At 47.7% G+C, this 144,179-nt stretch overlaps 2 long non-coding RNA genes across 5 annotated transcripts; one reads left to right on the forward strand and one right to left on the reverse strand.

The window, feature by feature from the left end:
* The first annotated feature begins 55,153 nt into the window (after nt 1-55,153).
* LOC146007592 (uncharacterized) lies at nt 55,154-118,648 on the forward strand. Of its 4 annotated transcripts, none has more exons than XR_014444360.1 (10): nt 55,154-55,823; nt 94,505-94,725; nt 94,940-95,131; nt 108,669-108,927; nt 109,983-110,204; nt 111,101-111,277; nt 111,670-111,814; nt 111,979-112,147; nt 112,581-112,696; nt 118,236-118,648. It is a non-coding gene; the product is annotated as an uncharacterized LOC146007592 (long non-coding RNA). The 4 variants fall into 4 exon arrangements; XR_014444363.1 differs by having other exon boundaries at nt 94,505-94,720; XR_014444361.1 differs by lacking the exon at nt 55,154-55,823 and adding an exon at nt 56,125-57,306.
* A 4,563-nt stretch (nt 118,649-123,211) lies between these two features.
* On the reverse strand, nt 123,212-126,905 carry LOC146006932 (uncharacterized). The gene is made up of 3 exons (XR_014444130.1): nt 126,778-126,905; nt 125,021-125,180; nt 123,212-123,666 (listed from the first exon to the last, which is right to left on the reverse strand). It is a non-coding gene; the product is annotated as an uncharacterized LOC146006932 (long non-coding RNA).
* Between the last annotated feature and the right edge of the window lie 17,274 nt (nt 126,906-144,179).

A 144,179-nucleotide genomic window follows, 5' to 3' on the forward strand; every position in this document is an offset into this window, starting at 1 on the left:
GTGTCTGCAGACTTGGAGCTACCCTAAAAAAATCCTTGGTGCTTGTTTATTATCTTTGGAGGTTCTAGCAGTAAAGACAAAGCTTCTCAAATGGGGATGGCCAGCCTCTTCAGCAAATTGCGCAGCTTTGTGAGGAATATGATTTGGGTAATATCAGGAGATGTGGACAGGAGCTTTATTAATGACATCAGCCAATGATAGCTATTAGGGTATATTTGTATATTTCGCTTCATATGAATGTATATGTCATTCTTCCACATTCATGAAGTATTTCGATAAATTTGTCAATATAATGCCGCATAGCCTCCTAATGCCCAGAGGGACGGGCAGTCCATCAGCCACGGGTCCCCAGAGGTTTCCCCCACAGGGGGTTTTCCCTCTCCTGAGTGCTGAAGGATGATTCTTTGTGAGTCACGAGGCTACCACCAGCTTGGCCCTCCTATAGGGTACACAGATGTTAAATCAAAAGATAGATAGGTGGGTATATACATAGATGGTAAATCATTAGATAGATATGTGGGTAGGTACATAGATGGCAAATCATTAGCATAACCCAGCACAATACATATAGATAGATATTTATATAGACAGTTAAATAGATACATACAGTAGGTAGATAATGGATCAATAATTGACCGATCCTGGAGACATAATGAATAGTTGGCAAATCATTCTTTTAATGGCCAAATCATAGCTCGATTATTTAAAAAGAAGATGCATGCATAGTGCATGTTTCTAAAGCCCTCATACACAGTTGATGAGAAATAAAAATATACCGCTCCAAGGGCACTTTTGAGCGATATTTTTTTTATTTTTTTTTCCACTGGCCATATAGCTGATGACCCGCGTGTTTAGCAGGTCACTAGGAAATCAGTGAACGATGTCGTAACCGATTTCTAGAGTATCCAGTGGAATTGTCGATATAGTTAACTATATCGCAAGTGTCCCTGGTCTCCAGTGTGTATGGGGCTTAATTGTCAGTGTATACCAAGAACATATTATCATACCTCTTTCCTTTTTTTTTAGGTGAGTGGTCTACATGAAACCGATGAAGAAGTCCTAATATGCGACTACTGCAGGGTGACCGGGACCTGGACTGCAGAATCGTCCTCAAGTCAACGATCAAAGATGGTGCACAGCAACAAGAGACCCAAGCCAGGTAATTAATGAACATCATTAATTACTGATAATATGTTTTTTGGTATCCATTTGGGGTTTGTAGACAGGTGGTAAATCATTTGATAGACAAATAGGTGGGTGGGTATACAGATGTTAAATCAAAAGATAGATAGATGGATGGGTGGGTAGATAGATGGTACATTTTAAGAGAGTTAGAGGGGTGGGTAGGTAGGTAGATAGATGGTAAATCATTAGATAGATCGATAGCTAGATAAATAGATGGCTGGGTAAGTCAGTAGATAGATAATTGGGTGGGTGAAGCGCAATACCTTTAAAAGATAGGTGGGTGGACACAGCATAATCATTGCGGTCATTACCATCCTCCATATACATCTCCTGCTACCTGATGTTTCCTCATATATACCCAGCCTTCTCGGGGAGAGATCCCTGTGGGAGGTAAGTATCTTCTCACAGACCAAGTTCCTAACTTGGATGTGTCTGCAGACTTGGAGCTACCCTAAAAAAATCCTTGGTGCTTGTTTATTATCTTTGGAGGTTCTAGCAGTAAAGACAAAGCTTCTCAAATGGGGATGGCCAGCCTCTTCAGCAAATTGCGCAGCTTTGTGAGGAATATGATTTGGGTAATATCAGGAGATGTGGACAGGAGCTTTATTAATTACATCAGCCAATGATAGCTATTAGGGTATATTTGTATATTTCGCTTCATATGAATGTATATGTCATTCTTCCACATTCATGAAGTATTTCGATAAATTTGTCAATATAATGCCGCATAGCCTCCTAATGCCCAGAGGGACGGGCAGTCCATCAGCCACGGGTCCCCAGAGGTTTCCCCCACAGGGGGTTTTCCCTCTCCTGAGTGCTGAAGGATGATTCTTTGTGAGTCACGAGGCTACCACCAGCTTGGCCCTCCTATAGGGTACACAGATGTTAAATCAAAAGATAGATAGGTGGGTATATACATAGATGGTAAATCATTAGATAGATATGTGGGTAGGTACATAGATGGCAAATCATTAGCATAACCCAGCACAATACATATAGATAGATATTTATATAGACAGTTAAATAGATACATACAGTAGGTAGATAATGGATCAATAATTGACCGATCCTGGAGACATAATGAATAGTTGGCAAATCATTCTTTTAATGGCCAAATCATAGCTCGATTATTTAAAAAGAAGATGCATGCATAGTGCATGTTTCTAAAGCCCTCATACACAGTTGATGAGAAATAAAAATATACCGCTCCAAGGGCACTTTTGAGCGATATTTTTTTTTTTTCACTGGCCATATAGCTGATGACCCGCGTGTTTAGCAGGTCACTAGGAAATCAGTGAACGATGTCGTAACCGATTTCTAGAGTATCCAGTGGAATTGTCGATATAGTTAACTATATCGCAAGTGTCCCTGGTCTCCAGTGTGTATGGGGCTTAATTGTCAGTGTATACCAAGAACATATTATCATACCTCTTTCCTTTTTTTTTAGGTGAGTGGTCTACATGAAACCGATGAAGAAGTCCTAATATGCGACTACTGCAGGGTGACCGGGACCTGGACTGCAGAATCGTCCTCAAGTCAACGATCAAAGATGGTGCACAGCAACAAGAGACCCAAGCCAGGTAATTAATGAACATCATTAATTACTGATAATATGTTTTTTGGTATCCATTTGGGGTTTGTAGACAGGTGGTAAATCATTTGATAGACATATAGGTGGGTGGGTATACAGATGTTAAATCAAAAGATAGATAGATGGATGGGTGGGTAGATAGATGGTACATTTTAAGAGAGTTAGAGGGGTGGGTAGGTAGGTAGATGGTAAATCATTAGATAGATCGATAGCTAGATAAATAGATGGCTGGGTAAGTCGGTAGATAGATAATTGGGTGGGTGAAGCGCAATACCTTTAAAAGATAGGTTGGTGGACACAGCATAATCATTGCGGTCATTACCATCCTCCATATACATCTCCTGCTACCTGATGTTTCCTCATATATACCCAGCCTTCTCGGGGAGAGATCCCTGTGGGAGGTAAGTATCTTCTCACAGACCAAGTTCCTAACTTGGATGTGTCTGCAGACTTGGAGCTACCCTAAAAAAATCCTTGGTGCTTGTTTATTATCTTTGGAGGTTCTAGCAGTAAAGACAAAGCTTCTCAAATGGGGATGGCCAGCCTCTTCAGCAAATTGCGCAGCTTTGTGAGGAATAGGATTTGGGTAATATCAGGAGATGTGGACAGGAGCTTTATTAATGACATCAGCCAATGATAGCTATTAGGGTATATTTGTATATTTCGCTTCATATGAATGTATATGTCATTCTTCCACATTCATGAAGTATTTCGATAAATTTGTCAATATAATGCCGCATAGCCTCCTAATGCCCAGAGGGACGGGCAGTCCAACAGCCACGGGTCCCCAGAGGTTTCCCCCACAGGGGGTTTTCCCTCTCCTGAGTGCTGAAGGATGATTCTTTGTGAGTCACGAGGCTACCACCAGCTTGGCCCTCCTATAGGGTACACAGATGTTAAATCAAAAGATAGATAGGTGGGTATATACATAGATGGTAAATCATTAAATAGATATGTGGGTAGGTACATAGATGGCAAATCATTAGCATAACCCAGCACAATACATATAGATAGATATTTATATAGACAGTTAAATAGATACATACAGTAGGTAGATAATGGATCAATAATTGACCGATCCTGGAGACATAATGAATAGTTGGCAAATCATTCTTTTAATGGCCAAATCATAGCTCGATTATTTAAAAAGAAGATGCATGCATAGTGCATGTTTCTAAAGCCCTCATACACAGTTGATGAGAAATAAAAATATACCGCTCCAAGGGCACTTTTGAGCGATATTTTTTTTATTTTTTTTCACTGGCCATATAGCTGATGACCCGCGTGTTTAGCAGGTCACTAGGAAATCAGTGAACGATGTCGTAACCGATTTCTAGAGTATCCAGTGGAATTGTCGATATAGTTAACTATATCGCAAGTGTCCCTGGTCTCCAGTGTGTATGGGGCTTAATTGTCAGTGTATACCAAGAACATATTATCATACCTCTTTCCTTTTTTTTTTAGGTGAGTGGTCTACATGAAACCGATGAAGAAGTCCTAATATGCGACTACTGCAGGGTGACCGGGACCTGGACTGCAGAATCGTCCTCAAGTCAACGATCAAAGATGGTGCACAGCAACAAGAGACCCAAGCCAGGTAATTAATGAACATCATTAATTACTGATAATATGTTTTTTGGTATCCATTTGGGGTTTGTAGACAGGTGGTAAATCATTTGATAGACAAATAGGTGGGTGGGTATACAGATGTTAAATCAAAAGATAGATAGATGGATGGGTGGGTAGATAGATGGTACATTTTAAGAGAGTTAGAGGGGTGGGTAGGTAGGTAGATAGATGGTAAATCATTAGATAGATCGATAGCTAGATAAATAGATGGCTGGGTAAGTCGGTAGATAGATAATTGGGTGGGTGAAGCGCAATACCTTTAAAAGATAGGTTGGTGGACACAGCATAATCATTGCGGTCATTACCATCCTCCATATACATCTCCTGCTACCTGATGTTTCCTCATATATACCCAGCCTTCTCGGGGAGAGATCCCTGTGGGAGGTAAGTATCTTCTCACAGACCAAGTTCCTAACTTGGATGTGTCTGCAGACTTGGAGCTACCCTAAAAAAATCCTTGGTGCTTGTTTATTATCTTTGGAGGTTCTAGCAGTAAAGACAAAGCTTCTCAAATGGGGATGGCCAGCCTCTTCAGCAAATTGCGCAGCTTTGTGAGGAATATGATTTGGGTAATATCAGGAGATGTGGACAGGAGCTTTATTAATGACATCAGCCAATGATAGCTATTAGGGTATATTTGTATATTTCGCTTCATATGAATGTATATGTCATTCTTCCACATTCATGAAGTATTTCGATAAATTTGTCAATATAATGCCGCATAGCCTCCTAATGCCCAGAGGGACGGGCAGTCCATCAGCCACGGGTCCCCAGAGGTTTCCCCCACAGGGGGTTTTCCCTCTCCTGAGTGCTGAAGGATGATTCTTTGTGAGTCACGAGGCTACCACCAGCTTGGCCCTCCTATAGGGTACACAGATGTTAAATCAAAAGATAGATAGGTGGGTATATACATAGATGGTAAATCATTAAATAGATATGTGGGTAGGTACATAGATGGCAAATCATTAGCATAACCCAGCACAATACATATAGATAGATATTTATATAGACAGTTAAATAGATACATACAGTAGGTAGATAATGGATCAATAATTGACCGATCCTGGAGACATAATGAATAGTTGGCAAATCATTCTTTTAATGGCCAAATCATAGCTCGATTATTTAAAAAGAAGATGCATGCATAGTGCATGTTTCTAAAGCCCTCATACACAGTTGATGAGAAATAAAAATATACCGCTCCAAGGGCACTTTTGAGCGATATTTTTTTTTTTTTTTCACTGGCCATATAGCTGATGACCCGCGTGTTTAGCAGGTCACTAGGAAATCAGTGAACGATGTCGTAACCGATTTCTAGAGTATCCAGTGGAATTGTCGATATAGTTAACTATATCGCAAGTGTCCCTGGTCTCCAGTGTGTATGGGGCTTAATTGTCAGTGTATACCAAGAACATATTATCATACCTCTTTCCTTTTTTTTTTAGGTGAGTGGTCTACATGAAACCGATGAAGAAGTCCTAATATGCGACTACTGCAGGGTGACCGGGACCTGGACTGCAGAATCGTCCTCAAGTCAACGATCAAAGATGGTGCACAGCAACAAGAGACCCAAGCCAGGTAATTAATGAACATCATTAATTACTGATAATATGTTTTTTGGTATCCATTTGGGGTTTGTAGACAGGTGGTAAATCATTTGATAGACAAATAGGTGGGTGGGTATACAGATGTTAAATCAAAAGATAGATAGATAGATGGATGGGTGGGTAGATAGATGGTACATTTTAAGAGAGTTAGAGGGGTGGGTAGGTAGGTAGATAGATGGTAAATCATTAGATAGATCGATAGCTAGATAAATAGATGGCTGGGTAAGTCGGTAGATAGATAATTGGGTGGGTGAAGCGCAATACCTTTAAAAGATAGGTGGGTGGACACAGCATAATCATTGCGGTCATTACCATCCTCCATATACATCTCCTGCTACCTGATGTTTCCTCATATATACCCAGCCTTCTCGGGGAGAGATCCCTGTGGGAGGTAAGTATCTTCTCACAGACCAAGTTCCTAACTTGGATGTGTCTGCAGACTTGGAGCTACCCTAAAAAAATCCTTGGTGCTTGTTTATTATCTTTGGAGGTTCTAGCAGTAAAGACAAAGCTTCTCAAATGGGGATGGCCAGCCTCTTCAGCAAATTGCGCAGCTTCGTGAGGAATATGATTTGGGTAATATCAGGAGATGTGGACAGGAGCTTTATTAATGACATCAGCCAATGATAGCTATTAGGGTATATTTGTATATTTCGCTTCATATGAATGTATATGTCATTCTTCCACATTCATGAAGTATTTCGATAAATTTGTCAATATAATGCCGCATAGCCTCTTAATGCCCAGAGGGACGGGCAGTCCATCAGCCACGGGTCCCCAGAGGTTTCCCCCACAGGGGGTTTTCCCTCTCCTGAGTGCTGAAGGATGATTCTTTGTGAGTCACGAGGCTACCACCAGCTTGGCCCTCCTATAGGGTACACAGATGTTAAATCAAAAGATAGATAAGTGGGTATATACATAGATGGTAAATCATTATATAGATATGTGGGTAGGTACATAGATGGCAAATCATTAGCATAACCCAGCACAATACCTATAGATAGATATTTATATAGACAGTTAAATAGATACATACAGTAGGTAGATAATGGATCAATAATTGACCGATCCTGGAGACATAATGAATAGTTGGCAAATCATTCTTTTAATGGCCAAATCATAGCTCGATTATTTAAAAAGAAGATGCATGCATAGTGCATGTTTCTAAAGCCCTCATACACAGTTGATGAGAAATAAAAATATACCGCTCCAAGGGCACTTTTGAGCGATATTTTTTTTTTTTTTTCACTGGCCATATAGCTGATGACCCGCGTGTTTAGCAGGTCACTAGGAAATCAGTGAACGATGTCGTAACCGATTTCTAGAGTATCCAGTGGAATTGTCGATATAGTTAACTATATCGCAAGTGTCCCTGGTCTCCAGTGTGTATGGGGCTTAATTGTCAGTGTATACCAAGAACATATTATCATACCTCTTTCCTTTTTTTTTTAGGTGAGTGGTCTACATGAAACCGATGAAGAAGTCCTAATATGCGACTACTGCAGGGTGACCGGGACCTGGACTGCAGAATCGTCCTCAAGTCAACGATCAAAGATGGTGCACAGCAACAAGAGACCCAAGCCAGGTAATTAATGAACATCATTAATTACTGATAATATGTTTTTTGGTATCCATTTGGGGTTTGTAGACAGGTGGTAAATCATTTGATAGACAAATAGGTGGGTGGGTATACAGATGTTAAATCAAAAGATAGATAGATAGATAGATGGATGGGTGGGTAGATAGATGGTACATTTTAAGAGAGTTAGAGGGGTGGGTAGGTAGGTAGATAGATGGTAAATCATTAGATAGATCGATAGCTAGATAAATAGATGGCTGGGTAAGTCGGTAGATAGATAATTGGGTGGGTGAAGCGCAATACCTTTAAAAGATAGGTGGGTGGACACAGCATAATCATTGCGGTCATTACCATCCTCCATATACATCTCCTGCTACCTGATGTTTCCTCATATATACCCAGCCTTCTCGGGGAGAGATCCCTGTGGGAGGTAAGTATCTTCTCACAGACCAAGTTCCTAACTTGGATGTGTCTGCAGACTTGGAGCTACCCTAAAAAAATCCTTGGTGCTTGTTTATTATCTTTGGAGGTTCTAGCAGTAAAGACAAAGCTTCTCAAATGGGGATGGCCAGCCTCTTCAGCAAATTGCGCAGCTTTGTGAGGAATATGATTTGGGTAATATCAGGAGATGTGGACAGGAGCTTTATTAATGACATCAGCCAATGATAGCTATTAGGGTATATTTGTATATTTCGCTTCATATGAATGTATATGTCATTCTTCCACATTCATGAAGTATTTCGATAAATTTGTCAATATAATGCCGCATAGCCTCTTAATGCCCAGAGGGACGGGCAGTCCATCAGCCACGGGTCCCCAGAGGTTTCCCCCACAGGGGGTTTTCCCTCTCCTGAGTGCTGAAGGATGATTCTTTGTGAGTCACGAGGCTACCACCAGCTTGGCCCTCCTATAGGGTACACAGATGTTAAATCAAAAGATAGATAAGTGGGTATATACATAGATGGTAAATCATTATATAGATATGTGGGTAGGTACATAGATGGCAAATCATTAGCATAACCCAGCACAATACCTATAGATAGATATTTATATAGACAGTTAAATAGATACATACAGTAGGTAGATAATGGATCAATAATTGACCGATCCTGGAGACATAATGAATAGTTGGCAAATCATTCTTTTAATGGCCAAATCATAGCTCGATTATTTAAAAAGAAGATGCATGCATAGTGCATGTTTCTAAAGCCCTCATACACAGTTGATGAGAAATAAAAATATACCGCTCCAAGGGCACTTTTGAGCGATTTTTTTTTTTTTTCACTGGCCATATAGCTGATGACCCGCGTGTTTAGCAGGTTACTAGGAAATCAGTGAACGATGTCGTAACCGATTTCTAGAGTATCCAGTGGAATTGTCGATATAGTTAACTATATCGCATGTGTCCCTGGTCTCCAGTGTGTATGGGGCTTAATTGTCAGTGTATACCAAGAACTTATTATCATACCTCTTTCCTTTTTTTTAGGTGAGTGGTCTACATGAAACCGATGAAGAAGTCCTAATATGCGACTACTGCAGGGTGACCGGGACCTGGACTGCAGAATCGTCCTCAAGTCAACGATCAAAGATGGTGCACAGCAACAAGAGACCCAAGCCAGGTAATTAATGAACATCATTAATTACTGATAATATGTTTTTTGGTATCCATTTGGGGTTTGTAGACAGGTGGTAAATCATTTGATAGACAAATAGGTGGGTGGGTATACAGATGTTAAATCAAAAGATAGATAGATGGATGGGTGGGTAGATAGATGGTACATTTTAAGAGAGTTAGAGGGGTGGGTAGGTAGGTAGATAGATGGTAAATCATTAGATAGATCGATAGCTAGATAAATAGATGGCTGGGTAAGTCGGTAGATAGATAATTGGGTGGGTGAAGCGCAATACCTTTAAAAGATAGGTGGGTGGACACAGCATAATCATTGCGGTCATTACCATCCTCCATATACATCTCCTGCTACCTGATGTTTCCTCATATATACCCAGCCTTCTCGGGGAGAGATCCCTGTGGGAGGTAAGTATCTTCTCACAGACAAAGTTCCTAACTTGGATGTGTCTGCAGACTTGGAGCTACCCTAAAAAAATCCTTGGTGCTTGTTTATTATCTTTGGAGGTTCTAGCAGTAAAGACAAAGCTTCTCAAATGGGGATGGCCAGCCTCTTCAGCAAATTGCGCAGCTTTGTGAGGAATATGATTTGGGTAATATCAGGAGATGTGGACAGGAGCTTTATTAATGACATCAGCCAATGATAGCTATTAGGGTATATTTGTATATTTCGCTTCATATGAATGTATATGTCATTCTTCCACATTCATGAAGTATTTCGATAAATTTGTCAATATAATGCCGCATAGCCTCCTAATGCCCAGAGGGACGGGCAGTCCATCAGCCACGGGTCCCCAGAGGTTTCCCCCACAGGGGGTTTTCCCTCTCCTGAGTGCTGAAGGATGATTCTTTGTGAGTCACGAGGCTACCACCGGCTTGGCCCTCCTATAGGGTACACAGATGTTAAATCAAAAGATAGATAGGTGGGTATATACATAGATGGTAAATCATTAGATAGATATGTGGGTAGGTACATAGATGGCAAATCATTAGCATAACCCAGCACAATACATATAGATAGATATTTATATAGACAGTTAAATAGATACATACAGTAGGTAGATAATGGATCAATAATTGACCGATCCTGGAGACATAATGAATAGTTGGCAAATCATTCTTTTAATGGCCAAATCATAGCTCGATTATTTAAAAAGAAGATGCATGCATAGTGCATGTTTCTAAAGCCCTCATACACAGTTGATGAGAAATAAAAATATACCGCTCCAAGGGCACTTTTGAGCGATATTTTTTTTTTTTTTTTACTGGCCATATAGCTGATGACCCGCGTGTTTAGCAGGTCACTAGGAAATCAGTGAACGATGTCGTAACCGATTTCTAGAGTATCCAGTGGAATTGTCGATATAGTTAACTATATCGCAAGTGTCCCTGGTCTCCAGTGTGTATGGGGCTTAATTGTCAGTGTATACCAAGAACATATTATCATACCTCTTTCCTTTTTTTTTTAGGTGAGTGGTCTACATGAAACCGATGAAGAAGTCCTAATATGCGACTACTGCAGGGTGACCGGGACCTGGACTGCAGAATCGTCCTCAAGTCAACGATCAAAGATGGTGCACAGCAACAAGAGACCCAAGCCAGGTAATTAATGAACATCATTAATTACTGATAATATGTTTTTTGGTATCCATTTGGGGTTTGTAGACAGGTGGTAAATCATTTGATAGACAAATAGGTGGGTGGGTATACAGATGTTAAATCAAAAGATAGATAGATAGATGGATGGGTGGGTAGATAGATGGTACATTTTAAGAGAGTTAGAGGGGTGGGTAGGTAGGTAGATAGATGGTAAATCATTAGATAGATCGATAGCTAGATAAATAGATGGCTGGGTAAGTCGGTAGATAGATAATTGGGTGGGTGAAGCGCAATACCTTTAAAAGATAGGTGGGTGGACACAGCATAATCATTGCGGTCATTACCATCCTCCATATACATCTCCTGCTACCTGATGTTTCCTCATATATACCCAGCCTTCTCGGGGAGAGATCCCTGTGGGAGGTAAGTATCTTCTCACAGACCAAGTTCCTAACTTGGATGTGTCTGCAGACTTGGAGCTACCCTAAAAAAATCCTTGGTGCTTGTTTATTATCTTTGGAGGTTCTAGCAGTAAAGACAAAGCTTCTCAAATGGGGATGGCCAGCCTCTTCAGCAAATTGCGCAGCTTTGTGAGGAATATGATTTGGGTAATATCAGGAGATGTGGACAGGAGCTTTATTAATGACATCAGCCAATGATAGCTATTAGGGTATATTTGTATATTTCGCTTCATATGAATGTATATGTCATTCTTCCACATTCATGAAGTATTTCGATAAATTTGTCAATATAATGCCGCATAGCCTCTTAATGCCCAGAGGGACGGGCAGTCCATCAGCCACGGGTCCCCAGAGGTTTCCCCCACAGGGGGTTTTCCCTCTCCTGAGTGCTGAAGGATGATTCTTTGTGAGTCACGAGGCTACCACCAGCTTGGCCCTCCTATAGGGTACACAGATGTTAAATCAAAAGATAGATAAGTGGGTATATACATAGATGGTAAATCATTATATAGATATGTGGGTAGGTACATAGATGGCAAATCATTAGCATAACCCAGCACAATACCTATTGATAGATATTTATATAGACAGTTAAATAGATACATACAGTAGGTAGATAATGGATCAATAATTGACCGATCCTGGAGACATAATGAATAGTTGGCAAATCATTCTTTTAATGGCCAAATCATAGCTCGATTATTTAAAAAGAAGATGCATGCATAGTGCATGTTTCTAAAGCCCTCATACACAGTTGATGAGAAATAAAAATATACCGCTCCAAGGGCACTTTTGAGCGATTTTTTTTTTTTCACTGGCCATATAGCTGATGACCCGCGTGTTTAGCAGGTCACTAGGAAATCAGTGAACGATGTCGTAACCGATTTCTAGAGTATCCAGTGGAATTGTCGATATAGTTAACTATATCGCATGTGTCCCTGGTCTCCAGTGTGTATGGGGCTTAATTGTCAGTGTATACCAAGAACTTATTATCATACCTCTTTCCTTTTTTTTAGGTGAGTGGTCTACATGAAACCGATGAAGAAGTCCTAATATGCGACTACTGCAGGGTGACCGGGACCTGGACTGCAGAATCGTCCTTAAGTCAACGATCAAAGATGGTGCACAGCAACAAGAGACCCAAGCCAGGTAATTAATGAACATCATTAATTACTGATAATATGTTTTTTGGTATCCATTTGGGGTTTGTAGACAGGTGGTAAATCATTTGATAGACAAATAGGTGGGTGGGTATACAGATGTTAAATCAAAAGATAGATAGATAGATGGATGGGTGGGTAGATAGATGGTACATTTTAAGAGAGTTAGAGGGGTGGGTAGGTAGGTAGATAGATGGTAAATCATTAGATAGATCGATAGCTAGATAAATAGATGGCTGGGTAAGTCGGTAGATAGATAATTGGGTGGGTGAAGCGCAATACCTTTAAAAGATAGGTGGGTGGACACAGCATAATCATTGCGGTCATTACCATCCTCCATATACATCTCCTGCTACCTGATGTTTCCTCATATATACCCAGCCTTCTCGGGGAGAGATCCCTGTGGGAGGTAAGTATCTTCTCACAGACAAAGTTCCTAACTTGGATGTGTCTGCAGACTTGGAGCTACCCTAAAAAAATCCTTGGTGCTTGTTTATTATCTTTGGAGGTTCTAGCAGTAAAGACAAAGCTTCTCAAATGGGGATGGCCAGCCTCTTCAGCAAATTGCGCAGCTTTGTGAGGAATATGATTTGGGTAATATCAGGAGATGTGGACAGGAGCTTTATTAATGACATCAGCCAATGATAGCTATTAGGGTATATTTGTATATTTCGCTTCATATGAATGTATATGTCATTCTTCCACATTCATGAAGTATTTCGATAAATTTGTCAATATAATGCCGCATAGCCTCCTAATGCCCAGAGGGATGGGCAGTCCATCAGCCACGGGTCCCCAGAGGTTTCCCCCACAGGGGGTTTTCCCTCTCCTGAGTGCTGAAGGATGATTCTTTGTGAGTCACGAGGCTACCACCGGCTTGGCCCTCCTATAGGGTACACAGATGTTAAATCAAAAGATAGATAGGTGGGTATATACATAGATGGTAAATCATTAGATAGATATGTGGGTAGGTACATAGATGGCAAATCATTAGCATAACCCAGCACAATACATATAGATAGATATTTATATAGACAGTTAAATAGATACATACAGTCGGTAGATAATGGATCAATAATTGACCGATCCTGGAGACATAATGAATAGTTGGCAAATCATTCTTTTAATGGCCAAATCATAGCTCGATTATTTAAAAAGAAGATGCATGCATAGTGCATGTTTCTAAAGCCCTCATACACAGTTGATGAGAAATAAAAATATACCGCTCCAAGGGCACTTTTGAGCGATATTTTTTTTTTTTTTTCACTGGCCATATAGCTGATGACCCGCGTGTTTAGCAGGTCACTAGGAAATCAGTGAACGATGTCGTAACCGATTTCTAGAGTATCCAGTGGAATTGTCGATATAGTTAACTATATCGCATGTGTCCCTGGTCTCCAGTGTGTATGGGGCTTAATTGTCAGTGTATACCAAGAACTTATTATCATACCTCTTTCCTTTTTTTTAGGTGAGTGGTCTACATGAAACCGATGAAGAAGTCCTAATATGCGACTACTGCAGGGTGACCGGGACCTGGACTGCAGAATCGTCCTCAAGTCAACGATCAAAGATGGTGCACAGCAACAAGAGACCCAAGCCAGGTAATTAATGAACATCATTAATTACTGATAATATGTTTTTTGGTATCCATTTGGGGTTTGTAGACAGGTGGTAAATCATTTGATAGACAAATAGGTGGGTGGGTATACAGATGTTAAATCAAAAGATAGATAGATAGATGGATGGGTGGGTAGATAGATGGTACATTTTAAGAGAGTTAGAGGGGGTGGTAGGTAGGTAGATAGATGGTAAATCATTAGATAGATCGATAGCTAGATAAATAGATGGCTGGGTAAGTCGGTAGATAGATTATTGGGTGGGTGAAGCGCAATACCTTTAAAAGATAGGTGGGTGGACACAGCATAATCATTGCGGTCATTACCATCCTCCATATACATCTCCTGCTACCTGATGTTTCCTCATATATACCCAGCCTTCTCGGGGAGAGATCCCTGTGGGAGGTAAGTATCTTCTCACAGACCAAGTTCCTAACTTGGATGTGTCTGCAGACTTGGAGCTACCCTAAAAAAATCCTTGGTGCTTGTTTATTATCTTTGGAGGTTCTAGCAGTAAAGACAAAGCTTCTCAAATGGGGATGGCCAGCCTCTTCAGCAAATTGCGCAGCTTTGTGAGGAATATGATTTGGGTAATATCAGGAGATGTGGACAGGAGCTTTATTAATGACATCAGCCAATGATAGCTATTAGGGTATATTTGTATATTTCGCTTCATATGAATGTATATGTCATTCTTCCACATTCATGAAGTATTTCGATAAATTTGTCAATATAATGCCGCATAGCCTCCTAATGCCCAGAGGGACGGGCAGTCCAACAGCCACGGGTCCCCAGAGGTTTCCCCCACAGGGGGTTTTCCCTCTCCTGAGTGCTGAAGGATGATTCTTTGTGAGTCACGAGGCTACCACCGGCTTGGCCCTCCTATAGGGTACACAGATGTTAAATCAAAAGAAAGATAGGTGGGTATATCCATAGATGGTAAATCATTAGATAGATATGTGGGTAGGTAGATAGATGGCAAATCATTAGCATAACCCAGCACAATACATGTAGATAGATATTTATATAGACAGTTAAATAGATACATACAGTAGGTAGATAATGGATCAATAATTGACCGATCCTGGAGACATAATGAATAGATGGCAAATCATTCTTTTAATGGCCAAATCATAGCTTGATTATTTAAAAAGAAGATGCATGCATAGTGCATGTTTCTAAAGCCCTCATACACAGTTGACGAGAAATGAAAATATACCGCTCCAATGGCATTTTTGAGCGATATCTTTTTTTTTTTTTCACTGGCCATATAGCTGATGACCCGCGTGTTTAGCAGGTCACTAGGAAATCAGTGAATGATGTCGTAACCGATTTCTAGAGTATCCAGTGGAATTGTCGATATAGTTAACAATATCGCAAGTGTCCCTGGTCTCCAGTGTGTATGGGGCTTAATTGTCAGTGTATACCAAGAACATATTATCATACCTCTTTCCTTTTTTTTTAGGTAAGTGGTCTCCATGAAACCGATGAAGAAGTCCTAATATGCGACTACTGCAGGGTGACCGGGACCTGGACTGCAGAATCGTCCTCAAGTCAACAAACAAAGATGGTGTACAGCAACAAGAGACCCAAGCCAGGTAATTAATGAACATCATTAATTACTGATACTATGTTTTTTGGTATCCATTTGGGGTTTGTAGACAGGTGGTAAATCATTCGATAGACAAATAGGTGGGTGGGTATACAGATGTTAAATCAAAAGATAGATAGATAGATGGATGGATGGGTGGGTTGATAGATGGTACATTTTAAGAGAGTTAGAGGGGTGGGTAGGTAGGTAGATAGATGGTAAATCATTAGATAGATCGATAGCTAGATAAATAGATGGCTGGGTAAGTCGGTAGATAGATAATTGGGTGGGTGAAGCGCAATACCTTTAAAAGATAGGTGGGTGGACACAGCATAATCATTGCGGTCATTACCATCCTCCATATACATCTCCTGCTACCTGATGTTTCCTCATATATACCCAGCCTTCTCGGGCAGAGATCCCTGTGGGAGGTAAGTATCTTGTCACAGACCAAGTTCCTAACTTGGATGTGCCTGCAGACTTGGAGCTACCCTATAAAAATCCTTGGTGCTTGTTTATTATCTTTGGAGGTTCTAGCAGTAAAGACAAAGCTTCTCAAAAGGGGATGGCCAGCCTCTTCAGCAAATTGCACAGCTTTGTGAGGAATATGATTTGGGTAATATCAGGAGATGTGGACAGGAGCTTTATTAATGACATCAGCCAATGATAGCTATTAGGGTATATTTGTATATTTCGCTTCATATGAATGTATATGTCATTCTTCCACATTCATGAAGTATTTCGATAAATTTGTCAATATAATGCCGCATAGCCTCCTAATGCCCAGAGGGACGGGCAGTCTATCAGCCACGGGTCCCTAGAGGTTTCCCCCACAGGGGGTTTTCCCTCTCCTGAGTGCTGAAGGATGATTCTTTGTGAGTCACGAGGCTACCAACAGCTTGGCCCTCCTATAGGGTACACAGATGTTAAATCAAAAGATAGATAGGTGGGTATATCCATAGATGGTAAATCATTAGATAGATTTGTGGGTAGGTAGATAGATGGCAAATCATTAGCATAACCCAACACAATACATATAGATAGATATTTATATAGACAGTTAAATAGATACATACAGTAGGTAGATAATGGATCAATAATTGACCGATCCTGGAGACATAATGAATAGTTGCCAAATCATTTTTTTAATGGCCAAATCATAGCTCGATTATTTAAAAAGAAGATGCATGCATAGTGCATGTTTCTAAAGCCCTCATACACAGTTGACGAGAAATGAAAATATACCGCTCCAAGGGCATTTTTGAGCAATATCTTTTTTTTTTTCACTGGCCATATAGCTGATGACCCGCGTGTTTAGCAGGTCACTAGGAAATCAGTGAACAATGTCGTAACCGATTTCTAGAGTATCCAGTGGAATTGTCGATATAGTTACCTATATCTCAAGTGTCCCTGGTCTCCAGTGTGTATGGGGCTTAATTGTCAGTGTATACCAAGAACATATTATCATACCTCTTTCCTTTTTTTTTAGGTGAGTGGTCTCCATGAAACCGATGAAGAAGTCCTAATATGCGACTACTGCAGGGTGACCGGGACCTGGACTGCAGAATCGTCCTCAAGTCAACAAACAAAGATGGCGTACAGCAACAAGAGACCCAAGCCAGGTAATTAATGAACATCATTAATTACTGATAATATGTTTTTTTGGTATCCATTTGGGGTTTGTAGACAGGTGGTAAATCATTCGATAGACAAATAGGTGGGTGGGTATACAGATGTTAAATCAAAAGATAGATAGATGGATGGGTGGGTAGATAGATGGTACATTTTAAGAGAGTTAGAGGGGTGGGTAGGTAGGTAGATAGATGGTAAATCATTAGATAGATCGATAGCTAGATAAATAGTTGGCTGGGTAAGTTGGTAGATAGATAATTGGGTGGGTGAAGCGCAATACATTTAAAAGATAGGTGGGTGGACACAGCATAATCATTGCGGTCATTACCATCCTCCATATACATCTCCTGCTTCCTGATGTTTCCTCATATATACCCAGCCTTCTCGGGGAGAGATCCCTGTGGGAGGTAAGTATCTTGTCACAGACCAAGTTCCTAACTTGGATGTGCCTGCAGACTTGGAGCTACCCTATAAAAATCCTTGGTGCTTGTTTATTATCTTTGGAGGTTCTAGCAGTAAAGACAAAGCTTCTCAAAAGGGGATGGCCAGCCTCTTCAGCAAATTGCGCAGCTTTGTGAGGAATATGATTTGGGTAATATCAGGAGATGTGGACAGGAGCTTTATTAATGACATCAGCCAATGATAGCTATTAGGGTATATTTGTATATTTCGCTTCATATGAATTATATGTCATTCTTCCACATTCATGAAGTATTTCGATAAATTTGTCAATATAATGCCGCATAGCCTCCTAATGCCCAGAGGGACGGGCAGTCTATCAGCCACGGGTCCCCAGAGGTTTCCCCCACAGGGGGTTTTCCCTCTCCTGAGTGCTGAAGGATGATTCTTTGTGAGTCACGAGGCTACCAACAGCTTGGCCCTCCTATAGGGTACACAGATGTTAAATCAAAAGATAGATAGGTGGGTATATCCATAGATGGTAAATCATTAGATAGATTTGTGGGTAGGTAGATAGATGGCAAATCATTAGCATAACCCAACACAATACATATAGATAGATATTTATATAGACATTTAAATAGATACATACAGTAGGTAGATAATGGATCAATAATTGACCGATCCTGGAGACATAATGAATAGTTGCCAAATCATTCTTTTAATGGCCAAATCATAGCTCGATTATTTAAAAAGAAGATGCATGCATAGTGCATGTTTCTAAAGCCCTCATACACAGTTGACGAGAAATGAAAATATACCGCTCCAAGGGCATTTTTGAGCAATATCTTTTTTTTTTTCACTGGCCATATAGCTGATGACCCGCGTGTTTAGCAGGTCACTAGGAAATCAGTGAACAATGTCGTAACCGATTTCTAGAGTATCCAGTGGAATTGTCGATATAGTTACCTATATCTCAAGTGTCCCTGGTCTCCAGTGTGTATGGGGCTTAATTGTCAGTGTATACCAAGAATATATTATCATACCTCTTTCCTTTTTTTTAGGTGAGTGGTCTCCATGAAACCGATAAAGAAGTCCTAATATGCGACTACTGCAGGGTGACCGGGACCTGGACTGCAGAATCGTCCTCAAGTCAACAAACAAAGATGGCGTACAGCAACAAGAGACCCAAGCCAGGTAATTAATGAACATCATTAATTACTGATAATATGTTTTTTGGTATCCATTTGGGGTTTGTAGACAGGTGGTAAATCATTCGATAGACAAATAGGTGGGTGGGTATACAGATGTTAAATCAAAAGATAGATAGATGGATGGGTGGGTAGATAGATGGTACATTTTAAGAGAGTTAGAGGGGTGGGTAGGTAGGTAGATAGATAGATGGTAAATCATTAGATAGATCGATAGCTAGATAAATAGATGGCTGGGTAAGTCGGTAGATAGATAATTGGGTGGGTGAAGCGCAATACATTTAAAAGATAGGTGGGTGGACACAGCATAATCATTGCGGTCATTACCATCCTCCATATACATCTCCTGCTACCTGATGTTTCCTCATATATACCCAGCCTTCTCGGGGAGAGATCCCTGTGGGAGGTAAGTATCTTGTCACAGACCAAGTTCCTAACTTGGATGTGCCTGCAGACTTGGAGCTACCCTACAAAGCTTCTCAAATGGGGATGGCCAGCCTCTTCAGCAAATTGCGCAGCTTTGTGAGGATTATGATTTGGGTAATATCAGGAGATGTGGACAGGAGCTTTATTAATGACATCAGCCAATGATAGCTATTAGGGTATATTTGTATATTTCGCTTCATATGAATGTATATGTCATTCTTCCACATTCATACAGTATTTCGTTATATTTGTCAATATAATGCCGCATAGCCTCCTAATGCCCAGAGGGACGGGCAATCCATCAGCCACGGGTCCCCAGAGGTTTCCCCCACAGGGGGTTTTCCCTCTCCTGAGTGCTGAAGGATGATTCTTTGTGAGTCACGAGGCTACCACCAGCTTGGCCCTCCTATAGGGTACACAGATGTTAAATCAAAAGATAGATAGGTGGGTATATCCATAGATGGTAAATCATTAGATAGATATGTGGGTAGGTAAATAGATGGCAAATCATTAGCATAACCCAGCACAATACATATAGATAGATATTTATATAGACAGTTAAATAGATACATACAGTAGGTAGATAATGGATCAATAATTGACCGATCCTGGAGACATAATGAATAGTTGGCAAATCATTCTTTTAATGGCCAAATCATAGTTCGATTACTTAAAAAGAAGATGCATGCATAGTGCATGTTTCTAAAGCCCTCATACACAGTTGATGAGAAATAAAAATATACCGCTCCAAGGGCACTTTTGAGCGATATTTTTTTTTTCACTGGCCATATAGCTGATGACCCGCGTGTTTAGCAGGTCACTAGGAAATCAGTGAACGATGTCGTAACCGATTTCTAGATTATCCAGTGGAATTGTCGATATAGTTAACTATATCGCAAGTGTCCCTGGTCTCCAGTGTGTACACTCCTGCTGCCTAGGGCTGACACGTCTTGAGAGCATTTTGCCACTCGTCACCGTTAGCGGTGAGGGTCCCGAGGGATTTTGTCCGGTTTTTGCCTGAATACACGACACTATTGGCTCGTGTTCTCCGTGCAGGTTTATCAGGTTTTCACCTCAGGCCAAGTCATCTCCCCCCCCCCCCCCACTTGGTATTAGTCAGGTTGGTATTTGTCTCTTTGACACTTCTCCAACACTCCTGCGGCCGATGGCACAGAAACTCAAATACTAAATTAGCATATTGGGCCCAAATCATAATCCAAAGCTGTAGTGGCACATTCAGTAAATTACTGATATTTGGTACCCTGCGCATGTGTTGGACCCATACTGCCCATGTACAGTATGGGCGAAATGTAATAGGGTGCGATTTTTAGACTAAAAAAAAATCGCACCAAATCGCACCTTTAAAAATCGCATTTTTTGCTGCGAATTCGCATATGTAATGAGATGCGAATTAGCGGCAAAAAAATGCGATTTGCCGCGATTTGCCGCGATTTTTAGTCATGAAAATGTGCGCGTTTTCAGTCATGAAAATGTGCGCATTTTTATAAATGCGCTTTTGTGCAAAAAAAAAAAAGTTAAAAAAAAAACGGCGTGGGGTCCCCCCTCCTAAGCATAACCAGCCCCGGGCTCATTGAGCCGGACCTGGTTCCAAAAATACGGGGGGACAAAAAGCATAGGGGTCCCCCGTATTTCTGAAACCAGCCCCGGACTCTTGGACCGGTCCTGGTTCCAAAAATACGGGGGACAAAAAATCTGGGGGTCCCCCGTATTTTGAAACCAGCACCGGGCTCCAACAGCCCGCGGTGTCATGCCACAGCCGGGGGACACTTTTTATACAAGGTCCCCCGGCCAAAACATGAGCACCGTGGCTGGTCAGCCTTGGACGGGGTACCTGGAGGAGTGGGGACCCCCCCAATAAAGGGGTCCCCCCCCCCCAGGCTTCACCCGTCCAGGGCTGAAGCCCGGGGCTGTCACCGGCGTCCGTGGCCAGTGGACGCCGGCCTGATAGGGTTAAATCCATCATACATATCATTACATTGCTTTTTACCGGCGAACTACAAGTGCCAGCAGACCTCCCCCGCATGCTGGGACTTGGAGAACCACAAGTCCCAGCATGCAGGGCATTAATGGGCCCGCTGGGACTTGTAGTCCACCTGTAAAAAGAATGTTTATAAAAAACACACACACAGAGAAGTACAAGTTTATTACACACACACACCTCAATTTTACACCAGCATACTTACCATTCCTGGATCCAGCGCTGGTCTGGCTGCTTCACAGCCGGCTCCCCCCGCACTGACAGGCAGCGGGGAGAACCGGCTTTCTCCGTTGCCTGTCACCGGCTTTCTCCGTAGCTTCTGTAGCGCTGTCCCAGTGCTACAGAGGCTGAGAGCGTGATTGGCTGAGCTACAGTATGCGTCTCCATGGAGACGCATAGCTCAGTCCTGATTGGCTGAGCTATGCGTCTCCATGGAGACGCATACTGTAGCTCAGCCAATCGCGCTCTCAGCCTCTGTAGCACTCGGACAGAGCTACAGAAGCTACGGAGAAAGCCGGTGACAGGCAACGGAGAAAGCCGGTTCTCCCCGCTGCCTGTCAGTGCGGGGGGAGCCGGCTGTGAAGCAGCCAGACCAGCGCTGGATCCAGGAATGGTAAGTATGCTGGTGTAAAATTGAGGTGTGTGTGTGTAATAAACTTGTACTTCTCTGTGTGTGTGTTTTTTATAAACATTCTTTTTACAGGTGGACTACAAGTCCCAGCGGGCCCATTAATGCCCTGCATGCTGGGACTTGTGGTTCTCCAAGTCCCAGCATGCGGGGGAGGTCTGCTGGCACTTGTAGTTCGCCGGTAAAAAGCAATGTAATGATATGTATGATGGATTTAACCCTATCAGGCCGGCGTCCACTGGCCACGGACGCCGGTGACAGCCCCGGGCTTCAGCCCTGGACGGGTGAAGCCTGGGGGGGGGGGCCCTTTATTGGGGGGGTCCCCACTCCTCCAGGTACCCCGTCCAAGGCTGACCAGCCACGGTGCTCATGTTTTGGCCGGGGGACCTTGTATAAAAAGTGTCCCCCGGCTGTGGCATGACACCGCGGGCTGTTGGAGCCCGGTGCTGGTTTCAAAATACGGGGGACCCCCAGATTTTTTGTCCCCCGTATTTTTGGAACCAGGACCGGTCCAAGAGTCCGGGGCTGGTTTCAGAAATACGGGGGACCCCTATGCTTTTTGTTCCCCCGTATTTTTGGAACCAGGTCCGGCTCAATGAGCCCGGGGCTGGTTATGCTTAGGAGGGGGGACCCCACGCCGTTTTTTTTTTTATAAAAACACTTTTACACATTTTTATTAACAGAACCATGCACAGATCTCAATGATCTGTGCATGGTTCTGTCAAATTCGCCTGTCAGAACCTGGTCTATTTTTTTTGCGATTTTTGGTAACATTGACCAAAAATCGCACCCTATTACATTTGCGAGTTGTATACTTTATAATGGGAAAACATCTGGATGCGAATTGAAATGTGACTAAAAATCGCACTTCTAAAAGTGCGATTTTGCGGTAAAAAGTGCGATTTTTTACCGCGATTTTCAACCTATTAAATGTGCGATTTTCGGAAAATGTGCGATTTCGGCCGTTTTTGACCAAAAATCGCACATGTCTAAAAAATCACACCCTATTACATTTCGCCCCACGTGTCCACAACATTGGTTGAACTATGGCATCAGACAGTCAGTGATTGATAGTCTGATGCTGCTTGGGGATGGCATGGGGATGGAGGTGGTTTGCGAAAGATGGGGCCAGGATCTACTTCTGAGGACTGAGATTTTCAGACCTGATCGGAGTAGATTCCATGGTTGGCTTGCATGACCCAACTGGGTCGGAGCTGGCCAAAGTTGTCACAGGAGATCGGATACTGCAGCCCAGGATGCCATTCCGATCAGTAACGCAGCAGGAGGTGTGATGCCTATCATTGTGTATAGGTCTATTCGTCAGGTGGTGTGGGGGTGGGCTAGCGGTTTGGGGTTGGGGCCGCCTGTGTAGAACGATCAGCTGCTCCATGCACTTGTTATTATAGTGTAATCCTGCTTGATCGGCAGGGCGGCTCCTTCAACGATCTGCTTCCCCACTTTCTACACCACATCACGAATAGACAAGACTTGGGAGCATTTTGACACTCGTCACCGTTAGTGGTGAGGGTCCCGAGGGTCCCTGTTTTCCCCTGAATACACGGTGACACTAATGGCTCGTGTTCTCCGTGCAGTTTTTTCAGGTTTTCACCTCGAGCCAAGTCATCCCACCCCCTTACTCCCTTGGCATCCCTGGGCGTCTTTTAGCCTGGATTCCCCACCCACCCTAGTCCAAACTTTTTTTTTCTTTTTTTTCTTGCCTGTTGGGGTTGGTCAACCTCTCTGTGGCGGGAAATAACATCAGTCCAGTGACTAATGCGCTGCTTTATGGAGGTGCGCTCTCTTTTCAGGGTGTGGTATGACTGTCCAACAATCGGAATCATGACAGTCAGTATACCGAAAATCGGAATCCCGACTGCCAGTACTCTGACAAGGGGGTGAGTGCAAAGAAGCCACTTGCAGGCTCAGTAGCTCGCCACAGGTTCTTTTCTCCCTCTATGGGGGTTGTGGACCCCACAAGGGAGAATAGACCCTGTCAGTTGGGATCCCCCATGTCAGAGCTCCGGCAGTCGCGATTCCTATGTTGTTTCACTTACCGTCAGGATCCCGATTGCCGGGCAGTCATCCGGCACCCCTCTTTCTAATACACTGATCTAGTCTGACCTACCCTACTGGGGGTCAGGGCCACTGACTGTCTAGTTGGCCTATTGTGGTGTACTGGGGAGAGAGTTTGGGCGTTAACTTTTTCTATTGGCTCATGGCCAATTGGCTTATGTCACTGGTAAACTGGCCGTTCTTTCTCTCTGCCACCATAGTTATTTAAAATGTTACAAAATAAAAAGGTTGACTGATTTTAATGGCATTACTGTTGTCCGTGTCATTATTTTAGATAAGTTAGATTTTATCCACTAGCAAATATGGTTAATGTGTGAGGTCACACTCAATCTCACATCTGCCGACAGGAAGTTTCATTAATAATATTACACCATCCAGCCCATACTAATGTTTTATTGCTGGAATCCCCTAATATCTGGGAAATCCTCTTCATTTTTGGAAGTTAATACAATGGGTGAGATTTAATAGGATGAGAGATTCAAAAAGTGAGAGATTTGGTAAGAAATCTCCAGTTTTTTAAAGTGGCAATCATTTACACGGCAAAATCAAACTGGTTTTGCCGTGTAAATGATTGCCGCTTTAAAAAAACCTGGAGATTTCTTACCAAATCTCTCACTTTTTGAATCTCTCATCCGATTAAATCTCACCAATATGTTATCATCAGGTGACATAAGTAGCATCAGGTGACATATATAGCATCAGGTGACATATATAGCATCAGGTGACATATATAGCACCAGGTGACATATATAGCACCAGGTGACATATATAGCACCAGGTGACATATATAGTATCAGGTGACATAAGTAGCATCAGGTGACATATTGTTAGGATCCGGGGAGTCCTCGCCAGCCTCGGCAACTCCGTTGCCACCGAGTGGAATTGACGAACGCGTGCTGTGCTAGGCTTCACCTAAAATAGCCGCGTTCGAAGGAGCCCATTAGTCAGGCTCCGACCCCGATGCCACCAGGTCGTACGAGTGACAACGCGGCCGCCAAGGCCAACGGAGAGCAAGGGGAAAACTGACTAGACCACCAGAGGCGAGGACCTCCCGGCCCTGCTAAGGGGGTGACTGGAAACAGCAACACAGGAGTAACAATACTCAATGATGGTAATAAGCAACGTATGGCGTACAGGAGTAACAATGCTACACACCCCTTCCTCCCCGCAGCCGCCTGGCGTCCCCGTTGCCTAGGCAACCACTGCGGCAGGGGAGGAAGGGGTTGCAAAAAAACAAAAATCTAGTCTCGTTAGAGACAAAGACAGGGCGCTTGAGAATAAGAGCTGATATTTCACAAAAAAGGCAGCTGCTCTATTTAGGGGTAGTCAATCCCTAATATTCTACCTAGAGAAAAGAGCAAAAAAAGTGTACAAAGGAGAGCAGCGCCTTTTAACTACAATGATTGACACAATTAGTAGTTAAAAATGTTTATATGAAAAGTAAAACACAATTATTACAATGAATAAAATACGTACAATATATGCTGATAGATTGACTCACTCCTGAACACTGAGTTGCAATGATGTAGCAATGGGATGAAGGGGAATATTACCAGGGACTGGGTCTTGGGTCACCGTCCATGGAAGTGGGGGATGGGTGGTGGGAACACAGGTCCTCTTTATTCGCACGGTTCCTGATGTTATGCCGCTGGAGGAATCTTTGTGGAGTCCAATATTCAGAGTTCTTGATAGCCCAAGGTCTTCTCTGGTGTTACGGCGTCCCTCTCAGGCCGATGGAGGAAAACAATGGGACAGATCGTGGAGATCGGTGCTCCTGAGGTCCCAAAAAACCTCTCTGGTGGTACAGCGCCCCCCTCAAAAAAATAATGGAGATGGACGGCACAATGGAAACGTCCCAATTTGTAGTGGGAATCCAGGTAGGTCCAATGGTGATCAAGGGACACCGATTCGGTTGGTAATGTCTCCTGCTGGATGTATTGGCAAATGGTGACCCAAAGAAGGGTATTCCCAATGAAAGGAGTATTCTGTCCAGGAGTGGGGAAACACCTGATGCGTTTCACTACTGGCTGTAGCTTTATCAAAGGTGATGGTGAGTCTGGGGACTGATGGTGTATAGATACCCCTACTAATGAGCACTCAATTGCAGGCTGGACAATCAATCAGAATAATCAAACAGGCAATATTTATACAAAACAACATACTGAAAACGGTTAGGAGACAAACATATATAGTCTCTAATTAGCATAAAGTTTATTAGTGAATAATAAGAAGAGAAAGGAGAGAAAAATGATATAAAAATAAAAATATATTCTATTCGCTTCCGGGTTAGGGATCACATGATCAATAGTGATCACATGACCATCCGGAGGTATAGAGACATTGTATAACCCGTATAACAATTGAAAGGGAGGACCAGTTATTATCTATGCATAATTATAAAAGTGATGCTTCATACCAGTAAAAAATCCTTAAGTAGTTTTGCAGTAAAATTCCACTCAGTGTACAGGATTAACTCGGGTGGAACGCATATGCGTTCCACCTTTACTTCCGCCTTCCGGGACCATAGGCATCAGTGTGCAGGATTAACTCGGGTGGAACGCATATGCGTTCCACCTTTACTTCCGCCTTCCGGGACCATAGGCATCAGTATATTGCATAGCCCACCGGAAGTGACCGGGCGGAAGTGACGTGACGGCATCATAGCCGCCGAAAGTAACATTAGCTGCATTACCCAGTTCTAACACCGAGTATGGCAGAGCGGAAATGACGTTCCGGATCCCCTGTGCGCTGAGGGAAGTATTCCCCCTCAAAAATGCACACGAGTCCGGTTCTCTGAACGTTATTGAACCAATAGGAGCCGGTGGGAATTGTATTCATGCGGGACGGTCCATCCCTAAATATTCCCATAGAAAAAGGGAAACAACATAATATATTAGAGGTTCCTACTGAAACTAAGGACATCCGTTTATGCAAAAAATAAATAAAGAATCCATAAATAACTATGATCACTTTTAAATTCATATTGGTTATTATGACATCTGTTGTATAGGACAAACTAACAAAAATAGAACAGGGGATATATTTCCTCTATTTAGCTTTTTAGGGCAGCGCCCTCTAGTGTATGAGAATCATAATATCAAAGGAAAAAATGTAATGCATATAGTACAAGTAGTATCGAGTGATAGGATGGATGGAGAATTGAGTAATTATATAAAAAATAATAATAAATATAAATACAAAGAAGGATAAACAATCATATACTATAATAGTTAAATTAAATAGATATCATGGGAATCAATTAGAGTATTCTGCCATACATATACTTAGAAGTGAATCACAAAGTCACCTCACAGGAGGGTCAGATGGAACAGGATTAGTATGTCTCAAAGTACTACATTGTGTTCCATGGCCTCATTGAGACCTTTCGGGAATAAACAATCAAATTTGAAGGTCCAAAATATTTCCTGTCTGCATAAGGTCCGGAATCTATCCCCCCCCGTTTTGTGGGTGGAATTGACTCTAGACCTGTTAGCTGAAGACACTTAGGATCGCTATTATGACTTTCTGCAAAGTGTCTTGAGACACTGTGTAATTGAAAACCTTTTAAGACGTTTCTTTTGTGTTCTAAGAACCGTGTTCTTAGTGGTCTCGTTGTTCTGCCCACATATTTAAGGTTACAACTACAGGAGAGCATGTATATTACGTATGTGGTGTCACAATTTATGAACCCACGGATATTAATGGATTCGTTCTCTATCTGAACCGTGGTGAGTCTATTAGAAATATGACTACAGGTAAGACATTTGTTTCTACAACATTTGAAACAGCCCTCCGGTTTCTTGGAGAGCCATCCCACCGTGGTTTCAGAGGTAGATCCGGCTTGAGGAACTGTTTTCAAAAAACTCGGAGCCAACATATTTTTTAAGGATTTATTTTTTCGAAAAATAAACCGTGGTACCATGGGTAGTAAATCTTTAAGTGTTTTATCCTGTTGTAAAATACAATAGTTTTTTCTAATGATTTTTTGTATATCCCGATATTGGCTATTGAATGTGGAAATAAAAGCTAACTGTGGTGTATCGTTATTGTGTCCTTTAGTTTTATTATTAATATCTTTCCCTATCCAATTGGCGTGTTGTATTGAGGGCTCCCTTAATGAGTCCTTCTGGGTATCCGCAACTTCGAAAGGCCCCTGTCATTACTTCAGCCTGTGAATCAAATGTATCCAGGCTGGAGCAATTCCGCCTAAGGTGGAGAAGTTGTCCCTTCGGGATGTTTTTAATCCACAAGGGGTGATGGGCGCTGTCAAAGTTGAGGTACAAATTAGTATTGACGATTTTTGATCGGGGTTGTGCCTGAGATGCCAGGCGCGCGTATGCGTCCGGCGGAAGTGCGGGGCTGGGACGCGCCGCCTAGAGACTGCCGGGCTAGCGCTGGCGCTGCCCGAGCAGTTTCTAACAGTACCCCCCTTGAGGAGGGGTCACCGAACCCTTAGAGCCGGGTTTGGACGGAAATCTTTTTAAAAAGTCTGCCTTTAACCTGGGTGCATGTAAGAATCTTTCGGGCACCCAAGACCTCTCTTCATCCCCGAAACCCTTCCAATGGACCAAAAATTTTAATTAACCCCGGACGAATTTGGAATCCAAGATACGTTCAACAACAAATTCTTTATGTCCCTGAATAAAAATGGGTTTGCGACTTTGAGCGGGCAAAGACCGAGAAGTCATCGAGACCGGTTTGAGAAGAGAACAATGGAAGACATTATTAATTCTCAATGATCTAGGTAGCCGCAACCTGAACGCTACTGGGTTGACATGTTCGGTAACGAGGAAAGATCTGATGAATTTGGGCCCCAGCTTGGGACATCTCTGGCGAAGTTTGATATGCCGGGTCGACAACCAAACTTTTTGACCGACCTTAAAAGAACACGGTCTCCTGTGCCTGTCAAAAAAGATCTTGAAGCGCGCTGCGGACTATCCGAGGACTAGAAGAACCTTCTTCCAAGCCTTTCAGAGAAGAGAAACCGCAGAGGAAGAAGACCAAGAGGAATCCATGGGGACATTGAAAGAACTACACTTAGGATGAAACCCGAAGTTACACAGAAAGGGAGACCTCTTGGATGCCACATGATAGGCGTTGTTATAGGCGAACTCAGCCAATGGTAACAGTTCTGCCCAATTACTCTGACATTTAGATATGAAACAACGCAAATACGGTTCTAAAGCCTGGTTTTCCCACTCGGTTTTCCCATTGGACTGAGGGTGGTACCCAGACGACAGATTGACCTGAATCCCCAACATGGAACAAAAGCGTCTCCAAAAAGTGGCCACGAACTGCGTACCCCTATCTGAGACGATATTTTCGGGGAGACCATGCAGCCTGAAAATGTGTGTAATAAATAACTGGGCTAAATCCCTGGCCATGGGAAGCTTACGCAAGGGAACGAAGAGTGCCATCCTGCTAAAGTGATCCACCATGACCCAAATGGTGGTGCACTGGGCAGAAGGAGGAAGATCTACAATGAAGTCCATGGCAATATGAGACCAAGGCCTTTTCGGAATGGGCAAAGGAAGAAGCTGACCCACAGGTGACAGTCGTGAAGATTTATGCCTGGCACAAGTCTGACAGGAAGAAATGAAATGTGAAACGTCTTGCTTCATGGCAGGCCACCAGACTGCTCGGGACAGATGTTCTAGGGACTTAGTAATCCCAGGGTGTCCGGCAGTTCCTTGAGAACAGACGATTCTGCGGGGAGTAGTTTTGGAAAGAGAGAAGAGTTGCACTGTGGATGCATACCAAAAGAAAAAGGATATTTTGCAAGAGAGAAAATTATCCTAAAATATTAAAATTTATACTTTTATTGGTATTTACTAAAAATAAGAAAGAGCAATCCTGTGCAGATTTTTTAACATATAGAATCTCACGAGGTGATCTTCTTCTATGACTTGTGAAATTTATAAGAGGTTAAGACTTTTACATATATACATACATACAACATATATTGTGTTTGTGCAAATGCACAGAAAGAAAAGAGTTGGGTGTTTATAGGGATTAAAATAAGTTTCCCTTAAGCTGGCTGATGCTGTGATTTGGTTCAAGTCCTTATGGGAAGGAAAATTTATTTATTCAAAGTTCTTTCTGTCACCAATTAGGTTGATTTATATAGTATATATTGTTTATTGGTGAGTTGTCTCCCACGTGTAAATACGTTGGATTATTAGGTCGTTACTTATATCTGGTAGGTGTTTATCTCAGGGTTACATGCATTATTTTTATTTTGAATACACAAAGGTGAGATGTCTGGGTGTATCTTTGTTTATCGCTTTTTTGCGTTGTTCTTTTTCACAAAGAGTTTTATTGGGTTTATAGCTCTCTCTCACAGAGCCCCAAGTGCTGCTGCAAGCCCGTTTTCCTGGGCGTTTTCTTGGCTTTAGCACTTATGTAGAGGGTTTTAGTATACCTCTTACTGTTTATATCAGATCTAAATCACTTGTGTGTCAGGTACTCGGGATAATTCTGCCAGACAGTTATTCTCAAACTGGTTTTCTGGTTCCCTCTGAGTACTTTCTTTAAATGATTATTGCCATCTAGTGGCTATTTTTAAGTAATGCATGTAAGTGTACCTGCTTCCAGGTATCCTAGATCTCTGCTGTATGTATATCGCAATTTTTAGCTCCCTCTCACTGAGCTGTCTTTTTTGCTGATAATATTTATTTATTTAATCCACATCTAATAAATTAATATACTGGTTCTCTGAGATCCTGCGGGGAGTCCTGAGGAGCTAGCGACTGGGAAGCGATGATACGAGAGGCCAAATCCTAGGTCAAGCCGGCAAAGATGATGGAAGACGGGACAATGGGAGGTTCATCTGAACCAATAACATGAACTGGTCTGAAAACTCCGGGAAAGAGCGTCTGCTTTAATGTTTTTGGGCCCCGGTCTGAAGGTGATGAGAAACCGAAACCTGGTAAAGAACAATGCCCATCGCGCTTGCCACGGGTTCAATCTTTTGGCTAACTCAATATAGGCCAAGTTTTTATGATCAGTAATCACCGTGACGACATGTTTCGCTCCTTCCAGCCAATGACACTCAAAAGCCCATTTTATAGCATGCAACTCCCGGTTCCCCACATCATAGTTCCTCTCCGCCAAGGAAAACTTGCGGGAGAAGTAGGCACAAGGGTGAATTTTCTGGTCGAGATTATCCTTCTGAGAGAGGACTGCCCCAGCCCCAACATCCGAGGCATCCCCTTCGACAATAAATGGGATTCTGGGATCCGGATGACGTAAAATGGGAGCAGAACAAAAGGCTTTCTTTAATATTTCAAAGGACTCGATGGCCTGTGGGGACCAATGGCGAGGATCAGCACCCTTGGAGGTCAACTCGACGATGGAGGCGACAATATCAGAAAAAGAACGAATAAATTTGCGGTAATAATTAGAAAAGCCTAAGAATCTTTGGACTGCTTTGAGGTTGGTGGGGTGAGCCCATGACAAGATAGCCTGAACCTTACATGGATCCATGGAGAAACCCTTGGGTGAGATTATGTACCCTAGAAACGAGATCTGAGAGACTTCAAATTCACATTTTTCCAATTTGGCGTACAAATGGTTCTCCCGCAGTTTTTGGAGGACCATACAGACATGTTGACGATTTTCGGAAAGACTTTTGGAAAAAATTAGAATGTCGTCCAGGTAGACAACAGCGAATAACCCTAAGAACGGCTGTAGCACCTCGTTGATGAGGTCCTGAAAGACCGCGGGAGCGTTGTCTTTTACTGACTTCAATGGGCAAACCACTGCACGATGACCCTGACCCCCACAGTAGAGACATAAGCCTCTGGTCCTTCTGCGGTTCTTTTCAAGAGCGGACAGGCGAGTTGCCCCAATTTGCATAGGTTCTTCACCCATATTCTCCAGGGTATCCCCAGAAGACTGTGAGGGCAACACCCACGACTCTATTTCTCTCTGTCATTCGCGAAAACGCCGGTCTACCTTGATAGCCAACTGTATGATCCCATCAAGAGATGTGGGAGTGGGGTAGTGGACCAGGGTGTCCTTGAGACTCTCAGACAAGCCAATCCTAAACTGACTACGGAGGGCTGGGTCATTCCACCCAGAATCTATAGCCCATCTCCGGAACTGGGTGCAATAGGCCTCCACAGTTCCTTGACCCTGCCGCAGAGCTCGAAGGTTTGCTTCGGCGGAAGCAGCCCGGTCTGGGTCATCATACAACAATCCCATGGCATTAAAAAAGGAATTAACAGACGTGAGAGCCTCATCCCCAGCTGGAAGCCTGAATGCCCAGAACGGATCCCCCTGGAGAAGAGAGATAATGATTCCTACTCTTTGAGACTCCGGACCTGAGGATACAGGCCGGAGTTTGAAATACAATTTGCAAGCCTCCCTAAAATTAAAAAAACTTGGAACGATCCCCAGAAAAACGATCTGGGAGGTTTACCTTAGGCTCTGGGTTTCTAGGTGCGGATAAGGCCCCATGAACCCGCTCCTCCTGTGAATTAACCCGGAGAGTAAGCTCCTGGAGCTTCTGGGTGAGGGTATGTATCTGCCCAACCAGACTGTGGCTTGCAGCCTGTTGAGGAGGATCCATGGTAAGAGAGCGGACCCCCTAGGTATAGGAATACGTTATGGCCGGTGATAATGTTAGGATCCGGGGAGTCCTCGCCAGCCCTAACTCCGTTGCCACAGAGTGGAATTGACGGACGTGTGCTGTGCTAGGCTTCACCTAAAATAGCCGCGTTCGAAGGAGCCCATTAGTCAGGCTCCGACCCCGATGCCACCAGGTCTTACGAGTGACAACGCGGCCGCCAAGGCCAACGGAGAGCAAGGGGAAAACTGACTAGACCACCAGAGGCGAGGACCTCCCGGCCCTGCTAAGGGGGGGACTGGAAACAGCAACACAGGAGTAACAATACTCAATGATGGTAATAAGCAACGTATGGCGTACAGGAGTAACAATACTCAAAGATGGTACTAGCAACAACTGCCTAGAGGTGTACAGATGTAACAAAACACAATGAAGATGACCCGATGTAAGAATATAATCCTGAACCCTCTATGAGCAGCGTGACAACAAATGGGTGTAACAATACACAATAGATGTACCAACAAGAAATAGAATACAAGAGCTAGAGAATAGGGAAAACCCCAACTTATCTGAATGATGTTGCTACAGACAAGGAGGGACGTCTCCACGCAGACAACCAGGAGGTGAAACTGGACCACTGGAGGCGTGACTGGAAAACACCGCAGGTGAGACAGGCTCCGAACTGCAGGGACCTGGAACCGGGAACACGTGTGTCCCGCCCAGGAACTTAAATAGGGCGCCAAAAGTGTCCCCTACAGCTGCGGCTAATCAGCTGTGTGAGGCGTGCTACACACCCCTTCCTCCTCTCGGCCGCCTGGCATCCCCCGTCGCCTAGGCAACCGCTGCAGCAGGGGAGGAAGGAGTTGCGCCTGAGATGCCGGGCGCGCGTCTGCGTCCGGCGGAAGTGCGGGGCTGATGACGCGGCGGCGTCCTGGCTGCCTAGCAATAGCCGGGACGCGCCGCCTAGAGCAGTTTCTAACAGATATATAGCATCAGGTGACATATATAGCATCAGGTGACATTTTAAATACTTTAGCAGGATACGATGGGTCGGAATAACAGAACCAAAATCTAGTCCAGGCATTCCCAACCACGGTCCTCAAGGCACACCAACAGTGCAGGTTTTGTAGATATCCAGGCTTCAGCACAGGTGACTTAATTAATATCTGAGGGATTCTGATTAAACCATGTGTGCTGAAGCCTGGATATCTCTAAAACCTGCACTGTTGGTGTGCCTTAAGGACCGTGGTTGGGAATGCCTGATCTAGTCTAATGCAGGGGTAGCCAACTTAATGCGGCCAGCATTGGCAAGTGTGTATGCACTAGCTGATGCCAGCACCCCACCGGGTTCCATCTCAGAGGATGCCGCTGGGTACAGACATCATCCAGTGCGTATACAGCTATATACTGACTTGTGTTATCGTCTAGTAGCTATACTTCCATGCCTCATAGCAATCACATAAAGCTGCTCAGCCTGTCCTGTACTTACTGTAGCAGTCACATAAAGCTGCTCAGTGTGTCCTGTACTTACTGTAGCAGTCACATAAAGATGCTCAGCATATGCTGTACTTACTGTAGCAGTCACATAAAGCTGCTCAGCGTGTACTGTACTTACTGTAGCAGTCACATAAAGCTGCTCAGCGTGTACTGTACTTACTGTAGCAGTCACATAAAGCTGCTCAGCATGTACTGTACTTACTGTAACAATCACATAAATCTGCTCAGCATGTGCTGTACTTACTGTAGCAGTCACATAAAGCTGCTCAGCATGTGCTGTACTTACTGTAGCAGTCACAAAGCTGCTCAGCATGTACTGTACTTACTGTAGCAGTCACATAAAGCTGCTTAGCATGTACTGTACTTACTGTAGCAGTCATATAAAGCTGCTCAGCATGTGCTGTACTTACTGTAGCAATCACATAAAGCTGCTCAGCATGTGCTGTACTTACTGTAGCAGTCAAATAAAGCTGCTCAGCGTGTGCTGTACTTACTGTAGCAGTCACATAAAGCTGCTCAGCGTGTGCTGTACTTACTGTAGCAGTCACATAAAGCTGCTCAGCGTGTCCTGTACTTACTGTAGCAGTCACATAAAGCTGCTCAGCGTGTCCTGTACTTACTGTAGCAGTCACATAAAGCTGCTCAGCATGTGCTGTACTTACTGTAGCAGTCACATAAAGCTGCTCAGCATGTGCTGTACTTACTGTAGCAGTCACATAAAGCTGCTCAGCGTGTGCTGTACTTACTGTAGCAGTCACATAAAGCTGCTCAGCGTGTCCTGTACTTACTGTAGCAGTCACATAGAGAGATAGCAAGAAGGGAAAAAACAACTGAAAATTTGGTCTATTAAATAACTGAATAATATGTATATTGTCACCGGGAGAGGGTGTAAATATGACTCATCCGCGCCATTGCTGAATTCCATTTGGCAATGCGAGAGTATCCCGTGTACACTAACAATCCACACGTGAAAGCCTGTCCCGCCCACTGCAGTCATCATTAGTATCTGGGCTCGGACCCACTTCATGCTGGGTACAGAAGATACGTCTGAATCAGTTTCCATCTGAAAGCTACTATGAAGGAAGAAGCCGGCAGACGCATCCACAGTACGGAGCAGTTCCGGGCATCGCATGGTGCACCCAGGCACTACTCAGAAACATCCATAATACAGACAGTGTGTCCCGTGATTGTAAGAGTTTACACACTTCATCCAACATGGGTCAAGGCTGTAACAAACATGTACTGTAACAAGAGTGTAATGTGATTACAAGAACATATGGTTACAAACAGCGTCCCTTTACTTCATACAAGAAAAGTTCCTGTAATACATATAGATACATTATGCAATCATTGTCCTGACTGGCTGATTATCAGTGGATCCGGCCAATGAGTGCATAGTGGGTAGCTGCAACCAATCAGCGATGATCGGCCTGTCGGGCAAGAGACATTTTCCAACATTCCAAATTGACCGCCCATCCTTTCACCAGTTCTGTCACAGGGGAGGCACGGGGAAATGTTCCCTCTACAGGGAAAGTACCCAGATATCATGTGGCAATACACTACTATCTCATAGCATATATCTGCTGGTGTCAAGCGGTCCAATAAAAGCTCTGCTGGTCTGACAGACATTGCATAGTGTATGCCCAGCATAAGACGGGTATGGGTCATAGGGTCAACAAGCCGACACAAGCATTAGGTCAACAATAGGGAAGTGAACAGGGAGAAGGTCCTAATACAAGCATGTCCAAACTATGGCCCTACAGCTGTTGTGAAATTACAAGTCCCATCATGCCTTGCCTCAGTTTTGCTTTTAGGGAATGTAAAACTATTGCAAGGCATGCTGGGATGTGTAGTTTCACAACAGCTGGAGGGCCATAGTTTGGACATGCCTGTCCTAATGAATGAACCATTCTCTGTACAGATCAATCCCTGTATTTAATGTGTCCATTATGTGCTTGGTTGCATTACAGAGGAACATATTAGGCCCATGAGTACGTTACCTCAGGGCAGAAATATCCCATTTTTCTTGGACCGGGCTGCTTCCGCCGAAGCAAACCTTCGAGCTCTGCGGCAGGGTCAAGGAACTGTGGAGGCCTATTGCACCCAGTTCCGGATAATGTTAGGATCCGGGGAGTCCTCGCCAGCCCTAACTCCGTTGCCACAGAGTGGAATTGACGGACGTGTGCTGTGCTAGGCTTCACCTAAAATAGCCGCGTTCGAAGGAGCCCATTAGTCAGGCTCCGACCCCGATGCCACCAGGTCTTACGAGTGACAGCGCGGCCGCCAAGGCCAACGGAGAGCAAGGGGAAAACTGACTAGACCACCAGAGGCGAGGACCTCCCGGCCCTGCTAAGGGGGGGACTGGAAACAGCAACACAGGAGTAACAATACTCAATGATGGTAATAAGCAACGTATGGCGTACAGGAGTAACAATACTCAAAGATGGTACTAGCAACAACTGCCTAGAGGTGTACAGATGTAACAAAACACAATGAAGATGACCAGATGTAAGAATATAATCCTGAACCCTCTATGAGCAGCGTGACAACAAATGGGTGTAACAATACACAATAGATGTACCAACAAGAAATAGAATACAAGAGCTAGAGAATAGGGAAAACCCCAACTTATCTGAATGATGTTGCTACAGACAAGGAGGGACGTCTCCACGCAGACAACCAGGAGGTGAAACTGGACCACTGGAGGCATGACTGGAAAACACCGCAGGTGAGACAGGCTCCGAACTGCAGGGACCTGGAACCGGGAACACTGACTGCAAAGTAAGAACTATCACCGGCGTCAGAGTGTCCCGCCCAGGAACTTAAATAGGGCGCCAAAAGTGTCCCCTACAGCTGCGGCTAATCAGCTGTGTGAGGCGTGCTACACACCCCTTCCTCCTCTCGGCCGCCTGGCATCCCCCGTCGCCTAGGCAACCGCTGCAGCAGGGGAGGAAGGAGTTGCGCCTGAGATGCCGGGCGCGCGTCTGCGTCCTGCGGAAGTGCGGGGCTGATGACGCGGCGGCGTCCTGGCTGCCTAGCAATAGCCGGGACACGCCGCCTAGAGCAGTTTCTAACAGATATATAGCATCAGGTGACATATATAGCATCAGGTGACATTTTAAATACTTTAGCAGGATACGATGGGTCGGAATAACAGAACCAAAATCTAGTCCAGGCATTCCCAACCACGGTCCTCAAGGCACACCAACAGTGCAGGTTTTGTAGATATCCAGGCTTCAGCACAGGTGGCTTAATTAATATCTGAGGGATTCTGATTAAACCATGTGTGCTGAAGCCTGGATATCACTAAAACCTGCACTGTTGGTGTGCCTTAAGGACCGTGGTTGGGAATGCCTGATCTAGTCTAATGCAGGGGTAGCCAACTTAATGCGGCCAGCATTGGCAAGTGTGTATGCACTAGCTGATGCCAGCACCCCACCGGGTCCCATCTCGGAGGATGCCGCTGGGTACAGACATCATCCAGTGCGTATACAGCCATATACTGACTTGTGTTATCGTCTAGTAGCTATACTTCCATGCCTCATAGCAATCACATAATAGTGTTCACTCTAGAAATTTTTTAGGGCAGGGTGCTGACCACAGGAAGGGCACATTTTTCAATCGCGAGGGCACATTTTTCACTCGCGAGGGCACATTTTAATTTAAAAGGTCAAAATGGTGACACCTGAGCTACAAACAATCAGCACGTTTATGCTACAGTATATAATCCACCTTGTGACACCTGAGAGCGTCACACCATCAGCACATTTAGGCTATATAACCATCTTGTGACACCTGAGCGTCACACCATCAGCACATTTATGCTATATAATCCACCTTGTGACACCTGAGCGCGTCACACCATCGGCACATTTATGCTATATAATACATCTTGTGACACCTAAGAGCGTCACATCATCAGCACATTTATGCTATATAATCCACCTTGTGACACCTGAGAGCGTCACACCATCAGCACATTTAGGCTATATAACCATCTTGTGACACCTGAGCGTCACACCATCATTACATTTATGCTATATAACCATCTTGTGACACCTGAGCGTCACACCATCAGCACATTTATGCTATATAATCCACCTTGTGACACCGGAGCATCACACCATCAGCACATTTATGCTATATAACCATCCTGTGACACCTGAGCGTCACACCATCGGCACATTTATGCTATATAATCATCTTGTGACACCTGAGCGTCACACCATCAGCACATTTATGCTATATAACCACCTTGTGACACCTGAGCGTCACACCATCAGCACATTTATGCTATATAACCCATCTTGTGACGCCTGATCGTCACACCATCAGCACATTTATGCTATATAATCCATCCTGTGACACCTGAGCGTCACACCACCAGCACATTTATGCTATATAATCCATCTTGTGACACCTGAGCGTCACACCATCAGCACATTTATGCTATATAATCCATCTTGTGACACCTGAGCATCACACCATCAGCACATTTATGCTATATAACCCATCTTGTGACACCTGAGCGTCACACCATCAGCACATTTATGCTATATAATCCATCCTGTGACACCTGAGAGCGTCACACCATCAGCACATTTATGCTATATAACCCATCTTGTGACACCTGAGCGTCACACCATCAGCACATTTATGCTATATAACCATCGTGACACCTGAGAGCGTCACACCATCAGCACATTTATGCTATATAACCCATCTTGTGACACCGGAGCATCACACCATCAGCACATTTATGCTATATAACCCATCTTGTGACACCTGAGCGTCACACCATCAGCACATTTATGCTATATAACCCATCTTGTGACACCGGAGCATCACACCATCAGCACATTTATGCTATATAATCCATCCTGTGACACCTGAGCGTCACACCACCAGCACATTTATGCTATATAATCCATCTTGTGACACCTGAGCGTCACACCATCGGCACATTTATGCTATATAACCCATACTGTGACACCTGAGAGCGTCACACCACCAGCACATTTATGCTATATAATCCATCTTGTGACACCTGAGCATCACACCATCAGCACATTTATGCTATATAAACCATCTTGTGACACCTGAGCGTCACACCATCAGCACATTTATGCTATATAATCCATCCTGTGACACCTGAGAGCGTCACACCATCAGCACATTTATGCTATATAACCCATCTTGTGACACCTAAGCATCACACCATCGGCACATTTATGCTATATAACCCATCCTGTGACACCTGAGCGTCACACCGTCAGCACATTTATGCTATATAATCCATCCTGTGACACCTGAGAGCGTCACACCATCAGCACATTTATGCTATATAACCCATCTTGTGACACCTAAGCATCACACCATCGGCACATTTATGCTATATAACCCATCCTGTGACACCTGAGCGTCACACCGTCAGCACATTTATGCTATATAATCCATCCTGTGACACCTGAGAGCGTCACACCATCAGCACATTTATGCTATATAACCCATCTTGTGACACCTAAGCGTCACACCATCGGCACATTTATGCTATATAACCATCTTGTGACACCGGAGCGTCACACCATCAGCACATTTATGCTATATAACCCATCTTGTGACACCGGAGCGTCACACCATCAGCACATTTAAGCTATATAATCCATCCTGTGACACCTGAGCGTCACACCATCAGCACATTTATGCTATATAATCCATCCTGTGACACCTGAGAGCGTCACACCATCAGCACATTTATGCTATATAAACCATCTTGTGACACCTGAGAGCGTCACACCATCAGCACATTTATGCTATATAACCCATCTTGTGACACCTGAGAGCGTCACACCATCAGCACATTTATGCTATATAACCATCTTGTGACACCTGAGCATCACACCATCAGCACATTTATGCTATATAACCCATCTTGTGACACCTGAGCGTCACACCATCAGCACATTTATGCTATATAACCCATCTTGTGACACCTGAGCGTCACACCATCAGCACATTTATGCTATATAGCCATCTTGTGACACCGGAGCGTCACACCATCAGCACATTTATGCTATATAACCCATCTTGTGACACCTGAGCGTCACACCATCAGCACATTTATGCTATATAGCCATCTTGTGACACCGGAGCGTCACACCATCAGCACATTTATGCTATATAACCATCTTGTGACACCTGAGCGTCACACCATCAGCACATTTATGCTATATAACCCATCCTGTGACACCTGAGCGTCAAACCATCACTCTGCAAAGTCATTTATGTAATGTATGGATCAGTGGACACCAAGTAGGTTGACATGACGGAAGGTCGACATGGGTCAAGGTGAATATGACATTACGGTCGACACAATCATTAGCACAACATATTAAAGTAGATCGACAGTAAAAGGTCAACATGGGGTTTTTCACATTTTTTTAATACGAATGTCAGCAGTGTCGAAATGGACATGGAGGAGGGGAGGGTGGGGGTAGTACCGCGTCCACGCCCTAGTGGATGGTAGGGCATGAAATACCACTTGTCAGCACGTGTCGGCTCAAAAAACTGTGAAAAACACCATGTCGACCCAGTGCATGTCGACCCAGTGCCTGCATGTCATTTATAAAAATGACATTTTTTAAATCATAGCAAATAATTAAATTAAACACTCAATAAATCACTCCAAAACAATGAAACAGGCATTGTGATATTGGGGGGGGTGGGGGGGTCCTGCGCTATTACAATGCCTGTTATTGATGGGGTGGGGGGGTCCTGCGCATTGTGATAGTGCAGGACCCCCCCACCCCACCAATATCAAAATGCATGTTATTGGGGGGGGGGGAGGGTCCTGCACTAACAGGCATTTTGATATTGGTGGGGTGGGGGGGTCCTGCACTATCACAATGCGCAGGACCCCCCCCCACCCCATCAATAACAGGCATTGTAATAGCGCAGGACCCCCCCACCCCACCAATAACAGGCATTGGGTACTTGTGAGTTATCTGGGCTGCCGATTTTTTGATTGTATGCCTTAAGTTAAGGCATACAATCAGATGCGATGCGATATCGCATCGCAACGAAACGCATGCGACCATCGGATGCGATGACCCGATTTTTCCATAGGAATCAATGTTAAAATGGACTGAGTCCATTTTAACATGGAATTCAATGGGAAAAAGGGGTCCTTTTCATACCCCTACTATCCAAGTGGGCATGGAGTTGGATATAAACCTGTGGCGAGCATAGCGAGCCACCGAGCCCGAAGCGTGGCGAGCGAAGCGAGCCCCGCGAGGGGACGGTATTCCGTGTCCCCTCGCGGGGCTCGCTACGCTCGCCACGCTTCGGGCTCAGTGGCTCGCTACGCTCGCCACAGGTTTATATCCAACTCCATGCCCACTTGGATAGTAGGGGTATGAAAAGGACCCCTTTTTCCCATTGAATTCCATGTTAAAATGGACTCAGTCCATTTTAACATTGATTCCTATGGAAAAATCGGGTCATCGCATCGCATCGCATCCGATGGTCGCATGCGATGCGATGTGCCCGATCCGACCCGATTTAGAAATCGGACGCCCGGATAACTCATAAGTACCGGCATTGTGATATTGGTGGGGTGGGGGGGTCCTGCGCTATCACAATGCCTGTTATTGGTGGGGTGGGGGGGTTTCCAGCGCTATCACAATGCGCAGGACCCCCCACCCCACCAATAACAGGCATTGTGATATTGGTGGGGTGGGGGGGTCCTGCGCTATCACAATGCCTTCTTATTGGTGTGTGGGGGGGGGGTCCTGCGCATTGTGATAGCGCAGGACCTCCCCACCCCACCAATATCACAATGCGCAGGACCCCCCCCACACACACACCAATAAGAAGGCATTGTGATATTGGTGGGGTGGGGGGGTCCTGCGCTATCACAATGCGCAGGACACCACCCCCCACACCCACCAATAAGAAGGCATTGTGATATTGGTGGGGTGGGGGTGTCCTGCGCTATCACAATGCGCAGGACACCACCCCCCCCACACACCAATAAGAAGGCATTGTGATAGCGCAGGACCGACCCCCCCCCCCCCACATAAAAAAAAACAACCCAGTAATATGCCCCCAAAAATTACCTACAGGGTGATTAAATACTTGAAGTGCCCCAGGTCCATAGAGGATAGCCATGGGCACACACTGCCTAGCAAGAGTAAAGCCAAGGAGGTGGGGTGGACAGGCAGGGGGGAGGCGGCATGCTGCTTGTAATAGCCCTGACACGCCACTCACCTCTTGCTACGTGAGCGGCATGTCAGCTCAGCATGCTGATTGTAAGAGCTGACTGCTGCTCACGTAGCAAGAGGTGAGCGGCGTGTCAGCGCGACAGGGGGGAGACAGTACACGCAGCTTAAGCTGCGTGTATCATTATGCAGGGCACAGGGCGGAGCGGCCAGGGAGAGACAGTACACGCAGCTTAAGCTGCGTGTATCATTATGCAGGGCACAGGGCGGGCGGGCGGAGCGGCCAGTACACGCAGCTCAAGCTGCGTGTATCATTATGCAGGGCGCAGGGCGGGCGGGCGGCCGGGGAGAGACATTTTACATGCGGCACATATTATTATGCAGGGCGCAGGGCGGGACAATAAGGGCAGGGCGCAATTGAGCAAGTTTTAAAGGGGCAGGGCGCAGCGCCCTGCAAAAGAAGCCTAACGGGAACACTACATAAAGCTGCTCAGCCTGTCCTGTACTTACTGTAGCAGTCACATAAAGCTGCTCAGTGTGTCCTGTACTTACTGTAGCAGTCACATAAAGATGCTCAGCATATGCTGTACTTACTGTAGCAGTCACATAAAGCTGCTCAGCCTGTCCTGTACTTATTGTAGCAGTCACATAAAGCTGCTCAGCATGTGCTGTACTTACTGTAGCAGTCACATAAAGCTGCTCAGCGTGTCCTGTACTTACTGTAGCAATCACATAAATCTGCTCAGCCTGTCCTGTACTTACTGTAGAAGTCACATAAATCTGCTCAGCCTGTCCTGTACTTACTGTAGAAGTCACATAAATCTGCTCAGCGTGTCCTGTACTTACTGTAGCAATCACATAAATCTGCTCAGCCTGTCCTGTACTTACTGTAGAAGTCACATAAATCTGCTCAGCGTGTACTGTACTTACTGTAGCAATCACATAAATCTGCTCAGCCTGTCCTGTACTTACTGTAGAAGTCACATAAATCTGCTCAGCCTGTCCTGTACTTACTGTAGCAATCACATAAATCTGCTCAGCCTGTCCTGTACTTACTGTAGAAGTCACATAAATCTGCTCAGCCTGTCCTGTACTTACTGTAGCAATCACATAAATCTGCTCAGCCTGTCCTGTACTTACTGTAGAAGTCACATAAATCTGCTCAGCCTGTCCTGTACTTACTGTAGCAGTCACATAAAGCTGCTCAGCGTGTCCTGTACTTACTGTAGCAGTCACATAAAGCTGCTCAGCGTGTACTGTACTTACTGTAGCAGTCACATAAAGCTGCTCAGCGTGTACTGTACTTACTGTAGAAGTCACATAAAGCTGCTCAGCATGTGCTGTACTTACTGTAGCAGTCACATAAATCTGCTCAGCATGTGCTGTACTTACTATAGCAGTCACATAAAGCTGCTCAGCATGTCCTGTACTTACTGTAGCAGTCACATAAAGCTGCTCAGCATGTGCTGTACTTACTGTAGCAGTCACATAAAGCTGCTCAGCATGTGCTGTACTTACTGTAGCAGTCACATAAAGCTGCTCAGCATGTCCTGTACTTACTGTAGCAGTCACATAAAGCTGCTCAGCATGTGCTGTACTTACTGTAGCAGTCACATAAAGCTGCTCAGCGTGTACTGTACTTACTGTAGCAATCACATAAATCTGCTCAGCATATGCTGTACTTACTGTAGCAGTCACATAAAGCTGCTCAGCATGTGCTGTACTTACTGTAGCAGTCACATAAAGCTGCTCAGCCTGTACTGTACTTACTGTAGCAGTCACATAAAGCTTCTCAGCATGTCCTGTACTTACTGTAGCAGTCACATAAAGCTGCTCAGCGTGTGCTGTACTTACTGTAGCAGTCACATAAAGCTTCTCAGCATGTACTGTACTTACTGTAGCAGTCACAAAGCTGCTCAGCATGTACTGTACTTACTGTAGCAGTCACATAAAGCTGCTCAGCGTGTACTGTACTTAGGTAGCAGTCACATAAAGCTGCTCAGCATGTGCTGTACTTACTGTAGCAGTCACATAAAGCTGCTCAGCGTGTGCTGTACTTACTGTAGCAGTCACATAAAGCTGCTCAGCATGTGCTGTACTTACTGTAGCAGTCACATAAAGCTGCTCAGCATGTGCTGTACTTACTGTAGCAGTCTCATAAATCTGCTCAGCATGTGCTGTACTTACTGTAGCAGTCACATAAAGCTGCTCAGCATGTCCTGTACTTACTGTAGCAGTCACATAAAGCTGCTCAGCGTGTGCTGTACTTACTGTAGCAGTCACATAAAGCTGCTCAGCGTGTCCTGTACTTACTGTAGCAGTCACATAGAGAGATAGCAAGAAGGGAAAAAACAACTGAAAATTTGGTCTATTAAATAACTGAATAATATGTATATTGTCACCGGGAGAGGGTGTAAATCTGACTCATCCGCGCCATTGCTGAATTCCATTTGGCAATGCGAGAGTATCCCGTGTACACTAACAATCCACACGTGAAAGCCTGTCCCGCCCACTGCAGTCATCATTAGTATCTGGGCTCGGAACCACTTCATGCTGGGTACAGAAGATACGTCTGAATCAGTTTCCATCTGAAAGCTACTATGAAGGAAGAAGCCGGCAGACGCATCCACAGTACGGAGCAGTTCCGGGCATCGCATGGTGCACCCAGGCACTACTCAGAAACATCCATAATACAGACAGTGTGTCCCGTGATTGTAAGAGTTTACACACTTCATCCAACATGGGTCAAGGCTGTAACAAACATGTACTGTAACAAGAGTGTAATGTGATTACAAGAACATATGGTTACAAACAGCGTCCCTTTACTTCATACAAGAAAAGTTCCTGTAATACATATAGATACATTATGCAATCATTGTCCTGACTGGCTGATTATCAGTGGATCCGGCCAATGAGTGCATAGTGGGTAGCTGCAACCAATCAGCGATGATCGGCCTGTCGGGCAAGAGACATTTTCCAACATTCCAAACTGAGCGCCCATCCTTTCACCTGTTCTGTCACAGGGGAGGCATGGGGAAATGTTCCCTCTACAGGGAAGGAACCCGGATCATGTGGCCATACACTACTATCTCATAGCGTATATCTGCTGGTCTGACAGACATTGCATAGTGTATGCCCAGCATAAGACGGGTATGGGTCATAGGTTCAACACAAGCATTAGGTCGACGATAGGGAAGTGAACAGGGAGAAGGTCCTAATGCAAGCATGTCCAAACTATGGCCCTCCAGCTGTTGTGAAACTACAAGTCCCATCATGCCTTGCCTCAGTTTAGCTTTTAGGGAATGTTAAACTATTGCAAGGCATGCTGGGATGTGTAGTTTCACAACAGCTGGAGGGCCATAGTTTGGACATGCCTGTCCTAATGAATGAAGCATTCTCTGTAGAGTAATAAAGACCTGGTAATATTACAGTCCCGCACTCGCTGTCCCTTCCCAGTGATATCTGGGCCTCTTAGCAGCCCGTGGTTCTGTGAGAAAGGACCGGCAAGTGTGTAGTATAAGGAGGAAAGTAACGTATCTTTATTGCAGTTGACATTTGGGCCGAATAGTAACACTTGGCTCAAACAAAACGTCTACACAAGTACCTACCTCGGGAGGTTTGGAGCAGATGCCGACATCACCACAGCAGATGGGGAGGAAGGTGTTGAGGGCTGCGGAGATTCTGGGGCTCTTGGAACCCTTCCCATTCGGTACCAGATGCCCATACTGTTCAGCTCCCTATCCAGGAGACATACACAAACACATGAGTATATAACTATATTAGTAAGGCTGACTAATGTGGTAGCTCAACATCCTAACAAAAGAAAAATGGGATATTTCTGCCCTGAGGTAACGTACTCATGGGCCTAATATGTTCCTCTGTAATGCAACCAAGCACATAATGGACACATTAAATACAGGGATTGATCTGTATTGGATATACATCTTGATTACCAATGGCATTTCACCATAAAGGAAAGAGTCAAATCACTGAATGTTTTATGAACATCGCTTGGCTATGTCTGGTATATCAGCCACAGAAAGATTATGAATAAACATTGTTCTATAATAATGATGCACGTTCCCCATTTCCAGCTACCCGATGTGTACCCAGCATAATATCACTAGTGTTCCTTCTAAGCTTCTTTTACAGGGTGCTGCACCCTGCCCGTTTTTAAAACCTCAAAATGCTCCCAGCCCTTTTTGTGTGTGGCACTCTGCGCCCTTGCGCTGCCCCCCACCGCGTTGACGTGCCACTGAGAACTTTCGGTGTGTGCCATCATGTGTAATGGGTATTACGGTGTGTGGTATAATGTGTAATGGCCATTGTGGTGCATGGTATAATGTGTAATGGGTATTACATTGTGTGGTATAATGTATAAGAGGCATTACAGTATATGCCATAATGTGTAAGAGGCTTTATGGTGTGTGGTGTAATGTGTAAGAGTCATTACAGTGTGTGCCATAATGTGTGATGTCATTAGGTCATAATATGTAATGGACATAGCTCAGTATGACAATGTGTAATGGGTATTAGGGTGTGTGCTATAATGTATAAGAGGTATTACAGTGTATGCCATAATGTGTAGTTGTCATTATGACAGAAAATGGAATGGACATAGCACAGCATGCCAATGTGTAATGGGTATTACGGTGTGTGGTATAATGTGTAATGGGCATTATGGTGTGTGGTATAATGTGTAATGGGTATTTTATTGTGTGAGTTGTCATTTATATCCACGTCCCCCCCTTGTCGGCATTTCGGCTGTCGGGATTCCGGCGTCGGGATTCTGAACGCCGGGATCCCGACCGCCGGGATTCAATACTGAATCCCCACTTAGGTCGACAGTCATTAGGTCGACACCGTTGGGTCGACAGGTGGCAGGTGGGGTATGGCCAGCAGTCACAGTAACATATACACAGAGGGGTATAGCCAGCAGTTACAGTATCATATACACAGTAGGGTTAAAGCCAGCAGTCACAGTAACGTATACACAGAGGGGTATGGCCAGCAGTTACAGTATCGCATACACAGTGGGGTTAAAGCCAGCAGTCACAGTAATGTAAACACAATGGGGTTACGAGCAGCAGTCACAGTAATATATACACAGTGGGGTATGGCCAGCAGTCACAGTAATATATACACAGTGGAGTATGGCCAGTAGTCACAGTATGCACAGGAATCCAGTAGAAAAAAAAAAAACAATTACAGCAGAGTGCACAGCGGAGCATGCAAAGCGCAGGCTTCCATCCAATATAATGGCGCAGAGCCGCAGTCGCACCGAATTCTGTGGGATGCAATTCTCTGGAGAACCCAAGGTCGGGAAGATGGCACTGAGCCTCGTTGGGGGATGTGAGTCTGGCGGAAACGCCCATTGTTCGGAGCATCTCTTTTATTTGATATGTTTGTTTGGCCCCATCACACACAATGGTGGCCCCCACCGTAATGCCCATCACACATGATGGCCCACACTGTAATGTCCATCACACATGGTGGCCCACACTGTAATGTCCATCACACATGGTGACCCCCACCGTAATGCCCATCACACATGATGGCCCACACTGTAATGCCCATCACACACGATAGCCCACACTGTAATGCCCATCACACACGATGGCCCACACTGTAATGCCCATCACACATGATGGCCCACACTGTAATGCCCATCACACATGATGGTTGTCCACACCGTAATGCCTATCGCACATGATGTCCCACACTGTAATGCCTATCACACATGATAGCCCACACTGTAATGCCCATCACACATGATAGCCCACACTGTAATGCCCATCACACATGATGTCCCACACCGTAATGCCTATCGCACATGATGGCCCACACTGTAATGCCCATCACACATGATGTCCCACACCGTAATGCCTATCGCACATGATGTCCCACACCGTAATGCCCATCACACATGATAGCCCACACTGTAATGCCCATCACACATGATAGCCCACACTGTAATGCCCATCACACATGATGTCCCACACTGTAATGCCCATCACACACGATGACCCACACTGTAATGCCCATCACACACGATGACCCACACTGTAATACCCATCACACACGATGACCCACACTGTAATGCCCATCACACACGATGACCCACACTGTAATACCCATCGCACACCTTAACAGCGACTACATATGATGGCACATAAGAGCCTCTTACCTACATGCTCATTGCCAGGGGTTTCTTACTCAATGCCAAAGGTTTTATGCTTAGTTGCCAAGAAGGTTTCATGCTCGTTGCCCAGGAGGTATTATATCCTTGTTACCCAGAATGGGAAAAGCAACCCCAGCAAGCCCTCCTGTCTGTGGAGGGAGGGCTTAGCCGGCAGGAAGAGCTGACAGCCACTGCTAGCAGAGAGCAGCTTAGCATTGTGGCGGGTGGGGGGGGGGGGGGGATTTGTCACTTTGAAGAGCTGCCATGCCGCTCACTTCTCACTTCAGCAGTGGTAACAGCATGGGGGACGGTGTGTCCGTAACAACAGACACACAGCTTTCAGCAGAGAGCTCATCAGCGTTTCAGTGCATGCAGGGGGGCGGATGAGAAAGTTTGCAACGGGGTGTCAGCGCACCAGGGGGGCAGCGGAGCGGCGCAAAGTCCCAGACACAAAAAGGGCAGGAACACTAATTTCTGTGTCCTACGGATGACAGGAGGAGGGTGATATGGTCAGATGTATCTGCCTTCACCGTGGTTCGCAACAAGAGGACTAGCGCAGATTTTGACCCAACTTGAATAACTCTGCAGCTCTTAAGGCCCCCATCTGCTAGGGTGGGGAATCGCCTGTGGTACCCCGCCAACCAGTGGCGTAAGTTCATACGAGTCGCCCGGAGGCGGTATAGATAGTGGAGCCCCCCCCCACACCCTCCAAAATATATATATATATACACACACACACACACACATATATATAGTTTATATGGACTACACAGAGCTCGGGGAATATAATAATGCATTTAGTCCATAATATTACACTATATTTACAAAAAATATAGTATTCTCAATATAGCTACATATATATAGGGTTAGTGGCATGTGGTGTAGTGCATATCTTTACAGGAGCTATTTTATTAGTAACCTACAACTTATCCCAAGCAGCTAATGACTTGAAAACATCATTTGTAGCATAAAATACATTGGAATGTTTTCAGCAAGTAGAGATTGTCAAACTGACGGATGTCTGCAAGACTTTCTCTGACCTTCTCCACTCTAACGGCTGGGTCAGTTCCCCCATCAATCTCCCCTCTCCCGTCTTCCAGCAGCTACAGTGTCAGCAGGGGCGGATTGGGGACTGAAAGTGGCCCTGGAAAATTTCTGGAAGTGGCCTCATGTGGGCGGCAGCAAACCATTAATGGGCGGAGCCAGCATAACAGTAGGTGGAGCCGCATCCAGCAGCAATGGGACTTATATTTACTGCAGGGTATGGGGAGTAGGATATGAGGCGGGAGGAGGCGGGGAAGCAGCCAGCAGTGGGGAGAGTGGAGTACAGCGGGCAGGAGATGGCGGGGCCGCATCCAGCAGCAGGGCACTGTGCAGTGTTGCTGCTGCTTTACATGGCCTGGCAAGGGTGGATCCAGAACAAAATTACAGGGGTACCATAACATGGAGGGGTGTGTGTGTGTGTGTGTGTGGGGGGGGGGGGGGGGTTGTGCATGTTCCCAAAACAGTTGACAAGCCTCAAAACAAGAGCATAGCCTCAAAGGGAATGACGAGGAGAGGCAGTGGGTAACAGCGAACAGGTGATCAAGAGAGGCATACTGTAGGTTGATGTCTTGGAAAGCCTGAGTGACAGAGAGAGAGAAAAATGGGGAGATAGTGCCACAGGGGAGAGGTAGATGGTGAAGCAGGGGGTGATTGGGAGAGACAGATGTATCTAGGGAAGGTGTACAGAGGGACGGGAGAGAGTAGGTGGGTGAGATGTAGGGGAGTGAGTCAGTGAAGCACAGAGAGAGAGAGGAGAGTGTAATAGAGGGGGGTGACAGTGGAAGAGACAGGGGGATAATGATGGGAAGAGTGATGGGCAGGGAGAGAGGGGACAGGGAGGGTGTGAGTGAGAGACAAAGAGAGGGGGTGAGAGTAAGTAGGAGATATGAAAATAGTGGGGAAAGAGAGAAGACAGAGAATGTAGAGCGTGACATGAGAGGAGTGAGTAAGTGAGTGGGGGTGAGAGAGAGGTAGATTTATTAAAGGTGATTTGATAAAGCTACAGACAGTAGTGAAACGCGTCAGTGGTTTCCTCACTCCTGGAGAGACTATTTGGTTACCTTGGACTGCCTTTACATAATTTGGGTCGCTCCAACCAGTGCCTTAAGTGTGGGAACCAACCACAGGCCCTACAGCAATTCTTGACCCTCCATCTGCTATTTGAAACCCCCGGGTCACCAACTACCGTTACCATCTGCTATTTGGAGCCCTCGGGTCATGATCTACCAATACCATCGGGAAATATTCTATTCAAAGCCACCACCCACCATCCAGTTGTCCCACTGTGCTTTCCTCCAGCAGCTTGTCGGCGGCACCGCACCACCAGAGAGGACCTTGGGACACTAGGTGAGCAAACATCTGGACCCATATGCAGATTCCTCCAGCGGCATAACATCAGGAGACCGTGTGAATAGAGAGGACCTGTATTACTTTTCACGGACAGTGACCATATATTCAGTCCTTGGTAATGTGCACTTACCTGCTATTTCATTTATAAATCCCTAAAACCCCTACTCCACTTCTCTTCAGGAGTTAGCATTCCAATCAGTTTTAATCTGCGATATTTATTGCATGTATAAATGTATTAATGTGTTTTTTATATAAATACTATCTTATTTCATTGTATTTGGGTTATTCATTGTAGCAAAAGGCGCTGCTCTCTTTACATTTTCTTTCCCCTGCCCCAGTGGAGCTTACAATCTATATCCCCTACCACATGTACACGCACACAGACATTCTGGGGTTCATTTGTTGGGAGCCAATTAACCTACAAGTATTTTTTTGGATTGTGGGAGGAAACCTGAGTACCCAGAGGAAACCCACGCAAGTACGGGGAGAATATACAAACTTTACGCAGTTAGAGCCATGGTGGGAAATGAACCCATGACTAGTTACCCATACTCACATTACACAGTGCATAGTGTCCCACAGTCACATTACACAGTGCGTAGTGACCCATAGTCAAATTACACAGCACGAAGTGACCCATAGTCAAATTACACAGCGCAGTGTCCCACAGTCACATGACACAGCCCGTAGTTACCCATACTCACATTACACAGCACATAGTGTCCCACAGTCAGAGTACACAGCGCGTAGTGACCCATAGTCAAATTACACAGCGCAGTGTCCCACAGTCACATGACACAGCCAGTAGTTACCCATACTCACATTGCACACTGCATAGTGTGCCACAGTAACATTACACAGCGCGCAGTGAGCCATAGTCAAATTACACAGCATGTAGTGACCCATAGTCAAATTACACAGCGCAGTGTCCCACAGTCACATGACACAGCCCGTAGTTACCCATACTCACATTACACAGCACATAGTGTCCCACAGTCAGAGTACACAGCGCGTAGTGACCCATAGTCAAATTACACAGCGCAGTGTCCCACAGTCACATGACACAGCCAGTAGTTACCCATACTCACATTGCACACTGCATAGTGTGCCACAGTAACATTACACAGCGCGCAGTGAGCCATAGTCAAATTACACAGCATGTAGTGACCCATAGTCAAATTACACAGCGCAGTGTCCCACAGTCACATGACACAGCCCGTAGTTACCCATACTCACATTACACAGCACATAGTGTCCCACAGTCAGAGTACACAGCGCGTAGTGAACCATAGTCAATTTATACAGCATGTAGTGACCCACAGTCACATGACACAGCGCATAGTGTCCCACGGTCACATGACACAGCCCGTAGTTACCCATACTCACATTACACAGCGCATAGTGTCCCACAGTCACATTACACAGCGTGTAGTGACCCATAGTCAAATTACACAGCATGTAGTGACCCATAGTGAAATTACACAGCGCAGTGTCCCACAGTCAGATTACACAGCGCGTAGTGACCCATAGTCAAATTACACAGCACATAGTGTCCCACAGTCAGATTACACAGCGCGTAGTGACCCATAGTCAAATTACACAGCAGGTAGTGGCCCATAGTCAAATTACAAAGCGCAGTGTCCCACAGTCACATGACAGAGCGCATAGTGTCCCACAGTCACATGACACAGCGCAGTGTCCCACAGTCACATGACACAGCCAGTAGTTACACATACTCACATTACACAGCACATAGTGCCCCACAGTCAGATTACACAGCGCATAGTGACCCATAGTCAAATTATACAGCATGTAGTGACCCATAGTCAAATTACACAGCGCAGTGTCCCACAGTCACATGACACAGCCCATAGTTACCCATACTCACATTACACAGCATGTAGTGCCCCATGTTTACATTACACAACGCATACTGACCCATATTAATATTACACAGCATGTAGTGCCCCATGTTTACATTACACAACGCTTAGTGACCCATATTTATTTTAAACACACACAGTCAAACAGTAAACATTACTGACACCCCCAGCAAAGCATTAAAGACAACCCCCCCTCAGCAAACATCATTTACTGACAACCCCCGCCCTCCCATGATACATTACTGACACCCCCAGCAAAACATGAATGACATACACCCAGCAAACATCATTTACTGAAACCCCCCTCCCATCAAATATGACCCCCCCAGTAAACATTGCTGTCACCCCAAGCAAAACATTAATGACACCCCCACCCCCTCCCAGCAAACATTATTGGCACCCCATACCTCCCAACTGTCCCGATTCCCGCGGGAACGTCCCGATATTCGGGGACGTTCCCGCGTCCCGCCCGGGGCCGCCATTGTCCCGCGGTGGGGGGGACAGTTGGGAGCCCCCCCAGCTTCCCGAGAATAGACGCTGTGCGCATGCGCACAGCGTCTATTCAGCGCCGACGAGCGGCGAAAACGGGGGCGTGGCCGAATTTCGCGTCACCCCGCGAGGCCACGCCCCCTTTCCGCGAGACCGCGCCCCCTTTTCGGGAGCGCGCGCGGCTTCGCCGCGCGGACGTCCCGACCTCCCAACTTCGAAAGTTGGGAGGTATGGCACCCTCCTCCATCTTCACCAGGACTTGCCTGAGCCCCTGTTGTCCGCGTCTGTGCTCCGTGTAGTGTGGCTGCTGCTCTGAGTCTGCTGGGCTCCTCCATTGCACACCATGTGACTTCCTGTTCAGGAAGCCAGAGAGGTCAGGTGTCACTGTCATTGTGTTTACACTGAAGGGAGCATAGGCGTGCGCACAGGGGGTAGGGATGGACATCGGAAGCCAACCATCAAATGATGGCAGTGCTTCCACCATTGAAACTTTCGATGCGATGGTAACTAACCATCGAATCAAAAGTATTCGATGGTGAAAACTAGTTATATGACTAGTGCATGCGCAAAAGCCAGTATTGCGATTTGTAAGGTAGTAATTGAGTTTGGTGGCAGGGCCCAGGCTCTGAGCAACATATTACTTTATCATTGGACATTGTGTGTATAATATACATATATAATATTCACACAATACCCAATGATGAAGTAGTATAATAATTTTGTACACATTATTAACACTTTAACAGCAAGTAATAAAAATGTAATAAAATTAGATAAATTGTAAACTAACTCGTTTTAGGTTTCACTATTTTTCCAGATAGGAAAATGTCTATTTATTAAGGCAAGTGTAACCACACACACACAAATAAGGGAGATGACGGTATAGTGGTCATCACATCATTTATATGGTGAGATAAATATTGCAATGAGCAGGGCTGGCTCTACCATTAGGCAGCTGCCTAGGGTGCCAGGATCTGTGGGGGCACCACTATAATGCTACACACTAGGCGATTCTAGCTTCCATCGTCAGCTATATGGTCGCTCAGTGACCATATTGCCGGTGATACCTAGCGACCTTCGCCGTGTGTGCGCTCCCACCGCAGCCCAGCGACGGTCGCTGGTCGCAGGAACTTGCTAGAATCACTGGTCCCCAGTAAAATATTGATAACCAGCAATTCGGTCACTGAGCGACCAATCGCTAGCGACAAGGTCACGTAATATAAAAAATAGTTCACTATATATAAAAACAGTTAAGGTGCCCCTACACTGAGGCGATTTGGTCCGATTGTGGCCAATTGCGACCAATCGACCCCTTAAATCGGACCAAATCGCCTCTCCCTGACATGCTGTTGGGTCCCATGCGCATCGGACCCGACCAGGTGCTCAGACCGGCAGGCAGCCACCCGTTCCTCCTGGCAGTGAGGCGGGTGGGAAGCAGGGATGCATGCAATCTATCACAACGGATCGCATGCGTTCCTGCCGCCGGGAAGGTCCCTGCAGCCTGCAGGCTGTCCTGTGTCCGTACACTGCTGCGAGACTTCGCAGCAGTGTATGGGCACCTTTATCTTGGTTCATTCCACTGGTACCCCAGGACTGTGTATATTGTTCCTCACTATCTCACTATATTCACAGAAACAGACAATCTCTGACCAACACTTCACTGATGATCATATAGTGGTTGCTGCCTGGTAATACTAATGCAGTATATTAATGAGTGTTGTATGTGACTGACATTCACAAATATCTGTAGCTAGTTGTATTGTGTACCTATTATTATTATTGTAGCTTGCCTGGGCTGGTATAACATTCAGTGACTTCTCCTCCTCTCTGAATCCTCCAGAGCTCTGTGTCTGGGAAATTTGCTGCTGTTTGAGTGACTGGTGCTGCAGGGTGAGGTTTTTGCTCTGATTGGCTCTCTGAGTCAGGGAGAGCCAATCAGAACTAGCAGTGGGCCCTGTTGCCTAGCAGCTACAGCAACCATAGAGAGGGAGAGGGAGGGAAGCAGAGAGAAAGTCAGACAGCCTCCAACGAACCTAGGAAGTTTCCCTGACACAGACACAGCAGCCAGGGGAGGCATAGCTTTTGGGAATTACAAAAAATAAGCCACCATCGGTACACCATCGAATGATTAGCATTCGATGGTGACAAACATCGGAAGGTCACCATTAAATGGTAAAAACACTAACATCGAAAGAAAAACATCGATGTTTCCGAAACATCGACCATCGATGTCCATCCCTAACAGGGGGTGCCGGGGGTGCACAGGCACCTCCTAATTACGGGCACCCCCCGCACGATTACAGCCAGGCAGAGCCAGCTCTGCTTGCCTGAGTTGAGATCAGGAGCAGCCAGCAGTGCAGAGCGCATAGGTAGTCAGTCACCCTTCCTCCCACGATCCTAGCCGAGGCAGCATTCATCTGGCACTGCAGTCAGTCGGGGCTTCCCTGAGGCTGGGCCCGCCCCCACACTCAGCTCCGTGTTACACAGACCAGCAGCTCTTCCTGCCTCTCCGCCTCCCTCCCTCACCACATGTCTGGTTCCCTCCTGCAAGTCCCTGACATGAGCCCTCAGCCAGGAGGTGAGTGCTGTGTGCACTGAGGAAATGGGGGCTGGTGTATCATGTGTGTGTGCTGCGTGTAATATGGGGCAGCTATGTATAATTGAATATGTTGTGTGCAACGTGCTGCATGTATTAGCTGTGTGTAATGTATTATGGTGTAATATGGGGGAGGGGGTGCTGTGTATATGTAAATACGTGTAATATGGGGGGGAATCTGCATGTAATATACTATAGTGTTTTGTACAATGTGCTGTGTGTACTGTGCAGGGTGTAATATGGGGGAGGGGGTGCTGTATATATGGTAATATGGGGGGGGGAATCTGCATGTAAAATACTATAGTGTTTTGTGCAATGTGCTGTGTGTACTGTACAGGGTGTAATATGGGGGAGGGGGGTGTTGTGTATATGTAAATATGTGTAATATGGGGGAATCTGCATGTAATATACTATAGTGTTTTGTGCAATGTGCTGTGTGTACTGTGCAGGGTGTAATATGGGGGAGGGGGTGCTGTGTATATGGTAATATGGGGGAATCTGCATGTAATATACTATAGTGTTTTGTGCAATGTGCTTTATGTACTGTACAGGGTGTAATATGGGGGAGGGGGTGCTGTGCATATGGTAATATGGGGGAATCTGCATGTAATATACTATAGTGTTTTGTGCAATGTGCTTTGTACAGGGTGAATATGGGGGAGGGGGGTGCTGTGTATATGTAATGGGTGTAATATGGGGGGAAGCTGCATGTGATATATTATGGTGTTTTGTAGAGTGTTATATATTATATGTGTACAGGGTGTAATATGGGAGGGGGGTGCTGTGTATAATGTACTATGATGTGTGGCTGAGTACCCCGGTGGCCTGCAAATTGAAGCACAGCTCCAGAAATACCCTAAGCCGCCTCCTTTCACAATCCGGACTGTGCATGCACAAAAAGAAGGCTGGTAGTACTGTGGGAAGGGACACAGCATGTGGCCCCAGCCCAAGCACCATGTCTGTCAAAATGTAGCTGAGATATCAGTGTGTGTAGCCAGTACTGCACTTTGTACTTTACTTTTTACCTGCCACTGCAGGGCACACCCCTGAGTGACAGTAGACACGCCCATGGGTGGAGATAGACACACCCTTTGGGTAAAATGTGGTACTCCCCCCTCAACGGCACTCCATACGATGCCTTACAGTGTGATCTATAATCTCCCTGAAACTACTTTTCAAAAGTAGGCAAGTATGAGGAAGGGTTCAGAGCAGTGGCGGGCAGGGCAGGGGGCCAGACTGTCAGCTGCCCCGCAGGCTGGTAAATTTGGGGCCGCAACTCCCCCTGCACCCTCTATAGCCTGCCTCCAATGGACGGAGATCTCCTTTCACCCCTGGCTGCCACTTGTTCAGAGAATTAACAAATCTGGCAGAAGGGGGTTGCTGGGCATGCCCTCTCACAGCAGCTCAGTGCAGAGCCAGACAAGCTCTTCCCCTACTAAAGAGCAGCAGAGGCACGAACTCCAATGTAAGATTTTAAAAAGTATTTTTTATATATACTGTATAGGCAGTTTGTCAAATGTCGAGATTTTAAAGGTTTGTAAACAAAACATGTGTGGGTACTTGTGAGTTATCTGGGCTGCCGATTTTTTGATTGTATGCCTTAAGTTAAGGCATACAATCAGATGCGATGCGATGCGATATCGCATCGCATGCGACCATCGGATGCGATGACCCGATTTTTCCATAGGAATCAATGTTAAAATGGACTGAGTCCATTTTAACATGGAATTCAATGGGAAAAAGGGGTCCTTTTCATACCCCTACTATCCAAGTGGGCATGGAGTTGGATATAAACCTGTGGCGAGCGTAGCGAGCCACCGAGCCTGAAGCGTGGCGAGCGGACGGTATTCCGTGTCCCCTCGCGGGGCTCGCTACGCTCGCCACGCTTCGGGCTCGGTGGCTCGCTACGCTCGCCACAGGTTTATATCCAACTCCATGCCCACTTGGATAGTAGGGGTATGAAAAGGACCCCTTTTTCCCATTGAATTCCATGTTAAAATGGACTCAGTCCATTTTAACATTGATTCCTATGGAAAAATCGGGTCATCGCATCGCATCGCATCCGATGGTCGCATGCGATGCGATGCGATGTGCCCGATCCGACCCGATTTAAAAATCGGACGCCCGGATAACTCATAAGTACCCATGTGTGTTTATATGGGATATATATGACAAACGTGTGGCACCCAGCATACTGTCACAAATGAATCAAATCACAACATGCTGCTTATAGATATGCATGTCTACACGCAGCAAGTTGTGCTTTGATTCATTAGTGACAGTCCGCTGAGTACCATAAGTTTGTGTTTCTGTATACAATATATGGTGTACGCTGCAGCAATTACAGTGAAGAGAGTGTGTTGACTTATCAATGTGTGTGTGTGTGATCTATAGATAGATATCACACACACACACACATACATATTGTACCTGTATGTTTATATGTAAGGGCTGAGACACCCACTTGCATTGACTACAGGAGCTGAAGTACTAATTGGTGCATCTATAGACACAATTTCAACTGACCAATTGAAACTTGCACCAGCCCCAGAATCTGTCTAAATATGGCCTCCTGTGTGAGCCCCATGGTGCATGGCATTTTGTGTGATGGGCATTACTATGTGTGGCGTTATGTGTAATGGACATTACAGTGTAAATTTTTGCAGTGCGCCTTCGCCGCGCACTGTCTCTGTTTCCGGTATGTGTGTGGGGGTAATGATTTCAGTGTGAAGTGCTTATACATAAATAAGTCCCCTTCTATTCTAGGAGTCACTGTATCTGTTACTGTTATTCGGCCTCACTGACATCGGCCTCCCGGGAAACTTCCCGGTAAATATAATGGCCAATCCGCCCCTGAGTGTCAGTGCGGATCTGACAGCAGGAGGGATCCGCTGCTGCGTCTGATGCTGTGGTCTCCTCTCCTGCCTGCCCTGCACTCGTAGCCTGGAGATCACCGCTTGCTGCCTCTGATGCTGTGGTCTCCTCTCCTGCCTGCCCTGCACTCGTGGGCGGGAGATCGCCGCTTGCTGCCTCTGATGCTGTGGTCTCCTCTCCTGCCTGCCCTGCACTCGTAGCCTGGAGATCACCGCTTGCTGCCTCTGATGCTGTGGTCTCCTCTCCTGCCTGCCCTGCACTCGTGGGCGAGAGATCGCCGCTTGCTGCCTCTGATGCTGTGGTCTCCTCTCCTGCCTGCCCTGCACTCGTGGGCGAGAGATCGCCGCTTGCTGCCTCTGATGCTGTGGTCTCCTCTCCTGCCTGCCCTGCACTCGTGGGCGGGAGATCGCCGCTTGCTGCCTCTGATGCTGTGGTCTCCTCTCCTGCCTGCCCTGCACTCGTGGGCGAGAGATCGCCGCTTGCTGCCTCTGATGCTGTGGTCTCCTCTCCTGCCTGCCCTGCACTCGTGGGCGGGAGATCGCCGCTTGATGCCTCTGATGCTGTGGTCTCCTCTCCTGCCTGCCCTGCACTCGTAGCCTGGAGATCACGCTTGCTGCCTCTGATGTTGTGGTCTCCTCTCCTGCCTGCCCTGCACTCGTGGGCGGGAGATCGCCGCTTGCTGCCTCTGATGCTGTGGTCTCCTCTCCTGCCTGCCCTGCACTCGTGGGCGGGAGATCGCCGCTTGCTGCCTCTGATGCTGTGGTCTCCTTTGATAAAGCCGTTGAGACGGCGAAACGCGTCAGGTGTTCTTCAAACCTCCCCCCCACTTTTTATTGGACTGTTCCGGACCAGCCGTGGACCTCATTTGGGAAATACCTAACCGTGGACATCCAACTGGATCTTGAAAGACCCCAATACCATCTCTGGGAGTTTCCATCTTGGGTGTCTCCCCTACTCTGGACGGTGACTCGGCCCTCATCACCATTCGGGCCTTGAGTCCCAGGGAGAGATTCATCACACCCCTCCAGCATGTCTACTGGTGGACGGTAACCCCATTTTACTCATTGCAACTTTGCATCATATGACTTTTTAATTCCAGGCGAAATAGGAACGGACAGTCCCTCAGTGTGATTTACCCCCCCAGGATTATTCCCTGTGTTTTATCAGCCCAATTTGGTCTTATCATAATAAATTGTATTTCCTTTTAACTGTACAATCAGTCCATTCTGCATCATTTTTATGCTATTATAATTTATTATTAATATTTTCATTTTAAACAGCGCGGCTACCCCCCCCTCTTTTTCTCCTCTCCTTCCTGCCCTGCACTCGTGGGCGGGAGATCGCCGCTTGCTGCCTCTGATGCTGTGGTCTCCTCTCCTGCCTGCCCTGCACTCGTAGCCTGGAGGTCACCGCTTGCTGCCTCTGATGCTGTGGTCTCCTCTCCTGCCTGCCCTGCACTCGTGGGCGAGAGATCGCCGCTTGCTGCCTCTGATGCTGTGGTCTCCTCTCCTGCCTGCCCTGCACTCGTGGGCGAGAGATCGCCGCTTGCTGCCTCTGATGCTGTGGTCTCCTCTCCTGCCTGCCCTGCACTCGTGGGTGGGAGATCGCCGCTTGCTGCCTCTGATGCTGTGGTCTCCTCTCCTGCCTGCCCTGCACTCGTGGGCGGGAGATCGCAGATTGCTGCCTCTGATGCTGTGGTCTCCTCTCCTGCCTGCCCTGCACTCGTAGCCTGGAGATCACCGTTTGCTGCCTCTGATGCTGTGGTCTCCTCTCCTGCCTGCCCTGCACTCGTAGCCTGGAGATCACCACTTGCTGCCTCTGATGCTGTGGTCTCCTCTCCTGCCTGCCCTGCACTCGGGGGCGGGAGATCGCCGATTGCTGCCTCTGATGCTGTGGTCTCCTCTCCTGCCTGCCCTGCACTCGTAGCCTGGAGATCACCGTTTGCTGCCTCTGATGCTGTGGTCTCCTCTCCTGCCTGCCCTGCACTCGTAGCCTGGAGATCACCGCTTGCTGCCTCTGATGCTGTGGTCTCCTCTCCTGCCTGCCCTGCACTCGTGGGCGGGAGATCACCGCTTGCTGCCTCTGTTGTGCAGCTATGCTGCCTGCGGTGCGTAGGACTCGCAGACATGGCTGGGGATTCCAGGGGATTAAGTGGGCAGCGGGACACATACTGGCTTTACGGGAGGCGCAGAATGCGGGAGCATTGGCAAGTATGGGTCAGTGGCTGGGGTGTCTTGCTTGTGCCTGCAGCTGCTCTCTGTGCCCCCCCCTGATGGCTAACGCCCGGCGGCAAATGTCTCCATTGCCTCCGGGAGTTACGCCACTGCCGCCAACTCACCTGGCAGCTGCTACGTTCAGTTCACAAATATTTCTACCCATGCATGTTGCCCCTTCTTTATATATAAACACCTCTTTCTACACTTTTATGAAAACTCTTCACTACTGTATAACCGCAGCTCACCGTTACCAATTCTAAACAGTCTCTTGTTACAGTACATCTTCAGTTGTGACACCTGTCAGTATCACACTGACCCCAGGGGTTAATAAACTGCTTTCTGTTCTACCCTGATACTAGTAAATCCCCTAAACTCCAATACTGCTCTAAAACAAACAGTCATATTTATTGTGGGTTTTATTACTGTTTTAATTCAGCTCATCCTGGAAAAGGATTTGTGGCATTTAAAAAACCTCTGCGAGTATTTATAAGTGTCTTGAGAATAAAACATTAATCTGGTCATGTAATTATAATTATGGTCAAAATAATAGGCAAAATCAGTGCTGGTGGCTGCCAATCGTAAAATATGTGATAACAGAAGTGAATCACTTGCCTCACCACATAATTACTTTTAAGTACGATATAAACAATCAACTAAATATATATTTTTTTGGCATTTTTCAATAAAGAAACTTTTAGCCTAGCGCTGCTGTGAAAAAAATTCTGATACTCTCTCTAGGTCTGTGGGTCCCAACCTCGGTCCTCAGGACCCCCCAACAGTCTGCGTTTTCCAGGTCACCCGGCAGGTGCACTCATTATTCACTGACACATTTTAAAAGATCACAGGTGGAGCAAAGTATTTCACCTGTGATCCTGCATGGAGGCCTGGAAAATGTACACTGTTGGGGGGTCCTGAGGACCGAGGTTGAGAACCACTGCTCTTGGGTGTTGGGATTTAAAAAAAAGTTTGGGAACCACTGTCCTACACCATACTAGAAAGATGTACCGAAAAAGTTACTTGCAGCCAATCAAGCAGGTCTGAATCACCCTCTACATTTAGGTCGCATCCAGGTTTTTGATCCCTGCTTCATCCCCCCTGCCGCTTGGAGATTATGTCATCTCCGATCGCCGCCGCCAGGACCCGGAATGCTGCGCTGGGGGCAAGCCCAGCACTAAGGTAATCTGCTGGGCTGCCCCCAGCCCCCGTCCACCCCTTGTCCGGGAGGTGAATGGATGCCGCTCACAGGCATCCATTCACCTCCTCTGCTACTGCTGTCTGCAGGGTGTAGCAGACAGCAGCGCAGGCTGTCTGTGCCCCCCCCCCCTGCGGACACTGCACCGCGCCCCCCCTCGGGGTGGCCCTTTCGGACCGCACCCGACTCGGCTGAGATGATGCGTAGGGGTTACAATGCCTTTTGTTATATTTATTGTGGCACAAACACTCTGGGAAACTGTATATAGTAAAGTAGTGTATGGCGGCGGATGCTGGGAGTAGTAGTATAAGAACTGATAGTGTTAGCAATATGGTCGTATCGTTCATTAGACCCCAGCTACTGTATGTGACTGCCAAAACTGGCTTACGCTCTAGAGCAGGCATGTACAACCTGCGGCCTTCTAGCTCCTGTGAAACTACACATCCCAGCATGCCTTGCCATAGTTTTAGCACTCGCTAATAGCAAAACTATGGCAAGGCATGATGGGACTTGTAGTTTCGCAACAGCCGGAGGGCCGCAGGTTGGACATGACCAGGGCCGGACTGGCCATCTGGCACTTCTGGCAAATGCCTTGTGGGCCGATTTCTTGTAAAGACTGCAGCGGTGCAGTAGCACCGCTGATGCCTTCATTGTGCACTGCACCGCCGCGTCCCCCACCCCCGGCGTCATTAGCATATTCACGTCATGTGACGCTGCAGCGTCATGACGTCAGCTGCCGACGCACCGGCGGCAGATACAAGCAGGAAGCCGCCTGCATACAGCATGTGTTCCCGGCACCCTCTCCAGGCAGTCTCCCTCAGCAGGCAGTCACTTGGTGCAGGGGGAGCACTACTGCAGTACCCCCCCCAGTGGTGATCAGCTCCCAGGTCAGTGTAACTATTCCCTTTCCTTGGCACTGTGGGGCATATGTATCTGGCACTGTGGGACATATGTATCTGGCACTGTGGGGCATACTGTATGTATCTGGCACTGTGGGGCATATTTACCTGGCAATGTGGGGCATATTTACCTGGCACTGTGGGGCATATTTACCTGGCACTGTGGGGCATATGTATCTGGCACTGTGGGGCATATGTATCTGGCACTGTGGGGCATATGTATCTGGCACTGTGGGGCATATGTATCTGGCACTGTGGGGCATATTTACCTGGCACTGTGGGGCATATGTACCTGGCACTGTGGGGCATATGTATCTGGCACTGTGGGGCATATGTACCTGGCACTGTGGGGCATATGTACCTGGCACTGTGGGGCATATGTATCTGGCACTGTGGGGCATATGTATCTGGCACTGTGGGGCATATTTACCTGGCACTGTGGGGCATACTGTGTGTATCTGGCACTGTGGGGCATATTTACCTGGCAATGTGGGGCATATTTACCTGGCACTGTGGGGCATATTTACCTGGCACTGTGGGGCAAATGTATCTGGCACTGTGGGGCATATGTATCTGGCACTGTGGGGCATATGTATCTGGCACTGTGGGGCATATGTATCTGGCACTGTGGGGCATATGTATCTGGCACTGTGGGGCATATGTATCTGGCACTGTGGGGCATATGTATCTGGCACTGTGGGGCATACTGTATGTATCTGGCACTGTGGGGCATATTTACCTGGCACTGTGGGGCATATTTACCTGGCACTGTGGGGCATATTTACCTGGCACTGTGGGGCATATGTATCTGGCACTGTGGGTCATATGTATCTGGCACTGTGGGGCATATGTATCTGGCACTGTGGGGCATATTTACCTGGCACTGTGGGGCATATGTACCTGGCACTGTGGGGCATATGTATCTGGCACTGTGGGGCATATGTATCTGGCACTGTGGGGCATATTTACCTGGCACTGTGGGGCATATTTACCTGGCACTGTGGGGCATACTGTGTGTATCTGGCACTGTGGGGCATATTTACCTGGCAATGTGGGGCATATTTACCTGGCACTGTGGGGCATATTTACCTGGCACTGTGGGGCAAATGTATCTGGCACTGTGGGGCATATGTATCTGGCACTGTGGGGCATATGTATCTGGCACTGTGGGGCATATGTATCTGGCACTGTGGGGCATATGTATCTGGCACTGTGGGGCATATGTATCTGGCACTGTGGGACATATGTACCTGGCACTGTGGGGCATGTGTATCTGGCACTGTTGGGCATGTGTATCTGGCACTGTTGGGCATGTGTATCTGGCACTGTGGGGCATGTGTATCTGGCAATGTATGATGGGCATTACGGTGTGTTCAATAATGTGTAATGCCTCCTTTTTGTGATGCCACTCCCCCTTTTCATGAGGCCACGCCCCCTTTCTGCGGCGCGGCTAAGCCGCGCAAGGTCCCGCCCACGTCTGGTGGGCCTGTGTGCTCAAAATGCCAGGGCCTATTTTTGGTCCCAGTCCGGCCCTGGACATGACTGCCCTAGAACAGTGGTTCCCAACCCTGGTCCTCAAGTACCCCCAACAGTGCACATTTTCCAGGTCTCCACACAGAATCACAAGTGATATAATTAGCTCCACCTGTGGATCTTTTAAAATGTGTCTGAATAATGAGTGCACCTGCTGGGTGACCTGGAAAACGTGCACTGTTGGGGGTACTTGAGGACCACGGTTGGGAACCACTGCCCTAGAATGTCATGTGCATGATCTAGGGATCCATCGTCTTGGACAGAGATAAAAGAAGAAGATTAAGAAGCATTTAGAGCAGTTTCTGTTGTTTTACAGCTGCGCTAGCATAATGCCGGGAGATGATTGGTTGGTTCTGTGTCAATATCCTCTCTGGGAGAAGCAACCGCAGGCCGCTTTCAGGGGGTGTGGCGGAACAGACTCAACATTAGACCCCGCCCCCAGCCAACTTATACTGTAATTTGGCTTCTAATTGTGGTTTTACCTAACATTTACTGACTACCGGTACTCCGACAAGGGAGCGAGCGCAAAGAAGCCCCGTGCAGGTTCGGTGGCTCATCGGGCATTTAGCAGTCGGGATTCCAATGTCGGTATAGTGACTGTCGGGGGGCATCCGGCTCTTGTTATCATCTTTGTGCTTAATTCAATCTTATCCTCATGTATGTAACCCGAGAATGGGAGGTTTATCAGCTGCATCATTATTTCTCTTTCCTCCACTAGGTGACACTGGAGAGTTACAGTGGGGAATAGAAGGGCGACCACAGGGAGCTTGGGCACTTTAGAATAAATTAACAGTGACTAACTCCTCCCCTTCTACTTCCTCTCCTAGGCAGTCTTAGCATGTGCCCTGCGGGAGCTGGGCGCATTGTTAGCTCACTCTTGGGCTTTTCTAATTTTTTCGGATTTTTAAGATCTACACAGGCAGATAGTCCCTGTCCCTATCTGCCTGCGACGAGGGCGCTGTTGAGGGACCGGTTGCAGCTGCTTGCAGCTTGCCTCCGGAACCTGGCTGACAGAACCACCGTTTCGGGGTCCCCGTCGCCACTGCATGCAGCGCGCCTCGCGGACCGCAAGCCTCGGCGCGTACAGCAGCTACAAGACAGGGGTAAGTATGCCCCCGGGTCCCTGTTAGCAGGGAACCAGGTGGGATTGCTCTAAAAGCGCGTCTCAGTACTTTGAGAGTACAGCGCGGCTCAGTTCTGTGAGAGTACAGCGCGGTCAGACAGGCAGGTAGCACCCTGCCCTACCTGCCTGCAAGGGGACCACTGTCCCAGAGAATCCGGTCGCCGCTGCATGCAGCGTGCCTCGCGGACTTCCTTCAGCCACAAGCATGTCAGGGATACGTATACCCTGGCTCCCCACTAGCGGGGTAGCCAGGTAGATGCATTGGCGGTTTATCCAGCTGCAACTATAGCATAATAATACAGTATGCTATAGTTGCAGCTGGATACCAGCATTAAGATCTCCAAGGGATCCATTTGCACACTTCCCGGGCCCATCCTGGCCTTGCACCAGACGACTTGCTCTGAGTTTGGTCGCAGGAGAATCGGGCGGCGGTCTGCGATTCGGGCCTTCCCCACTTCTCCTTGTTTGTTGATGAACTTCTGCTGACCCGTGATCAGTCGCACTGTTTGCTGCAACGCCTTCCTCTCTTGGGGGGGGCTGTTCTCTTTTCCCACCGTAATGCTTCTACTACTTCATCCGGGCAATTTCTAAGCAGGTTCATGCCCAGTATTACCGGCGGTAGGTATTCATTGGAGTTAGTGGTGACTAGGAACCCCTGTTGGTCCAGGGTGGCTTTTCCCACTTGTACATCAGTTTCCCAATATCCTTGGAAGGTGATGGGCTGGCCGTTGCTGGCTAGTAGGTGTAACCAGGTTGCGGGGGGAGACACGATGTCTTTCTGTGCCCAGTGCTGTAGGAAGTCTGCGATCCTGATGGTGGACACCTGTGACCCTGTGTCCAACAGGGCTGTCAGCTGTACCCCGTTCACCCTGATGCTCAGGTGGGGGCATTCCCCGACGTACCGGGGCCACCATTCTGCTGGTGGTGCCGGACCGGTTAGTGAATCTCTTCCCGAGGGTCGGTCCCTTGCCTCGGGGTCCCCTCGTTTAAAGTCGTTTCTGGGCAACTTCTCTCGATGTGTCCGCTCAGCCGGCACCTTCGGCAGATTGGTCGCCCCTGCTGGTCGAATTGATCAGATGGTCTTCGGCCGGACTCGCGGGTGACTTCCCATCTTGGGCGATTCCTCGGGCCACGGTCCTGCCGCCACTCCCCTTGTCGACTTCTGCCTTGGTTTCTGTCTAAGTCTTCTAGTTTCTGCGACATGCGCGTCATATTATTCGTTAGTTCGGACATCTGGCGAGTCAGCACATCGAGCGGGCTTGGTTCCGCGGGGGCTTGTGCCTGTTGGGTAACGGCCCTGTTCGGGTATAGAGTGTCCGTGATTTGCCCTTTTGGGGCCTGGTAGCAGCCTTCTCCTTCCGTCGAGTCCTCATCTTCATCCCGGCCACTCTGGTTCATGCCCAGGATCTGCAGGGCGGTCTCTTTAAATTTGGCGAAGGAGCTGTCAGGTTGTTGCCGCCTCCACATGCGTAATTGTGACTTGACTGCCTCTTCTCTCGCTCCTTCGATGAAGAGGTTGGTCAATGTTTCATCTACCAGTTCCTTCGGTGTCTTTTCCCTCAGCTGTATGGCCTTCATGGCTTCCTGCAAGCTTAGCGCGTATTCCCGCAGAGGCTCGTTCGGTCGCTGCTTTCTTGAATACAGGCGGCTCTTCAAATCGGCTATCGTCTTCGATTCAAAGATCTCCCGCAGTTTTTCAAAGATTTGTTCTGCCGTTTCTTTTTCGTTGGCCTCCCACGTCCTTACTTCCCGTAGCGCTGGGCCTCTCAGTTGCCCCACCAATATTTCTACCGCTTGTTTGTTGCCGAGCCGGTACAGCTGCGTCATGGAAAGTATCCGGTTTTTGAATTCCTTCAGCGTGTGCGTCCCTGGGGTGTTGTTTCCCGAGTACGTCGGTACCCAGGGTGCGCCAAAGTAGTATGGCATGGTGATTGGTGCCGCTGGATTTCCTTCCCCAGGTGATGCAGGAAGTCGTCTCCTCCTTCTGGTTGATGTGGGCGCCTCCGATTGGTCCGAGTCCGACATCATTGAATCCTGTTCGCGGACGCCAAGTGTGATATAACCTAATCACGTGTAGATGTGTGTGGCCGGTACCTGAAACTCCGGACGCTTCTTCTGGCGCTGTTCCTCTGTGTCTGGTCTGCTTCACTCGCCTGCAGTTCAGAGGGTGGAGGGACAAGACTCCCCGGGGAAACAATACCTCACAACAACCCCACAAATCGGTCAGCACGCGTTACGGCGGTGATCAGAACGGTTTATTTAGACTGCTACAGAGTGCAAGATCACTGTTAGAACAGGAAGGAGTTGTTCATATAATAACAATACAACCTACCATCAATAACAGGCACACAACCTATACACTGAAATTAGTAAATATTACAGAAGTAATATAAAATGTTCTACAATAGAAATATTGTGCGCAATGGGGCCAGTTGTAATACCCGTAGGCCACAACTCGCACAATATTCGGCTTCAACAATACCGCCGGCAATCTGTGCGCAGCAGAGTGCAAGGGTTACACAGCAAGAGGACTTACAACTGAACCTCTATAACACTGTAATACTATACGGTTAATGTAAACAATAACAACGGTCCATAGATCAAAAGAACACTGAGTCCCTGAGTTTTGGCACTAAGCCAACGAGTATAACTGTCACGCTGGTAGTCACTGGCTCAACGCGGCAGTGAACTGATGAATACCACCCAATCACTGGGGGGTTAGGCAACAAGGCAAAGGCAGGCTGTTCTTAATTTGTCCCCAATGGGGAGGAAGCAGGGGGTGCAATGAAAGGCAGGGTCTTCCTCCTGGGCTAGAGTCCTGGTCTCTCTAAGGGCCCCCTTCCCGTTTTGTACTGGCCTCAGTCGGATACTTTTAGGGCGACAGTTAGTACTGAGAGGCCAATTGGCTGAGAGTGGGAAGCACACTGTTCTGAGGAGGGCTTGGCAACGCTGAGGGTAGCGCCGCTGTGGCTGGCAGGCTGGCTGGGTGTCTAGAGTCAACGAGGGCAGCCACGCTGGGGCTGGCAGGCAGGGTGCACACTTGGTAATAGTGAGGACACTGCACTGGGGCTGGCAGGCGGGGTGCACACTTGACAATAGTGAGGACACTGCACTGGGGCTGGCAGGCGGGGTGCACACCTGGTAGTAGTGGGTACCTGGTGACCGGATCCAGTTGCAGGCTCCTGCCCGTCACGAACAGGGACTCAGCTCTCCGCAGGGCTCCTTCTTCTTCACCGGGGCGCACTAGTGGGGGCGCTGCAGGCGCAGCGTTGCCCCACTCCGTGACTCCGCCGGCTCTCCGGTCTCTGGCAACGGCGGGGCGAGCTGCCTCTGGGTCTTCTTCCACGTGCGCGTCTCCTGACCTCTCGCGTCTCTGCTCCCCGGCGGTGATGTCACTCTTCTGCGCCCGATCTCCTCTTCTCCGACAGTGCGCTTCTCCCTCTCCGGCTCCGTCACGCTCCTTCCTCCTTCTCTCAGGCGCCGTCCCGTCTTCACCTCTCCTCACGCGGGGCGTTTCCTCCTCTCTTCGCGCCACCAGCACTCTCCTCCCCTCTCTGTTCCCGCTCTCCTCCGTCAGCAGAGTTCAAAGGTCAGTCCTGATCGTCTGCGGCTCCGTCGGGTTGGTTGCTCGGCAACCCCATGTTAGAATGGCCGTCCGCCATGTTGGTTAAGGGCACCACTGCCCACCAATGTTAAACAAAACAAACCCCTGGCGGGGCTCCAAAACGGGGCACTCCCAAGTTCTGGGATGCCACATATACACCTGTGTCACACTTTGGGAAAGCAGATAGATAATATACAGTGTATAATAATGCAGACAGCACTGGGGCTGAGATATTACAACCTGAGCCATAGAGTAGCGCTGCTGAGGATACACTGGTATGCCCATACACATAGATATCCCCAGGAGCACCATGCAGCAGCCCTGTGGGAGTCACATACATGACCAACATACAGACTGAGCTCCAGTCCTCACCCACAGGTTGCTCAATGCTCAGGGGGTGTTCTGCACATGTGCACTTACCACATAATTGCCTACTTTTGAAAATTAGTTTCAGGGCGATTATAGATCGCACTGAAAGGCATTGTGCAGAGCACTCTTGAGGGGGCATGTCACAATCTACCCAAGGGGTGTGTCTATCTCCATATATGGGTGTGTCTACTGTGACCAAGTGGTGTGTCCTGCAGCGGCACATAAAAACGAAAGTACAAAGCGCAGTACTGGCTACACACTGATCTCTCAGCTACATTACACGGAAGGGCTACTCCCTGACATCACAGCTACATTACACAGCATGACTGACATCACATAGCAGGGCTACACATTGACATAACACATGAGGGCTAATGCTGACATTACACAGCAGAGCATAATACTGACATATACACCATTATATAGAGTATATGTGACATGCTATACATTTGGTAGACTTGTGGTTGTTTTTTTTTTTTAAACAGGGCACCTTGGGGGGGTTTAAACTAGACATCTCCTCTGCAGGTCCCACCCTATTAGAATATGAGACAGGGGGAATCAGGCACAAACAGAGAGAAGTGAAAGAGAGAAAGCGTGTGTGTGCGTGCGCGCGAAAGAGAGAGATAGAGAATGTCAGAGGGGGGGGGGTAAATGAAGGAAACGTGAGGAGGAGAATGAGAGAGTGTCAGAGTGTGTGAAAGATAAGAGATAAATAATTTGGCTGTAAGGAAAAGTGAGGGAATGGCAGAAAGAGTGAGAAAGTGTCAAGGATAAAGAGAGGGTGAGAGAGAGAGTTCCCAGGACTGAGAGTTGCTGGAGATGATATAATTGGGGTGAAAGAGAGAGTGAGTGTCACGGACAGAGAAAGGGGCTGAGAGAGAGGGAAGAGAGAAATGGGGTGATAGAGGGCAAAGGCGTAACTACCATAGGTGCAGGGGGTGCAGCTGCTATGGGGCCCAGAGCTGAAGGGGGCCCATCTTTCCTGTCTAGTAATATATTTTACATACATTTATCCCCATCAGTTGCAAAATAGAGGGCCCTTACAAACTTTTGCTATGGGGCCCACGAATATCTAGTTACGCCCCTGATAGAGGGTGTCAGAGGGGCATGAGAAGAAGGGGGTGACAGATGATGTCAGGGATATAGAGAAGGGGGATAAGAGAGAAGGTGTCATGGATAGAGAAAGGTGCTGTGAGAGAGGGAAGAAAGAAAGAAAGGGGATGAGAGAATGTCAGGAATAGAGAGGGTGTCACAGATAGAGAGTGGGTGAGAGAAGGTGTAACGGATAGAGGGCTAAGAGAGAGAAGGGGGAGAGAAAGAGAGGGTGTCAAGGATAGAGAGATGGGGGATTGAGAGAGAGAGGGAATAGAGAGAGGGTCTCAGGGATAGAGAGAGGGGGGTGAGAGTGAGAAGGCGACGGAGATAGAGAGGGGATGAAAAGGAGAGGAGAGTAGGATTTGAGAGAAGAGACAGAAAGGGCTGAGAGAGGGTGTCCAGGATAGAGAGGGGGAAGAGAGAAAAGGATGTCAGGGATAGAGGGTGAGATGTACTAAGCCTTGAAAAGTGATAAAATGGAGAGTGATAAACCACCAGCCAATCAGCTCCTACCTGTCATTTTTCAAACTGTGGCATGACATGTAGGAGCTGATTGGCTGGTGGTTTATCACTCTCCATCTTATCACTTTTCAAGCTTAGTACATTTGGCCCAGGGAGGGATGTATTAATATACATCGCCGCCCCTCGCCTGCCAGCCGCCACGATGCTACCACATATGTACTAACATATGCGGCTGGCATCGGGTTGCGGTGACGGAGACCCCAGCGATACCTGTGATGTGGTCTGCTGGGGTCTCCGTCACATCCCGGCGGCTGTCAGTGTCCCTCTGTGTCTCCTCCTCCCCCTGCAGCCGGATGTCCTCCCTGCTGTGACACCTGCTGGGGGAGGAGGAGATCGATGGAGGACGGGAGGGGGGGTCGCGCGGACGGCGCTAGAAGGGGTATCGCCACCCCTGCCAGTCGGAGATGGGGCAGAAGAGAGCACTAACCAGGCAGCATGGAGGTGACTGTGAGGAACTGCTGATGTCAGACGTCAGCAGCCAAGTTGCGTCCGTGCCGGAGTCATGTCCTGGGAAAGGAGACAGCGATGAAGAATGTACATGTAAAATAGACGAACCAGAGGCTGTAACCTCAGTGCCGTGGGTAAAGGGGGATGTGATGAGAGTTAGCAGGAGAGGGATACATTTGTGGAGTGGGTAGGTGGTCAGGGGGATGTGAGGAGAAAGTTAGGAGAGGGGAACCTGTGAGGGAGGGGTGTCAGGAGTGGGATGTGAGCCTGTAAGCATGGTGACTGACACACTGCTTGGGGAGGGGCCACGTGCTGTGTTCTTCCCACAGGACTACCAGCTATCCTTCCAATCCCCATCCCCATTTATTCTAAACTTGCGCATGCGCAATCCACATTGTAAGAGGGGGCAGCTTTGGGGAATACTGGCACTGCGCTTGGGCTAAAAGCAGGAGCCTCCTGCAAAATGCAGGAGGGAAGGCAAGTCTGCCCCCCATATAACACACCGTAGTACATTATAACACCCAGTACATTATACACCCCCACCCCATATTGGACCTAATTGTATTAGGAAACAAGCTTTCGGGGTTTGATCCCCTTCATCAGCTGTAGTGTATCCTGATGAAGGGGATCAAACCCCGAAAGCTTGTTTCCTAATACACGCTTTTCTTTTGCTTATACCTGCCTCCGGAGTGCCATTGATTTTGGACATCTCTTATATATTTGGCTACATCTGTCACTCAAAGTGTGTCTGGAGCTGTAACGCTGGGTTGTGGACTTCCATCTTAATTTATGATTGTCATCACCTGTTTTAAACAGGGTAATTGATAAGAAAGGTGTTTAAGCACAGGTGATGGTAATCCATAAATTAAGAAGAAAGTCCAGAAACAGAGCAATGTGTCCCTCCTGGAGAGGGTCATGTTGGGAGGTATGCACCTCTCCCCCCCCCCCCCCCCCCATTCACGGCATCCCCACGATTAAATGGCACATGCAAAACACTGACATGGCTATGGTCGACAATGAAAAAGGTTGACAAGATTTATTTTTCACTTTTTCAATGTTTTCATATTCATTCTCATGTGTCGACATGGACACCAATGAAGTGCCACACTTATGTCAACATTTACATGTGTTGACCTTTCTGTGTTGATTTTTTCTTGTGGCGATTCGCGGCACCCCCGCGACCCCCCTCCCGCGATTTGCAGCACACCCCCCGCAATTCGCGGCACCCCCGGTGACTCCTGCGATTCGCGGCCCCACCCCGTGACACCCCCCCTCCTGCGATTCGCGGCACCCCGCGACCCCCCTCCCACGATTCACGCCCACCCCCCGGGCCCCCCCTCCTGCGGTTCACGGTGCCCCCCACGACCCCCCCCTACCGCGCTTTCCTACCCCTGACCCCCCCTCCTGTCATTGCGGCAACCCCGCGACCCACCCTCCCGCGATTCACTGCAACCCCCCGCACCCCCCCCTCCCACAATTCGCGGCACCCACACCCCCCCCCCCCCGCGACCCCCCCTCCCGCAATTCACGGCGTCCACCCACGACCCCTCCTCCCGTGATTCGCGGACACCCCTCACCTCCTCCCTCCCCACCCCCCACCCCCACGCGCGATTCACGGCAACCCCAGGATTAAATGGCACATGCAAAACACTGGCACGGCTATGGTCGACAATGAAAAAGGTTGACATGAGTTTTTGAAGATTTATTTTTCTTTTTTTGAATGTTTTCATATTCATTCTCATGTGTCGACATGGACACCGATGAAGTGCCACACTTATGTCAACATTTACATGTGTTGAACGTTCTGTGTTGATTTTTTCTTGTGGCGATTCGCGGCACCCCCCGCGACCCCCCTCCTGCGATTTGCAGCACACCCCCCGCAATTCGCGGCCCCACCCCGTGACACCACCCCTCCTGCGATTCGCGGCACCCCGCGACCCCCCCTCCCACGATTCGCGCCAACCCCCCGGGCCCCCCCTCCCGCGGTTCACGGTGCCCCCCACGACCCCCCCCTACCGCGATTCCCCACCCCTGACCCCCCTCCTGTCATTGCGGCAACCCCCCGCCCCCACGACCCACCCTCCCGCGATTCACTGCAAACCCTCCGCGCCCCCCCTCCCGCATTCTGAATGACAGCAACATCCTACCATCCTTCTACAAGAATATATAACCAACTAGGTGATTCATCGTGCCCCGTGCCCCCCCCTTCTGCAATTCACTTACCCCCGCGCACCCCCCCTCCCTCGATTCGCAACCCCCCCTCGCGCAATTCACGCCCCCTCCCACGCTTTGCGGACCCTCTCCCGCGATTCACAGCACCCCCAGCGCCCCTCCCGCAATTCACGGCACCCCTAAGCCCCTCTTTAGTACCCCGTATACTAACACACCCCTATCACTACCCAGCTTCCTGATCTCCTGAACCGTAACTTCCACCACTGGGGAGTCGCTGACGCTGTTTTGCCCACATGCCCCTATCATGCCTCATAGCCCAGCCTCCTGCTCTCATGCACCCAAACTCCCACCCAGTAGGAGGAGACACTGACGAAGGGCCACCATCCTGTACTCCTGTACTGCCATGCTGGACCCTCACCCACTGGCAGAAGCTGCACAGTATCTCCCACCCTCCTCTTTAGTCCCCCTTATGCCCACACTCCCCTATCACTACCCAGCCTCCTGTTTTCCTGTGTCGTGACCTCCGCCAGTGGGGAGCCGCTGACTCAGAAACACCCTATTATACTATTGCACACACACACCTAAACAACATGCACACACAGCCCCCCCCCCCACACACCCACAAATGTCACTGTACCATCCACACTATCAATGTACATCTTACTCTGTAACCGCTTTTTAATTAAACAAAACAATACACACCCCCTTCCACATCATATGCTCTCTATTTAACACATTTCACCAATAACTCAAGTTGCAATACAGGCCATCTTTCATACAATTCTAACCATCTTTCTCATAAACAAATGTTCACAAATTAAGGGGGCGCAGCCCCTTACGACGGTGTGAAGAGCGCCCGTAGGGCGCGATGAATCACCTATTGAATCAATAAAGGTCATGTTTTAGCCAATTCTCTGTTTCTTGGGTCACTTTATTAATGTACCTATAACATTAATCAGAACATTAATATATGCTAACCTAGATTGCCCCTTGTAGGAATACTTTATCTTTCTTTGCTTCCAAGTCTAATACATATTCCTGGGTGCGCCTCCCCCATTACCAATTGATACTTAATATAGGAATGCAGGGGTGAGATAGCTATACCAATTACAGGCCGTGCGGATTGATAACCTCTATCTATTAATCTGTATCAGCGGTATCAGATGGTCGACAGTCATCAGGTCGACATACTGCAAAGTCGACATGGGTCTAGGTCGACAGGTCATTAGGTCAACATGGTCTAGGTCGACTGGGTTTTTCACTGGATTTTTTGGGGTTTTTTTGAGCCGACATGTGCCGACAGGCGGAATTTCATGCCCTACCATCCACTAGGGCAGGCGTTCCCAACCACGGTCCTCAGGACACACCAACAGTGCAGGTTTTAGTGATATCCAGGCTTAAGCACAGATGGATTCATCCAAATCACAGGTACTAATTAAGTCACCTGTGCTCAAGCCTGGATATCATTAAAACCTGTACTGTTGGTGTGCCTTGAGGACCGTGGTTGGGAATGCCTGCACTAGGGTGTGGTGGGAGAATAACATAGAGTGCCAAGCACAGCCAGACATGCGAGGGGATGCGGTGCACTTAATCCTGTGTCCATGTTGACTGTGTCGGCATTCGGGTAAAAAAAAAAAAGTACAAAACCCCATGTTGAGCTAGACCATTTCGACCTAATGCTTTTTTTGACTAAATGACCTGTTGACCTTGACCCATGTCGACCTTGCAGTATGTTGACCTAATGACTGTCGACAATCTTTAGGTCGACCATATGATCCTTACCTGTTTCAGCAAGGAGTGTGAGGCCAATTTCTCTCCAGAGAATGGAGAAATATCTGTGTTTAGAGCCAGACTAGAATCACGTCTGTCTGTACGGGTTGCCCGTCAGGCCGCGCCCGCAGACAATAGATCGGGTAGCATTTTTTTTTTTTATGTATGTTTGACGAAGGCCATACACTTCATTGGAGGCGAAGATCCGCAGACGAAGGCCAGAGCATACAGCTAATTGCTGCCGATCCTACTATGAAAAAAGAAAAAGGAATGTATTGTATACACAGAACATCAAACATGCCTTCCAACTTTTACCAATAGATCAGTGGGACCTGCATGCAGCTGGCCCTGGAAAGGGGCGGGGCTATGTGCAACGGGGGCGGGACCGGGCATCGAGGCCCCGGGTTTTCCATCCTCTTTGCCAGCGTACCCAGCCCCGTCTCTCCTTGCTGCGCACGGCACCTATCCAGCAATCACCGGCTGCTCCACAAAGCAGAGCAGCCATGATCACCTCCCCTCAAGGGACATCAGGGCAGGCTCCAAATAGCGGGACCATACCACTGTAATCAGGACAGTTGGGAGGAATGCTATAAATACATTATCATGTAGCGCCTATTATTCCTGTTGTCCGACTCTACCTGTATGACTACATGTGAAGGAAAACACAGAGGCTGCTTCTTTTGCCCAACGTTTGGGAATTTATGATATTTTCGTTTTCGGGACTTGTCTCCTGTCCTACATAACAGTTTATAGATGCTGTGACCAGGGGTGAGGATCATTAAGTCGACAGTAATTAGATCTATTGGTCGGCAGTGAAAAGGTCTACACATGAAAAAGATCGACCGGTTTAAATTGACGTGGAAAACGGTCGACACAATCCAAAAGGCTGCATGAAAAAGGTCAACACTGGAATAGGTCGACATGAGTTATTAAAGAAAATTGTGTATGTGGAAATCTGCTGACACGTCACTGTATAAGTGTACAGCGACACGGACACACAGCTCCAATTTCTATTCACTTTTTTCTTATGCACTTTTTTAATTTTAACCTATTTTGCTGTTTTGTGCCAATGAATAAACTGTATATTTAGAACAATTGGTCTGTACACAGTCTCCGTCCTGCCCCCACTTATTCCTCCTGGTTATATATGGTGGCTAATTATTAATATTATGTAGTTTGAGCAGAAAATATTGTGGTATCAATGGATGAGTCAAAAACTGAAGCTGCTCCCGGATCCGAAGGCGCTACACCCCACGCCCCTGAAACAGCAGACACTGGAGGAGGATTCGAACCCGTGGTGGCTCAGCCTGAGTGGCTGTCCCAGACGCTGAACTAACGGTACACGCCACTGTACCAGCCACTCATACACGGACTGTCCGTGTAACTCGTAGCTACAATGCAGTGACGTCATTCACGCTGTGCCGCACCATCGCCACCTATTGGCAGCTGCTGGAACTACACCTGGCACATAATGCATCGTCATCACTGCTGCTCACACTACATGAGCACTCTGCCGGCTGTTCTGATGGAGGCAGTCACTGACTGGGACGCCATGGACGCTCTGCCCCTGCGTAGAAGAAGCGGCTGGTAAGTGCACATGTGCAGAACACCCCCTGAGCATTGAGCAACCTGTGGGTGAGGACTGGAGCTCAGTCTGTATGTTGGTCATGTATGTGACTCCCACAGGGCTGCTGCATGGTGCTACTGGGGATATCTATGTGTATGGGCATACCAGTGTATCCTCAGCAGCGCTACTCTATGGCTCAGGTTGTAATATCTCAGCCCCAGTGCTGTCTGCATTATTATACACTGTATATTATCTATCTGCTTTCCCAAAGTGTGACACGTGTATATAGACCAGATTATAATCTATGGGAAGCCTCTGTGTGTATACCATATGTTCTCTCTCTGCTGCAGTAGCTATGCGCGCTTTGCTATGTTCTATGATAATAAACACATGTGAGTGTAATGGTAAATATGTGCCCGGCATGCCAATGTGGTGAGATACAGGTGCGCCAAACCATACAGGCTAGCAAACTGCACGTAGCCATTAGTGCAGATGTAGGATAACTGGGCATACTGTATATAGGCTGGGATCACTGCTGCGTTCAGGTGACACCAAGTACATGTCACCCGCCGGGATTGCTTGCTGGATGGTTATACAGGGATTTTTGTCACATTAGTTATACTGTAGTCTAAAGTGTATACTGTATTATCTACCATCCTAATGGGGCATACACACAGGGGGCGGGATGTACTAAAGGGAAAATGTGATAAAACGGGGGTTTTACCGCATTTTCCTATGTACCATTACCCGTCCGCCCCATCTCCGCCTGGCAGGGTATCTCCACCTCTGGGTGGTGATACCCTATAGATGCCTATGGGCTTCTATCGCCGCCCGCCGTCCTTGCGACCCCCCCTCCGATCCTCCATCGATCTACTCCTCCCCCAGCAGGTGTCACAGCCGGGAGGACATCCGGCTGTAGGGAGGAGGAGGAGGACACTGACAGCCGCCAGGATGTGACAGAGACCCCCGCACACCACATTACAGGTATCGCGGGGGTCTCCGTCACCGCAACCCGATGCTAGCCGCATATGTTAGTACATATACGGTAGCATCGCAGCGGCTGGCAGGCGAGGGGCAGTGATGTACATTACTACATCCCGCCCAAGGGGATATGAGGCTTATTTCTAAGTGATCTGACTAGATCGCTTAGAAATGAAAAAAGGATCACTCCACGTGTATACCATCTGGTGATGACGATTGCGCGGTCCCGCGCATCGCTGTTGCCTGACTAGATTTACACTGCATCCAGTTATAAATCTAGTCATCGCCAGTGTTCTCACACCAGAGAACACTGGCCGTGACAGATTGTTCAGCACACAATGCTGAGCCATCTGTGCTTAACTGCAAACTTAGCGCAGAGGCTCACTTGCACTGTGTGCGCACAGCTTTAGGGATGGACGTCTTTGCAATTGATGACAATAGTGCAACTGCCCATTGATTGTGGCATACTATGCAATGGATGACCATCAATGTTTTTACCTATTGATGATGATCCATTTTCTTTGACTGATTGGATTGTGGGCCAATCAAAACATGTAGGCGGTGCTTCATGAGTGTTGGAGCAGAGCTATGCTGGTGGTAAGGGTTGCTGGTCTTACTGTACTGCATATTAAAATAATAATAATAAAAAATATATATATATAATTTATGTAAGGTGCTAAACAACATTTCTCTTTCAATGGTCCTGGTGACACAGCTCAACACTGGGATGTAGGAGGGTCCGAAGGAGCCAGGCACCTATCCTAAAGCTTTTAAAGGGTAGGCTCCTCCCCTACTACATCCCGGACTCTTCAGTTCGTGTTAGGTGCCCACTGGAGTGGGTGCTATTCTAAAGGGCTGCAGGAGCAGCTGAAGAATTAGAGTAGTTAGGGGAATTTTATTGTTTTATTAATTTTACTCTAGCTAGGTAGGCACAGTGTGAGGATTCTCATAGTGAATCCTCACACTGCTAGCGCAGCAGGAGCTGACAGAAGCGCGTCCTGTCAGCTCACTGTGCACAAGGGAGACGCTGTCTGGCCTCCCTGTGCAGCGCTTACAGCTTCTCTTAAGAAGCTGCCTGGGCTCCGGAGTGTCCTGAAACCGGCTCCACGTTTAGGTGGGGATCATGGGGGACAGGCGCTCCGTGATGGCGGCGGCCATTTTATGCGGAGCTTACACGCTGAGCTCCTATATGAGAGGACAGCAGCGTTGTGACAGGCATGTTCCAAGTGGTCCCCAGTCGAGGGGGAGATACTGGAACTAGGAAATCCTACCTAGGGAGCGGCTGACTGGGGGTGGTTGGCGCCAAAAGTCACGGACCCCGCAGCAGCAGGGACTTTTGGTCTCTTCCCTCACTCTGTGTTTGGCGCCTTTCAGAACGCTTGCAGCGGAGCTGAGCTGGCTTACTGATCCTGGCAGAGTGTTTGGATTTCCTGGGCATCGTTTCCCCGCATCTGAAACCAACAGACAGCTAAGTGTCTGAGTGCATTGACCCTGTATAAACGCTGGTACATTGTTTGCACTGTATATATATTTATATATTTTCACTTGCATCATGTCTGAGCATCAGGCTGTGGTTTTGGGGGAGGGAGCCCTTATTGCACTGAGCGCGTGTAATGTATGCACACAGAAATTTGTCCCTGAGCAGATGGCCAAGGGGGGCTTGTGTAATACCTGCGCTGCTGTGAGACCCATGGGGAGTGAACCTCAGAGGGCAGAGTAGATTGAACCCACGTGGGCCAGTGCCCTAGGCAGGTCTGTGAATGCTTTGGTGCAGCTACTGGACAGACAGAGTGATGTGTTGGTAGAATCCCAGAGACCTATGCCATCATCTCAGCAGTCCTCTGGTTCCTTGCCTCTTACCCAGGCAGATCCTGCCTTTATTCAGGTGATGCAGGATACTGCTAAGGGGATCAACAGGTTTAGTGAGATACTAGACAAGATGGATGTTGATGTTGCAGGGACCCCTAAAAGGTCTTATGCTATGCCTACATTGGTAGATGAGGAGGAGGGAGCGTATACTGACATCCCCTGGGATCAGGGTGATGATTGTGAAGAGACCTCTTCTGCAGGAGTAGAGGATCTTTGAAACTGTCAGTGGAGGATAAGACTCCTGCTAAAGGTGTATTTAAGCAACAGCGAAAAGAGGCTGTTACCTTTCCTTCGGATGAAGGTTTACAGGAATTGTTGGAAGGGGCTTGGAAGACTCCTGATAAGAGGCTACAGATGCCTAAGAGATTCCTTAGTCTGTACCCCATGCCTGAGTCTCATGCGGAGCTCTGGGAAAAGGTGCTAGTTGTGGATGCTTCAGTGGCACGTTTGTCCAAGGCTACTGTATTACCAGTACAGGGCGGTGCAGCTTTTAAAGATCCTGTGGATAAAAAGCTGGAGGGTAACCTCAAGGCTATTTTTGAAGGGGTGGGATTCACCCTACGTCCCCTCATTGCTTCAGCCTGGGTCTCTAAGGCCATGATTGAGTGGGCTGGTGAATTATGCACCATGCTGCAGGCTGACCCTGGTGTATTACTGCTGGCAGAGAATCTTAAGGCAGCTGCAGAGTATGTGGTGGAAGCAGAGGAGGAAGCTCTTAAGATGGCAACCAGAGTGTCCACAGTATCCATTAATGCCAGGAGAGTGCTCTGGCTTAAGGCCTGGGAAGCGGACAATGAGTCCAAAAAGGCCCTAGAAACTTTAGCTTTCAAGGGAAAGTTACTATTTGGAGCAGAATTAGAGGAAATTATTAAACAGGCCACGGGCGGCAAAAGTACATTTCTGCCGGCTCCCTCGGCTAAGCAGGCATCCAGATTCTCTGCTTTCAGGCCGTCCTTTCGGCCCTCCCCTAGAGGTGGTGCGTCCTTTTGAGGACAGTCTTTCAGGGGAAAGTTTCAGTCCTCTAGGGGCAAGACCCAGAAGTCCAAGTTTGGCTCCTTTCACAAGAAGCCTGCCTCCAAAGGAGAGGACAAACCCTCCCCGCATGACTGTCAGGGGATTTGCCCGGCAGTGATAAAGGTGGGGGGGCGTCTCACACATTTCAGGGACGCATGGGCTTCTCTAGACCAGGATGCCTGGGTGTTAGACATTATAGCCCAGGGCTACAAAATTCCTTTCAGAGGTCCGCCTCCGAAAAGGTTCATTCCCACATCCTTACCGAAGGAAGCGCGGCTTCGTACAGCTCTTGTGAGAGCAGCTCACTCCCTATTAGAGAAAGGGGTGGTTACTCCGGTTCCCAGGGCAGAGTGGAAGAAAGGCTTTTACTCCACTCTGTTTCTGGTGCCCAAACCAGACGGGTCTTTTAGACCAATACTAAATTTGAAGTCCCTAAATGTTCATTTATGGGTAGACCATTTCAAAATGGAGTCCCTACGGTCAGTGCTTCTGAGTCTAGACCAGGGAGAATTTTTGGCGTCCATGGATGTCCAGGACGCATATCTGCACGTCCCTATACACCCGGAACATCAGACCTTGTTGAGGTTTGCTATAGAAGACCTGCATTTACAATTCCGGGCGTTACCCTTTGGGCTAGCAACCGCGCCAAGGGTATTCACAAAGATAATGTCAGTGATGGCGGCGGTGCTGAGGCTCAGGGGAATCACAGTAATACCCTATTTGGATGATCTCCTGATCAAAGCAGAGTCAGCAGCCATGCTTCAGAGTCACTTGGCAGAGGCCATCAGTTTTTTACAGGCTCACGGCTGGATTTTAAATTTGCAAAAATCTCAGTTGGTACCATCACAGAGGCTCCAATTCTTGGGAGTCATACTAGATACTGTTAATGGTGATTATATATGACCAGAGATACAATAAGTGAAAAGCGCAGGTTACGTAATGTGTCCGCAACCTGCTTACTCTTTATACCTAACTACGTGCGAACAAAACGTAGCGCAGCGTAGCGTACCTTTTATTGTATATTAAACACCAAGAATCAATACCTTAATAAGAGATTCCTTCGCAGTACTTTGTCCCTAATCTGCGAATATACCTTAAAGGACAGTGTCAGTAATATACCTTATCGCTATTATGCGAATAAAACAGACACGACCACTGTATAGAAATAAGGAGATAAGAACTCCTTTAAAGGTTGTATTTAAGTCCCTAATGGACAAAAGGGGGTTACAGAAATAAGAATAAACAGGTATAACAAGTAATACAAGATGCTAACAATGAATACTAAACAGGCTCTGCTAAAGGGAAAGAATACAGATACAAGACACAACCAGCCAACAATACAATAAGTATAAATACCGTTAATGCAACCGTTTACCGTCTCATCAATTATGCGAAGCGCAGTCCGGTCAGAGCTCACTATCGTTCAAGGATGAACTATAGTCCGGTAGGAAGGTCAAGGAAAGGTAGATGTGCCGAAGAGACCGTGGCTGCTCTGGGTCGCCTATCTTATAGGGTCAGAAAGGGGAGGTCAAAGGCCGTTCTCATTGGTCGGAGGTCGTATGTCAGGTCAGCTGTGATTGGGGGGTAAGATGATACACCTGGTTTGGCTAGGTCCAGGGGAGTGAACTTTAAGAGTCCTTTGTTTGTTGGTTTCGGCGTCAGCAGTGATAAGAACCGGTTTCATCTAGATTCCTTTGTTACATACTTAAAAACAGAAACTGTCCCTGGAATATGGATTATGTCCATAACTATCGAGCCGTGTATATTGCGAAATATTCGCAATGACCGGAATACTTCGCACAATGAACGGAACGGAACGGTACTAAACATGATACAGTCAGATGTATGCAGGGCTAACTAAGCTATGTGTGGAGTTCTAAACCTTTATCTATATTTTATTTAGTGTCGGTATGTTTATTATGAATTTATGTGTGATAGTATGGCTACTCTTCTGGTCCACTTTGTCACACATACTCGGGTATGGAAACTTTATTTGCGCAACTCTGCGAACCAAAATGGCGGCCATACTATCCTAAAATGGCGTGTGTGCACCTAGACTTCCACAGTCCACCCTTTAACAGTAAATATAAAACTGTTACAATACAAAACATTTCACACGACAATACAGAAATTCATAATCCTAACAGAGAAATTGGGATACATGAATTAAACATATATGGGGAGTAAACCATCTGCTCTTGGCCGATCCAGGATCACGGATAAACGATGGGCCGCATTTATCGAACAATCTACTCAGGGTCACGAAGGATAATGTACAGTTTTGGGATAAAAATAAAAACAGGGGTGGTTACAACATATACACGTTTTTCAGATATGGCATCCTTTGGTAGGTATTGTTTGTGACAACAGACCCTTGAACTCTTTGTTGTCTCTCTTTTTGGTATGCTTTTAAGTATGATGGTATTATCACTATCAAACATCCGGTCCTGGGTAATGTGTCAAGTTTATAGATTCTACCTTGACCTAAACTGGGATGGGTAACACACTCTCAGAACTCTGTATCGTCCGTCCAATGCCTGGCAGCAGTGCGGCGGCGGTATCCTTGATTTTGAAGATAACGGATAGTGGGGGGGGGGAAGACAAGAATAGGACCCACAACAATAGAGAAAACTGAGAAAGGAAAAATTTTGTTAGTGATCCTTCCAACCTGTTACCAGTGGGGTGTGTCACAGTCCCTTTTGTAGCTTGTACAGGTTGCTTGACCTTAGCTGCTCTCCAGTCCTCCCGAAATGGTGCCTCTTAGCGATTTCTTTCTTTCGCCCTCGAGTGTAAGGACCTTTTGGTTTTCTGTTCCTTTGGCAGTAGGACGAACGTACCCGAATCTCTCTCTCTGCGACTTTGTTATTGAGGTAGTGCTGGTCAACAAGATCTGGGGTGGTCCTTTCCAAAGGTCTATCAAGCAACCTGTATATGGCAAAGCAGGGGAAACAACAACAACATCTCCTGGTTCATGGTTATGACAGTTCACAACAGGTGTCAACAAAGTCCTTTTGCTGCAGTTTTCCAGGTGTGGATACATCACTTGCATTTGTGGTCTAGGATCTCCTTGTGGGATTACCATAACCTGTGGCTGCCCGCCAAGCAATGTTTCGATGGGGACCAATGAGTTGGAGTTCTGAGAGTGATTCTACTACTACAAAAAGAGATTATGGGGTGTACCATCAGTCCTTAAAGGTTCACACATGACTTAAACCTTTCATATATATAAATATACTTGCATACTCAAGGGTGCTTCTGGGCTGCTATATCTATACACACAAACGTCAACACATATATATATATATATAAAATAAATAAATAAATGCTTCTAGAGTGGACTGTACAAAGCCAATTTTGTATTACCTGCAGAGGATCCTGCTGGAGGAGGGATGTGGAGATGGCTCTGTGGGAACAGCCGTTGCAGTTTCTTTCCCCCCAGACAAGTAAGGCATGATCCTGTCGTCTTACCTGTCTGTGGGCACGCCAGAAATTTCGGACTAATTTTCCACATACCTCCCCTGTCAAGACAAGTCAGGCCATGGGCTATCTCTGTCCTGACAGTTTGGCATGTTCTCAGAGTCACTGGTTTTCCTTGTCCATCTTTCTATTCCTGTCCACATCCCTTCGGCTTCCAGACTGCTTCTCCTGCAGGGGACACAAATCTTGTATTTCTATGTGAATATACTGACATTTACAGGGGGGACACAAACATTATCCGCAGAGCGCATGGCTCACCCAGCTGCCTTGCCAGCATGTTCATTATCAAGTGACACTGAATCCTCATCGAAGATGTGGGCTTTACACTTGATAACAGCCACTCTGTCCGGCAGCTGTGTGACTGTCAGAAATCTTTTAAACTTACAACGCTTGCGCCACTGGAGTGCCAGCTACTGAAACAAAACATCTGAGGCGCCATAGGGCCTAAGATCTTCTGTATTACCCCAACAAACATACTTGAAGTCGGCATGAATATTGGCTGTTTTTCTCTCAGTTCGCAGTACTATTAATGAGACTGCTGTTGCTGAGTGAGACGTCCAATGGGTTCAGCCTCTACTATGCCTTTTCCATCTATTACGGTATAGCCAGTGTACAATTTTCCCTCTCGGTGTTGTGGAAAGAACGAAAAAAAAATGAATTACCTCATGGGTTGTTACCACCCTTTGGGGGCATGCTGCAAAAGGTCTGACTCAAACATGTCATGCAATCATATTCGTCTCGGCTCCCACTAAATTCCACCATTCCAGCAACCTCAGCACCAATCCACCCTTTGTGCCTTTGGCGGGCACACCTGGTAAGAGTGTTGCTGGGTTTACAATATTACCCATTTTACTGGTAACATCAATGCAAGTTCCCATTTAGTGAACTTGGCTGATGAATATTTTTCACATGTTTAGGCAGAATTTTAGGAGTGTCCAGACTATATGAGGAGCATAAACAGTTAAAACACACCCCAACACCACATTCTCAGTTTTGTTTACCAGTAGTGCTATGGCAACTACACTGTGTAGACAAGTATGAAGTGCTTAAGTAATAGGGTTTAATTGTACACTGCAGTACGACATTGGTCAGGCTGGCATCACCAGGTTTCTTACGTCACTATATCTGTCGCCCCCTCAGCAGGTCTAATATTCTAAATCACATGGTCCCTTGTGTCAGTCATACCCATGTCAAAGGCTGTAATCAGGCCTGTTTCTCCTTCTTTATTATCCACATCTGTCTGTGAAGACATGGGTATTGTGATTGCACCTATTTATATGTAAATGCGTTTTACAACCCTTTTCATTCTTTGTAGAAGGGGAATGCTTTGTGTATTACTTGGACTGCTTTTCACAAGATGGTGGCTGTGGTTGCCCTGGGTAACATTAGGAGTAATGCTTAAAGTTATTGGGACTTTGTTCAAGATTTACTGAAAAATATCTATATTGTGACTACTCGCTTTACAGGGTACCGCATATTCACAATGGTATTTCTCTGCTGGGAGTGCGACAGATTCTTCGAACTATTTTTCTATGATTTGTGGGTTTCTGGAACAGAAGAGTAGGGGAAGGAGAACAAATTGGAAAAAAAGAAAAGAGAGAGAGAGAAACTCAAAAAGGGTAGAAAATATTAATGACAGTAATGTGTACATTTATTTTCAACCGAAAATTTTTCTTTTATTTTGATGACACCAGGATTTAGCACTATGGGGGAATTGGCTCTCAACTATTTGGTTCTTACCCTTTTCAACTCCTGTTCTGTCCTTGTAAGCCCTCCCTTTCTTTCTGTTTCCCAGTGTGGTTGTGACTATGGGCTGTGTCTAGGGGTATTTAGCTAAAAGTTCTCTTTTGGGAACCTTGTTATTTCACTGGGTATTTTTTTTTTCCAGCTCAACCTCAGATTTCGAATGGTGGGGCTGTACTTTGGGGCGCTATACTTTCTGTTTTTAACAGGGTTTCTATTGAAGCTATGGTTGCCATTGATCCTGTGTCCTTCCCATCTTTAGTTCAAAGGGAACTCGGTATTTGTGCTGTAGTTTTTAGCTACCTTAGATGGATTTGACTCTATAACAGTGGAATACAACATTAGCTTCTGAGGACTGTCCAGCATATCTTGCACTTCTTGTGTAAGATTTCTAGGAGTGTCCAGAAATACCCCATCAGGGGTGCACTAGATGACACATCCCATTTTACATAGTAAATCTCTACCCAGGAGGTTAGTCGGGCCGCTGCAGCCAACAGAAAAGAGTGTTTGGTATGCAGAGGCCCGCTTGTAACATCTGCTGGTTTCGTCAGTGGGTAATGCTGTATTTTTCCTGTTACCCCAATTGCTGCTACTAATTGCTTGACACAACCTAGACCAGGAGGGAATGTTGTTAACGGGTTTGGTACAAAAAAAAACTTTATATTTAAACTATTCCACTTACCCATATCTGAGGCTCCTCCCTCAGATATTGTCTTATGTTACCTGGATGTGGGGTGTATGTGTGTCCTACTCCCTGTTTGCATATATGTGTCATGCTTAGGGCGGCGTTGGCTAATAGGTGGGGCTATGGCTATGTGTTGAGACCTACCTGTCTTCTCCCATTGTGTCTCCCAGTTACTTACATATGTGTTATGTTTCCTATGGTTACTTACCCTGCAATGTCTGGCTATGTGTCCTTTGTTTCCACATTTGAAACATACTATTTGGTTTTGTCTTTCTGTCATAAATCGTTTGTCCAGATCAACAGCAGATTTCTTTAAAGTGTGTATTGACATCTGTCTGCAGTTGGGGTGAATGGTTTCTGTGTTGGTTCTCAGATTTTCCCTAAGACCTTGTATCAGCACAGAGACAATCCCTCCCTTAAGATGTATGCCGTCCCTGGGGCTGGGGATACCAGAGTGTTTTGGCAACGCCTGTAAAGCACGGTTGAAATATCCGCTGGTGGACTCACCATCTTTCTGTGTGATGGTGAACCCTAGGGTATTTTCAACTGTCGCTGGGAAATATACACCCAATTGTATATTTATTAGGCGTATATTTTCCTGGTTGCCCTGTTCAGTTAAAATCTTATCGCCCTCCACACCACTGTCTCGAATGAACTTCTGGACATTTATGTGTGAAGGGAGGCAAGCTCTCAACATGTATCGCCAATCCTTATTGGTGGGCTCATCTGAATTTCCTCGCTCCCTTACAAATTTCTGACACTTTGCCAGATCTTTGCTGGGATCAGGGAAATTTTTGATGATTGAATGACGTTCCAATCGTGTCCATGTATTGTGCATGTCACTATCCTTTACAGGCATTACCTCATCCCCGCCTCCCCGTCCACAAGGAGGTTCCACTGTGTGCAGAGGGTGGATCTGTATCCCCCCTGCACCATTGGACAACATCCCAGGAGCAACTATCTCTGTGCTGTGTTGTGTGTACTTACCTGTGTCTCCAATCGTGTTCCTGGCATCAGCCATCTCCTCGACCAGAACGGCAGCAGCAACTTGGGCTGTCTCAGCCTCTCTCTCCTTTCCGCTAGCTTCGCAAGGGATGGCTGATGTCAGGAATCTCCCTTGTGGATCTGTATCTTGCTTATAGGGGGTAAAAACAGGGTACAAGTTAGCAATGGATACATTATTACTTATGTCTTTCTTATAAGTCATTAACCCCTTCGGCACATATGGGGGTGGGGGAGCTGATTCTATTGTGGCAGCGGTTGTAACGGTTGCATTTTTATTGTGGCTGATTGCGTCAAGTATTGCCAGACCTCTGGTTCCCCATTGTTCCTGTCCTTCCTTCTGCCACAATTTAAGAATATCTATATGCTTCACTCTCTCTTTACGACTGGAGAGTAGGCATATTTCATCTTTTACTGCTGATAAGATTTCTGGATCGAAGCTACCAACACTGGGAAATTCTAACTTGCTGCCTTGTGTCATTTTTCTCCATTTATTTTGATAAACAACTGCGAGTTCACCGTGCTTCCTGCACATAATAAAAGCAGCCGATCCTTTTGGCCGGCTTGCTTCCTCCCTAACATGCACGTTATCACAGCGTGACCCGTTATTACCCATAATTACAGGAATAAACGTTCACGCCTAATAGATACCGGTGGGTTATTTAAGTTGAGAGCTCCCCAACCACTCACTTCTCCACACAGTGGCACTATTCCGCAATCAAGCGTGAAGCCCACAATGCGAGGTAATGTACTCAATCGCCAAGTCTTTCAACTAGCAGCGAACTTCTAGTCAACTTGCAAGGCGCGGCCTAATTTCTCCAGGGCACAACAAACTGGTTTTCCTGTGCCCCCAGAAATTGGATTTCTAAAGTAGCTAATCGGAAACAAGTGCGTTCCGATGTATCTTCTTGTACCCTCCTAGCGGAATCAATTCCACTGAAGGGGCAGTTCCTATGGGCACGTCGTCACGTGAACCCGGTCCTAACTGGACTGTCCTACACTGGACTACACTGCGCTGAGTCGTGCCGTCACACACCCGTTCGCCTCAGTTATTTTTCACACTGGGCGCTAGTTACACCTTGGTCTTATGCTTATTTTTGAAATATTTCTGTACAGAAAATCTTCCCAGGCTGGTAGCTTTTTCACTAGATACTTATGCAGGTATAAATCCCTTATAATACGCTATAGGAATCTATTAAAATAATGCTTGAGTTGCTTGTTTTTAAAAAAAAATGAACAAAAAGAAAAAAACTTATTTTCTTTTATTAATCACCGCCTTATCCACAGTATATTACTATACTGTTTAAATAAAGCTAGTGGTTTAATACTGTTCACCTTTGAGTTCCTATGTGTGCTGCATGTGCAGTACCAATGAACAGCCACGTGTGTACGTGCGTTGTTCACAGGCCGCCGATGAATCGGCCACCCACGTGTTCTATAGTGTATTTGCAAGGTTGCGCTCGGGTTTCGCTATACGCAGTAATTGCGCCTAAATGTGGAATAAATCCCTTAACTCTGTCCGAGAGTTACGTATCAAGATGCGAAATAAATCCCGCACTTAATCCGTAAACCACGTACAAAGATGCGAAACTTTCCCGATGTGGGCACGTGCGCGCGCACCTTGCGTAATACACAATAGACGCTTTACGTTACTGTAAAAGGCCCAGGACTTGTCGCCACGTGGCGGAGTCCCTGGTTTTGCAGTAACTAACAATAAAAGTTATAGTTTTGCACAGAGGGGATCCTCTATGTACTATAATAAACACAGACTCCACGTGTGCGAACCTTATCGCACGTGGTACATGTACTGTAATGAACAAGCAACTCAAGACACTATACCCCGTTAAACTACTTGTGGCAGGCAGAAGTACAGTTTACTAAACACTTAATGTATGCTTTAAACACGTGGTTTTCACTTATTGTGCTCCGGGTTCAACGCTAGCACTTCCCAAACCCCGCACCGCCGCGGACCTGGCCTATCCAGCAATGGATAATACTTCCACCCTTTTGCTGGTATAGGTCGGGTCGCACGCCTGGTACTGAGTTCTGGAATGTGGAGCGGACGGACGTGCCCCCAATTGTTAATGGTGATTATATATGACCAGAGATACAATAAGTGAAAAGCGCAGGTTACGTAATGTGTCCGCAACCTGCTTACTCTTTATACCTAACTACGTGCGAACAAAACGTAGCGCAGCGTAGCGTACCTTTTATTGTATATTAAACACCAAGAATCAATACCTTAATAAGAGATTCCTTCGCAGTACTTTGTCCCTAATCTGCGAATATACCTTAAAGGACAGTGTCAGTAATATACCTTATCGCTATTATGCGAATAAAACAGACACGACCACTGTATAGAAATAAGGAGATAAGAACTCCTTTAAAGGTTGTATTTAAGTCCCTAATGGACAAAAGGGGGTTACAGAAATAAGAATAAACAGGTATAACAAGTAATACAAGATGCTAACAATGAATACTAAACAGGCTCTGCTAAAGGGAAAGAATACAGATACAAGACACAACCAGCCAACAATACAATAAGTATAAATACCGTTAATGCAACCGTTTACCGTCTCATCAATTATGCGAAGCGCAGTCCGGTCAGAGCTCACTATCGTTCAAGGATGAACTATAGTCCGGTAGGAAGGTCAAGGAAAGGTAGATGTGCCGAAGAGACCGTGGCTGCTCTGGGTCGCCTATCTTATAGGGTCAGAAAGGGGAGGTCAAAGGCCGTTCTCATTGGTCGGAGGTCGTATGTCAGGTCAGCTGTGATTGGGGGGTAAGATGATACACCTGGTTTGGCTAGGTCCAGGGGAGTGAACTTTAAGAGTCCTTTGTTTGTTGGTTTCGGCGTCAGCAGTGATAAGAACCGGTTTCATCTAGATTTCTTTGTTACATACTTAAAAACAGAAACTGTCCCTGGAATATGGATTATGTCCATAACTATCGAGCCGTGTATATTGCGAAATATTCGCAATGACCGGAATACTTCGCACAATGAACGGAACGGTACTAAACATGATACAGTCAGATGTATGCAGGGCTAACTAAGCTATGTGTGGAGTTCTAAACCTTTATCTATATTTTATTTAGTGTCGGTATGTTTATTATGAATTTATGTGTGATAGTATGGCTAATCTTCTGGTCCACTTTGTCACACATACTCGGGTATGGAAACTTTATTTGCGCAACTCTGCGAACCAAAATGGCGGCCATACTATCCTAAAATGGCGTGTGTGCACCTAGACTTCCACAATACCCATCTCCATCGGGTATTTCTCCCGGAGGTAAAGGCCAGGGATCTGGTCACCTTAGTCCAGGAGATTCTCAGAGCTCGGAGCATTTCAGTATGGAGGTGCCTCAAGCTCCTGGGGAAAATGGTGGCGTCGTTCGAGACGCTTCAATTTGCCAGGTTCCACTCTCGGGTGTTCCAATGGAACATTTTGTCGGCTTGGTCAGGAAACACTCAGACCATGAAGTCGGAGATGATAGTGCTTTCTTCGGACACTCGAGACTCCTTGAAATGGTGGACAGAAGTAGATTCCCTTCAGTGGGGTCGGTCATTACAGACTTGGAACTGGTTGGTAGTAACTACCGACGCCAGCCTCAGGGGCTGGGGGGCAGTAGTCCTGGACCTCAGGCTGCAGGGCCTATGGACGGCAGAGGAGTCAGCGTTACCAATCAACATCTTGGAGCTGAGAGCTGTCTGGAAAGTGATTTCTTTGGCGGGAGACAGGTTACTGAACCTCCCTTTAAGGATTCAGACCGACAATGCCACAGCTGTGGCGTATCTGAATCACCAGGGAGGTACACGCAGCAAATTGGCCATGTGGGAGGTGTCCAGAATCTTCCTATGGGCGGAACAGAATGTTCCAGCTGTATCGGCTATATTCATACCAGGAGTGGAGAATATAGAAGCCGACTTCCTGAGCAGGGAGGAGCTCAAGGAAGGGGAATGGAGCTTACACCCTCAGGTGTTTCAGCAGATCACTTTGAGGTGGGGAACTCCGGATGTGGACCTGATGGCATCCAGGTTCAACCATCAAGTACCCAGGTTCTAGCGGAGGCAGTGGATGCCATGACTGTTCCCTGGCAGGGAAATCTCCTTTATGCATTTCCACCAGTACCAATGCTGGCGAGACTTTTAAAGAAAATACAAGGGCAGAAGGTTCCGGTGATCTTAGTGGCCCCAGATTGGCCAAGGAGGTCCTGGTACTCGAGGCTTCAGAGGTTGTCTGTGGACTCATGGCGTCTACCTCTGAGGCCAGACCTTCTAAGACAAGGCCCATTCAATCACCTGGATTCAGCTCGATTAATTTTGACGGCCTGGCTATTGAAACCACCATTTTGAAAAGGAAAGGTTTTTCTGAGGCAGTAGTTCAGACTATGATAAAAGCCAGGAAAGCTGTATCTTCGGCAAATTATTATAGAGTCTGGAAGACTTACATTCGATGGTGTGAGAGAAGAAAGGCTCACACATCTCATTTTAAGCTATCAAAAATGATGGAATTTTTACAAGATGGTTTCTCATCGGGCCTAAGCCTTCAGTCATTGAAGGTGCAGATTTCGGCTTTGTCCATCTATTTCCAGAAAAGGATAGCCATTTTGCCGGAAATTCAAACTTTTTTACAGGGGGTATCTAGGTTGAAACCTCCATACAAGCAACCAGTAGTGCCTTGGGATTTGTCACTGGTTTTGGAATGCCTTCAGAAGGCACCCTTTGAACCTTTAAGGTCGGCGGACCTTAAGTTTCTCACATGGAAGCTGGTGTTCTTGTTGGCAGTGGCATCAGCTAAGAGGGTGTCAGAGTTGGGAGCTTTGTCATGCAAACCTCCCTTCTTAATTTTTCATGATGATAGGGCAGTTCTTAGAACAGTGCCTCAGTTTTTACCGAAGGTAGTCTCTGCCTTCCATTTAAATCAGGAGATAATTCTTCCTGTGTTTCAACCCCCAGAGGGTACTAAGAAAAGGGACAAGTTGAAGAGTTTGGATGTTGTGCGTGCTTTACGCATTTATGTGGACAGAGTAAAGAGTGTCAGAAAGACTGACACCTTGTTGGTATTGTATGACATACACAAAATTGGTTGGCCTGCATCTAAGCAGACTATTGCTAGGTGGTTGCGATCTGTGATAGCTTTTGCATACACCAAAGTGGGTAGGCCTGTACCGGCCAGAATAAATGCGCATACCACCAGGTCAGTTGCCACCTCTTGGGCGGTTCGACATGGGGCTACAGCTGAGCAGGTTTGCAGGGCTGCCACTTGGTCATCTGTTCATACCTTTGCCAAATTCTATAGATTCCATGGGTTCGCGTCGGAGGACGCATCATTCGGGCGAGCAGTGCTGAGAGCTGCAGACCTGAGCGTACCCGACCCAAAGGACCGGCTCTGGAACGTCCCAGTGTTGAGCTGTGTCACCAGGACCATTGAAAGAGAAAAAGGGATTTTTGTAAGAACTTACCGTTCGAATCCCTTTCTCTGATATGGTCCTGGTGACACAGCGATCCCTCAGTAAGTATGCCAGAAGTTTTCATGATGTTCATGTTAAAATGGTTAAAGTTAACATTTATTGTTATAAAATGTGCATATAATATGTGCAGGCGTTTGTACTGAGTTAATGTATTCCAGTGGCTTTGAAAGATTGAACTGAAGAGTCCGGGATGCAGTAGGGGAGGAGCCTACCCTCTAAAAGCTTTAGGATAGGTGCCTGGCTCCTTCGGACCCTCCTACATCCCAGTGTTGAGCTGTGTCACCAGGACCATATCAGAGAAAGGGATTCGAACGGTAAGTTCTTACAAAAATCCCTTTATAATGGTGATTCAATTGTTTTGTGCACCCGTAGCTCTTGCCTAATGTAGTGGGAGCTAATGAATTGTTCGCAGCACTTGCCCTGGTCTTGTCGGCTGCATTCTTGCGCCCTAAATAAACTAGATGCAGCTTATTGCCCTACTGTGCGTGAAGGGTGCGAGGAGAAATCCAGGGGAGGTGCAGCCTGGGAGTCTGGTCAGCAAACAATTGACTTTGATTTTAAAGCTCGTTTGTCACTGAGCGTATGTTGCAGGCATGTCCAAAATGTGGCCCTTCAGCTGTTTTGAAACTACACATCCCAGCATGCCTTGCCATAGTTTTAGTATTCCCTAATAGCAAAACTGTGGCAAGGCATGATGGGACTTGCAGTTTCACAACAGCTGGCGGGCCATAGTTTGGACATGATTGGTGTATTGGGTTCGTTAGCTGTTCACTAGCCTTTTGCACAAACCACTTTGGCACATATGGAGATGTAATCTCTTTATTAGTCTTTTTATTAGTCTTGCACTCTACTATTACATATAATGCATGCCTTGACACCGTTTCACCGTTCGTGACACCCAAAATGTCGTTAAAATATTTGTTCCAACCAGATTGTTGCTCGGAAAATGTCCAAACTTTTTTTATTTCTTTACATTTTTGAAATACACAAAATGTTAAAATTGGATGTCAATTTCTACTTCATTTCCTTACATACAGGGAGCAACGTCTATCAGTCACCCCACCTTGACAAAGTGCCCAGCGAGGCATGAAACGCGTTGGAGACTTAAGAAGAGGAGAAGCCATCTTGCTGCTGCCCGAAGTACCGACACGCCAGTCGCTGACGTCAGCAAGTCGCGTCCCGGGACCAAAGCCGCAACAGAAGATTCCACCCAGAAGCGGACAGCAACTGAGCTGAGGAATACCGCTGCCTCTGTAAGGTTAGGGTTAGTAGGGACAGCACGACAATCTCCCTCTCTCACCTCACATCCTCCAAAAGGAGTGTAAACATTATTTTACTAATACATTTTTACTTTACAGGTGTCACTCGTATAAACTTATCCCAGCGCTCTTTTTTACCCCTCAGAACCTTTGCATTTATGAGAGCTGCTATACCATCAGTGCAGTTGATTTAACATTTTTCTCCTCACTTAGGATTATGTACCACCGAAGAAGGACGGTGAATGTGAGACACCCAGCAGCAGCCGTCCCTATGTGGTCAGAAGAGGGATCAGGACCCAGGATTCCAAGACTGTGCCTTAACCTCACTCAGTGATAAATGAGAGAGACAATGACCATAAGATCCTGAAACTCACCAACAAAATCATCCAGCTGCTGACCGGAGAGGTGACTGCTGGGAATAGGTCATTATACAGTAACACCGGGGGAGGTGACTGCTGGGAAAGGGACATTATAAAGTAACATCGGGGGTTGTGATCAGAGAGGTGACTGCTGGGAATGGGACATTATACAGTAACATCGGGGGTTGTGATCAGAGAGGTGACTGCTGGGAATGGGACATTATACAGTAACACCGGGGGATATGACCGGAGAGGTGACTCCTGGGAATGGGGCATCATACAGTAACACTGGGGGATGTGACCAGAGAGGTGACTGCTGGGAATGGGTCATTATACAGTAACAATGGGGGGGGGGGGGGTGACCGGAGAGGTGACTGCTGGGAATAGGACATTATACATTAGCACCGGGGGATGTGAGCAGAGAGGTGACTGCTGGGAATTAACACCGGGGGAAGTGACTGGAGAGGTGGCTGCTGGAAATGGGACATTATACAGTAACACCGAGAGATGTGACCGGAGAGGTGACTGCTGGGTATGGGACATTATACAGGAATGAGGCATTATCCAGTAACCCCAGAGAGGTGACTGCTGGGAATGAGGCATTATACAGTAACATCAGAAGAATGTAACCAGAGAGGTGTGTGCTGGGAATGGGACATTATACAGTAACACCGGAGGATGAGACCGGAGAGGTGACTGCTGGGAATGGGGCATTATACAGTAACACAGGGGAATGTGACCGGAGAGGAGACTGCTGGGAATGGGACATTATACAGTAACACAGGGGATGTGACCAGAGAGGTGACTGCTGGGAATGGGGAATTACACAGTAACACCGGAGAGGTGACCGCTGGGAATGAGGCATTATACAGTAACATCGGGGGATGTGACCAGAGAGGTGACTACTGGGAATGTGGAATTATACAGTAACACCGGGGAGGTGACTGCTGGAAATGGGACATGATACAGTAACACCGGGGGATGTGACCGTAGAGGAAACAGCTGGGAATGGGACATTATACAGTAACACCTGGGGATGTGACCGTAGAGAATACAGCTGGGAATGGGACATTATACAGTACCACCGGGGGATGTGAACGGAGAGGTGGCTGCTGGGAATGGGGCATTATACAGTGACCCCGGGGGAAGTGACTGGAGAGGTGGCTGCTGGAAATGGGACACTACAGTAACACCGGGAGATGGGACCGGAGAGGTGACTGCTGGGTATGGGACATTATACAGGAATGAGGCATTATCCAGTAACCCCAGAGAGGTGACTGCTGGGAATGAGGCATTATACAGTAACACCGGGGGATGTGACCGGAGAGGTGACTGCTGGAAATGGGACATTATACAGTAACACCGGGGGATGTGACCGGAGAGGTGACTGCTGCGTATGGGACATTATACAGTAACACTGGGGGATGTGACCAGAGAGGTGACTGCTTGGAATGGGGAATTATACAGTAAGACCGTTGGAGGTGACTGCTGGAAATGGGACATTATACAGTAACACCGGGGGATGTGACCAGAGAGATGACTGCTGGGAATGGGGCATTATAGAGTAACACCGTTGGATGTGACCAGAGAGGTGACTGCTGGAAATGGGGCATTATAGAGTAACACCGGGGGATGTGACTGGAGAGGTGATTGCTTGGAATGGGACATTATACAGTAACACCGGGGGGATGTGACCAGAGAGGTGACTGCTGGGAATGAGAAAATTATACAGAAACACCGGGGGGGATGTGACCAGAGAGGTGACTGCTGGGAATGGGAAATTATACAGTAACACCGGGGGATGTGACCAGAGAGGTGGCTGCTGGGAATGGGGCATTATAAAGTAATCCTGGCGGATGTGACGGAGAGGTGACTGCTGGGATTGGGACATTATACAGTAAAACCGGGGGATGTGACCAGAGAGGTGACTGCTGGGAATGGGGCATTATAGAGTAATCCTGGCGGATGTGACAGAGAGGTGACTGCTGGGATTGGGACATTATACAGTAACACCGTGGGATGTGACCAGAGAGGTGACTGCCGGGAATGGGAAATTATACAGTAACACCGGGGGATGTGACCGGAGAGGTGGCTGCTGGCAATGGGGTATTATACAGTAACCCTGGCGGATGTGACGGAGAGGTGACTGCTGGGATTGGGACATTATACAGTAAAACCGGGGGATGTGACCAGAGAGGTGACTGCTGGGAATGGGGCATTATAGAGTAACACCGTTGGATGTGACCAGAGAGGTGACTGCTGGAAATGGGGCATTATAGAGTAACACAGGGGGATGTGACCTGAGAGGTGATTGGTGGGAATGGGAAATTATACAGTATCACCAGGGGGATGTGACCAGAGAGGTGACTGCTGGGAATGGGAAATTATACAGTAACACCGGGGGATATGACCTGAGAGGTGGCTGCTGGGAATGGGGCATTATACAGTAACCCTGGCGGATGTGACGGAGAGGTGACTGCTGGGATTGGGACATTATACAGTAAAACCGGGGGATGTGACCAGAGAGGTGACTGCTGGGATTGGGGCATTGTACAGTAAAACCTGGGGATGTGACCGGAGAGGTGACTGCTGTGAACGGGGCATTATACAGGAGCACCGGGGGATGTGACCGGAGAGGTGGCTGCTGGGAATGGGACATTATACAGTAACACCAGGGGATGTGCCTGATTGCTAGAGAGGCCGTCCTGCCGAATACCGGTTCCCACCGTTTCCCCTCCCTACAATGCAAGGGGATGTGTAACAAAGACACTTGCCCTCGTATTCCACTGCTGCAGGAGAAATCCTTCGATGGTTGGCGACCATGAAAATATTTCTCCTGCCTTCACAAATAAGTCAATCTCAGTGCTGGATCATGAATAGTCAAAGTACATGACCGGACACACTGATACAGCTTTCACATCTCAAAATTCAGGGTCGCACCGGGACTTTGAAACGGTTCAGTCTCGGCCAGGGCCGTCTTAACGGAATGCAGTTAAAATCCCGTTGGAGGGAATCCTGGTGATGCCGGAATCCCGACCGCCGAAATCCTGACACTTTCTCCCTCCGTGGGTGTCCACGACACCCCTGGAGGGAGAATAAATTAGCGTGCCGAGCGTAGCGAGGCACCGGGCCTGCTGCGTGGCGAGCGCAGCGAGCCCGCAAGGGGGGGGGGGCGATCCACGTGCCCCCCTTGTCAGGATTTCGGCGGTCGGGATTCCGGCGTCAGGATTTTGAACGCCGGGATCTTGAACGCCGGGATCCTGACCGCTGGGATTTCGTACTGAATCCGTCGTAACAGCAGTGTAGGCCCCTGGGCAAAGCAATGCACTGGGACCCTTACCTATTCTCCCCTCCTCAGAAAAACTCTAAAGGTGCCTATACACATTCCAATGCGGCGGGTGCAATGTGTGCTTTGAGATGCGCGCTCCTGCGGCATCTCATCCCACTGTACAAAAAGTATGTGCTGCACATACTTTTTGTACTTGCTTTTCATCGCATTGCATGCACAACGCATGTACAAGGCATGCGATGCGTGCTATTTAAGCTCAAAATGCACGCCCGCATCGAGACGTGTATGGGCACCTTAAGTCAGAGAGAACCTGAGAATTCTGACTGGGAAGTGCAATTAACAGGTCAGATGTGGACTGCTGCTTTGAAGTTGGATATCTCCATTTCCCCAGGGCCGATTTTCAAAATTCTGGTATCCCTGGAAAAAGGGGATCCTCAGCTATCAGTGTAGGGCCCTTATACACCTGGGGCCCCAGAGCAAGTGCCCATTAAGCCCATACGAAAAGACTGCCCTGGTCCCGGTTCGCTGACGTCATCCGGGGGCGATTATGCTGTGTACACACGGGGGCGATAGGGGCTGAAATTGCTGGGAATATGGTCGCTGAGCGACCATATTGCCAGTGATTGGAGTGTGCACCAGCGATAAATCGCCGGGTGCGCGCTCCCGTTTTCAGCCCCTGAATGGTCGCTGGTCGGAGGAGCATGCTCCTCCGACCAGCGACATCCCCTGCCTCTTCACCCAGCAGTGTTTAAATTTTCATCTGCGACCATCTCTGGTCGCAGATGAAAACGGCACACTGGGCGATATGATTGCTGAGCAATATATTGCCAGCGAACATATTGCCCCGTGTGTACGCACCTTTATTCCTAACAATTTTGCTGCACCCGTCATCTTGAAACGTGCACATGTCCCTTTGATAATGAATTTACAAGACTGCCTAATTAGAGCAATAATTGATATTTGCGTGGAGATTAATAACAGTATTACAGACACACATGCTATGACCGATAACACACACGTAACAGACTTATTTTTTTTTTTTCTAATGCACTTTATTTCACATTTATCACTTTTCACTTATGTTTTTAATATTTCGCTGTCCTTAATAAATTAATCAATAAACATCATGTTTTAGCCAATTCTCTGTTTCTTGGGTCACTTTATTAATGTACCTATAATATTAATCAGAACATTAATATATGCTAACCTAGATTGCCCCTTGTAGGAATACTTTATCTTTCTTTGCTTCCAAGTCTAATACATATTCCTGGGTGTGCCTCCCCCATTACCAATTGATACTTAATATAGTAATGCAGGGGTGAGATAGCTATACCAATTACAGGCCGTGCGGATTGATAACCTCTATCTATTAACCTGTATCAGCGGTATCAGATGGTCGACATGGGTCTAGGTCGACAGGTCATTAGGTCAACATGGTCTAGGTCGACTGGGTTTTTCACTGGATTTTTTTTTTTTTTTTTGAGCCGACATGTGCCGACAGGCGGAATTTCATGCCCTACCATCCACTAGGGCAGGCGTTCCCAACAACGGTCCTCAAGGCACACCAACAGTGAAGGTTTTAGTGATATCCAGGCTTCAGCACAGATGGATTAATCCGAATCACAGGTACTAATTAAGTCACCTGTGCTCAAGCCTGGATATCATTAAAACCTGTACTGTTGGTGTGCCTTGAGGACCGTGGTTGGGAATGCCTGCACTAGGGTGTGGTGGGAGAATAACATAGAGTGCCAAGCACAGCCAGACATGCGAGGGGATGCGGAGCACTTAATCCTGTTTTCATGTTGACTGTGTCTGCATTCGGGTAAAAAAAAAAGTACAAAACCCCATGTTGAGCTAGACCATTTCGACCTAATGCTTTTTTTGACCAAATGACCTGTTGACCTTGACCCATGTTGACCTTGCAGTATGTTGACCTAATGACTGTCGACAATCTTTAGGTCGACCATATGATCCTTACCTGTTTCAGCAAGGAGTGTGAGGCCAATTTCTCTCCAGGGAATGGAGAAATATCTGTGTTTAGAGCCAGACTAGAATCACGTCTGTCTGTACGGGTTGCCCGTCGTCAGGCCGCGCCCGCAGACAATAGATCGGGTATCATTTTATTTTTTTAATGTATGTTTGACGAAGGCCATACACTTCATTGGAGGCGAAGATCCGCAGACGAAGGCCAGAGCATACAGCTAATTGCTGCCGATCCTACTATTAAAAAAGAAAAAGGAATGTATTGTATACACAGAACATCAAACATGCCTTCCAACTTTTACCAATAGATCAGTGGGACCTGCATGCAGCTGGCCCTGGAAAGGGGCGGGGCTATGTGCAACGGGGGCGGGACTGGGCATCGAGGCCCCGGGTTTTCCATCTTCTTTGCCAGCGTACCCAGTCCCGTCTCTCCTTGCTGCACACGGCACCTATACAGCAATCACCGGCTGCTCCACAAAGCAGAGCAGCCATGATCACCTCCCCTCAAGGGACATCAGGGCAGGCTCCAAATAGCGGGACCATACCACTGTAATCAGGACAGTTGGGAGGAATGCTATAAATACATTATCATGTAGCGCCTATTATTCCTGTTGTCCGACTCTACCTGTATGACTACATGTGAAGGAACACACAGAGGCTGCTTCTTTTGCCCAACGTTTGGGAATTTATGATATTTTCGTTTTCGGGACTTGTCTCCTGTCCTACATAACAGTTTATAGATGCTGTGACCAGGGGTGAGGATCATTAAGTCGACAGTAATTAGATCTATTGGTCGGCAGTGAAAAGGTCTACATATGAAAAAGATCGACCTGGTTTAAATTGACGCTGAAAACGGTCGACACAATCCAAAAGGCTGCATGAAAAAGGTCAACACATGAATAGGTCGACATGAGTTATTAACCCCTTCCCGACATTCGACGTACATTTACGTCATGGTCGGGATGTACTTCCCGACACATGGCATAAATGTACGTCATGCCTTTGAAGTGCCACCGCGTCTATAGACACGGTGACAGAGGGACGATGTCTGCTGTCCATGACAGCAGACATCCTCCCTCATTGCCCAGGGGGGGCAGGGTTGCCCCCCGTCATGGGCAATCGCTGCGATTGGCTGTTCAAACGTGAACAGCCAAAGCCAGCGTTAAACTGTGTTGTGTAAAATTTAGACTCTGCTGCCCCCTAGTGTCCAAAAAAATTAAAGGCGGTTGAAATAATGATGTAATAATAAAGTTTAGATATGGTTTATGTTAGTTATTAACTATTTTGAGTGGTATGATTATTTGTCTCACAAGCAGAAAATTTTGCAAATAGCAAAATGTTTCATTTTTTTACGACATTTTGGTATTTTTCACAAAAAAAAAAAAAAACTGTATCAACCAAAATTCACCACTAATTTAAAGTACAATGTGTCACGGGAAAACAATCTCAAAATCACTGGGATAAGTAAAAGCAAAAAAAAGTTATCCCCACTTAAGTGATTTGAAAAAAAGGGCTCTGTCAGGAAGGCAAAAACATGCTGTGTCGTGAAGGGGTTAAAGAAAATTGTGTATGTGGAAATCTGCTGACACGGGCACGGGCTGTGAGCTGCTGACCTGTAAGGAGCGGGGGCTGCGCAGCTGTGTGACCAGGAATGGCGCCAGGAGAGCCAGGCTCCTCCAAGTCCCCTACTGCTGCCACCTGCCAGAGGGAAGGGAACCGCGCTGCCCCCACTAGCTGCCAATCACAGGAGGAGCCAGAGAGAACAGAATGATGTGTGCTGCCGAGGTGTCCTACATAGTGCCTGCCCGTGGAGGAGCCGAGAGGGTGAAGACTAGAACCTCATGGAAGAAGGTGCTGAGGGGGTAAATTACCTGGGAGCACACCCAGCCGGAGGATTCTCCTGAAAATGCTCCGAAGAAGATAGAGGATGCAGCAAGTGGAGACCAAGGTGCGCAGGCACCGCGGAGGACACCCGCTCTCGAGGAACCAAGACTGGAGGACATGCAAGGACCCCTAGCTGGAGACCTGTAGAAGCCCCCTCAGTGGTGCGGAGCTGCCCCTAGAGATGCCTGCCCGAAAGTAAGTTAAGAACACGATGTAACATCAAGGACAGGAGCTGCGCAGAGGACAGGTGACAGCCCAGCGGAGGAGAGGATAGAGGAAGATCCCCAGCCTGATAGAAGCCGGGGGTGGAAGCAGAGGCCGACCCTGAACAGCACGACAGGCGGAGCAGAGGACGACCCAGCACCTCCTGCTGCAGGAGCCGAGGACACCACCGCATCTCGCCCCCGGCCTGCTGTCTCCATAGGGTCAGAGGTATAAGCAGAGCCTGTGGCTGGTTTTAGGGGGGGGGGTCGTTTAGAATATATTTTTTTTATTGTTAATATTGTGTGCCATATTGCGGGAACCATGAGGGTGACTGTGAGGGGCCATGCAAACTGGTGGTGGTGGAGACCAGGCACGCAGGGAGATCGAGGAGCAGACTGGACAGCGGGAGCTGGGACCCTGCGCTGCTGCAGCAGCAGAGATCTAGCGCTATGAGAAGGAGGAAGAAGCCAGGTACCGACTGAGGGAGAGGAGCAGACCTGGCGCTGGAGAGTGGGTGCTGGGGACCCCGCGTTGCTGCACAGATCCGGAGCCATGAGCAGGCGGAAGAGACCAGGTACCCGCAGAGGAAGAGGGTCAGACCCGGCACTGGAGAGAGGGAGCTGGGGACCCCGCGTTGCTGCTGCAGATATCAGGCGCCAAGAGCTGGAGGAAGACACTAGGCTATGAGGGGCCGTTCAAGTCAAAATTACAACTTCCTGACTATGACATATCACGATCTGAATATAGTGTATGGCGAGCTGAATATAGTGTATGACGAGTTGAATATGACATATAACGAGCTGAGTATGACATATAACGAGTTGGATATAATGTATGACGAGCTGGATATGGTGTATAACGAGTTGAACACTTATTGGTAAGCTGCTCAATCAGAGGTCTGTCATTCAGGTGCCAACAGGGAGGGGTAAATCTGGTTAGGAAAAAAAACAGTTTGTATCCCTATTGCACACTGAATGAGAAATATACATATAATAATCAGATAATACAGAGATCTTGGTTGCATATATCTGCAGATATAGGGTTAAGCCCCCAGGCCGTACGTCAAAGCGTCTGTCACTGGGGGTCCCTAACACTGGGTATGGGTCTGGGGTGTGGGCCCCCAACATGCCGACACAGGCTGACTACTCCAGGGCAGCACACAAATGAAAGTTAGTAGGTGTTAAATAAGAAGCACATAAGTGCTATGTAGGGAGGTGAAGGTGTGATTAAAATAATACATACAATAGGGAAAAAACATAAATGTTAATAAAGTGTTAGGGTGTGCTACCCTGGAGCAGACCAGCCATACCAACCAAGGGGGAATCACACTCCCAAACCCATCCCATGCACAATAACAAATTTATGGGCCTAATAGCCCAGTGTAAGGCCACATGATAATGGCTTACAACATCTGAGAGCCAGCTTACCTGGAGATACCCCTGGCTTCTCCAATGGCACTCAGGTGTCAGCAATCCCTCCTATTGCTGACCCATCTATGCCTCTCAACTGCACAACACTTTTATTGGTAAGCTGCTCAATCAGAGGTCTGTCATTCAGGTGCCAACAGGGAGGGGTAAATCTGGTTAGGAAAAAAAAAACAGTTTGTATCCCTATTGCACACTGAATGAGAAATATACATATAATAATCAGATAATACAGAGATCTTGGTTGCATATATCTGCAGATATAGGGTTAAGCCCCCAGGCCGTACGTCAAAGCGTCTCTGTCACTGGGGGTCCCTAACACTGGGTATGGGTCTGGGGTGTGGGCCCCCAACATGCCGACACAGGCTGACTACTCCAGGGCAGCACACAAATGAAAGTTAGTAGGTGTTAAATAAGAAGCACATAAGTGCTATGTAGGGAGGTGAAGGTGTGATTAAAATAATACATACAATAGGGAAAAAACATAAATGTTAATAAAGTGTTAGGGTGTGCTACCCTGGAGCAGACCAGCCATACCAACAAAGGGGGAATCACACTCCCAAACCCATCCCATGCACAGTAACAAATTTATGGGCCTAATAGCCCAGTGTAAGGCCACATGATAATGGCTTACAACATCTGAGAGCCAGCTTACCTGGAGATACCCCTGGCTTCTCCAATGGCACTCAGGTGTCAGCAATCCCTCCTATTGCTGACCCATCTATGCCTCTCAACTGCACAACACTTTTATTGGTAAGCTGCTCAATCAGAGGTCTGTCATTCAGGTGCCAACAGGGAGGGGTAAATCTGGTTAGGAAAAAAAACAGTTTGTATCCCTATTGCACACTGAATGAGAAATATACATATAATAATCAGATAATACAGAGATCTTGGTTGCATATATCTGCAGATATAGGGTTAAGCCCCCAGGCCGTACGTCAAAGCGTCTCTGTCACTGGGGGTCCCTAACACTGGGTATGGGTCTGGGGTGTGGGCCCCCAACATGCCGACACAGGCTGACTACTCCAGGGCAGCACACAAATGAAAGTTAGTAGGTGTTAAATAAGAAGCACATAAGTGCTATGTAGGGAGGTGAAGGTGTGATTAAAATAATACATACAATAGGGAAAAAACATAAATGTTAATAAAGTGTTAGGGTGTGCTACCCTGGAGCAGACCAGCCATACCAACAAAGGGGGAATCACACTCCCAAACCCATCCCATGCACAATAACAAATTTATGGGCCTAATAGCCCAGTGTAAGGCCACATGATAATGGCTTACAACATCTGAGAGCCAGCTTACCTGGAGATACCCCTGGCTTCTCCAATGGCACTCAGGTGTCAGCAATCCCTCCTATTGCTGACCCATCTATGCCTCTCAACTGCACAACACTTTTATTGGTAAGCTGCTCAATCAGAGGTCTGTCATTCAGGTGCCAACAGGGAGGGGTAAATCTGGTTAGGAAAAAAAACAGTTTGTATCCCTATTGCACACTGAATGAGAAATATACATATAATAATCAGATAATACAGAGATCTTGGTTGCATATATCTGCAGATATAGGGTTAAGCCCCCAGGCCGTACGTCAAAGCGTCTCTGTCACTGGGGGTCCCTAACACTGGGTATGGGTCTGGGGTGTGGGCCCCCAACATGCCGACACAGGCTGACTACTCCAGGGCAGCACACAAATGAAAGTTAGTAGGTGTTAAATAAGAAGCACATAAGTGCTATGTAGGGAGGTGAAGGTGTGATTAAAATAATACATACAATAGGGAAAAAACATAAATGTTAATAAAGTGTTAGGGTGTGCTACCCTGGAGCAGACCAGCCATACCAACAAAGGGGGAATCACACTCCCAAACCCATCCCATGCACAATAACAAATTTATGGGCCTAATAGCCCAGTGTAAGGCCACATGATAATGGCTTACAACATCTGAGAGCCAGCTTACCTGGAGATACCCCTGGCTTCTCCAATGGCACTCAGGTGTCAGCAATCCCTCCTATTGCTGACCCATCTATGCCTCTCAACTGCACAACACTTTTATTGGTAAGCTGCTCAATCAGAGGTCTGTCATTCAGGTGCCAACAGGGAGGGGTAAATCTGGTTAGGAAAAAAAACAGTTTGTATCCCTATTGCACACTGAATGAGAAATATACATATAATAATCAGATAATACAGAGATCTTGGTTGCATATATCTGCAGATATAGGGTTAAGCCCCCAGGCCATACGTCAAAGCGTCTCTGTCACTGGGGGTCCCTAACACTGGGTATGGGTCTGGGGTGTGGGCCCCCAACATGCCGACACAGGCTGACTACTCCAGGGTAGCACACAAATGAAAGTTAGTAGGTGTTAAATAAGAAGCACATAAGTGCTATGTAGGGAGGTGAAGGTGTGATTAAAATAATACATACAATAGGGAAAAAACATAAATGTTAATAAAGTGTTAGGGTGTGCTACCCTGGAGCAGACCAGCCATACCAACAAAGGGGGAATCACACTCCCAAACCCATCCCATGCACAATAACAAATTTATGGGCCTAATAGCCCAGTGTAAGGCCACATGATAATGGCTTACAACATCTGAGAGCCAGCTTACCTGGAGATACCCCTGGCTTCTCCAATGGCACTCAGGTGTCAGCAATCCCTCCTATTGCTGACCCATCTATGCCTCTCAACTGCACAACACTTTTATTGGTAAGCTGCTCAATCAGAGGTCTGTCATTCAGGTGCCAACAGGGAGGGGTAAATCTGGTTAGGAAAAAAAACAGTTTGTATCCCTATTGCACACTGAATGAGAAATATACATATAATAATCAGATAATACAGAGATCTTGGTTGCATATATCTGCAGATATAGGGTTAAGCCCCCAGGCCGTACGTCAAAGCGTCTCTGTCACTGGGGGTCCCTAACACTGGGTATGGGTCTGGTTATGTTTTTTCCCTATTGTATGTATTATTTTAATCACACCTTCACCTCCCTACATAGCACTTATGTGCTTCTTATTTAACACCTACTAACTTTCATTTGTGTGCTGCCCTGGAGTAGTCAGCCTGTGTCGGCATGTTGGGGGCCCACACCCCAGACCCATACCCAGTGTTAGGGACCCCCAGTGACAGAGACGCTTTGACGTACGGCCTGGGGGCTTAACCCTATATCTGCAGATATATGCAACCAAGATCTCTGTATTATCTGATTATTATATGTATATTTCTCATTCAGTGTGCAATAGGGATACAAACTGTTTTTTTTCCTAACCAGATTTACCCCTCCCTGTTGGCACCTGAATGACAGACCTCTGATTGAGCAGCTTACCAATAAAAGTGTTGTGCAGTTGAGAGGCATAGATGGGTCAGCAATATGAGGGATTGCTGACACCTGAGTGCCATTGGAGAAGCCAGGGGTATCTCCAGGTAAGCTGGCTCTCAGATGTTGTAAGCCATTATCATGTGGCCTTACACTGGGCTATTAGGCCCATAAATTTGTTATTGTGCATGGGATGGGTTTGGGAGTGTGATTCCCCCTTTGTTGGTATGGCTGGTCTGCTCCAGGGTAGCACACCCTAACACTTTATTAACATTTATGTTTTTTCCCTATTGTATGTATTATTTTAATCACACCTTCACCTCCCTACATAGCACTTATGTGCTTCTTATTTAACACCTACTAACTTTCATTTGTGTGCTGCCCTGGAGTAGTCAGCCTGTGTCGGCATGTTGGGGGCCCACACCCCAGACCCATACCCAGTGTTAGGGACCCCCAGTGACAGAGACGCTTTGACGTACGGCCTGGGGGCTTAACCCTATATCTGCAGATATATGCAACCAAGATCTCTGTATTATCTGATTATTATATGTATATTTCTCATTCAGTGTGCAATAGGGATACAAACTGTTTTTTTTCCTAACCAGATTTACCCCTCCCTGTTGGCACCTGAATGACAGACCTCTGATTGAGCAGCTTACCAATAAAAGTGTTGTGCAGTTGAGAGGCATAGATGGGTCAGCAATAGGAGGGATTGCTGACACCTGAGTGCCATTGGAGAAGCCAGGGGTATCTCCAGGTAAGCTGGCTCTCAGATGTTGTAAGCCATTATCATGTGGCCTTACACTGGGCTATTAGGCCCATAAATTTGTTATTGTGCATGGGATGGGTTTGGGAGTGTGATTCCCCCTTTGTTGGTATGGCTGGTCTGCTCCAGGGTAGCACACCCTAACACTTTATTAACATTTATGTTTTTTCCCTATTGTATGTATTATTTTAATCACACCTTCACCTCCCTACATAGCACTTATGTGCTTCTTATTTAACACCTACTAACTTTCATTTGTGTGCTGCCCTGGAGTAGTCAGCCTGTGTCGGCATGTTGGGGGCCCACACCCCAGACCCATACCCAGTGTTAGGGACCCCCAGTGACAGAGACGCTTTGACGTACGGCCTGGGGGCTTAACCCTATATCTGCAGATATATGCAACCAAGATCTCTGTATTATCTGATTATTATATGTATATTTCTCATTCAGTGTGCAATAGGGATACAAAATGTTTTTTTTCCTAACTGTATAACGAGTTGGCTATGAATATGACCAGCTGAGAGAGAGAGAAACGTATATGTAGCTTGTAAAAATCCCCCCAATAACGAGCTGAATATGACGAGCTGGATAAAGTGTATAGCGAGTTGGCTATGAATATGACGAGCTGGATATAGTGTATAGCGAGTTGGCTATGAATATGACGAGCTGAATATGACGAGCTGAATATGACGATTGTGTTTTATTTATTTATTTTTTAAGAGGCCCGGACACTGTATATACTAATAGAGCTGGGCTGCCTGCTAGATAGGCTGTATGCCCGCCCTTGTCTGTGAGGATTGGACACATGTACACATGACCTGTGATTGACAGAGGAGCCGATACGCGTGTGCCGCCTCCCAGCTGCCCCGTCTTCCAGATCACAGGACAGTGGACGCGTACTTCCGGGAGCTGCGCCGCCTGGACCACAGGAGGAGACTGGTCAGCCCTGCAGCGCTGCCCTGGTGTGGACCGTCTGGTGGTGAGTACAGTCAGACTGCTGCATGATGTCGCCGGCTACCCCCGCTGCCACCATGTCCTGACTGCGTCTCCTTCCTCCACCCTCCCACGCTGCTGCCTCGGCCTCCCGTTTACTGCTGCGCCAGCCGCCCTCCTCCATTTCTGCATACAGTATAAGGGTGACATTTTGATGGCTTACAATTTAAGGGGCTGTTGTGATGAAAGACAGTGTGGGGCTGGTGCGATGGTGACAGTGTGGGGCTGTTGCAATGGGGAGACTACAGTGCGGGCTGGAGCAATGGGGAGACTACAGTGTGGAGCAGGTGCAATGGGGAGACTACAGTGTGGGGCTGGTGTGATGGGGACAGTGTGGGGCTGGTGTGATGGGAGACTACAGTGTGGGGCTGGTGTGATGGGAGACTACAGTGTGGGGCTGGTGTGATGGGAGACTACAGTGTGGGGCTGGTGCGATGGGGACAGTGTGGGGCTGGTGCGATGGGGGACAGTGTGGGGCTGCTGCGATGGGGGACAGTGTGGGGCTGCTGCGATGGGGGACAGTGTGGGGTAGGTGCAATGGGGTTAGGTTTTTTTTCCTTGAAATGCCGCCTGCCACCGCTGGGAATAAAGAATAATCCGCGTGGCATTATGTGAATTTTGGCTCAATCCGCGTGGCATTATGTGAATTTTGGCTCAATACGTTTGGCATAATGTGTAAGGGGCAAGTATAATGGGGTCTATTATTTTGTTGCAGAATGTGTAGAAGTGGTATATGGTGTGGAACACTACACAAGGCCAATTTTGAGTGTCCACACCCTCTTTTCCTGAGCGCTCGCGCACAAATGTGTTGACACTATTGACACCAAGGTGGGCCTGTGTACTTTAAATGCCAGGACCTATTTTTAATCCCATTCCCGCCCTTTATTTGCTCTCTGAGCGTGCACACTGGCACCATCTCTTTGCAAGTTTTTGAACAGGATTCTCCTAAACTCACTATGCCGCTATTTTTACATACTGTTGTAGACCAGCATTTTTTTTTTTTTAAATATGGATGTTTTCCTCCTCTTCCCTCCCCTTCAGGATGCTACTAAAACCTTGCTGCCACTGAGGACCCCCAGGACGTTGCTCAGGACACCGCCCAACATAGACGGGAAGGATACAGGCGGGGAGACAGCTGCCCCAACTCCGCCCCCAGGGCGCTGCGGCAGAGAACACAGCCCAACGCTGCTGGGAACGACGCTGAGGAGGAGAGGTGCCCTATCCGACAGATGCTGCAGTACCCCCACCTGCGACCGATTCTATGTGAGTGCACTCTTCGGTCACGACTGGCGAAGAGTATGTCTTGGGGGGGGGGCGAGGGAGGGGAGAGGAGGTGCAAGATTAATCTGCTTTGGGCTAAGGGAAGAGGTGTGGCATGATGCTAGGTGGTGGGTTGTGATTACATGTAATGGGCATTAAGGGGTTTAGCAGTGGTGTCAAACTCATGGCCCTCCAGCTGTTGTGGAACTACACTTCCCAGCATGCCCTGCCACAGATTTTAGCGATCCATTATATAAAATCTGTGGCAGGGCATCTAGGGATGTGTACTTCCACAACAGCTGGAGGGCCGTGACTTTGACACCACTGGGTTAAGGCATACCTTTTAAATATGTTTTAGGTACACGGTAACACCATAATGTCCCCCCTTCTGTTATTTTGTTTGTTTAAAATAAAATTGATGGCGCCATCTGTGTGTGTGTGTATATATGTATATGTGTGTATATATTCGCTCCCTCACCACCGTGGCAAGCGATCCACGTCCCCCCCTTGTCGGGATTTTGGCGGTCGGGATTCCGGCGTCGGGATTTTGAACGCCGGGATTCCGACCGCCGGGATTTCATACTGAATCCTCGCTCCCTTACCACTTCCTTCTCTTCTGATTCCCCTCCTCTGCTTCCCCTCCTCCTTTCCTATGCTTCCCTCCTCCGCACCCCCCCTCCCCCTCCACTGCTCTTCTGCTCTCCCTTCTAACTCTTCCTCTACTCTGCTCCCCATCCTCCTCTGCCCCCCCTCCTCCTCACCTCCTTCTTCTCTGATCCCCCTCCTCTCCTCCACTTCCCCCTCCTCCACAACCCCTATCTTCCTCTCCCCTGCTCTCTCTTTCCCCTCTATCTCTCTCCTCCTCACGATTTCCCCACACTTCTCTATCTCTCTTTCAGACTGCCGGTGACCCCGTGCTGGGGTGCAGGAAGAGAAGACTCGGCGCCATGGAGTTGGAGCAGGAGGAGATGACTAGCACTGGGGAAAAAAGAGTGCAGAAGACCCATGAGCAGGGGCCGAAAACATGGTGTTTCCATCACTGCTGATCATGTAGAATGAAGCATTGATGACAAGAGGTACATAGCACCTGTGTATACTGCTCTCCCTTCTCCGCTCCTTCTCCACACCTCCACTTCCCATCCTCCTCACCCCCTCTCCTCTGCTCCCCCTCCTCCTCTCCTTCACTTTCCCTCCTCTGCTCCTGCTCTCCCTTCTTCTCTCCTCCTTTCCCTCTCCTCCTTTCCTCAGCTCCCCCACCATCTTCTCATCTACTCTCCATCCTCCGATCCCCCCTCCTCTCCTCTGCTTCCCCTCCTCCTCCGCTTCCTCTACTCTGCTCCCTCTCCTCTTCCGCTCCTCTGCCCCCTCTCCTCTTCCACTCATCCGCTCCTTCTTCCCTTATTCCCCTGCTCTCTCTTCCCCCTCTATCTCCTCCTCACCAATTTCCCCACACTGCTCTCTCTCTCAGACTGCTGGGGTGAAGGAAAAGAAGACCCAGCGACGGGGAGATGGAGCAGGAAGAGATGACTAGCACCACAGGAGAGAGCATGCAGCAGACCCGGGAGCAGGGGCAGAAAAATACCTGCTACCATTGCTGCTGATAGTGACAAGAGGTACACAGTGCCAGCTTGCACTGCACTCCCTTCTCCCCTGCCTCTCCCCTGCCTCTCCCTCTCCTTCTCAACCCCTCTCTCTCTCCCCCTCCCCCTCTCCCCCTCCTCTCCCTCTTCTCTCTCTTCTCTCTCTCTCCTCCCCACCACTTTCCTCTCTCTCTCAGACTGCCAGGGACCCAGCTGTGGGGTGCAGGAAAAGAAGACCCAGCGCCGGGAAGATGAAGCATGAGATGACTAGCACTTGGGAAAGAGAATGCAGCAGACCCATGAGCAGGGGTAGAAAACCCGGCATTCCATTGCTGATCATGTAGCATTCAGCGCCGATGACAAGAGGTACACTGCGCCTGCGTATACTGCTCTCCCTTCTCCACTCTTTCTCCACACCTCCTCACCCCCTCCCCCTTCTCCTCACCACCTCTCCTGCTCTACCTTCTCTGCTTCACCTCTCCCCCTCTCCTATGCTCCCCTCCTCCTCTCCTTCACTTTCCCTCCTCCGTTCTTGCTCTCCCTTCTCCTCTCCTTCCCTTCCACTCCTCCTTCTCCTTCCCTCATCTCCCCCACCTCCTCCTCATTTACTCTCCATCCTCCGCTCCCTCCTCTCCTTCCCCTCCTCCTCTATTCTGCTCCTTGTCCTCTGCCTCCACTCTTCTGCTCCTTCTTCACTTATCCCACTCTTTCTTCCACTTCCCATCCTCCTCTCCCCTGCTCTCTCTTTCCCCTCTATCTTTCTCCTCCTCACCAATTTCCCCACACTTCTCTCTCTCAGACTGCCGGTGACCTTGTCCAGGAGGAGATGACTAGCACCGAGGAGAGAGAGTGCTGCAGACCTGGGAGCAGGGGCAGAAAAACCATCGCTACCATCGCTGCTGATCCTGAGAGGAGGTACACAGCGCTGGCTTGCACTGCGCTCCCTTCCTCACTCCTCCTCCACACCTCCTCCTTCCCCTATCTACTCCTCTCCCCCTCTGCTCCTCTTGTCTGCTCCTGCTCTCCATTCTCCCCTCCTCCTCAGCTCCCCCAACACCTCCACTCCCCCTCTCCTTTGCTTCCCTCCTGCTTACCTCCTCTCCTCCGCACCCCCTCCCCTTCTCTCCATTCTTCACTCATCCTCCACGCCTCCTCTCCTCCTCCTCCTCTTGTCTGCTCCTACTCTCCGTTCTCCAACGCTCCTCAGCTCCCCCACCACCGTCTCCGCTCCCCCTCCTCCTCTCCTTTCCCACCACCTATCCTCTGCTTCCTCTCCTCCCCCGCTACTCCTCAACCCCTCCACTGCTTTCCCTTCTCCTCTCCTCTGTTCACTACCTCTCCTCCACTCCTTCACTTCCCCTCCTCACCCCCTCTCCTGCTTTCCTATGTCTGCTTTATCCTCTCATCTGCTCCCCTTCCTACTATCCTCCACCGCTACCCCCTCCTCTCCTCCGCTCTCCCTCTTCTGCTCCCCTTTATTCCTCCTCTCCTCTGCTTCCCCTCCTCCGCTCTCCCCCTCTCTCCCTCTCCCCTGCTCTCTCTTCCCCTTTAAAGCTCTCCACCCCACCACCTTCCCCACATTTCTCCTTTCTCTCAGTCTCTACCTGACGTTGTCTTTCACCCTGAAACACACTCTCTCTGTCTTACTCCCTGTCTCTCCCTGATTCTCTCTATCTCTCACTTATTCTCTCTCCCCCTTTCTCTTTTCTGACACCCTATCATTCTCTCTCTTTCTTTCTCCATCTCTTTCCCTGACACCCTCTCTTACTCCGTTTCTCCCCTTTTATCTACCTGACACCCTCTTACTCCATGTCTCTCCCTGATACCCCTTCTCTCCCCTGACATTCTCTCTCTATAATTCTTTCTCCCTGTCTCTCTCCGTATCTCTGAATGACACCCTCACCCATGTAGGCTATGCCCGGCTTTTATCCCCACCGCTGCTGGACCCATGGTAGGCTGGCAAAGTAAATAGCCTGCTATAGTGCTTCTTTTCTGCCCTATAGTGCATTTTCTCTGCCTTGCATCCCCACTGTCAAGCTCTCTGACCCTGTGTCCCCTGATGTCATGATCTCTGTCCCTGCATCCTCGCTGTCATAATCGCTGTCCCTTCATTCTTACTGTCGCATAATGTGAATTTTGGCTCATTCTCTGTAGCACCATAGCCAACATTTACCATACCCCCATATGTGTGTATATGTGTGCTCCAAAACGTCATCACTGACTCTGAAAGACCATGGAGTGCTGTGTGGTGAGCGTTCTCCCTATTAAGGGATCTACCCCCACCCATCTCTTATATATTTGGCTACATCTGTCACTCAAAGTGTGTCTGGAGCTGTAACGCTGGGTTGTGGACTTCCATCTTAATTTATGATTGTCATCACCTGTTTTAAACAGGGTAATTGATAAGAAAGGTGTTTAAGCACAGGTGATGGTAATCCATAAATTAAGAAGAAAGTCCAGAAACAGAGCAATGTGTCCCTCCTGGAGAGGGTCATGTTGGGAGGTATGCTCCCCCCCCCCCCCCCCCCCCCATTCACGGCATCCCCACGATTAAATGGCACATGCAAAACACTGACATGGCTATGGTCGACAATGAAAAAGGTTGACAAGATTTATTTTTCACTTTTTCAATGTTTTCATATTCATTCTCATGTGTCGACATGGACACCAATGAAGTGCCACACTTATGTCAACATTTACATGTGTTGACCTTTCTGTGTTGATTTTTTCTTGTGGCGATTCGCGGCACCCCCGCGACCCCCCTCCCGCGATTTGCAGCACACCCCCCGCAATTCGCGGCACCCCCGGTGACTCCTGCGATTCGCGGCCCCACCCCGTGACACCCCCCACCCACGACCCCTCCTCCCGTGATTCGTGGACACCCCTCACCTCCTCCCTCCCCCCCCCCCACCCCCACGCGCGATTCACGGCAACCCCAGGATTAAATGGCACATGCAAAACACTGGCACGGCTATGGTCGACAATGAAAAAGGTTGACATGAGTTTTTGAAGATTTAATTTTTCTTTTTTTGAATATTTTCATATTCATTCTCATGTGTCGACATGGACACCGATGAAGTGCCACACTTATGTCAACATTTACATGTGTTGAACGTTCTGTGTTGATTTTTTCTTGTGGCGATTCGCGGCACCCCCCGCGACCCCCCTCCCGCGATTTGCAGCACACCTCCCGCAATTCGCGGCCCCACCCCGTGACACCACCCCTCCTGCGATTCGCGGCACACCCGCGACCCCCCTCCCACGATTCGCGCCAACCCCCCGGGCCCCCCTCCCGCGGTTCACGGTGCCCCCCACGACCCCCCTACCGCGATTCCCCACCCCTGACCCACCCTCCTGTCATTGCGGCAACCCCCCGCCCCCGCGACCCCACCCTCCCGCGATTCACTGCAACCCTCCGCGCCCCTCCTCCCGCATTCTGAATGACAGCAACATCCTACCATCCTTCTACAAGAATATATAACCAACTAGGTGATTCATCGCGCCCCGTGCCCCCCCTCCTGCAATTTCACGTACCCCCGCGCACCCCCCTCCCTCGATTCGCAACCCCCCCTCGCGCAATTCACGCCCCCTCCCACGCTTTGCGGACCCTCTCCCGCGATTCACAGCACCCCCAGCGCCCCTCCCACAATTCACGGCACCCCTAAGCCCCTCTTTAGTACCCCGTATACTAACACACCCCTATCACTACCCAGCTTCCTGATCTCCTGAACCGTAACTTCCACCACTGGGGAGTCGCTGATGCTGTTTTGCCCACATGCCCTATCATGCCTCATAGCCCAGCCTCCTGCTCTCATGCACCCAAACTCCCACCCAGTAGGAGGAGACACTGACTAAGGGCCACCATCCTGTACTCCTGTACTGCCATGCTGTACCCTCACCCACTGGCAGAAGCTGCACAGTATCTCCCACCCTCCTCTTTAGTCCCCCTTATGCCCACACTCCCCTATCACTACCCAGCCTCCTGTTTTCCTGTGTCGTGACCTCCGCCAGTGGGGAGCCGCTGACTCAGAAACACCCTATTATACTATTGCACACACACACCTAAACAACATGCACACACAGCCCCCCCCACACACCCACAAATGTCACTGTAACATCCACACTATCAATGTACATCTTACTCTGTAACCGCTTTTTAATTAAACAAAACAATACACACCCCCCTTCCACATCATATGCTCTCTATTTAACACATTTCACCTATAACTCAAGTTGCAATACAGGCCATCTTTCATACAATTCTAACCATCTTTCTCATAAAAAAATGTTCACAAATTAAGGGGCGCAGCCCCTTACGACGGTGTGAAGAGCGCCCGTAGGTTGCGATGAATCACCTAGTATTGTAATATATAATCTATCCTGGAAACGCCCTCTACAAATCTTGCATTTGGTCTTACCTGAATAACTTGTCGACCACGCCCATGTCAACCTTAGGCTTGTATCGACCTTCTGTCATTTGTGTGTTTAAAAAAATGCACAAGGTGAATATTATATACTAGGTGATTCATCGCGCGCTACGGGCAGGGCCGTCTTTTCATATGGGCTTAATGGGCACTTGCCCAGGGGCCCCAGGTGTATAGGGGCCCTATACTGATAGCTGAGAATCCCCTTTTTCCAGGGATACCAGAATTTTGAAAATCGGCCCTGGGGAAGTGGAGATATCCAACTTCAAAGCAGCAGTCCACATCCGACCTGTTATTGCACTTCCCAGTCATATTTCTCAGGTTCTCTCTGATTTAGAGTTTTCTGAGAATATATTCCAAAAGCTGGGACTCTCCCCTTTCTGTCAACACTAATGGCTTGTCTCATACCCGGAACCAGAGATATCAGCCTTCCAGCAGCCGGACCCTGCTCCAGCTCCAAACGTCTGGTGTACAGTTTATATTTTTGTCAATGGATTGCTCTGGCTTCTGATCTCTGATCCCCAAGTTCCCAGCACCTCCTGAAAGTTGGGACTCTAGGTTTTTATACTATTGAAGGCTAAGAAATCTATTTCCAGATAATGGTGATATCTGCAGTCAAGCAAGCTGCCCTTCCACCGGAAAATGACGAATATTAAGCCCACTCCATTATCCAACCCTCCCCTGTGTATAAAACACCCCCCTACCTCCCTGGAAGTCATTTACAAGGGACCCTTCATTCAGCTCAGTGCCCCCCTTCCACACGTTAGTGTTCACCCTCCCACCACCTGTACAGTAAAGGAGTAATTAGCAGAAGTTACTGCTCCTGGTCCTACATGTTGAGTGGAAGATAGCCCATGCCACCCGTGGGACATTAAAGCTGCTGCTGATAGCACCCCACTCCTAGGAGGGGAGAATGGGTAAGGGCCCCAGTGCATTGCTTGGCCCAGGGGCCCACACTGCTGTTAAGACGGCTCTGGCTACGGGCGCTCTTCACACCATCGTAAGGGGCTGCGCCCCCTTAACCTGTGAGCCCCTTTATGTAGGGGTGGGTGTACCTGCAGGATGGAGAGGGGGGCGGGTGCGATGTTGCCTGTGGTGGATATGGGGGTGCTGCGGGTGGCAGAGGGGTAGGTGTGGTGGTGTCTGTGGGGGTGCGGTGGGTGAGGGTCGGGTGCAAGAGTGCTTGGGGGTGGTGTGGGGATACTGTGTGTGGAATAGCAGGTGCAGGGGTGGGCCATGTGGGTGGTTAGGAGCAGGGGTGCACGGGTGGACTGAGAGGGGGTGTGCTGTGGGAGCGGGGGAGGTGTGTATGGGGGAGGAATGGATGCATGGGTACTGCACGTGGGAATGGGGGTGTGCGGTGTTGGTGCGGCTGGGTGCAGGGTACTGCATGTTGTGGAGGTCTGGGTTGGGGGGTTGCCGTGGGAGGGACCAATAGTACCCATGGGTGGGGGTTATTGGCAGGTGTGGGGTTGCGGCAGGTGGGGGAGAGTGTTTGGTGGTGGTGTGTGAGGGGCAGGTGTGGGTGTGCTGCAGGTAGTAGAGGTGCGGGGGGGGGGGGGGGCTGTGTGTGTGCTCTTGTTTTGGTGATGGAGGGATGGGTGCAATGGTGGTTTAGGTGTGTGTGTGTGCAGGGGGTGTAGGAGTTGGGGGTGTGCGTGGGTGACGGTAGGGGTGTGGGTGTGATGTGGCATGGGGTGAGTCCGGTGGGGCGTTGGTGGTGGAGGGTCGGGCTTTGGTTTGCTGTGGGGGGGGGTTAGTCTCCAGGGTACTGCCAATGATGACAAGTAGATTTCTGCTTGCACTCCTCCCAGTTTGTGAGCAGAAATATGACAAAACTAGAGTGGCGATGCACTTTTAAGCGATCAAACACACGAGTACCGGCATTCTCCAATATAGCATTACGCTGATTAGAATAGCTCTGTGACCTCTCTCCCGGCAGTATACACAGCGCGAAGAATATAATCAACCCCAATATTATTAGATAATTGGAGTACTTTTTAATCACAATGTTTTTGTTTCATTTACAGGAACAAAAATGAAAAATCATAAAAAGTCACTGTGTGACATCATACTGTACATGCTTTGCTGTCAAAACCTACAGTCTTGGACAAATTTTGGATAGTGGAAGGCCGACTCAAGTTGAAAATCTCGGAAACCAGAGATTAGAAATTCCTGATCCTAGGACAGATTCTTCTATACATGCAATCGCACCTGTTGAAGTGTATTTGCATTCTTCAATACCTACAAATGAATACTACTTCCCAACAGAGGAAATATCCATCCTATGGTATAACACCCTCATCCCCAGCCAGGTCAACGCAATCCCACTGAGCCTTTATTTAGACTGAGTATTAATGCAAGAGGAAGTGGAATACAGACATTTCAATAGCTCCCATAAGTGTTATGCTAACGACAGTTATTAAAGCTTTACATAGCTACACATTGTGTACGTTGTCTCTTTTTTTATTACCTAGTTACAACTCCAACAGTTTCTTAGCTGGAAACTAAGGGGTGTACTCAATACGGGAGAGGGGGAGCTATACGGTGAGCAGCGCTGATAGCCTGCCATCAGTATTTAACGCTTCCCCCTCACTCACCGTCTCCACCTTGCCTGTTCCTTGAGATGAGGTGGAAATGGCGAGTGTGGCTGTCAAAACAGTGAGGTTTGCCACAAAATGCGGTGGGCTCACTGCATTTGCAGCGAACCTCACCATTTAGGGGAAGCCTCGCCGTCCTCTGACGGCGAAGATTCCTGGAACGTAGAAAGCGGTGAGGTGGCTGGACGTGAGGATGGCATTTCCTCGCCAAAAAATTCCATCCTCTCCGCCCGTGTGTCTGCACATTGAATACACCATTTTGTCTTATATACTGTAGAATGTATAGTTGAAACTAGCTATACCGGGGGAAGCGCCGTCGGAAGAGGACGCGCGCGCATCCCCTTTCGCAGATCGGCTGGCGGCTGGCAATTCTTCCGCCATACCCTGCAAAGCTGCGACCGGCTCCATCTGTACCTTAATCATACACATATTGAGGCATATTCAATAAAAACGTTTATAATTATGTAATAGCTCTATATTGATATATGTGATTTGTCATAGTTTGTCAAAGTAGTACTTCATATGTACTTTTGCTGTGATATTGCTATTCAAATATATTCAAAACATTTTTTTACAAATATCTTAAACATTAAGTGTTAAGCAAACTTGCAAAATGGATTTATTTTTGTGTGCTTAAGTTCTTTTTCTTTAAATCAAAGGTTAAATTTGGATTAGTAACAGGCCATGCTTTGCAATTAAATGCTGCTCAGGTGCATACTGTAGGTGCCGATTCTGTGGGTGCACAAGGGCCCGAGCAGCCACGGAAAATGATGAGCACCCACGGGCCTGAGTCCCGCTGCTGGGCCGCCATATTAACTTGCTAATTTGCGGCTGCAGCACCCACATCGCCGTACCTGCCACGTAGGAAACAGTATGCCGGGAAGAGTGTATTCTGTCCGCAGAGTACCTGCACTGTGGGGGCATTTTATGCATGTGGAACTCTGTTGCCGTAATTTGAATATTGGAGACAATTGTGCTCCATAATATAAATTGGTATTTTGTGGCCACACCCCTTCCCCATGAAGCCACTCATAACTGCAATCATGGGGTTTGTCTAACATCATGGGGTTTGTACAGATTGTACACACGGAGCAATATATTAGTGAGCAATATATTGCTCAGTGTCCTGATTTCATCAGCGACCAGAGATGGTCACTGATGAAAGAAAACACTGCCAGGGGAAGTCTCACGGGGAAAGAGCCGATTGCCGGGGGAAGCTGCTTGACAGCGACCATAGCTTCTGCGATAAAGGCTGAAATTGCATTGTGTGTACAGGTCTTTAAGGGGCCTACACGAGGCAATTTCATTGCATTTTCAAAGCATTAAATCAGTAAAATTAGCACTTGTTCAGAAGTAGATCGAAAAGGTTTTAGGCAGGGGCGTAACTCGAACCTTGTGGGCCCCACAGCAAAATCTCCATAGGGCCCCCCCACACACACACACACACACACACACACACACACTGTTGTCACTACAATGCCCCTTAAGAGGCAGTATAGGGCTGTCACCTGCAGTGGCTGGTGGGCAATGGGGGAGGTGTTGCAGGAACAGGAGCGAGCATGAGTTTTTTGGACCTCCTGATCTATGTAGATAACGGTTGTTTGAAAACCAGGAATTACGAAAAACCAACAGATAGTAATTCCTACATAGACTTTAGTAGCAACCATCATGGTAACTGGTTACGAAGCATTCCGAATGGCCAATTCAACCGTATCAGTAGAAATTGCACTGATTTGGAAATCTATCAGGTACATGCAAAAAAACTTAGCCATCAATTTAAACAAAAGGGTTACCGTAATGATATGGTTGAAGAGGCCATGATTAAAGGTTCGGAAGCCATTCTACAAAGGGGTGATGCAACTATTATGGCTCCTACTAAGAAACAAAAGGATTTAGGAGTATGCTTCATCACCAAGTTCACCAGTCAGTCCAGACAAATTGAACAAATTTTCAGAAAACATTGGGGGATTTTGAGAAATGACCCCATTCTCAAAAAAGTGGTTAAAGAAAGACCAACCTTTATTTATCGTAAGGCACAGAACCTCAAGAATAAGTTGGTGAGGAGTGCAATTAATACCCCTACCCCACTTAATTATATTAAGACTAAGGGTTTTTTCCGCTGCGGTACGTGCAGCATGTGTCGTGCATGTAAAGGTACAATAAAGGCTGTTCAACAATATCGTGCACCGCACACTAACAAGATGCACGACATTGTAGATTTCATTACATGCAACACCAAGTTCTGCGTTTACCTGTTAGAATGCTCATGTAAAAAGGTATATATTGGTAAGACCACACGGCAATTAAAAGTAAGATGGGCCGAGCATGTTCGGAATATTGCCAAGGGGGTTGAGTCCCACAATGTGTCTCTGCATTTTAAGAAGGTACATGGCAGTGACATTAAACATCTGGTGAATTTTTGTGGCATCAAACTTGTGTCAGATCATTGGAGAGTCAATGATAGAGATAAAAAATTGTCACAAGAAGAAATGCGCACCATATATGCATTAAAAACCATAGAACCAGATGGTTTAAATGTGGGATTCGAACTAAAATGCTTCTTATGAATTCTTCCCCATATTAATTCATTATTTCCATTGCCTCATGATATGTTTCGTTATGAAATAATTTGTTTTTATCCACACAGTTTTATCACATATATTCAATGTTTTTTATATATATCAATTTTTTAATCTTCGTGTAATCATGATGGTTTCATGCTTAAAAACTTGTTGATACCAACTAATATGAAATGGGCATAATACTAAAACTGTTTTTTATCTATTTGTTTGTACGTCTTGTATTATACATATGCACGATGAAAATTGAGCGGAACCAAGTTGGCAGTAAAATATGCTTCAGAGATGAGCACAAAGGAAGCTCTCACTTCCGACCTGAAAGCCCTGTGCGTTCCATGAAGCCCACCAATCATCCCCATCCAGCGTGAGATACGTATTATCAACCAGGAAGCATCTTACAACAGCGCGATGCGTTCCAAACGTCACCGGAAGTGACGCATTATGACGCGATATGCGTCTCACATACCCGGAAGCGCGGGTAACAGCGTACTAGTAAACGAGTCAGCTGTGACCCTTTGAGCTAGCGGTAAAACCGCAAATGGACTGTGATCATATTACATATGTAATATCAGTGTTTGGGGAACCTGTAAGTCTGTGTTTTATCTGTCTTTCCGCTGGATGTATAACCTTATTATATGTATATGTAAGGTATATGTTTTTTGATTGGATTGTTAAATGATTTTAACTTTGTCAAATTTTATTGTTTTTCCATGTTTTGGTAACAGCCCTGTACATGTGATACTTGTAACCGGTATATATACCGGCTAGGTGGTTGTGTCCTCCACACCTTGAAAAAGGGCTTATTCAAAAGAGCCCGAAACGCGTTGGTGGTTGGAGGAGTAAGTGAATATCCCAAAAGGTTTGTTGGTAGGTGCTGTGTGTGATCTTCAGCAACTGGGTGGCCTTCTATCCGGATTGGAAGGTACCCAGACCACCACTTACCCTGGGATTCCCTTCCCACTTTTTTTACCTGTTTTTATCTATTGTTTTTTGGAAATAAATTTGGATTTTTACAAGCACTTTGGAAGTCAGCTGTCCCCCTGTGTCCCGTGAGAGGAAGGGTCGCCCATAAAGAAACCTTTCAGTGCACATAGGGCACTTGATCCTGGTGAGTGCACATCTCTAAGGGTTTCCTGTTGGTGGGATTTTGTCTGAATATTGTGTATGCAGAGGTCGGGAGAAGTATAAAGAAACTGCTACATGCACATAGGGAACTTTTCCCAGGTCAGTCCTATATCCTTATTATACGACTGGACGGAAGATTGGTGGATTGTTTCCTTTTCGTGATAGAAACTTATCATCTCTTGAAGGAGGGACTGCAGCGCCATTTACAGACACCATTTGTTGTATATAGGAGCGAGCATGCGGTCACCTGCAGGGGCAAAGGGGGGGGGGGGGTGCTGTCACCTGTAAAGGGTGGGGGGGTTCGCAGGCAGAGGAGGAAGTATGGGGCATGATGTCACCTTCAAGGAGGGGGTGGTACAGGAGGGAGCAGGCTGTCACCTGCAGGGCTATGGGGGAGGGGTCCGCAGTCACAGGAGGGAGCAGATGTCAGGCTGGGTGGGCAGACAGGCTGTCCCCTGCAGGGACAAGGAAGGGCCTGCAGGCTGACACTTGACTGGGGGGGAGGGGGTCGCTGGCATCCCAGCAAGTTACTTGTTTGTGGTCACTGAGTTCAGTGTGTACAGCCAGCAGCCATCCAGACCCATGCCGTGCTGCCTGGTAAAATGTGCTGGATCACCCTCACCCATTGTCCCTGGGCACAGCAGAAGAAGGAGCTGCCAGGCGCCGCTGTAGCTAGTCATATAACCTATGCGTGCACCCAGCTATTTTGAAAGGCAACATTTATTAGCTTCTTCATCAGGACATAAAAAAAACAGTACAATATTGAACATATTTATACATATCAAGCACACAGCGTTACCAGCGTCATCTGAGCGTTGCACCATCACAGCGCAACTGCACCTACGTCCACATGTCACCACGCTGCCGTAATCAGCACATAAACAGTGATGTGCATCACACAGCCTTGAACACCACCAACATGTATTAGTTGCTATTGACGCACAGCACTACACAATCATTAGAAACATAATAGCAACAATAAGCAAAATACAAGCATACAATGCAGACAGTATGATTAAACAATACAATCTAGACAAAAGGAGAATGATTGTAAAACACAATGCAAGCCTAAGATCTCATTGAGTGCTAGTTGTCTCCTCCATCTCCCCGGTGCTGGGTCTTCTCTTCCTGCACCCCACCACTGGGTCCCCGGCAGTCTGAGAGAGAGAGAAAGTGTGAGGAAAGTGGTGGGGAGGAGAGAGAAAGAGAATGGGAAGAGAGAACAGGGGTGAGGCACGAGAGAGAGAGAGAACAGGGGTGAGGCGAGAGAGAGAGAACAGGGGTGAGGCGAGAGAGAGAGAACAGGGGTGAGGCGAGAGAGAGAACAGGGGTGAGGCGCGCGCGAGAGAGAACAGGGGTGAGGCGCGCGAGAGAGAGAGGGTGAGGCGCGAGAGAGAGAGGGTGAGGCGAGAGGCGAGAGAGAGAGGGTGGAGAGAGAGGGTGCGGCCAGAGAGAGAGAGAGGGTGAGGCGAGAGAGAGAGAGAGAGGGTGAGGCGAGAGAGGGTGAGGCGAGAGAGAGAGAGAGAGGGTGAGGCGAGAGAGAGAGAGAGAGGGTGAGGCAAGCAAGAAAGAGAGAGAGAGGGTGAGGCGAGAGAGAGAGAGGGTGAGGCGAGCGAGAGAGAGGGTGAGGCGAGCGAGAGAGAGGGTGAGGCGAGCGAGCGAGAGGGTGAGGCGAGCGAGCGAGAGAGGGTGAGGCGAGCGAGAGAGAGGGTGAGGCGAGCGAGAGAGAGAGAGACGGTGGAGAGAGGGAGAGAGAGAGGGTGGAGAGAGAGAGAGAGAGAGGGTGGAGAGAGAGAGGGTGGAGAGAGAGAGAGGGTGGAGAGCGAGAGAGAGAGGGTGGAGAGCGAGAGAGAGAGAGGGGGTGGAGAGAATGAGCGGGTGGAGAGAGAGAGAGGGTGGAGAGAGAGAGGGTGGAGAGAGGGAGGGTGGAGAGAGGGAGGGTGGAGAGAGAGAGGGGGTGGAGAGAGAGAGAGAGGGTGGAGAGAGAGAGGGTGGAGAGAGAGAGGGTGGAGAGAGAGAGGGTGGAGAGAGAGAGAGAGGGTGGAGAGAGAGAGAGGGTGGAGAGAGAGAGAGGGGGTGGAGAGAGAGGGTGGAGAGAGAGAGAGGGTGGAGAGAGAGAGAGAGAAAAGGAGAGGGGGTGTGGAGGAGGGGAAGTGAAGGAGAGGAGGGGGGAGTGGAGGAGAGGGGGAGCAGAGAAGGGGAGGGGGTGCGGAGTATAGGAGGTGAGCAGGAGGGAAGCGAGAGGAGGAGGGGAAGCAGAAGAGAAAGGGGAGCTGAGGAGTGAGAGGAAAGAAGAAAGGAAAGTAGGGGAGGGGGTGAGGAGTATTGGAAGCAAAAGAAAGGAGAGGGAAACAGAGGAAAAGAGGAGGGGGAGCGGAGGAGGTGGTTGGGGAGCTGAGGAGGAGGGGAGAACAGAGAGCAGGAGCAGACAAGAAGAGGGGGAGAGGAGGAGGAGAGGAGGCATGGAGGAGGTGCAGAGAAGGGAGCGCAGTGCAAGCTGGTGCTGGGTACCTCCTGTGACAATCAGCAGCGATGGTAGCGATGATTTTGCTGCCCCTGCTCCTGGGCAGACTGGGTCTGCTGCACTTTCTCTTCTTCTGTGCTAGTCATCTCTTTCTGCTCCATCTCCCCGGCGCTGGGTCTTCTCTTCCTGTACCCCAGCACAGGTTCACTGGCAGTCAGAGAGAGAAAAGTGTGGGGAAATTGGTGAGGAGAGCAAAAGAGGGCAAGGGGAGAGCAGGGGAGAGGAGGAGGGGAAGGAGGAGAAGAGGGATCAGAGAAGAAGGAGCAAAGGAGTGGAGGAGGGGGATCAGAGAAGGAGCAAAGGAGTGGAGGAGGAGAGAAGCGGACATGTAGAGAAGTAGCACAGAAGGCACTGTGTACCTCTTGTCATTGGTGCTGCATGGTACATGATCAGCAGTGATTGAAATGCTCCTCCTCCTCCGACGACGAAAAGTGGTGGGGAGGAGAGAGAGAAGGGGAGCAGAGAAGAGGAGGAGGGAGAGGAGTAAGAGGAGGGGGAGCAGAGTAGAGGAGGAGAGGAGAAGGGAGAGCAGGAGAAGAAGAGAAGAGGAGAGGGGTGAGGAGGAGGGGAAGTGAAGGAGAAGAGGGGAGGGGGAGTGGAAGAGAGGGGAAGCGGAGAAGTGAGAGAATGGGTGGGGGTGCGGAGGAGATTAGGAGAGCAGGAGGGAAGCAAAGGAGAGGAGGAGGAGGGGTAGTGGAGGAGGGAAAGAGATGTGGTAGCTGAGGAGAAGAGGAGGAGCGGAGACAAGGAGAAGGGAAAGCAGGGGAGGGGTGAAGAGGATTGGAAGCAGAAGAAAGGAGGGGAAGCAGAGGAAAGGAGGAGCAGAGGAGAGGAGGCGCGGAGGAAGGGAAGCTGAAGAGAAGTTGTGGGGGAGGAGAGGAGGAGGGAGCGGAGGATGGAGAGTAGATGAGGAGGAGGTGGGGGAGCTAAGGGAAGGAGTAGGAGAACGGAGAGCAAGAGGAGAAGGGAGAGCAAGAGCAGAGGAGGGAAAGTGAAGGAGAGGAGGAGGGGGAGCATAGGAGAGGGGGGAGAGGTGAAAGCAGAGAAGGGAGAGCAGGAGAGGGGGTGAGGAGAAGGAGCAGACGTGCGGAGAAGGGAGAGCAGTATATGCAGGCGCTGTGTACCTATTGTAATCGGTGCTGCATGATCAGCAGTGATGGAATGCCGGGTTTTCTGCCCCTGCTGCACTCTCTCCCCTTCGGTGCTAGTCATCTCTTCCTGCTCCATCTCCCCGTCGTTGGGTCTTCTTTTCCTTCACCCCTGCATAGGGTCACTGGGAGAGAGAGAGAGAGAGAGAGAGAGAGAGAGAGAAAGAGAGGTGTGTGTGGGGAAATTGGTGAGGAGGAGAGAGATAGAGGGGAAAGAGAGAACAGGGGAGAGGAGGGGGATAAGGGAAGAAGGAGCGGATGAGTGGAAGAGGAGAGGGGGCAAAGGAGCGGAAGAGGAGAGGGAGCAGAATAGAGGAAGCGGAGGAGGAGGGGAAGCAGAGGAGAGGAGGGGGATCGGAGGATGGAGAGTAGATGAGAAGGTGATGGGGAGCTGAGGAAAGGAGGAGGAGGAGAGAAGAAGGGAGAGCAGGAGCAGAGGAGCGGAAAGTGAAGGAGAGGAGAAGGGGGAGCAGAAGAGAGGGGGTGAGGAGGATGGGAAGTGGAGGAGAGGAGGTGGAGTGAGGAGGTGTGGAAAAGGAGCGGACATGTGGAGAAGGAGCGGAGAAGGGAGAGCAGTATACACAGGTGCTATGTACCTCTTGTCATCGATGCTTCATTCTACATGATCAGCAGTGATGGAAACACCATGTTTTCGGCCCCTGCTCATGGGTCTTCTGCACTCTTTTTTCCACAGTGCTAGTCATCTCCTCCTGCTCCAACTCCATGGCGCCGAGTCTTCTCTTCCTGCACCCCAGCACGGGGTCACCGGCAGTCTGAAAGAGAGATAGAGAAGTGTGGGGCAATTGGTGAGGAGGAGAGAGATAGAGGGGAAAGAGAGAGCAGGGGAGAGGAAGATAGGGGTTGTGGAGGAGGGGGAAGTGGCGGAGAGGAGGGGGATCAGAGAAGAAGGAGCTGAGGAGGAGTGGAGGTGAGGAGGAGGGGGGGGCAGAGGAGGATGGGGAGCAGAGTAGAGGAAGAGTTAGAAGGGAGAGCAGAAGAGCAGTGGAGGGGGTGCGGAGGAGGGAAGCATAGGAAAGGAGGAGGGAAGCAGAGGAGGGGAATCGGAAGAGAAGGAGGTGGTAAGGGAGCGAGGATTCAGTATGAAATCCCGACGCCGGAATCCCGGCGTTCAAAATCCCGACAAGGGGGGACGTGGATCGTCCCCCCTTGCGGGCTCGCTGCGCTTGCTACGGTGGTATGGGAGCGAATATATACACACATATACATATATACACACACACACAGATGGCGCCATCAATTTTATTTTAAACAAACAAAATAACAGAAGGGGGGACATTATGGTGTTACCGTGTACCTAAAACATATTTAAAAAGTATGCCTTAACCCAGTGGTGTCAAAGTCACGGCCCTACAGCTGTTGTGGAAGTACACATCCCTACATGCCCTGCCACAGATTTTATATAATGGATCGCTAAAATCTGTGGCAGGGCATGCTGGGAAGTGTAGTTCCACAACAGCTGGAGGGCCATGAGTTTGACACCACTACTAAACCCCTTAATGCCCATTACATGTAATCACAACAGACCACCTAGCATCATGCCAGATCTCTTCCCTTAGCCCAAAGCAGATTAATCTTGCACCTCCTCTCCCCTCCCTCGCTCCCCCCCCCCCAAGACATACTCTTCGCCAGTCGTGACCGAAGAGTGCACTCACATAGAATCGGTCGCAGGTGGGGGTACTGCAGCATCTGTCGGATAGGGCACCTCTCTCCTCCTCAGCGTCGTTCCCAGCAGCGTTGGGCTGTGTTCTCTGCCGCAGCGCCCTGGGGGCGGAGTTGGGGCAGCTGTCTCCCCGCCTGTATCCTTCCCGTCTATGTTGGGCGGTGTCCTGAGCAACGTCCTGGGGGTCCTCAGTGGCAGCAAGGTTTTAGTAGCATCCTGAAGGGGAGGGAAGAGGAAAACATCCATATTTAAAAAAAAAAAAAAAATGCTGGTCTACAACAGTATGTAAAAATAGCGGCATAGTGAGTTTAGGAGAATCCTGTTCAAAAACTTGCAAAGAGATGGTGCCAGTGTGCACGCTCAGAGAGCAAATAAAGGGCGGGAATGGGATTAAAAATAGGTCCTGGCATTTAAAGTACACAGGCCCACCTTGGTGTCAATAGTGTCAACACATTTGTGCGCGAGCGCTCAGGAAAAGAGGGTGTGGACACTCAAAATTGGCCTTGTGTAGTGTTCCACACCATATACCACTTCTACACATTCTGCAACAAAATAATAGACCCCATTATACTTGCCCCTTACACATTATGCCAAACGTATTGAGCCAAAATTCACATAATGCCACGCGGATTGAGCCAAAATTCACATAATGCCACGCGGATTGAGCCAAAATTCACATAATGCCACGCGGATTGAGCCAAAATTCACATAATGCCACGCGGATTATTCTTTATTCCCAGCGGTGGCAGGCGGCATTTCAAGGAAAAAAAACCTAACCCCATTGCACCTACCCCACACTGTCCCCATCGCACCAGCCCCACACTGTAGTCTCCCATCACACCAGCCCCACACTGTAGTCTCCCATCACACCAGCCCCACACTGTAGTCTCCCATCACACGAGCCCCACACTGTCCCCATCACACCAGCCCCACACTGTAGTCTCCCCATTGCACCTGCTCCACACTGTAGTCTCCCCATTGCTCCAGCCCGCACTGTAGTCTCCCCATTGCAACAGCCCCACACTGTCACCATCGCACCAGCCCCACACTGTCTTTCATCACAACAGCCCCTTAAATTGTAAGCCATCAAAATGTCACCCTTATACTGTATGTAGAAATGGAGGAGGGCGGCTGGCGCAGCAGTAAACGGGAGGCCGAGGCAGCAGCGTGGGAGGGTGGAGGAAGGAGACGCAGTCAGGACATGGTGGCAGCGGGGGTAGCCGGCGACATCATGCAGCAGTCTGACTGTACTCACCACCAGACGGTCCACACCAGGGCAGCGCTGCAGGGCTGACCAGTCTCCTCCTGTGGTCCAGTACGCGTACGCGTCCACTGTCCTGTGATCTGGAAGACGGGGCAGCTGGGAGGCGGCACACGCGTATCGGCTCCTCTGTCAATCACAGGTCATGTGTACATGTGTCCAATCCTCACAGACAAGGGCGGGCATACAGCCTATCTAGCAGGCAGCCCAGCTCTATTAGTATATACAGTGTCCGGGCCTCTTAAAAAATAAATAAATAAAACGCAATCGTCATATTCAGCTCGTCATATTCAGCTCGTTATTGGGGGGATTTTTACAAGCTACATATACGTTTCTCTCTCTCTCAGCTGGTCATATTCATAGCCAACTCGTTATACACCATATCCAGCTCGTCATACATTATATCCAACTCGTTATATGTCATACTCAGCTCGTTATATGTCATATTCAACTCGTCATACACTATATTCAGCTCGCCATACACTATATTCAGATCGTGATATGTCATAGTCAGGAAGTTGTAATTTTGACTTGAACGGCCCCTCATAGCCTAGTCTCTTCCTCCAGCTCTTGGCGCCTGATATCTGCAGCAGCAACGCGGGGTCCCCAGCTCCCTCTCTCCAGTGCCGGGTCTGCCCCTCTTCCTCTGCGGGTACCTGGTCTCTTCCGCCTGCTCATGGCTCCGGATCTGTGCAGCAACGCGGGGTCCCCAGCACCCACTCTCCAGCGCCAGGTCTGCTCCTCTCCCTCAGTCGGTACCTGGCTTCTTCCTCCTTCTCATAGCGCTAGATCTCTGCTGCTGCAGCAGCGCAGGGTCCCAGCTCCCGCTGTCCAGTCTGCTCCTCGATCTCCCTGCGTGCCTGGTCTCCACCACCTCCAGTTTGCATGGCCCCTCACAGTCACCCTCATGGTTCCCGCAATATGGCACACAATATTAACAATAAAAAAAATATATTCTAAACGACCCCCCCCCCCCTAAAACCAGCCACAGGCTCTGCTTATACCTCTGACCCTATGGAGACAGCAGGCCGGGGGCGAGATGCGGTGGTGTCCTCGGCTCCTGCAGCAGGAGGTGCTGGGTCGTCCTCTGCTCCGCCTGTCGTGCTGTTCAGGGTCGGCCTCTGCTTCCACCCCCGGCTTCTATCAGGCTGGGGATCTTCCTCTATCCTCTCCTCCGCTGGGCTGTCACCTGTCCTCTGCGCAGCTCCTGTCCTTGATGTTACATCGTGTTCTTAACTTACTTTCGGGCAGGCATCTCTAGGGGCAGCTCCGCATCACTGAGGGGGCTTCTACAGGTCTCCAGCTAGGGGTCCTTTGCATGTCCTCCAGTCCTGGTTCCTCGAGAGCGGGTGTCCTCCGCGGTGCCTGCGCACCTTGGTCTCCACTTGCTGCATCCTCTATCTTCTTCGGAGCATTTTCAGGAGAATCCTCCGGCTGGGTGTGCTCCCAGGTAATTTACCCCCTCAGCACCTTCTTCCATGAGGTTCTAGTCTTCACCCTCTCGGCTCCTCCACGGGCAGGCACTATGTAGGACACATCGGCAGCACACATCATTCTGTTCTCTCTGGCTCCTCCTGTGGTTGGCAGCTACTGGGGGCAGCGCGGTTCCCTTCCCTCTGGCAGGTGGCAGCAGTAGGGGACTTGGAGGAGCCTGGCTCTCCTGGCGCCATTCCTGGTCACACAGCTGCGCAGCCCCCGCTCCTTACAGGTCAGCAGCTCACAGCACTGCACAGGCCCTTGTCCTCTCCAGGGATCACCCTTCCCGGTGCCGGCTCTCTCTGCTGTGGGTTATGCATCGCTGCAGGACCGCCTCTGCTCCCCCTGCCCTACCTCTCTATAGTCCCTGTCACTGGCTCACCCGCCATATCCTGTACTGGCTGTATCATATATTTTTATATTTCTTTATACTCAAAGGCTATATATCCCCCTTCCCACACAGATTTAAGTTGCGACTATTTGACACAGTGGCTGCCTTGATAAAGGTACCAGCGGGGACCGAAACGTCAGAAGATCTCACTTGCAGAAAATAAACTTTGGATTACCTCCTGGTTGTACCTCCATTGAACTACAGACTGGTGAGTGCTGTTTATTCCCCCAGTGGGCGTTCTTTCTGGTATCTATCTATCTATCTAAGGAATTATCCAAGCAGGCAGCGGCACTCCGTGGGCTTAACAATGTGTTTATTGGAGGTGACCGACGTTTCGGGGACTGGATACCCCTTTGTCAAGGTGTACAACGCGTGCGGGTGACACAGCAAACATTTAAATACATACAGCATGTGCATACTCACCATTCCCGTACGTGGAGCGTCCCAGTTGCGTCCAGTGCGGCTTCCGGTGCGGGCGGATGTCAGTGGGCGGAGCCTCACTGCATCATCACGCTCCCCTCTGTTGTAGATGGGTTGCTATGATGACCCCACCGTATCGCTCACTTCTGTATGACAACCTCCGCTCCAGGATCCGGGTTTGGCTTCTGCCTATAACAACACATAAATGGCACGTAAATAACCTACATTAAAACAGTAAAACAATGTTAAAAAATGGTGCAAGTTTGAAGTGTAAATTTCAGATGCCACGGGACTACTGCCCGAGCAATGTTTAAGAAGTGATGTGAAGAGATGTCACCGCATCTAGCGTGACAATTGTATGGTGTTGACACAGGGATCTGGACGGGTGTGTTACATATGGATCTCTGTATACAATAATAACATGGTCAAACTGATCGCTAATGATCATGTTTGTAAATCGGAGATGTCAGGCTCTAACACATGGGGGAGATGTGCTGTGGGATCTCTATGAATGTGAGAATTACAGGGGCGTGTTGTACCATAAATATCGGCTCCACAAGTGATATATATGCTTCATGTTGTCTTTGAGAACAGAACAGCAGTATAGCGTGTATATATATACTATGTATACATCGGGGGAAATGTACCAAAATGGATTCGTAAAAAATAGGTGTATTCGTAGGCAGAAATACACCTATTTTTTACACATTTGTATTTTCGGGATTTACACACACCTCTTCGTATGTCAAACCGACAGATCGCAATACTATACTTAGACACAACAGCTCGCACCCACGCAACACGGTGGAGAGTCTCCCATACTCAGTTTTTGAGAGTATGCAGGATCACTGATACCGACTCTGAAACCCATCACCAACTGGACAACATGCAGCAGAAGTTCGAGGACAGAGGCTACGCCAGACAGGGCCTACTTAAAGCCAAGGCCAGGGCTCTGGCGTGTGAGCGCACCACTCTTATCACAGGTGCAACACCTAAAGTCAGAAAGCCATGTAGTCCATGGGTTAATGACTTTAGCTCTGCCAGCCGAGAAACCACCAGCAGAGTAAAAAACTGGTGGGAAATTGTGCGTTCGGATCCCGAGCTACCGGTGTTCAAAGACACCAAGCTGATGCCGAGCTACAAGCGCGGCCCAAACTTGAAGGACCTATTGGTCAAGACCGAGATTACAAATTTTGACACCCCTTCTAGACAAATCAGACCCACCAGAATGGGCTGTTACCGGTGCCTAGGCTGCACAACATGCAGCTTCATGACAGCTTGCACCGAAGTTGCACATCCCTATACGGGTAAAAAAATTTAAAATCAGATGGCCCCTCATGTCCACGACTATATTTGTTATCTACGTCATTTATTGTCCATGTGGATTACATTACATCGGCAAGACCGATTGTGCCTTCAAGGTACGTATGGCACAGCATCGCTGTGCCATACGGGCAGCCCTTCAATCTGGCTCAGGGGAGCAACCAGTGGCCAGGCATTTCGCCAAGGCCAAACATAACATGGCAATGATCAAATATAAGATCATAGACCACGTGCCGGCACACATACGTGGTGGCAACCGTTCCAAACAGCTTCTGCAGCTTGAGTCCAAGTGGATTTACAAAATGGACACACTACACCCTAAAGGCCTTAATGAAACACTTGGCCTACATAATTTTTTGTAACCATTTTGGTCCACTAACACACAATCATGTCTTCCTTCTTCCTTTTCTCTCCCCCTTGTTAAAGGTACTTGTCATCCCACTGTGTGACACCAGTCCCCCAGCCTTATCGGTGTCCAGGTGACACACCAGGATAACATATAATATACAAGATGCTGGCATTCTGTTGTTGCAATTTCTGGCTTCTGGTGCTATGCGCATACAATGATGCTGGCTGCATCACCCCACACAGGGCTGTTTTTGCTTATTATAGATACCCAGCAGGGACTCAGTATTTCTCCCTGCATTTAAACCACTCACGCCATAGGGTTTGCACCTCACCCAGCATATGCACTTTGACTTTTGCCCAGTACGGCTCCAATTCGGGGCCGCACGCAGTTATCTTTTTATACGTATACCCTTTTTAAATGTTTGTTTTTTATTATATATGTCTTCTCATTTTTAGCCACTAGATGTCACTATGTAGTCATAATATGGTCATGTCCACTTGTTTTTTTGCATTTTTTATTCACTTGCATCCTCTGAAGTTTTGTGTATGTATGGATGCCTTTGTTGCTTTATGACTTCTGTAGCACCATACTTGTATTTATGCTAATGTGAGCTGCGATCTCTTTCCCAGCCCAGCCACGTCACCGCGGGATGACGGCCGTGATGACGCGCGGTCAGCTGGACGCCGCCGAACGTGGTGACGTCACTGCTGTGCGCAGGACTCCGGAAACCGGCCCGTGGATGCTCGTGGGGGACGGCTACAGGGAGGGGGTAAGTTAGCGCCTATTTGTTAACATGTCTTATAAATACCCATACACTTGCACTTTATTCTGTACTTCACCCTGTCTGCATTTTGTCCTGACGACGGGGGTCCGGCCCCCGAAACAACTCCAAGTCTGCCGGCACTCAATGTGAATTTGCAGGTACAGCGGGCCCCGGTGCCCAATAGTAAAATAATACAATGTCCAAAATCAATGGCACTTCGGAGGCAGGTATAAGCAAAAGAAAAGCGTGTATTAGGAAACAAGCTTTCGGGGTTTGATCCCCTTCATCAGCTGTAGTGTATCCTGATGAAGGGGATCAAACCCCGAAAGCTTGTTTCCTAATACACGCTTTTCTTTTGCTTATACCTGCCTCCGGAGTGCCATTGATTTTGGACATTATATATATATATATATATATATATATATATATATATGGAACAAAGAGTGGGGTACCCTTTCAATGCGCTAGATAAAGTAGATTGGGCAGCACTCTGTCAGTCCCCCCTGTTAGCGGGGGAAGTGGGGAATAGAAGAAAAAAGATAGAAGACAGAGCGCGCCACTATTTTATGGAGATCCACCACCAGAAGGATCAAGAAAATATATCGACAAGTAAAAACATTTTTGCTTGTATGCAGTCAGTTGGTCGAATCGATATAATCAGGAAAAAACACCCAACACGTTTCGTCAAAAAAAAATGACTTCCTCAGGGGTAACTTTCTAGGTGGTGGAGAAAGGCCATATTACTAATTTAGTATATACACAATTAAGTAGTTACTTTTTCAATACTGAGAATGTACATACCCTTAGGTAAATGGATAGTGAATGTAAGTTTTCACTCCGGATAGCGGTCTTACTGACAAACTGTACAAAAGTGTGCAAATGGATCCCTTGGAGATCTTAATGCTGGTATCCAGCTGCAACTATAGCATAATAATAGAGTATACAAAGAAAATAAAATACTGTACTCTATTATTATGCTATAGTTGCAGCTGGATAAACCGCCAATGCATCTACCTGGCTACCCCGCTAGTGGGGAGCCAGGGTATACGTATCCCTGCCATGCTTGTGGCTGAAGGAAGTCCGCGAGACACGCTGCATGCAGCGGCGACCGGATTCTCTGGTACAGTGGTCCCCTTGCAGGCAGGTAGAGCAGGGTGCTACCTGCCTGTCTGACCGCGCTGTACTCTCACAGAACTGAGCCGCGCTGTACTCTCAAAGTACTGAGATGCGCTTTTAGAGCAATCCCACCTGGTTCCCTGCTAACAGGGACCCGGGGGCATACTTACCCCTGTCTTGTAGCTGCTGTACGCGCCGAGGCTTGCGGTCCGCGAGGCGCGCTGCATGCAGCGGCGACGGGGACCCCGGAACGGTGGTTCTGTCAGCCAGGTTCCGGAGGCAAGCTGCAAGCAGCTGCAACCGGTCCCTCAACAGCGCCCTCGTCGCAGGCAGATAGGGACAGGGACTATCTGCCTGTGTAGATCTTAAAAATCCGAAAAAATTAGAAAAGCCCAAGAGTGAGCTAACAATGCGCCCAGCTCCCGCAGGGCACATGCTAAGACTGCCTAGGAGAGGAAGTAGAAGGGGAGGAGTTAGTCACTGTTAATTTATTCTAAGGTGCCCAAGCTCCCTGTGGTCGCCCTTCTATTCCCCACTGTAACTCTCCAGTGTCACCTAGTGGAGGAAAGAGAAATAATGATGCAGCTGATAAACCTCCCATTCTCGGGTTACATACATGAGGATAAGATTGAATTAAGCACAAAAATGATAACAAGAGCCGGATGCCCCCCGACAGTCACTATACCGACATTGGAATCCCGACTGCTAAATGCCCGATGAGCCACCGAACCTGCACGGGGCTTCTTTGCGCTCGCTCCCTTGTCGGAGTACCGGTAGTCAGTAAATGTTAGGTAAAACCACAATTAGAAGCCAAATTACAGTATAAGTTGGCTGGGGGCGGGGTCTAATGTTGAGTCTGTTCCGCCACACCCCCTGAAAGCGGCCTGCGGTTGCTTCTCCCAGAGAGGATATTGACAAAGAACCAACCAATCATCTCCCGGCATTATGCTAGCGCAGCTGTAAAACAACAGAAACTGCTCTAAATGCTTCTTAATCTTCTTCTTTTATCTCTGTCCAAGACGATGGATCCCTAGATCATGCACATGACATTCTAGGGCAGTGGTTCCCAACCGTGGTCCTCAAGTACCCCCAACAGTGCACGTTTTCCAGGTCACCCAGCAGGTGCACTCATTATTCAGACACATTTTAAAAGATCCACAGGTGGAGCTAATTATATCACTTGTGATTCTGTGTGGAGACCTGGAAAATGTGCACTGTTGGGGGTACTTGAGGACCAGGGTTGGGAACCACTGTTCTAGGGCAGTCATGTCCAGGGCCGGACTGGGACCAAAAATAGGCCCTGGCATTTTGAGCACACAGGCCCACCAGACGTGGGCGGGACCTTGCGCGGCTTAGCCGCACCGCAGAAAGGGGGCGTGGCCTCATGAAAAGGGGGAGTGGCATCACAAAAAGGAGGCATTACACATTATTGAACACACCGTAATGCCCATCATACATTGCCAGATACACATGCCCCACAGTGCCAGATACACATGCCCAACAGTGCCAGATGCACATGCCCAACAGTGCCAGATACATATGCCCCACAGTGCCAGGTACATATGTCCCACAGTGCCAGATACATATGCCCCACAGTGCCAGATACATATGCCCCACAGTGCCAGATACATATGCCCTCAGTGCCAGATACATATGCCCCACAGTGCCAGATACATATGCCCCACAGTGCCAGATACATATGCCCCACAGTGCCAGATACATATGCCCCACAGTGCCAGATACATTTGCCCCACAGTGCCAGGTAAATATGCCCCACAGTGCCAGGTAAATATGCCCCACATTGCCAGGTAAATATGCCCCACAGTGCCAGATACACACAGTATGCCCCACAGTGCCAGGTAAATATGCCCCACAGTGCCAGGTAAATATGCCCCACAGTGCCAGATACATATGCCCCACAGTGCCAGATACATATGCCCCACAGTGCCAGGTACATATGCCCCACAGTGCCAGGTAAATATGCCCCACAGTGCCAGATACATATGCCCCACAGTGCCAGATACATATGCCCCACAGTGCCAGATACATATGTCCCACAGTGCCAGGTAAATATGCCCCACAGTGCCAGGTAAATATGCCCCACATTGCCAGGTAAATATGCCCCACAGTGCCAGATACATACAGTATGCCCCACAGTGCCAGATACATATGTCCCACAGTGCCAGATACATATGCCCCACAGTGCCAAGGAAAGGGAATAGTTACACTGACCTGGGAGCTGATCACCGCTGGGGGGGGTACTGCAGTAGTGCTCCCCCTGCACCAAGTGACTGCCTGCTGAGGGAGACTGCCTGGAGAGGGTGCCGGGAACACATGCTGTATGCAGGCGGCTTCCTGCTTGTATCTGCCGCCGGTGCGTCGGCAGCTGACGTCATGACGCTGCAGCGTCACATGACGTGAATATGCTAATGACGCCGGGGGTGGGGGACGCGGCGGTGCAGTGCACAATGAAGGCATCAGCGGTGCTACTGCACCGCTGCAGTCTTTACAAGAAATCGGCCCACAAGGCCATCGGCCCTTCTGGCATTTGCCAGAAGTGCCAGATGGCCAGTCCGGCCCTGGTCATGTCCAACCTGCGGCCCTCCGGCTGTTGCGAAACTACAAGTCCCATCATGCCTTGCCATAGTTTTGCTATTAGCGAGTGCTAAAACTATGGCAAGGCATGCTGGGATGTGTAATTTCACAGGAGCTAGAAGGCCGCAGGTTGTACATGCCTGCTCTAGAGCGTAAGCCAGTTTTGGCAGTCACATACAGTAGCTGGGGTCTAATGAACAATACGACCATATTACTAACACTATCAGTTCTTATACTACTACTCCCAGCATCCGCCGCCATACACTACTTTCCTATATACAGTTTCCCAGAGTGTTTGTGCCACAATAAATTTAACAAAAGGCATTGTAACCCCTACGCATCATCTCAGCCGAGTCGGGTGCGGTCCGAAAGGGCCACCCCGAGGGGGGGCGCGGTGCAGTGTCCGCAGGTTGGAGGGGGGGGGGCACAGACAGCCTGCGCTGCTGTCTGCTACACCCTGCAGACAGCAGTAGCAGAGGAGGTGAATGGATGCCTGTGAGCGGCATCCATTCACCTCCCGGACAAGGGGTGGACGGGGGCTGGGGGCAGCCCAGCAGATTACCTTAGTGCTGGGCTTGCCCCCAGCGCAGCATTCCGGGTCCTGGCGGCGGCGATCGGAGATGACATAATCTCCAAGCGGCAGGGGGGATGAAGCAGGGATCAAAAACCTGGATGCGACCTGGCGTTTTTGGTAAAAGGGGTACTATTAACAAGTCGGTACTTATGTAATATCTGGGCTCCCGTTTTTCTTATGAGACCGCGTCCCCTCGCGGGGCTCGCTGCGCTCGCCACGCTTCGGGCACGGTGGCTCGCTGCTCTCGCCACACTATATAAAATCAACTCCATGCGAAGTTGGATACTAGGGGTATGAAAAAATGGGGTGCATTTAACATGGGAGCCCAGATAATACATAAGTACCAACAAGTCTATGAATCTGATGTAGATCACTTTTCTTTGTGGTTACAACATAATTCCCTCCAGTTGAAAACTACAGTCAGGAAGATTACAGTAGGATGCGCCAAGCGCCTTTGTAAGGGGCATGTCACACAATGCCAAAAGGGCGTGTCTAACTCCACATGGAGCAGTACGAATGGTGTAATGGTTAGCATTACTGCCTCACAGCACTGAGGTAATGGGTTCGATTCCCACCATGGCTCTAACTGTGTGGAGTTTGTATATTCTCCCCATACTTGCGTGGGTTTCCTCCTGGTACTCCAGTTTCCTCCCACAATCCAAAAATATACTGGTAGGCTAATTGGCTTCCAACAATATTAACCCTGGAATGTGTGTGTGTGGTAGGGATTAGATTGTAAACTCCACTGGGGCAGGGACTGATGTGAATGTTCAAGTATTCTCTGTAAAGCGCTGTGAAATATGTGTGCGCTATATAAGAAACTGTTAATAAATAAATAAGCCTATGGCATACCCTCTAACTGTACCGGATTTGCCGGTACAGTACCGTTTTTTAACGGTCTGTACCGGCAAATAAAACCTGTACCGAATGTACCGGTTTTTGTGCCCTTAGCCGACTCCCCCAGGCTGTCAGTTGTGCGCCAAGCACCAGACTCACCTAGGCTTGCCAAGCACCCGGCCGTTCCCAAGGGTGCATTGCATGTCCCGACTCCCGGACCAGCATGTGCGGCGAGTCATGATGTCATGACGTTTACAGGGGACACAGGACTCCGGGAACGTGAAGTGCAGCAGAGATAGCTGCTTTAGGCTGAGGACTCCCGGACCAGCGTGTGGCCGCGGCGCGTCATAACATCATGACGCGTCGCACACAGGGGACAGGACACAGGACTCCGGGTGGGAAGAGATAGCTGGCAGCTGCTTCAGCTATCTCTTACTGTTACTGACTGCACACAGCGTGGAATACAGTGGCCCGGGTCATCAGGTGCAGCCAGCGGCGACCAGAGGCTGGACTCTGGAGCACATACTGTAGGTTAAACTTTTTTTTAAATAAATCTCTTCTTCATTCTTGTGATGTGCTGCAGCTCAGTCTTATGACATGTGATGGCTGCTGACATATTAAATAATGCATTTATTTTCAATCTTCTGCCTACAATATTATGAATATTTTTTTTTTACATCTAAAATGTAAAAAAAAAAGATTATTCATAAGTTATTGAAGGCAGAACATTGAAAATAAACTCATTATTTAATAAGCCAGCAGCCATCACATGTCATAAGACTGAGCTGCAGCACGTCACATTAAAGGAATTTGCCCAAACCGCACTTAAAGTGCTCCTAAAGAGTATCCCCTTATAAAAAAAAAAAAAAGCCCAGTACACATTTTGAAAGGAGACATGACCACGCCCCCATTTACCCATGACCACGCCGCCATTTACATGTGGCCACACCCCTTTCTAAATGTGTACCGATTTCTGCCCTTCAGATGTTGGAGGGTATGCTATGGGCGTGTCTATGCCTAAATGCTTCTTGTGAGATATTTCTATAGAACATTAAGTCTATAGAATTTTTGAAAGTTTTTTTTTTTTTAAAGAATGATTTTTATTTCAAAGCATCATATAGATAGAACCATACATAACCTGAATAAAAGTATGCAGACTTCCAGCAACAGTACAGAAAACTAAATGTAGAGGGTGATTCAGACCTGCTTGATTGGCTGCAAGTAACTTTTTCGGTACATCTTTCGAGTATGGCGTAGGACAGTGGTTCCCAAACTTTTTTTAAATCCCAACACCCAAGAGCAGTGGTTCTCAACCTCGGTCCTCAGGACCCCCCAACAGTGTACATTTTCCTGGCCTCCATGCAGGATCACAGGTGAAATACTTTGCTCCACCTGTGATCTTTTAAAATGTGTCAGTGAATAATGAGTGCACCTGCCGGGTGACCTGGAAAATGCAGACTGTTGGGGGGTCCTGAGGACCGAGGTTGGGACCCACAGACCTAGAGAGAGTATCAGAATTTTTTTCACAGCAGCACTAGGCTAAAAGTTTCTTTATTGAAAAATGCCAAAAAAATATATATTTAGTTGATTATGTGGTGAGGCAAGTGATTCACTTCTGTTATCACATATTTTACGATTGGCAGCCACCAGCACTGATTTTGCCTATTATTTTGACCATAATTATAATTACATGACCAGATTAATGTTTTATTCTCAAGACACTGTTATAAATACTCGCAGAGGTTTTTTAAATGCCACAAATCCTTTTCCAGGATGAGCTGAATTAAAACAGTAATAAAACCCACAATAAATATGACTGTTTGTTTTAGAGCAGTATTGGAGTTTAGGAGATTTACTAGTATCAGGGTAGAACAGAAAGCAGTTTATTAACCCCTGGGGTCAGTGTGATACTGACAGGTGTCACAACTGAAGATGTACTGTAACAAGAGACTGTTTAGAATTGGTAACGGTGAGCTGCGGTTATACAGTAGTGAAGAGTTTTCATAAAAGTGTAGAAAGAGGTGTTTATATAAAGAAGGGGCAACATGCATGGGTAGAAATATTTGTGAACTGAACGTAGCAGCTGCCGGGTGAGTTGGCGGGGTACCACAGGCGATTCCCCACCCTAGCAGATGGGGGCCTTAAGAGCTGCAGAGTTATTCAAGTTGGGTCAAAATCTGCGCTAGTCCTCTTGTTGCGAACCACGGTGAAGGCAGATACATCTGACCATATCACCCTCCTTCTGTCATCCGTAGGACACAGAAATTAGTGTTCCTGCCCTTTTTGTGTCTGGGACTTTGCGCCCTTCCGCTGCCCCCCTGATGCGCTGACACCCCTTGCAAACTTTCTCATCCGCCCCCCTGCATGCACTGAAACGCTGATGAGCTCTCTGCTGAAAGCTGTGTGTCTGTTGTTACAGATGTAGACCGCCACCGTCCCCCATGCTGTTACCACTGCTGAAGTCCTGAGAAGTGAGCGGCATGGCAGCTCTTTAAAGTGACAATTCCCCCCCCCCCCCCCCCGCCACAACGCTAAGCTGCTCTCTGCTAGCAGTGGCTGTCAGCTCTTCCTGCCGGCTAAGCCCTCCCTCCACAGACAGGAGGGCTTGCTGGGGTTGCCTTTCCCATTCTGGGTAACAAGGATATAATACCTCCTGGGCAACGAGCATGAAACCTTCTTGGCAACTAAGCATAAAACCTTTGGCATTGAGTAAGAAACCCCTGGCAATGAGCATGTAGGTAAGAGGCTCTTATGTGCCATCATATGTAGTCGCTGTTAAGGTGTGCGATGGGTATTACAGTGTGGGTCATCGTGTGTGATGGGCATTACAGTGTGGGTCATCGTATGTGATGGGCATTACAGTGTGGGTCATCGTGTGTGATGGGCATTACAGTGTGGGTCATCGTGTGTGATGGGCATTACAGTGTGGACCGTCATCATGTGCGATGGGCATTACAGTGTGGGCCACTATCATGTGCGATGGGCATTACAGTGTGGGACATCATGTGCGATAGGCATTACAGTGTGGGACATCATGTGCGATAGGCATTACGGTGTGGACAACCATCATGTGTGATGGGCATTACAGTGTGGGCCACCATGTGCGATCTTCCCGACCTTGGGTTCTCCAGAGAATTGCATCCCACAGAATTCGGTGAGACTGCGGCTCTGCGCCATTATATTGGATGGAAGCCTGCGCTTTGCATGCTCCGCTGCGCACTCTGCTGTAATTTTTTTTTTTTTCTACTGGACTCCTGTGCATACTGTGACTACTGGCCATACTCCACTGTGTATACATTACTGTGACTGCTGGCCATACCCCACTGTGTATACATTACTGTGACTGCTGCTCGTAACCCCATTGTGTATACATTTCTGTGACTGCTGGCTTTAACCCCACTGTGTATGCAATACTGTAACTGCTGGCCATACCCCTCTGTGTATACGTTACTGTGATTGCTGGCTTTAACCCTACTGTGTATACGATACTGTAACTGCTGGCTATACCCCTCTGTGAATATGTTACTGTGACTGCTGGCCATACCCCACCTGCCACCTGTCGACCCAACGGTGTCGACCTAATGACTGTCGACCTAAGTGGTGTCGACAATACGACCATATCCCGTAAAGTGGCTGCTGGCAATACCCCACTAGTGTTCACACTCTGATTTTTTTAGGGCAGGGCGCTGACCATCAGGCAGAGCACTTTTTTCAATCGAAAGAGCACATTTTATACTAGAAATTTACATCAGAAACAGCAAAAATTATAAGAATGATGCCCATTACACATTGTCATACTCTGCTATGGCCATTACATATTCTGTCGCAATGAAAACACATTATACCACACACCGTAATACCCATTACACATTATACCGCACACACCATAATGCCCATTACACATTATACCACACACCATAATGCCCATTACACATTATACCACACACCCTAATACCCATTACACATTAAAACAAAATACCATAATGCCCATTACACATTATACCACACACCGTAATACCCATTACACATTAAAACAAAATACCATAATGCCCATTACACATTATGCCACATACCCTACTACCCATTACACATTGTCATACTGATCTATGTCCATTACATATTCTGTAATAATGACAACTACACGTTATATCACACAACAAAATACCCATTACACATTATACCACACACCATAATGCCCAGTACACATTATACCACACACCGTAATACCCATTACACATTGTCATACTGAGCTATGTCCATTACATATTATGACCTAATGACATCACACATTATGGCACACACTGTAATGACTCTTACACATTACACCACACACCATAATGCCTCTTACACATTATGGCATATACTGTAATGCCTCTTATACATTATACCACACAATGTAATACCCATTACACATGATACCATGCACCACAATGGCCATTACACATTATACCACACACCGTAATACCCATTACACATGATGGCACACACCGAAAGTTCTCAGCGGCACGTCAACGCGGTGGGGGGCAGCGCAAGGGCGCAGAGTGCCACACACAAAAAGGGCAGGGAGCATTTTGAGGTTTTAAAAACAGGCAGGGTGCAGCACCCTGTAAAAGAAGCTTAGAAGGAACACTAGTGATATTATGCTGGGTACACATCGGGTAGCTGGAAATGGGGAACGTGCATCATTATTATAGAACAATGTTTATTCATAATCTTTCTGTGGCTGATATACCAGACATAGCCAAGCGATGTTCATAAAACATTCAGTGATTTGACTCTTTCCTTTATGGTGAAATGCCATTGGTAATCAAGATGTATATCCAATACAGATCAATCCCTGTATTTAATGTGTCCATTATGTGCTTGGTTGCATTACAGAGGAAGATATTAGGCCCATGAGTACGTTACCTCAGGGCAGAAATATCCCATTTTTCTTTTCTTTTTTTTTCCATCAATAGATTTTTATTGGTACAGAAAATTTTATGGGGTACAGAAAAGAAGAAGGGGGGGGGGGGGGCAATCAAGATGGGGAGGGGGGGGGGACATGGATAGCAAATGGAAGCAAGTGGTGTACAGATTGGTAAATAACCCATAACATGTCACTACGCAGAGTGACCTAGTAAAACAACATAGGCATAGACAATGCAGAACTTTCAACCAACAATAGTTATTTAATAGACAGTTTTGTCTAACGCTTCGGTTCAGTGGCCCT

Source organism: Crinia signifera, chromosome 6 (assembly GCF_055691185.1).
Source record: "Crinia signifera chromosome 6, ASM5569118v1, whole genome shotgun sequence".
Classification (NCBI taxonomy): Eukaryota; Metazoa; Chordata; class Amphibia; order Anura; family Myobatrachidae; genus Crinia; species Crinia signifera.